The sequence below is a fragment of the Culex quinquefasciatus genome, chromosome 1 (assembly GCF_015732765.1).
Source record: "Culex quinquefasciatus strain JHB chromosome 1, VPISU_Cqui_1.0_pri_paternal, whole genome shotgun sequence".
NCBI classification, from domain to species: domain Eukaryota; kingdom Metazoa; phylum Arthropoda; class Insecta; order Diptera; family Culicidae; genus Culex; species Culex quinquefasciatus.
In genome coordinates, this window is record NC_051861.1 from 117,100,682 (window position 1) to 117,210,320 (window position 109,639).

The 109,639-nt window shown below is 35.2% G+C and overlaps 5 protein-coding genes across 7 annotated transcripts; 3 read left to right on the plus strand and 2 right to left on the minus strand.

Annotated features, from left to right (window-relative positions):
* Positions 1 to 6,063: 6,063 nt before the first annotated feature.
* Positions 6,064 to 21,925, plus strand: LOC6049474 (transmembrane protein 181). The gene is made up of 4 exons (XM_001866192.2): positions 6,064 to 7,815; positions 20,761 to 20,863; positions 20,923 to 21,147; positions 21,219 to 21,925. The coding sequence occupies exons 1-4, from the start codon at positions 6,640 to 6,642 to the stop codon at positions 21,356 to 21,358; spliced, it is 1,644 nt and encodes a 547-aa protein (XP_001866227.2). The 5' UTR covers positions 6,064 to 6,639; the 3' UTR covers positions 21,359 to 21,925.
* Positions 21,926 to 24,786: 2,861 nt separating this feature from the next.
* On the minus strand, positions 24,787 to 32,407 carry LOC6049475 (pre-mRNA-processing factor 17). The gene is made up of 2 exons (XM_038249006.1): positions 31,048 to 32,407; positions 24,787 to 25,393 (listed from the first exon to the last, which is right to left on the minus strand). The coding sequence occupies exons 1-2, from the start codon at positions 32,296 to 32,298 to the stop codon at positions 24,860 to 24,862; spliced, it is 1,785 nt and encodes a 594-aa protein (XP_038104934.1). The 5' UTR covers positions 32,299 to 32,407; the 3' UTR covers positions 24,787 to 24,859.
* A 2,996-nt stretch (positions 32,408 to 35,403) lies between these two features.
* On the plus strand, positions 35,404 to 90,412 carry LOC6049476 (myosin heavy chain 95F). Of its 3 annotated transcripts, none has more exons than XM_038254720.1 (13): positions 35,404 to 35,476; positions 35,889 to 36,236; positions 69,886 to 70,188; positions 75,889 to 75,962; positions 76,029 to 77,148; positions 77,213 to 77,377; positions 79,498 to 80,352; positions 80,412 to 80,874; positions 83,570 to 83,660; positions 83,737 to 83,876; positions 84,320 to 84,367; positions 88,784 to 89,022; positions 89,112 to 90,412. In XM_038254720.1, exons 3-13 carry the CDS (start codon positions 70,005 to 70,007, stop codon positions 89,459 to 89,461), a joined length of 3,729 nt encoding a protein of 1,242 aa, XP_038110648.1. In that variant the 5' UTR covers positions 35,404 to 35,476; positions 35,889 to 36,236; positions 69,886 to 70,004; the 3' UTR covers positions 89,462 to 90,412. The 3 variants fall into 3 exon arrangements, with proteins under 3 accessions (XP_038110648.1, XP_038110655.1, XP_038110658.1); XM_038254727.1 differs by having other exon boundaries at positions 35,421 to 35,503; XM_038254730.1 differs by lacking the exons at positions 35,404 to 35,476; positions 84,320 to 84,367.
* A 184-nt stretch (positions 90,413 to 90,596) lies between these two features.
* LOC119771116 (ubiquitin-like) lies at positions 90,597 to 90,953 on the minus strand. Its single transcript, XM_038266512.1, has one exon. The coding sequence runs from the start codon at positions 90,882 to 90,884 to the stop codon at positions 90,597 to 90,599; it is 288 nt and encodes a 95-aa protein (XP_038122440.1). The 5' UTR covers positions 90,885 to 90,953.
* A 5,250-nt stretch (positions 90,954 to 96,203) lies between these two features.
* On the plus strand, positions 96,204 to 104,887 carry LOC6049478 (kinesin light chain). The gene is made up of 2 exons (XM_001866196.2): positions 96,204 to 96,781; positions 103,366 to 104,887. Exons 1-2 carry the CDS (start codon positions 96,464 to 96,466, stop codon positions 104,596 to 104,598), a joined length of 1,551 nt encoding a protein of 516 aa, XP_001866231.2. The 5' UTR covers positions 96,204 to 96,463; the 3' UTR covers positions 104,599 to 104,887.
* Positions 104,888 to 109,639: the final 4,752 nt, after the last annotated feature.

Consider the following 109,639-nt stretch of genomic DNA (forward strand, 5'->3'; position numbering starts at 1 on the left):
AAATGTGTCTTTTGGAGTGAAGAACAAAAAACGAAAAGCTTGGCAGTGGCGTCCAGTTTGATTTGCGCGTTAGTTATTTACGTTTACGTTTTTGTCAACACTAGAAAAAAAAATGGAAACAAAAGCACACAGATAACGGATAAGCAAACAAATAAAAATAAATAATACAAACACAACAAACTCACAAACAAAAAAAGAAATCTAGCCCTCGAGCGCGCGTTGCGCGCTCATTGTTGAACAGAAGTTATAACAGAACACAACCAGACAGGTACACTCACACAGAAGAGTACAGTTTCTCACAGTTATTAAACCTAAAACAAAAACAAGAGTATGGTAATTATAAAATTAACCGCTTTGATTTTTCTATTTACGAATACAATGTTTTTTTTTTACTTATCTCAAAATGATAACAATCAAAATTAACGAAGAAACTCGAATCGCTTGACCAAAAATGCGCACCATTTTGTTATTTTTGCTGTAGGACGGTAATATCACGGCCATTTTGGTAGCTAAACTCATCACAGCTAGTTAAATTCACCACAGTTTAGGTTTGAAACTTGACAGTTGCTTGAGAGCGTTCTTTTATCACGTAACGCCAAAAAAATGGAGAATACAAACAATGGAACAAATACTTAAAAATAAAAAAAAAATGGATCGTAACATGACCTTCGACTCACGCCACCGCGTAAAAAGAGGTTTACTGCCCATGTTCGCATAATGTTTGTCCCATTCATAACGCTACGTGTTAAGTTTTCGCGCAAAAACTGAATTTCCTCCTGATTTCTAGAACAAAGTACTGGATGTTATAGGCTTTTCTGAAAGAGCACAAGATTTTGAAACAAACTGCATCAATAACTCAAAAGTGATGAAAATCATATGGGACATTTATGCGATCAGTGGCAGTTTATCTGTAGTTTCATGATGGAATGAAAAAAAGTAACCTAGAAGGAGTACCGGCATTTTTTTTTTTGTTAAATTTTTTTTAAATACTAAATTTTCGGAAAAAAATTGTGCGTTTCTTGGAATTTTGTATTTATTTTTTAGTTTTGAACTGTAAAAAAATTCAAACAAATTTTCAAAATCTTTATATGTCTCTCTAATTTTTAATTTTTTTCAATTCTTGAATATTCTAAGTTCAAGAAATTTTGGATTTTTTTAAATTTATTATTTAATTTTTTTAAACTTTAAATTTTTTTTTAAAACCTGAAATTTACCTGTAAATTTTTATTTTTTTCTATTCTTGATTTTTTATGATTCTAGAAATGTAGAAAAAAAAACAACTTGTGGCAAATGGGCAGTATTTATGATTGCTGAGAGTCGCAGGACTCTCGCCCTTTGCTATTAGTAAGTATCCAGCAAAGCAAAGGGTATAGCATGCATTTGATACTGTCAACTCCCATTCGGCTGTGTTCTCGTCGCTGTCATGTTGTAAACTGGAGCCGAGGGAGGTCCTGTTGTGAATTCTAGTTGGAGGTGGTCCGAAGATCATTGAAGAAGGTAGAATTCGCCATCACCCAAGACACGAAGGCACGAAGGATAGACCATGTCTTGGGGGGTGAAAGGATGATAGGATTTAGTGATAATACCACAATTTTAATATTTGTCTTTCTCTCTTATTTCAGAGGATGCCTGGTCTGTGTTCTAAGTGTTGCAGAAGCCTTCCGCTCTACACAATGGAGCCTTCCTTCTATCATTTCCTGTATTTTGAAAAAGGTGATGCGCCGAATATGGACATATAGTTTATCACACTTACTCCATACGGTGTGAACGTGAAATGCTGTATGTTTGCAATTGGTGCATTGGCTATTTTCAAAAAACAAGCTAGATTTTTCCTTTTATTTTAAGATAAAATTTAGTAAAATCTATCCATCTATTTATTTTGCTATTGCTATAACTTGTGCCTTACCTCACAAACTTTAACTACTCTATTCTTCAATCTTGGAATACATTACTGTAGAAATGTAACTGCTGAAAAAATTGGTAAGAAATTTGGGCATAACTGTTATTAATATGATTAAAGGTACGTTCAATCTGTTTAATTATATATATATTAACTATTCTAGTTTGCTTGTCCTGTCCCATATTTCACAACTTCAGTTGTTTTCTTGTAAACTTCTCGTTACAAGTTGGTAGTTCTGTCTAGTTGCAAAATAAGGTTTCTTTATTCTTTCTTTCTGTGTTAGTCTGTTATTCAATTTTCGATTTTATTTTACATTGTACTTATCCCATTTTTTCTCTTTTTCTCTTTCATGTACCTTGCGAGCATACGATGACCGAAAAAGTCATTGTATAAGCCAACACACGTGTATTTTTCACAAAGCCGCGAAACAGAACAAGTATTTTTATAAGTGCGTGAATAACAATCGGTCGTTGAAGCTCAAAAAAAAATGTGAACAATATCGCGCCGTGGTTTAGTGATAATAAGGCGAAGAAAGTAGACGACGATTCCGCATGAAGAATATAGCGGAAATTATGTGTTAATTGCACAATGGATGAAGGTTTGAAGTTGACACTATCAAAAGGGAATGGTAAGATGCAATAGTAATATTGCTAGGTTTGATAGTGTCAAAAGGTAAGATCAAGGAATAAGGATTATATGAAACTATATTGTCATAATTATTGTATTCACTGAAATATCTATCCGCTTTCTACCCCCAATGTGTCCTGCACTGGGGGTGCCTGGGGTAACTTCGAGTTGACCTGGGCCGCCCGAGGAATTATGTCGTAGGTGGTTCGTGTACTTCTCACTCACCTCTCCTCGCGGCAAGGTTTTCCGTAGGTCTACACTCGAACATGCAACATGGGACAGCATGAATCTTCAGCTGAAGCCGGACGAATGTATTCCGAAATTACAGAATTACAGAATTACAGAAATGTAGAAAAAAAAACAACTTAAAATTCGTCAAATTACAAAAAAAAAAAACTTTTGAATTTTTTACCTTCTTAAAATTTTAAATTTTGAGAGAGGACTCAATTCTTTCATTTTATGATTCTTGAAATATTAAAAAACAGCTTAAAAATCGTCTAATTATAACAAAAAACTCTTTGGATATTTTACCTTCTTAAAATTTTAAATTTGGAAATAAGAACTAAATTCTCTCATTTGATTGATGCAATTGTTAAATTCTTCATTTTCTTTCAACTCTTTTAATTCTTTTTTTCATTTAAGGGTGCACAGCAACGAAGGAAGTTGTTGTCTTCTTATTCCGAAATTGTCAAATTTACGGACCCAATCCTGCAACAACGGGATTGTTAAATTAGTCAAACTTTGTTGTAAATTACTTTGTGGACAGTACTTTAGGGGATGAATAAAAAAATATTTCGATAGCACCCGTAGTTTTTAAGATAATAATATATCTGTAACAGAAATCTGGGTGCAAAAGCTCTGGTTGATGTGCACCGTTAACGGTACACATCAACCATAGCTTTTGCACCTAGAATTCTGTTACAGAAATTTTAGTATCTTCAAAAATGCGGGAACTATCGATATATTTTTTTATTCATCCTCTAAATTACTGTCTTCGTAGTTATTTACAACAAAGTTTGACTATTTTTACAATCAGATTCTTGCAGGATTGGGTCCGTAAGTTTGACAATTTTGGAATAAGAAGACAACAACTTCCTTGGTTGCTGTGCACCCTTAAACCCTTTTTAAACTGCTTAAATTATTGTTTCTTAATCATTGAATTGCTCAATTTCTGTAATTTTCATGTAATCCTTGGAATTCTACGAAATCGTTTTTTTTTAATAAAATGATTTAAAAACTTCAATAAATTTAAATTCTTTCAATTCTTCAAATTCTTCAAAATATCCAAATTTTTATTCCTTATTATTTCAAATTCATTGGGTTCTTTAAAATCTTTGAATTCTTTAAGCTCTAAGCATTCTTGAAATAATTATTCTTCAAAATCTTTTAATTCTGAATTTTCAATTGCCGTCATAAAAAAACATCAAATCAAATCTTTTAATTCTGTAATTTTAATTAAATCCTACTCGTGTTTATTTACGAAATTTAAAATTCATTAAATGTATTAAATGTATCACTTCAAAATATTGTAAATTCTTTTTATTGTTATCGCATAAGTTTTTCTTACAGAAAATTTAAATTCTTTGATTCTGTTAATAATTTAAATTCATATTCTTTTTAAATTTATTATGCTGTAATTTTTTTCGTTCTTAAATCTCTATGAATTCTTTTGAATTCTTGAAATTCATTAAATCCATAATATCTTTCTTTTTTTTCAGAAATTTAAGATTCTTATAACTTTTTTTTTAATCTTTTCAATTCCCTAAATTCTTTCAATCCTAGACTATTTTTATTAGGTCCTATAAACAAATGTAAACTTTAAGTGTATTCCGCTTGCATAAGGTGTGAGGGGGATACATACAATGTTTGCATTTATTTAAATATAAGCCCTCATAAAAAAAAGTTTAGAATTTTCCAATTTCTTTGAATTCGAATTTGCTAAATCATTATCCCTGGGCATGAGTAGAGATCTCAACGCCGTTAGCAATGTTGGCTTAAAAATAAAATTCATTGGATAATATCACGCTCCCCCCAAGCCAACATTTTTGCCATGCGAAGCGGGCCTCTAACACTGTGTCTAGGTAACACCTAGCTAGGAGCGATCAGTGGACAAACACAAGAGGTGATCTCAGGGTCGATTAGGAGTTCATGAAGCAAATTAGTCGTCTCCCACCCCTTTTAAATTGAAAAATGAACTCTGAAACCAGCGTCTACTCACAACAACAGAAACCGAGGCCTCTTCTAGGCATTGTAGGGTCTAAATTACTGTTTGCCATACAATTTTGAAAGCAATGGTTAGAGTATTAAGAATTAATTATTTTCAACATTACAATATTTATCTGTTTGTTATCTCCACATAACTTTATATAACAGGTTTTAAAAAAATACTTCCTGTTGTTACCTAAGCATTTTACTTGTTCAACAGACAATTTAGAAATGTTAGGTGTTAAGCGGAATTAAGCTAGACCATTCAGAAATTTAGAAGTGCATTTAGGTTTAGGCACACTTATTTTGACCATGAGCTTCAGTTTTATTTTTATTATTATTTATAGAAGATTTGTAGGGTTTATTCTTCCTAATGAGTTCATCGTTCCTAAGAAATTAGGAGAAAAAAGATACTGCCGCCACCTTTGTTTAATATTTGCAGGTACCCAGCCTCATCAGCGGAGCTGGTCAAAGGATGACCAGGTCAAACTCGTTACCGACATCTACTGGCGAAGGTGATCTAGGACATCTGACGGCGGTTGCGGGGTCGTCCTCTTAAAAGCTAAGTAACAAATCATTAAGGTAATCGTATTACAGGCCTATTATGGTCATGTTGAATACGATTAACTACAACACTAACCATTTAAACTTTCAGCAAACAAGACTTATGACGGACGTGACAAGACGAGGGCCTGTTAAGCTGTTAAACATTGTTTTCTGTTGTTTTCTTTGCTTCTGGGAATTAATTACTTTCGTTGATTGATTGTAAACCTCAACATATAAATTCATTTTGATAATTTTGCGTTTGTTGGGATGGTTTAATGATCGGTTAGTAAAGGTCCATTTGTGCGTGGATAGTGTACTCCGTTCGCTAGGGTTCCTTGGAGTCAGTTCTGTGGGGTTTAACAGTCTCGACAGTTGAAACCTATAGCGCTGATTTTGGGAAGCTCGTGCGAACGGGGTTTTTAATGAACATTGGGGGCGGCGATTGAGCACGAAGTTTCGATTTAGCTTATTTACACCATAACACAATTACATACTCTCACAAACACAATCTCATTTTAACCTACCCAATCATGTCCTCAATCCCCGCTCCCATGGAGTGCGAGCGATCCGCATGTGATTGACACGACCATTACCGTTCCTTTACACAACCGGACTTGGACTGACTTGATCCTGGCTATCCCACCTCGTTCCGCAAAAAAAAAAAAAAAAAATTCGAATTTGCTAAATCATTATGTTTTATATAAATTAGTATCTCAGGAAGCAATTGACCAATTTTAAAATCATTTTGAATCGACCCTATCAACAATTTCTTTAAAAAAAATACTACCCCATTTATGGATGACGCCTTTGTAGAACCGATCTCGAGATACCGATTTTTTGAAATATTAAAAAAGCATTTTTCTCCTCTTCATAACTTTAACGCTGATTGCTCGAACCATCCGCACACCCTATCCAATCACACAGCCAGTGGATACACCATGTGACTTGACGGCCGTACCGTAGCTTTACGCGAGTTCACTTCACTCACCCAAAATGCCTCCATATACGAAGATTGTAGGAAACAACCCTTCAAAACATGGCACGTGCGCGCCTGCGCCCTTTCCCAATCCAGGCATGTTTTTCCTTCCATCCTTCAGTTCGTTCAGCTTTCAAGAGGTGAAACAGACACAGAGGGAAAAGTTTAGTAATTTTCCTCCCATATCGCTGGTTTTCGCGAAAAGTGTTGATTTGAACAAGTTTTTCGGAAATTTGCTGGTTCTAAAGAGAAGCTTTTTGACGAACTAAACTCGAGGCGTAAAAAGATGTCCTCCCGAAAGTGTCTTTCCTGTTGAGTTTTCAGGGGGAAGGAAAACGAAAAGAACGCAAATTACGATTTCCCTCAGAAGAGTGTTTGTGTGAAAATGGCTGCCAAGCCTCCGCAGGACACGTCCGGCCTGGGCTACTCGTACGTGACGCCCGGCGGGATGTTCCTCCGGCTGCGGAACTCGCTGTCCCAGTTCAGCGACCTGTTCAGCGAGTTTAACAAGTACATCGCCCCGGCCTACCATCATGACCGCTGCGAGCGTTCCGTCCATATGCGACTGTACTCGATGAACAAGCGCGAGTTCGTCGTGGTGTTTCTGGCGTTCTTTGCCTGCTTCGGGCTGGGGATCTTCATCGGGTTGGCGGGGCCACCGATCACGGTGACGACCATGGTCACGGGCACGTCGCTGATGCCGAACAGTTCGGGGAGTGGCAGCGGGACAAATCCGGACTACCTGGCGAATGGTCCGTTTGTGATGCGGACTCCGCTGATGACGACCTACTCGCAGCAGCTGTGGCTGATTGCGCGAATCGACACGGACAACACCGACGACGAGATCTTCGACAAAAGCTTCCACGTGAGTGTCGGGATTGACGGGCTGACCACGGAACACAAACCGGTCACGGTGCTGAGTGCGGACCACGCCAGCAGCAAGAACCGAACCCGTCATCTGTCCTGCGTGAGCAACTCCTGCGAGGAGTTCATAGTGCTACATCTGGGTTTCCTCGATTACGCCCACTACATCATTACGGTGCGATTCTACGGCCTGGAAGGGTTCCACCACCGGTACACCATCAACAGCGTCCAGTTCTACTTCAAGACGTACAACCCGGCCTTCACCCAGATCGAAATCTGGTTCCGCTTCATCTTCCTCCTTTTCACCTTCATCGTGACCTGCTGGTTCGCGCACACCCTCCGCAAATACCCCATCTACGACTGGTCCATCGAGCAAAAGTGGCTCTCCGTCCTGCTCCCGCTCCTCCTCCTGTACAACAACCCCGCCTTCCCCCTCATCTTCCTCATCAACAGCTGGATTCCCGGAATGCTGGACGCGATCCTGCAGGCCAGCTTCCTGTGTGCGCTGCTCCTCTTCTGGTTGTGCATCTACCACGGATTGCGGCAAAACGAGCGCAAACTGTTGACCTTTTACGTGCCCAAGCTGATCGTCATCATGCCGATCTGGCTGTGCGCCGTCGTCCTGGCCACGTGGGAAAAGTGCAACGAGATGAAGGATCCCACGTACAGCCACTTTGTCGACACTGGGAACTATAATGTGAGTATCGACTGTTTAATTGTTTTAATAAGATCATAAAAGCAATTCTAGCCAAAATAAAAAAAAAATGGCTTAAACTTTGTGAGGGCTTTTCTGCCGTTCTACGCATAATTGTCCCATGTCATTTTTGGACGATTTTGACTTTTTAACATTTTTAAGTTTAGTGTGTCGTATACTGCCGTTCTACGCATAATTGTCCCATGTTCAAAAAAGTGCAACTGAGAGAAAAACGCGATTGAAATTTTCCGACCGATTTCTGTGTTTCTACGCATAATTGTCCCGTGGGTTCCTATTCGCCCTATGTGTCCCTAATCGCCCCAGTTAGCAGTTTATCACCATTATTTGTGATTCTCTTGCTATACAACGGGTAAACAAGCCATAATGCGTATTAAAACTAATGATTCCGTGTAAGAAAATACTTGGTGGGACAATTATGCGTAGAAGTTTAACGATGGGACAAACAGACTTGGTGTTGTTTTTAATGAATTTCCGAACAAAGTACCAGAATTTATGTGTTTTTCTTAAAGTACACATCAGACTTATCTTAAAAATGTCATAAAGTCAAAATCGTCCAAAACTGACATGGGACAATTATGCGTAGAACGGCAGTATAGCTATTTGAAGTTAGCAGTTTCAAAAAACGGGTGCCACGATATCTCAACATTATTAGAGTGTAAACAACGACTGTCCTATCCCTCGACCGTTGTCGCCACTTTGACAGTTGTGCTTCCTTTCTTGCTTGCGAGCAACAACGCCTTCTGCGTTTTGCCACTTCCGTTTCTCACTCTCAAAGTTGATCTCGAACTGTAAACCTCGCGCTTAATCGAAATACACTAAATTCGTTTGTTAAACTCATTTCTCACGTTTTGTTTCCGTTGAACTGTGCAACCCGAATAGGTTGTGGGCCCACAGTAGTGAAGATTTGAGTTTTTTCCGCGAGTGAAAGTCGGGAAAAGTCGTTTTTTCTGATCGGACTTTGTGCGTCGCGTGCATCAGTGAAAAACAAGATGGCGGACGCGAAGGTGCAGGTGGAAAAGTTGAACGACGAGAACTATGTGATGTGGAAGTTCAAGATGGAACTTCTGCTCTTCAAGGAAGGCCTGACCGCAACGGTGACGGAGGAAAAACCGGCCACCCCGGATGCAGCCTGGCTCAAAAAGGACGGAGATGCCAAGGTGGCGATCGGGCTGGCCGTGGAGAACGATCAACTCGTCCACATTTGTCGGAAGACGACGTCGAAGGAGATGTGGGACGCGTTGGAGGAAATCCACGGGGAGTCGAACTACAGCAACACACTGCACGTTTTGCGGAAGTTGTGTTCGTTGCGGCTCAGAGAAGGCGGCAACCTCCCAGAGCACCTCAAGGAGATGACGGCGATGGCAAACCATCTGGAGATGAACGGCGAAGGCTTGAAGGAGACAACGTTCGTGGGGCTCATCATCTCGAGCCTGCCGCCGTCGTACGGGAGCTTGATCAACGTGATCGAAAATCTCCCGAAGGCGGAGATCAAGTTGGACAACATCAAGGGCAAGCTCCGGGATGAATGGCGACGCCGTCGGGATTGCTCGGAAGACGAGCAGCTGCACGAGAAGGCGCTCAAGAGCTCGGTTGGTGGCAGTTCCAAGGCGACCGACAAGAAGAAAACGAAGAAGGCCGGTGCGTGCCACAACTGTGGGGCTGTCGGCCACTGGAAACGCGATTGCCCGAAGCTGTCCAAGGCAACGTCGGGTTCACCGAAGGCGAATATGGCAGTGGAGCGACCAGCTGGGATGGAGATGTGTCTGGCCGTAAGTGGAGAGTGTAGCCCAAACCGGTGGTACTTGGACTCCGGTGCTACTTCCCACATGACGTCCAACACATCGCTGTTGAACAACGTGGACGCATCGAAGCAGCCGGACATTTGTCTGGCGGATGGAACCAGGATCAAATCCAGCGGCGCGGGCACTGGGAAGCTGATCTCCGTGACGGGCAGTGGAATCCGGATGTCGGTCACCCTGGCCGATGTGTACCACGTGCCGTCTCTCGCCGGGAATCTCCTCTCGGTCAGCCGGATGTGTGATTTGGGGTACGCCGTGTGTTTCGACAAAGCTGGCTGTAAAGTGATGCGGGGCGAAGAAGTTGTGCTAGTGGGAGAGAGAAGCGGCGGCTTGTACCGGCTGAAGGAATTCCCCGAACGCGCCCTGGTCTCGAAGGCGGAGCATCCAGCGCTGTGTGAGCACATGTGGCATCGGCGCCTGGGTCACCGAGACCCCGATGCGGTGTCGAAGATTGTGCGAGAAGATCTGGGCTTCGGCCTGAAGATGGAAAAGTGCGCCGTAAAGTGTGTTTGTGAAGTGTGCCTGAAGGGGAAAATGAGTCGTGACAGTTTTCCGAAGCAGTCGCAGAGCAAATCCAGCGCCGTGGGGGATCTGATTCACACCGATGTGGGTGGCCCCATGGAGGAGGTCACGCCAAGTGGCAACAGGTTCTACGTGATTTTTGTGGACGACTACAGCTGCTACACCGTGCTGTGCCTGTTGAAGAAGAAGTCGGAAGTGGAAGAGAAGATCCGGGAGTACTGCAGCCTGATGAAAAATCAGTTCGGGTACTACCCAAAAGTGATCCGTTCGGACGGCGGAGGGGAATATTCAAGTGCAACGCTGAAGAAGTACCTGGCCGAGAACGGCGTTGTGCTGCAACAGACGGCGCCGTATTCGCCGCAACAGAACGGCAAGGCGGAACGAAAGAACCGCTACGTGGTGGAGATGGCGCGCTGTCTGCTGGTGGAGTCGAACTTGGGGAAGAAGTACTGGGGCGAGGCGATCAGCACTGCCAACTACCTGCAGAATCGCTTGCCTACTTCGACCGTAGAGAGAACACCTTACGAGCTGTGGCACGGAAAGAAGCCATCCTACACCCATCTGCGTGTGTTCGGTTCGGAAGCCTACGTCCACGTACCCAAGGAGAAACGCCGAAAACTGGACGCCAAGGCCGTGAAGATGACTTTCGTCGGCTACGCGGAGGGGCGTAAAGCCTACCGTTTTCTGCATCCGGATGCCGACTGGATCGTCATTAGCCGCGATGCTAAGTTTCTGGAGAGCACCGGTGAGGAGGCAGTACAAGACAGCGGCGACCTGTTCGCGGACGAGGCAGAGCCTGATGCGGCCAAGAAACCGGAAACGTTTGACGTGCCGATCAGCGGCGGAGAGCAGCGCAATCGCGAACCCGCGGTTGCTGGCCCGAGTGCAGAAACGACCGAAGACGACGTGGAGCAACTAGAGCCAGACGTGGAGCAGATAGAGCTGGATGGGGACACGACCGACGAAACAGGAAGTTCGGAACTGGAGACGTCCGTGTACGAAAACGCGTCGGAGGGAGATTTGTCTTTCCACGGGTTCCCTCTCGACGAGATTGCGCGGCGCTCGCTGCGGTCGACAAAGGGTGTGCCACCAGTCCGATTTGACGAAGCTTTCGTAGTTGCTGCGTCTCCCACGAACGACGAAGCGGAACCAACCAGTGTGCGGGAGGCGTTGCGGTGTGACCAAAGTGTTGAGTGGAAAAGTGCCATGGAAGAAGAGCTGCAGTCACACGCCGAAAACGGAACCTGGGAGCTGGTGCCGCTGCCGCCTGGCCGCAAACCCGTCGGCTGTCGCTGGGTGTACAAGGTCAAGAGGAACGCCGCGGGCGAGGCCATCAAGTACAAAGCTCGTCTGGTAGCCCAGGGCTACTGTCAAAAGTTCGGACAGGACTACGATGAAGTGTTTGCGCCAGTTATCAAGCAAACAACGCTGCGGATGCTACTGGCCATCGCAAGCAAACACAACTTGCAGCTGCGACACTTCGACGTCAAGACGGCGTACTTGAACGGGGTGCTGCAAGAGGAACTGTACATGAAGCAGCCCGCCGGATTCGAAGAGCAAGGCAAGGAGGACCTGGTGTGCCGTTTGAGGAGGAGCATTTACGGGCTTAAACAGTCGGCCCGTTGCTGGAACCAGCGTCTGCACACGGTCCTCGAGCAGCTAGAGTTCGAGCAGAGCACCGCAGATCCCTGTCTCTACGTGAAGGTCGTCGAAGGTAAGCGAATCTACCTGTTAGTCTACGTTGACGACATCTTGGTCGGCTGCAAGTCTGGGGGCGAAATCGAGAAGATCTATTCGTTGCTCAAGAAGGAGTTCAAGATGACTGACCTTGGCCCAGCTAACTTTTTCCTGGGGCTGGAGGTCAAGTGCAACGACGGGAAGTACGGCATTTCCCTCGAAGGCTATATCAACCGTATAGCTGAACGTTTCGGACTCTCGGATGCCAAAGGTGCCAAATCTCCAATGGATGAAGGATTCATCAAGACCGTAGAAGAAAGTCGTCCACTTGAGAACAGCACGGAGTACCGGAGCCTCGTCGGCGCGCTCCTCTATGTGGCGGTTTGTGCCAGACCGGACATAGCAGTCAGTGCCTCGATACTCGGACGGAGTGTCACGGCGCCCACGCAGGCGGACATGACGGCGGCCAAGCGAGTGGTCCGCTACCTCAAAGCCACGAAATCCTGGCAGCTCCGCTACGACGATCCAGACGGAGAATTGGTCGGCTACTCCGACGCGGATTGGGCCGGCGATTTGAAGACCAGGAAATCTACGACCGGATCCGTCTTCCTCTATTCCGGAGGAGCTGTTTCCTGGGCGAGCCGTCTCCAGCAGTGCGTGACTCTGTCGTCCATGGAATCGGAGTTCGTCGCTCTTTGCGACACATCCCAAGAAGCAGTCTGGCTGCTGACCCTGATGGAAGACTTCGGCGAACCGGAGCAGAAACCATTGACCATCAAGGAGGACAACCAAAGTTGCATCAAATTTGTTGCAGCAGAAAGAACAACGCGGCGTTCCAAGCACGTAGATACCAAGCACTGCTACGTGAAGGAACTCTGTGAACGGAAGGTGCTACAGCTGAAGTACTGTCCGACCGAGGACATGATTGCGGACGTGCTCACCAAACCCGTAGGAGCCGTGAAGCACCGGAAGCTGGCTTCGCTGCTTGGACTTGCAGCGCACGGCAGTGGTCGTTGAGGAGGAGTATTAGAGTGTAAACAACGACTGTCCTATCCCTCGACCGTTGTCGCCACTTTGACAGTTGTGCTTCCTTTCTTGCTTGCGAGCAACAACGCCTTCTGCGTTTTGCCACTTCCGTTTCTCACTCTCAAAGTTGATCTCGAACTGTAAACCTCGCGCTTAATCGAAATACACTAAATTCGTTTGTTAAACTCATTTCTCACGTTTTGTTTCCGTTGAACTGTGCAACCCGAATAAACATTGCTTTGACAAATTCGGCTCAAAATTTTGGTGAAGACTCGTTAAACCGGTCTTGTGTGCATGACGAAGGTCGATTTTCAAAAAAAATATTTAAAAAAAAGATACAAATATTTTTTGGTTTTTCATATTAAAAATCATCAGTTTTTGATTTTTGTTTTTTTTTTTTTTTTTTTTTTAAGCAGAATTTAAAAATCAGGATTCGTCATGCACACGGGATATGTCTTGAGAGTCTTCACCCCAAATTTCAGCCAATTTGATCCATCCCATCTCGAGATTTCGTGGCACCCGTAAATCAACTCATTGTTTAGAGAAAAGCGCTCACAAAGTTTGACAGTCCGTTTTGAGCATAGCAACATTTTGAACTTAAATCGACTCTTACTCAGTTTAATCATGAAATATCTTCATGAAACTTTCAGGAGTGATTGATAATTTCTTTTTGATGAATTTAATAAATGTTCTGTAATATGAAATTTTGTGATTTTCTAAATGTATGTAACCCCTTAAATTAACTTTTGCCAAATAACTTTCTAAAATTCACTTCACACAAGTAAAATAATCTTTAAAATTAAAATACATTTACATAATTCCATGTTAAAGCCAAGCTTCGATTATCCGAAGTGATTTTTTTCAACGGCTTTCGGATAATCGAGTCTGGACTGTACTTGTTTTCGAACATGGTGAATTAATCTCAATTTGAACAACATGCGCAAGATTAAATAAAAAAAAAAGCTGCCATTAATGCCAATAATCAAAGAATATTTGTACGGTTTTTTCCGATATGTTTTAAATTAATTAAAATCATGATCTCTGCTTTCAACAAAAACCAAAAACAGTCCTCGTTAATTGGAATAATTTGGAAAAGGCACACTTTTTTGACAGTAAAAATAGTACTTTTTGGTCCCACAAAAGGTCATGATTTAGACAAAATTTAGGCAAAACAAATGAAATTGTGATTTCAAACCATGATGAAATTAAAAAAAATAGTTCAGCAGTTTCAGCCCTTTCAAATGTTAAGCTAGATTTTGTTATTTTTTTATTGTCATTCGAAAGTTAAATTTCAGAAAGCTCTATTTTTTTGTACATTGAAATCAGTTGAAAAATTAAGGCTCAAAATTAAAAATTTTCTCTTTTTTTTTTGCAATGCTGTATCTAATAGAGTGTAACAAAAATGACTTTTTGGCGGGCATTCAAGGGTTTTTTTTCCAGTGGGCATACTAAGCCCAAATCCAAAATATGAGCTTGATTGGACGTAACAGGAGCTGGCATTTGAATTTTAAATGGGATTTTACCCGCAAAAAAAAAAGATTTTTTCAAAAATGTCACTTTTTGGGGCATTTTGACCACCAACATTGGCGTGTAGGCCAGATCCTTGCGCATCTTTTGGTATATATAACATTGAAATTTGGAGCACCCTAGAGCTCGGTAAAGACCTTCATAGTTTGGCATTTTGTTTCGAAAAATTGAATCCTTGAATGCCTGAACAAACCCATGAATGCCCGAACAAACCCTTGAATGCCCGTCAAAAAATCATTTTTGTTACATTTCAATATCTAAGCAATTATTTGTCTGATTTGCTTAGTCCAAAAATTAGAATTTTTAAGCCATTTTAAGAAATTCAAAATATACTAATTTCTTACATGAAACTAACACCCAAATGGCAATCCAAAGAAATGTACAGTAATTTTCTATTGTAAATATGAATTACCTCCAAGAATAATTCTTGATATTTATAGAGTACATTTCAAGGTAGATTTCTAACATTTTCAATAAAAATATGAATTTTTCAAAAAATCATATCTGCGTGAAAAAAAAATATTCTTCGTGGCTCAAAAGATGCCTTTTTAGACCCAGCAAATTAAAAATACGGTTTTAGGGATTTTTTTTTGTGGAGAAAACCACGTGAACAAATTTTAAGAGTGGAATAGCAACATGTTTTAAAAAGAAGATTTTTCAGTTGGATGAATTGAATTGAATTGTGCAATTGGCTAAATACGACGAGTACTGAAAAACTTGTTTTGTTGAAATCAACCAACATATTGAAAAGTGTTACTTTTCGATACAAGTGCTGGAAAGTTCAACTTTTCAGCATCCATTTCAGTGCTGAAAAGTAGAACTAACAGCCCATGTATTTTTTTGTTCATAATTTATTTTTATTAGGTCCTTTTAGGTGCTGTGACCAGGTTAGGACCGAGGATCAATAGTACAAAAAATAATAAAAGAAAAGAAAAAAAAAACCGTAACTGAATTAGATGATCATTTGCTCGTGCCATGTGTCAGCAAGTGTGCGATCACATCAATCTGTTCCTCGGGTGTCTTGCACTGCCTCAAGCGTACTCGGTATTCTCGGTAAATGGCCCACAGCTCCGACTCGCTGTACAGCTTCCGTTCGCCTTGTTGCTCCTTCGGGGTTGCACCGGCGCCGGCGCCAGTATCTTCTCGACTTCTTCCTGCGGGACGAGGATGTTTATTTTCCGGTTCAACGGACGGCACCGCTCCAGGTAGCGGAGGAAAATCCGCCGCGGTAAACACAGCTCCTGCCGGAGTCTGTTTGTCCTTCTTCCATGCTGGCGGCTTCGGCGTGGACGCCTGCTGCCTCGACTGGATGAACTGCGCAAGTTTGGGACAGCTGCGGTCCAGACCCTCGTGAGATCCAGAGCAGTTGACACACTTCTTGGCTTGCGTTTCTTCTGCTTTGCACTTTTCCGTGCTGTGGGCACCCCCACAGCTGCTGCACCTTGGCTTGAGATGGCAGTTACTGGTTCCGTGACCGAACTGCAAGCAGTTCTTGCACTGGGTCACGTGCGGTTCTTTGTTCCGGTAGGCCACCCACCGCCAACCTCCTGTGGCCGAATGGTTACGGGTTTCGCCTCATAAGCGGAAAGTCATGGGTTCTTCTCAGGGTGGCAGCCTTAGGTTTAAGTTCAGAGGTAGCAGCAACCGCATGAGTATAAAACGGTTGCTTCACGTGCTCTTCAAGCATGTGATCGATCTTGGGATATTCCTTTGCGCCTCTTCCCAAAATACTTTCCTCGTGTCTTCGCATGTAAATAATGCCCAGCCGATCGGTATTGCACTGCAGTCCAGTCGCATTGTCCAGATCAGAGCAAAGGGAACACCGCAAAAATAGCACCGCAAAAAGACAATTGTCTTTACAAGACCGGCAAATAATAGCTGCTGGGAAGAGCTTGAAAAATGACACGAAAAAATTGTCACCGCGGTTCTAGCGATACATAGCGCACAAGGGACAAGGAATGGAGTTCACAGCATCTGGATGGAACAGCACTTTCCCTCTCAATAGGGACTGTGCTAAAGATCTGGCAATGCTTAACAACAGTAAAAATGGGTAACACGATACAATAGTCCTTGTAATCAGGATTCAGTGTCTTAATACTCAAACAGAAAAAAAGGCCACCCACCGGACGACGACTGGTCCCACTTTCTTTACCTTACTACTCAACTCCTTCAAACTGGTGTGCCCCTTGGGGAAGAGCACGATGAAAGGCGTCTCATCGATAGCGGGAAGCTGCTGCTTCCGCCTGATGGCGTGTACTGCCAAGACGTCCAGCTGATGTTCCGTCTTGAGCAGCTCCTTGACGTAATCCGGTTCCGCGTTCGGGAGACCTCGCATTACTACCCGGTGCGGTCTCGCACTGCGCTTTCCGTGCGTGTAGAACTGCACCTTGTTCTTCTTCAGGTGGGCTTGCACCGTGTCGAAGTCGTCGCTCGAGAAGCACGTAATTTTGGTGCCGTACCGCGTCAGTTTGTGTTCCGGCTGGACATCACATGTCGACATCACCTTCGCAAGGCGGGCGAAGCTCGTTTCTTTCACCACCAGCGGCGGCTGCTTCTTCTCCCCGGCCAACTTGCCGGGTGCTGGTACCACGGGGGTGTTTTTTTCTGCTGCTGGGTTCGCATTGTTGTTGTTGTTGCTCTTCTCCGCTAGCGGGCTGAACTTGTTGTTGCTGAGCAGTTTCTCCACTTCCTGGCCATCGCCGACGTTGATCTCCTCGTTAAACTTTCCTGCGCCGAACCTTTATCACGGGACGAAATTCGCCCCCGTCCTCTCCTCCTCCTTCGGAGTCTTCCACCTCCATGCCCGTCGCCGCCTGCGTTTTGGGTTGGAAACCGTCCGGTTTCTCCCACACACTTTTCTTCATGGCCGCGTTCCAGTAGAACGGCCTTCCATCCTCAGCCCTATGCTCCGTCCACTCACTCTCCGCCGTCGCGGCCGCCGCCATGGCCGTCGGCGAAAGTTAAAAAAAAAAAAAACACCGTCAAAAACGCGCTCAAAGGACACACGTCTGCTCTGGGCAAGCTGTCAAACTCATGTGAACAGCCCATGTATAAAAAAGTATGACATTTCAATTACATTATACTTAGTAGAAACAATAGGTTCGTTTCGTCATTTGAGAATGACAGGAAAAGTAAATATTTTCAAGACGGAATTGTAAACTAGTAATTTTTGCAACTCTTTATTCAAATAATAAAAATATGAAAAAAAAATTACTTGTCGATATTAATGCTGAAAAGTTCAACTTTTCAGCACCTATTTCAGCACTGGTATTAAAAGGTTTTAACTTTCCATTCTGTTAATTTTGGTATAGAAAAGTAGGCCATTTGTTTCACGATGGAATTACAAAAAGTACGCTTTAAAATTCCGTAGTGAAACTACGGAATTCGGTAAACCTCGTTGGTTTAATGTACGACTCGTGCTGAAAAAATCATTTTTTGTTGCTTGTTGCACAAACTACTACAGTGGACTCTCTCGTTGTCGATATTGAAGGGACCATCGAAAGAAATATTAACTGCTGGAGCAATATGAGCAATTCTCTACAAAACCGGCCGATTTCGACCATTTTTATTTTTTGTATTTTTGATTTGGCTCAAACTTTGTGGGGGCCTTCCCTATGACCAAAGAAGCCATTTTGCATCATTAGTTTGTCCATATAAATTTCCATACAAATTTGGCAGCTGTTCATACAAAAATGGTACGTAAATATTCGAAAATCTGTAACTTTTGAAGGAATTTTTTGATCAATTTGGTGTCTTCGGCAAAGTTGTAGGTATTGTTAAGGACTATTTAGAAAAAAATAAATACACGGAAAAAAAAAATTCCCGATTTTTTTATTAACTTTTTTTTCACAAAAACTCAAATTCCCAAAATACGTATTTTTTTATTTCCGAGATTTTTTTATATGTTTTAGGGGACAAAAATCCGCAACTTTTGAGCTATAGAGAAACATGGTCAAAAAATCTACCGCCGAGTTATGATTTTTTGAAAAACTGGTGATTTTTGGAAAAAATCGAAATTTCATACATAAAATTTTTTTGACCTCATTTTTTTATGCAAAATTGAATTTGCAATCGAAAATTACTTTACAGATTTTTTGATAAAGGGCCCCGTTTTCAAGATATAGCCACCGAAAGTTTGATTTGAGCGAAATATTTGCAGTTTTTCGATTTTTAAAAATAGTGACCATGAGTGACCATCTCTAAAAATATTTTTTTTGAAAAGTTCAGAAAATTTGCTATAAAATTGTCTAAGAGACATTGAAGATTGGACCTCTGGTTGTTGAGATACAGCGGCTTAAAGAAAAAAAAACACGAAAATTGAAGTTTTCTAAGTCTCACCCAAACAGCCCACGATTTTCTAATGACGATATCTCAGCAACTAATGGTTCAATTTTCAATGTTAATACATGAAACATTCGTGAAATTTTCCGATCTTTTCGAAAAAAATATTTTGAAATTTTTTTTAATCAAGACTAACATTTTAAAAGGGCCAAACATTGAATATTATGCCCACTTGAAATGTTAGTCTTGATTTAATTTTTTTCAAAATATTTTTTTCGAAAAGATCGGAAAATTTCACGAATGTTTCATGTATTAACATTGAAAATTGAACCATTAGTTGCTGAGATATCGTCATTAGAAAATCGTGGGCTGTTTGGGTGAGACTTAGAAAACTTCAATTTTCGTGTTTCTTTTTCTTTAAGCCGCTGTATCTCAACAACCAGAGGTCCAATCTTCGATGTCTCTTAGACAATTTTATAGCAAATTTTCTGAACTTTTCAAAAAAAATATTTTTAGAGATGGTCACTCATGGTCACTATTTTTAAAAATCGAAAAACTGCAAATATTTCGCTCAAATCAAACTTTCGGTGGCTATATCTTGAAAACGGGGCCCTTTATCAAAAAATCTGTAAAGTAATTTTCGATTGCAAATTCAATTTTGCATAAAAATATGAGGTCAAAAAAATTTTATGCATGAAATTTCGTTTTTTTCCAAAAATCACCAGTATTTCAAAAAATCATAACTCGGCGGCAGATTTTTTGACCATGTTTTTCTATAGCTCAAAAGTTGCGGATTTTTGTACCCTAAAACATATAAAAAAATCTCGAAAATCAAAAAATACGTATTTTGGGAATTTGAGTTTTTGTGAAAAAAAAGTTAGTAAAAAAATCGGGAAATTTTTTTTTCCGTGTACCTATTTTTTTCTAAATAGTCCTTAACAATACCTACAACTTTGCCGAAGACACCAAATTGATCAAAAAATTCCTTCAAAAGTTACAGATTTTCGAATATTTACGTACCATTTTTGTATGAACAGCTGCCAAATTTGTATGGAAATTTATATGGACAAACTAATGATGCAAAATGGCTTCTTTGATCATAGGGAAGGCCCCCACAAAGTTTGAGCCAAATCAAAAAATACAAATAAAATCCATTTCCGGTTTTGTAGAGAATTGCTCATATTGATATCGAGAAGATCGACAGCCAGGGAGTCGACTGTATTTCCGAAACAAGTACTGAAAAGTTTAACTTTTCATTATCGGAAGGGAACACGGCTCTCCTCTCTCGCCCACGGAAAATCGGTAGAAAAAATCTCAAAAAATCAACGTCTTGATTATTGAGCGGAACATCATCAACTGACAGATTTTATTCGAAAAGTTCCGTAGCGATTTTCTTTTGCACTTTCGCCTCCTCCCTTTTTCGCGGGTGAAGAAAGTTCGCAAGCGAAAACGATTTTTGCGATTATTCCATCCCTGGCTACAATGACGCTAAATAGGCCTAAGGAGTGACAAGAAAAGAAGGGATATTCAAATTAAAATTGCAAATCGTTTTTATCTGAAATTTTACAATTTAAATCTCCAAAAAATTGCTACTTAATTTTTGGATGGTAGCTTAAACCGGTTGCAATTCCAAATGTATTTTATTAAATTGAAAAATAAAATTTCTGCGTGATTTATGAATGGTCCCCAAGCGAGTTTCTTTACTTACTTAGGGGGCGTTCTTTTTTTACGTAACGCAGTTGGTGATGGAAAGGGGAGCGGCCGAAGGCTGTTTTAGGATCCACACAAATAAAAGTATAAAAATTTAGTTACGAGGGGAGTTTAAAAAACCCCAAATTTTGCGTTACGTAATAAAAGAACGCTACAATAGAGCGTTTCCGGCCAACCATAAAGTGGAGCAAACAGTGTCGGGTAGTAGAGCAAAATGAGAGAGTTGCTCTCTTGCTTACTATCTTGCCGATGGAAAACTTGCAAAACACGTATTTAAAGTTGTATACTAACGAGAGCTGCTCAAATTTAGAGAAAAAAATTAAGAAGATATTTTAAAATAAGATCAAATTCAATAAATTTACATTTGATATTTCTTCTTATCTAGGGTTTCAAGCTGTTCTTCTACATCTCGGGCGCCATGTATCTTCTCTACCTGCTGCTGCTGATCCTGCGAGCCTACAGCGAGCTACGCTCGATGCCTTACTTTGGTAACAACTCTTTTAACTAGCTTGCAAGCATTTATACTAACATTCCCTCCCGCTTCTAGACATGCGCCTCAAGTTCCTCACCCTGCTGATGCTGTTCGTGCTGGCCATCTCGCTGACGGTAACAATGTGCCGCTTCGGCTTCGGCATCCTCGAGGACAACTTTGTGGCGCGGCTCAACACGACCTACAAGAGCTCGGCCCAGTTTATGTGCTTCTACGGGCTGCTCAACTTTTACCTGTACACGATGGCGTACGTGTACTCGCCGAACGGGCGCCCACTGCACGGTAAGTCCTGGGGAATGTCCTCTCGTGTAGAATTGAGTCAAGATGGTTTTTTTTTTTCAAAACCATTGCAGAAGCCACCATCACCAAGGACAATCCGGCCTTTTCGATGATCAACGACTCGGACGAGGAGGTCGTGTACGGGTCGGACGAGGAAAGTCGCCGTCCGCTCAACTCGTCCTGCGGCAAAGGGAACGACTACGATAGCGATTAAGGGGAGGAGCGATTACAACGGAGAGAGAGATTCAAACGGGTGCTTCCGGCAGACTTGGAAAAGGGTGGTTGTAGAAGAAGAGCAGCTAGAAAGAGAGAGAGAGAGATAGCGAAGGGGAGTTACAAACCAAGGCATATCTTCATTTCCCTTCGTCTTGACGTAGTGCTAAACAAAACAGAGTGTGTATTTTATCGAAGATGTGTGTTTAGATGTTAATTATTTTGTAAAAAAAAATTGCTGTTTTCATCATCATCTCCGCCATGATGTGTGTAGTTGGTCATTACGTTTCACCATCGTTACATTTAGTCAATTAGAGCTAGTTTAAATTTCATTTCAAACATTCCAACCCCCTTTTCAACCAAAGTACACTATTTCTTACAAGTCTTTTCCTTTTTACCCTTACTAAAAATGTTAAGTCAAAATCTATTTATACAAACACAACACAACACACACATGTATTAGTAATTCAGCATTGTTAGGTGTGTATTCCAAACAAACAAAACTAAAAACAATAAAACACAAACACTAAAGGCCATGTTTAATTAAAACTAGTTAGAAGTTTGCGAAGAAACAAAACAACAAAAAGTCCAACAACAGTGACGCTTGGATTCAGAGAAAAAATACCAAATAAATAGTTCTAGTGAAAATTACCAAAATAAAACATTCAGCAAAATCCAGCAAAAACAAATTTCCTTGAAACACTACTAAAACAAACCTTGAACAATATCTACATCAATAAGCAGAGCGAGAAAAAATAGAGCAAGTAAAAAGAAGCAGGAGAAATTTAAAGAAATAACACATCTGGGTGTGACAACAGAATATGGTATAACTGGAAGAAAAATGACAAATAAAAATATTTTTACCCAAGCACGTGCATTTATTTTGCTTAATGTTTCCAGTTACAGTAGTTGTTCGGTAACTGGGTGTTGTTTAACTGCGCTGCTTTTTAACTAGGCGCTCGATAACTGGGCCGTAGCCCAGTTAAAAAGCAGACAAACGTCAAAAAATCAAAACAAACCAAAATGACCGAGGGGTTAATGGATGCAATCATATTCAATAAATAAAAAAACTTTTTTCAAAATTATGTTTAATTTCAAGTTACAATTAAAGAAAAATGAAAAGTAAGCATTGTAAATAAATTTGACTAACTTTTATTTTTATATTTCATCTGGAAAATATTATGCATCGGTGGTCCCCTCGTTATTTTTTGTTCAGCCCAGTTAACGAGCAGCATTCGGTGACTGGGCTACGTTCTCAGCCCAGTTACCGAACAACTACTGTACTGAATTTTATAAAATACACAATTGTTGTCTCTATCCTTATTATTATTCCTATTAAATCCGCACTTGGTAAGAAACCGGTAAAGAAAAAAGTCAAATGAGCAGCAGCGGAAGCGAAAAAAATATAAGAGAGTGTGAAGAAAAGCCCTAAGACATCACTCTCTCCCCTTTGTTCTGCTTTTCGTAAAGCTGTGTTGTGTTTGAGCCCTTTCCTTTGGAGCTGCGTACTGGCCTTAAAACTAAGTGCGGAGCTCGGAAGGAACGCGGTCAAAGTTGCGCATTCATTCTTTTCAAATTAAAAAAAATCAAAAACATTAAAACGTTCAGAAATGAAAAAAAATATTTATCAAAAAAAATAAAGCATCAATATAAATATTCTGCAGTTAAAAAAATTTAAGAACTCACAAAATCAAATATTGAAATTTTTTAAATTGTAGTAAAATAACTTACAATTCAGAAATTAAAAAAATTAATGACTCTTAACTTTTAAAATTAATTGTTATAGAGAAATCTAGAGAAAATAATAAAATGTCTTGTTTCGATTATCCGGGATAAAACTTTAACTTTTCGAAGACTTTTGATAAGCGAATACGAACTGTATTTATATTTTGTAAATTTCTAGATTTTTGAACTTTTAATTTTTCAATTTTTTTAAATTTTGAATGTTCAATTATTTTTATTTCTGAATTCTTTTTTTTTTTGTTTTGAACATATATTTGTATTTTAATTTTTAAATTAGAATTTCAGAATTTTAGGAATTTTATCATTTTAGAATTTGAAAGCTTAATTTTAGAATTTTTGGCTCCTTAAAAATTAAAAAATTTTGAGCTTTGAATTTATGAAAATCTGCATTATATTTTTTTCGGTCAGAAATTAAATGATTATTGTCATGACTTTTCCCTCTGGTTTACTTCATTCTATCTCTATCGTCGTCGAAAAATTCCGCATAAACTTTATAAAAACTTTATTTAATACTAAAAACAAGGGTCCTGATTGCTCCACAAATTGAATGCGACAAAAAACTGCTTTGACCGTTTCCTACCGTTTGTCGCTTACACACCAATCGTTACAGAAAACTATCTCTTTGCTCTTCCTCTCACTTCAATCGGGTAGTACAGCGAATGATTCAGAGAGACCGATTGCTTTGTGTCGCTGAGTCGAAATAGTTTGCGATCGGTTTTGTTTTACTCAGTTATTAAACTGCTTAAAATCTATGTTATCGAAAATGTTTTGCAATTTTGTTGATAACACGATAATCAAAGACACATTTACAAGCAATGCCAAATTCAAATTTACGGCAAACTGTGGTAATGCAGGTCAAAAGAGCGCCGAGCTGGTATGTTGTTAGATTCTCTCCTCTGTTCTCTGAACGTATTCGGGTCGACGGACGGAGTGGGCAAAGAAATTCACAAAGTATTTGTATCGCTGGGAGAAGCGATTGAGCAAGTCGTTGGTAGCCTAAGTAAAGTGTTCGCTCGCGACTGGTTGCGATCTCCAGTCGGCAAAGATTCGCTCGGCGATGAGTGAGTAATTTCTGTTCATTGAACCGAAAATCAGGAACCTTGCTAGAAAGTTTCATTGAAATCGGAGAGGATCCAGAAAAATTCCTGATTTGAGCTGGAATTGCTCTATTGAGAAATCTCGATCGTGGATCGAGAAATTACGATCGTAATTTGTAATAAATATTTTTTTTAATATATTTTTTTATTTAAACGAAATATGAATTTAAAAAAATACTAAGTTCATTTTTTATTTTAAAAAATAACCAAAATCTAAAAAGTAAAAATGCAATCTCTAAAAGTTAAAATTAAAAAAAAATCAAAAATTTTCAAGACTATTAAAAATCTTAACAAATTTATTTTTTTATAATATTTTTAAAAAAATATATAATTACTTTTTTTCAGTTTTTTTTTTAATTTTCATGTTTTTAAATTTTTGGATCTTGAATGATTTTTTTTTAATGATTTTTTTTAAACCTTTTGAAATCTTTGACATTTTTGTAGGATCAATCTCACCCCTCAGACCCAATGTCACCTCTGATGACGGTAATTAATTATTAAAAACAAAATACACGATTGACAGAACCACTCTTAAGTATCAGTCAGTTAAGATTGAATGTCATCTCATTAAAACACAATTTTCAAAGCATTTTGGCTCAAACTCCCTTTATTCATCGCTCACATTCAAACATACCCAACAAATCGTTTAAAATCGCACCGTCCTAATCCCAATACTTGATCGTTCCGTCCCACCCGGCCGTCACCAGCTTGCTCGCCTCGTGCGGATGCCACAGCGTCGAGATGCACACGTTGTCGTGCGCCTGCCACTTTTTGTACAGCTTCGTCGTCTTCCAGTCCCAGATGTAAACCTTGCCGTCGCCGTCGCCGGACACGAGGTAGCTCATGTCGGGCGAAAAGTCCAAGTTGCACGCGTACCCGGACACCATGTGGCCGGTGAAGGTCTTTTTGCGGTTCATCTTGAACCGGTTGATGGCGCTGAAGATGACCACCTTGTTGTCGAGGCTCTGACAGGCGAGCCACTTGCCGTTGGGGGAGAGCGTGACGGCGGGCATCGAGTGCATCGTCGGGTCGGCGATGTACTTCATGTCCACGGGAATGTCCCACTCCCAGACGCGCAGACTTTTGTCGTCGGAGGTCGTCACGAAGCGGCGGTTTTCGTCGACGAAGGTGATGGTGTTGACCGCGCCCAGATGGCGGTCGTACTCCTGGACGATGTCGCCGCTGCGGGTGTCCCACTGAAAAGAGGGAAGAAGGAAGGTTTGAGGTATTTGATCAGGGTTGTTACGGAGAAGTCGAAAACAATCCGGGCCATCCCACTGAGAATCTCGGCTCGAGCCTGAATCGAGTCGAAGCTCGAGCCAAAATTCTCAGTGGGATGTTAACAAAAATAATTTTGCGAAACATACAAGAGAGTTTCGTGCTTTATTTTTTTATGAAATAAGAAAAAAGTATTTGGGAACAAAAATCAAGAGCTTTATGAGAAGGAACACAAAAAATACAAACGATTAAATTAAGTTGTATTCAATAAATACAATTTTTAATCCAGAATAGCGAGAATAGCCGTATGAGGCTGAATCTCAGAACGCAGAATCTTGAAACACCGAAAATTTTATGGACAAATTTATTTTTACTGAGAAGTAAACCAGAGCGAAAAGCCATTACAATCATTTTGGAAAAAAAGAAAATTCAAATTAAAACATTTAGGAATTTGGGGAAGAAAAATTTAATAAAATTTAAATTCAAAAATTTTAAAAATGAAAAAGATCATAAAATCTTAAAAAATCATAAATCAAGATATTTGAAATTTAAGGGCCAAACATTGAATATTATGCCCATTTAAAATGTTATTCTTGATTGAATTTTTTTCAAAATATTTTTTTCGAAAAGATCGGGAAATTTCACGAATGTTTCATGTATTAACATTGAAAATCGGACCATTAATTGCTGAGATATCGTCATTAGAAAATGGTGGGCTGTTTGGGTGAGACTTAGAAAACTTCAATTTTCGTGTTTCTTTTTCTTTAAGCCGCTGTATCTCAACAACCAGAGGTCCAATCTTCAATGTCTCTTAGACAATTTTATAGCAAATTTTCTGAACTTTTCAAAAAAAATATTTTTAGAGATGGTCACTCATGGTCACTATTTTTAAAAATCCAAAAACTGCAAATATTTCGCTGAAATCTAACTTTCGGTGGCTATATCTTGAAAACGGGGCCCTTTATCAAAAAATCTGTAAAGTAATTTTCGATTGCAAATTCAATTTTGCATTAAAAAATGAGGTCAAAAAAATTTTATGCATGAAATTTCGATTTTTTCCAAAAATCACCAGTTTTTCAAAAAATCATAACTCGGCGGCAGATTTTTTGACTATGTTTTTCTATAGCTCAAAAGTTGCGGATTTTTGTCCCCTAAAAGATATCAAAAAATCTTGAAAATCAAAAAATACGTATTTTGGGAATTTGAGTTTTTGTGAAAAAAAAGTTAATAAAAAAATCGGGAAATTTTTTTTTCCGTGTGCCTATTTTTTTTAAATAGTCCTTAACAATACCTACAACTTTGCCGAAGACACCAAATTGATCAAAAAATTCCTTCAAAAGTTACAGATTTTCGAATATATACGTACCATTTTTGTATGAACAGCTGCCAAATTTGTATGGAAATTTATATGGACAAACTAATGATGCAAAATGGCTTCTTTGGTCATAGGGAAGGCCCCCACAAAGTTTGAGCCAAATCAAAAAATACAAAAAATAAAAATGGTCGAAATCGGCCGGTTTTGTAGAGAATTGCTCATATTTAAGAATTCTGCAGTTCTATTTTTCAAAAGGTTCCGAATTTAATTTTTTTAAGAATTTTAAGAGTTTTAAGAATTTCAAGAATTTTAAGAATTTTGAGAATTTTAAAAATTTTAAAAATATTAAGAATTTTAAGAATTTTAAGAATTTTAAGAATTTTAAGAATTTTAAGAATTTTGATAATTTTGATAATTTTAAGAATTTGAAGAATTTGAAGAATTTTAGAAATTTCAAGAATTTTAAGAATTTTAAGAATTTTAAGAATTTAAAGAATTTAAAGAATTTAAAGAATTTAAAGAATGCTAAGAATTTTAAGAATTTAAAGAATTTAAAGAATTTAAAGAATTTAAAGAATTTAAAGAATTTAAAGAATTTAAAGAATTTAAAGAATTTAAAGAATTTAAAGAATTTAAAGAATTTAAAGAATGCTAAGAATTTTAAGATTTTTAAAAAATATAAATATTTTAAGAATTTTAAAAATTTAAAGAATTTAAAGAATTTAAAGAACTTAAAGAATTTAAAGAATTTAAAGAATTTAAAGAATTTAAAGAATTTAAAGAATTTAAAGAATTTAAAGAATTTAAAGAATTTAAAGAATTTAAAGAATTTAAAGAATTTAAAGAATTTAAAGAATTTAAAGAATTTAAAGAATTTAAAGAATTTAAAGAATTTAAAGAATTTAAAGAATTTAAAGAATTTAAAGAATTTAAAGAATTTAAAGAATTTAAAGAATTTAAAGAATTTAAAGAATTTAAAGAATTTAAAGAATTTAAAGAATTTAAAGAATTTAAAGAATTTAAAGAATTTAAAAAATTTAAAGAATTTAAAGAATTTAAAGAATTTAAAGAATGCTAAGAATTTTAAGAATTTAAAGAATTTAAAGAATTTAAAGAATTTAAAGAATTTAAAGAATGCTAAGAATTTTAAGATTTTTAAAAAATATAAATATTTTAAGAATTTTAAAAATTTAAAGAATTTAAAGAATTTAAAGAATTTAAAGAACTTAAAGAATTTAAAGAATTTAAAGAATTTAAAGAATTTAAAGAATTTAAAGAATTTAAAGAATTTAAAGAATTTAAAGAATTTAAAGAATTTAAAGAATTTAAAGAATTTAAAGAATTTAAAGAATTTAAAGAATTTAAAGAATTTAAAGAATTTAAAGAATTTAAAGAATTTAAAAATTTAAAGAATTTAAAGAATTTAAAGAATTTAAAGAATTTAAAGAATTTAAAGAATTTAAAGAATTTAAAGAATTTAAAGAATTTAAAGAATTTAAAGAATTTAAAGAATTTAAAGAATTTAAAGAATTTAAAGAATTTAAAGAATTTAAAGAATTTAAAGAATTTAAAGAATTTAAAGAATTTTAAGAATTTTAAGCATTTTAAGAATTTTAAGAATTTTAAGAATTTTAAGAATTTTAAGAATTTTAAGAATTTTAAGAATTTTAAGAATTTTAAGAATTTTACGAATATTAAGAATTTTAAGAATTTTAAAGAATTTTAAAGAATTTTAAGAATTTTAAGAATTTTAAGAATTTTAAGAATTTTAAGAATTTTAAGAATTTTAAGAATTTTAAGAATTTTAAGAATTTTAAGAATTTTAAGAATTTTAAGAATTTTAAGAATTTTAAGAATTTTAAGAATTTTAAGAATTTTAAGAATTTTAAGAATTTTAAGATCTTTTAGAATTTTAAGAATTTTAAAAAATTTAAGAATTTTAAGAATGTTAAGAATTTAAAGAATTTAAAGAATTTAAAGAATTTAAAGAATTTAAAGAATTTAAAGAATTTAAAGAATTTAAAGAATTTAAAGAATTTAAAGAATTCAAAGAATTTAAAGAATTTAAAGAATTTAAAGAATTTAAAGAATTTAAAGAATTTTAAGAATTTTAAGAATTTTAAGAATTTTAAAAAATTTAAGAATTTTAAGAATTTTAAGAATTTTACGAATATTAAGAATTTTAAGAATTTTAAGAATTTTAAAGAATTTTAAAGAATTTTAAGAATTTTAAGAATTTTAAGAATTTTAAAAATTTTAAGAATTTTAAGAATTTTAAGAATTTTAAGAATTTTAAGAATTTTAAGAATTTTAAGAATTTTAAGAATTTTAAGAATTTTAAGAATTTTAAGAATTTTAAGAATTTTAAGATCTTTTAGAATTTTAAGAATTTTAAAAAATTTAAGAATTTTAAGAATGTTAAGAATTTAAAGAATTTAAAGAATTTAAAGAATTTAAAGAATTTAAAGAATTTAAAGAATTTAAAGAATTTAAAGAATTTAAAGAATTTAAAGAATTTAAAGAATTTAAAAAATTTTAAGCATTTTAAGAATTTTAAGAATTTTAAGAATTTTAAGAATTTTAAGAATTTTAAGAATTTTAAGAATTTTAAGAATTTTAAGAATTTTAAGAATTTTAAGAATTTTAAGAATTTTAAGAATTTTAAGAATATTAAGAATTTTAAAGAATTTTAAGAATTTTAAGAATTTTAAGAATTTTAAGAATTTTAAGAATTTTAAGAATTTTAAGAATTTTAAGAATTTTAAGAATTTTAAGAATTTTAAGAATTTTAAGAATTTTAAGAATTTTAAGAATTTTAAGAATTTTAAGAATTTTAAGAATTTTAAGAATTTTAAGAATTTTAAGAATTTTAAGAATTTTAAGAATTTTAAGAATTTTAAGAATTTTAAGAATTTTAAGAATTTTAAGAATTTTAAGAATTTTAAGAATTTTAAGAATTTTAAGAATTTTAAGAATTTTAATTTTAACAATTTTAAGAATTTTAAGAATTTTAAGAATTTTAAGAATTTTAAGAATTTTAAGAATTTTAAGAATTTTAAGAATTTTAAGAATTTTAAGAATTTTAAGAATTTTAAGAATTTTAAGAATTTTAAGAATTTTAAGAATTTTAAGAATTTTAAGAATTTTAAGAATTTTAAGAATTTTAAGAATTTTAAGAATTTTAAGAATTTTAAGAATTTTAAGAATTTTAAGAATTTTAAGAATTTTAAGAATTTTAAGAATTTTAAGAATTTTAAGAATTTTAAGAATTTTATGAATTTTAAGAATTTCAAGAATTTTAAAAATTTTAAGAATTTTAAGAATTTTAAGAATTTTAAGAATTTTAAGAATTTTAAGAATTTTAAGAATTTTAAGAATTTTAAAAATTTTAGGAATTTTAAGAATTTTAAAAATTTTAAGAAATTTAAGAATTTAATTTTTTTTTTAAATTTAGGAATTTTAAGAATTTAGGAACTAAAAAATTTAAGAATTCAATAGTTTAAGCATTTTTGAATTTAAGCATTTGAAAATGTGTATTTTTTTCTTTAGGTTATTTTTAATTTTCAATTTTTACTCTTTAAATTTCTAAATCCATAAATTCAATTTGGATTTATTTTTTATTTTTCAATTTCTATTTTTTTTGGTTTTGATTTTAAGATTTTTAAAATTTATAATTTATGAAACTTCGCAGATTAGAATTTTTGAATATTTAAATATTTGAATTAAATATTTTTGACAAAACTAACTAAAAATATCAAAAATCTTTTATTTTTTCCCCAAGAATGCTGAAATTTAGAAATGATGTCCTTTGTAGAAGGTAGATTTTAATAAACTTTAAAAGCATCAGTTACGTCCAATCAAACTCGTATTTATGATTTGAGCACAGTACGACCATCGAAACAAGCCTCAATAATCATTTTTGTTACATCATAATGTATAACTTCGAGAAAAGTTTGAAATATGATTCACTAGATTAAAAATATTCAAAGCCGGTAAGCAGATGTTAAATAATGCGTTGAGTGTAGTTATCAATTTAATTAAGGAATCCTCAAAAATACATTTGAAAGAATTATCTCTTGATGAAGATTATTTCGACGTTTCTACACTACAAACAAACATTTTCGGAAGAAAATTCAATTTTCGTTTCAGTAACATTTTCTAAGAAGTCGAAGCGCAAATTAAAAAAAACCCTGATTCCTGATAATACTTTTGTTTATAACTGGAAAGCAATTCTATCTCTTTCAATTATTTTATTAATCGAATTCCACGTAACAACCCTGGATTTTGATCTGATGATCTTCAAATGAATCTACTCACGCAAATGATCTTCTTGTCGGACGTCCCGGCCACAAACAGGTGCTGCTTGTTGTAATCCGGGTGGAACTTGACGCAGAACGGAATCTTCCGCGAGCTGAACCGCGACACGACGTCGCCCGTTTCGGTGTCCCACAGCTTCAGGTAGCGATCGTACCCGGCCGACACGAACTTGTCGCCGCGATTGTTGAAGCTCACGTCCCGCACGGCCTGCCGATGGCCCGAGTAGGTCCGCACGCAACGCCGCTCGTTGTAGACCTCCCAGATCTTGATCCGGGCGTCCATGCTGCAGGACAGCAGAAGATGGGCCGACTTGGGGAACCACCGGATGGCGGAAATGCCCTTGGTGTGACCGGTCCAGGTGTGGATGTGGGCCTTCGGCAGGAAGCACCGATCGGGGGCACCACTTTTCCGCAGATTGACTCCGACGTCGTGCGGCGGATGCAGGAATGATCGACCCTGGTAATCAACCGAGTCCTTGATGTGCAGCACCGACTTCTCCTCAATCGGTTTGTCCTCAGTAACCCGGTTCCTCCGCTGCTTCTTGGCCATCATCTCCTCAATCTCAGCCCGCTCGGTCTCGTTCGGCCTCGACACCAACTCCTCGTCCTCGTACTTCCCCCAAGGTCCCAAAAATCCCTCAACATCCTCCGGCTTATCGTTCTTCAACTTCTTCCTCTTATCCCCCGCCCGATTCGCCTTCGAAGACTCAAACACCGTCTTCCCGTCCGTGTCGTAAGCCGCCTGCAAGTGCCCCACATAACTCGGACCACCTTCCTCCCCCACACTCCCACCCCCAACCGCCCCACCCTCCACCGACGGATCCAACGCGTACCCGTAGCTGTGGAACGTCTTCCGCTGGTTCTCAAACTGAAAGTCACTGATGTGCGCCGCCTCCACGAACCCCGTCAGCATATTCTTCGGCGCCCGCATCTGCTGCGTCAAAAACGGATTGGCCGGACCCGCCACCGGCGCGAACATCTCCTCGTACCGCGGATTGTAGCTCAGCTCGTTGACCGTCGGGGCCACCACCCGGGACGTTTCCACCTGGCCCGTTGGCACCACCAGCGGAGCGGCACAAACCTGCAGCGATTTCGCCACCGAGTGGGCACTGTCTGCCGGGAGTGGCTTCAGGTGGGCCAGCTCCTCCTCCGTGGGTTCCTTTGATGTTTTGGTGGTATCTTCCTGGTCGGAATCGTCACTGCTGCTGCTGCTGCTGCCGCTGCCACTGGCGTACGCCTGGAGGCCGAGCATTTTGGAGTCTGTTTTCTTGGATCGATCGGAACAAATTTACGACGGAAAAAGCGGATTTTTGTTGCGCGCGCGTTGGAGGAAATCGTTTGTTTACGTTTGCAAAAAGCGAGTGCTGTCAAACGTGCACGGTTGTTGTAATCGGTGTGAAGGAAGCTGTGAAGCGGCGAACAAAAAAGCTCTATTTTTCTTGGTGAGCTTTATGGCAGTGTTGCCAATTCACTGTTTGTAGATAAAATTGAAAAAAAAAACAATTTTTTGCCAAATAAAAGTAATTAACAAAATCTATGTATTTATGTATCCAGTTATTTAAAAAGTTAAAAAAATAACATCAAGTGAAAAAAGTAGAAATAAAAACTGATGTTTATAATAGTTAAAAAATAAGCCCGGTAAAAATCTGCAATTATTTTTTTTAAATGAGCATTAAAAAAAATATCTTCAAAAAGAAAATCAATTTTGGGTAACAGCATCTAATTTCATCGTGCCTCAAATGTTGGCATATCCTCGGGCATATCAGCATTTCTGGATTTTTTTTTTTTAAAGGTCCAATAAACCAAATTATCAGTTTCTGCATGTTGTGTTTTTATTACCCTTGACTCAAGGCGGTTTCAAAAACACCCAAAAAGTAAAAACTGGAAATTTGGTTTATTGGACCTTTAAAAAATAATAGCTCAATAAGAAGTGAGCAAACAAGTTTATATTAAAAGTTTTAGAAAATTAGTTATTTTAATAGTGGAAAAAAAACAAATAGGGTCCTAAACTGCCCCTGATCGCATAAAAGTCCCATATGCATTTTTATCGATTCCGAGTTATTGATGCAATTTGGTTCAACATTGTGTGCTCTTTCAAAGGAGCATGTAACATCCAGTACTTTGTTCTAGAAATCAGGAGGAAATCCATTTTTCTTTAACAAATTTCAATGCGTTTTTTTCATCTTGCTGTTTTTGCATATGGGACATTCATGCGAACATGGGCAGTAAAGCTCTATGTAATTTTTTATGTACAACGGTAAAAAGCAATAATGAAAACAATTTTCGATCACTTTTTTCCATTTTAATGCAAAAAATACAAGACAAAATTTTACGATGGATCAAATACGTTTCCTTGGAACAAGCTGTCAAGTAGGATGCTTTCTGTCAAGAAGGGTCGCGAAGTTAATTCTAAAACATTGAATTAGAAATCCATTTTGAATCCTTTGCGGTCCTACATTGTTGTACATTGTCATTGTTCAGAGCGGATTCATTAATTCGAATGTCACTTCTTCGAATGATCACTTACTCGAATGCTCGCTAATTCGAACTAAAAACACACTTAAAAGCACCCAATCCTCAAAACTGAACTGTCAAACTAAAGTTTACAAGCATGTTGTTTCTTGCTTTTGACAGCTGTCAGTCGTTCCAACTAGCGAATTCGGATTCGCTAATTTGAAAGCAGTGCCGAATTTGTCAGCTATTTCAACCGATACTTCGGCAAAATGAAAATAAATGCCGAAGTTCGTCACATTATTTTGACGAACATCTTGGCGTAAACAAAACCTGCCGAGCTCGGCAAAATCCAGCTGTCAAACGCGTGGAAGTGCCGAACTGTTCGGATAGATTTGTGGGTAGCATTATTTGTTTAAGTTTTTTTTTTTGCTGAGAGCACTTGTGCAGGTTCCGTGGAAATTCCGGATTCTGGAACATGTCTAACTGGACGCAGGTGAGTAATTGGGTCCTAAAATGAAGCTTAGATTGCTGATATTATTGTTTACAGCGATAAAGCTTATTTTTCTGAGTACAATGACCCTTTGTACGACCACAAAGAGTTTAAAATGGATTTTTAAATCAATTTTGAAAAATTAAACTCGCGGTCCTTCTTGACAGAAAAGCTCCTACCCAGTCACGACGTTCTAGCAGGATTCTAGCAGAGTTCTTACAGAGCTGGATATTCTTACAGCATTCTAGCAGAAATGTTCCACCATTCTAGCAGGATTCTGGCAAAACCAGCTCTGCTAGAATATTTTGTGACTGGGTACTTGACAGCTCGTTCCAAGGGGACCATAGTTGATCCATCGAAAAAAATGTTGTCTTGTCAAAAAAAATTTTGCATTAAAATGAAAAAAGGTGATCAGAAATGGTTTTTAATTGTGTTTTTTACCGTTGTACATAAAGATTGACATAGGGCTTTAATACACAATTAGAAAACGAAATGAGTTTTTTTGTTTGCAGTTTTGTATTCAATTTAGTATAAATTTAATATATCTATACAGTTCAAAGAGGAGATTACTGCATGTGATATCCACAGCTATTTGTGGCAGCTAAGGAATTAACTTACTTTCGAATTGAAAAGTTGTTAAAATTTGCTACATTAAAAGTTTTTTTTCTGGTTTTGAAAATGAAAACATTTACTGCTACAGTTTTTGAAGATCTCATTGCTCACTGATTTAAAAGTTTTTCCTTTTAATTCGACTATAAAATTAAATAGAATATATTCTTTTGATGCAATGCTCCTCTGCTGCCAAGCACAACTGTTACAAAACCTTTCGTCAGCTCACGGAAATAACTGCTAGTGTACTGCACAAACTTGTATTGAACGTGATAACAAGGACGAAAAATAAAAATATCAAAAGCATCCGTTATTGTATCTTTTTTTGATTTTCCGAAAGAATTTTGTATTTAAATGACGAAAATCTCAGTTGGTTTGTTTTAAAATTGTCGAGATTTTCAGTTAAATAATTATTAATGTCTATGTATGCCGAGATCTTCGGCAGAAAAACGGGCGCTGTCAAAATTCGGTTTGCCGAGACTTCGGCAAAATAATTTTCTGCCGAACTCTCTGCCGAGCGCTCATGATTTCATGTTGTTCTGATTTCGGCAGAATTCTGCCGAAGTTCGGCATAAAAATCTGAGTGTGTATGGAATTTTTGAATCAATTCAAGTAAACTCTGATATTAAGTTTCTTCTGGCATCACTGCTCCCAACAGCTCCCAACTACTGCACGCACCGTGTTCCGTTCCAAAACATCAACGAAAAGCTCGCGCCAGTCTGTGACAGTTCCCCTTCCCAGCACACAAACTTCAAAGTCATCGTCGTCTTTTTGCTTCTTCGTTCAACTTTTACAACTCTTTCAGTCAGCTTTCATCGTTCGAGCCGGTCGGTCGTGGTTTTTTTTTGTTGGTGCAGCTCCAAATTTTTCCCCGGGGGTTTGTTGTTTTTCCCTGTGTGGTGAAGTGTGTTGGTGTTTTTTTTTCCTGTACCGTTCTTTTTTTCATACGTTTCGCCTTTCCTCTACTCCAGAGAGTTGCTCCCGTGGCAAGTTTTTCTTTTTATTCCCGGAGTTGTGGCCGCCTTTTTTTTTCCCTGGTTCACAATCCGGGAGCGATTTCTAGTAGGCCGTGAGCTGTGTAACTAGTGACGGGAAGCCCTTTCCGTGTCACTTCCGGTCTGTCAAACTTCGATTCATTGTAAAATTTACATGTTTTTTTCTTGTTGCATCTTCCTATTATTCCCGTTGTTCCCCCGGGGGGCGTGTACTCAGAATTAGTTAAATTAATTAGTGAGAGCGAGTGCAAAATCAAAACACTAATTGAGAAGGTGATTTCGCTTAATTTGTAGGTGCTACGCGAAAAGTGTTCTAAATTTGCAGTAAAATGGATTAGGTGTTACACCAAATTGTGTGCAAAAAGCAAAAAAAAACTACTCAACTTTGGAATAATTCAGTGAAATAAGTGAAACAGCGTCGATTCCGCTTGCGGGCCTCACTAATCATACGGTGGTGTGGCCGCCGCCGCAGCTAGTGGCATCGATACCGGTTCGTGGGGTTCTCCGCTCTACACGGGAGAATAACTGGGAGATAAAAGAAAACAACAGTTCCAGAGCAGCACGGTGGTGTGCAGTTGGATATTGGCCGCGGGTCGCGATCGCAATTTCGAACCAACTTTTTTCGTCGAATTGGATAGAAAGGTGAGTGAGTTTGGCAGTGAGGACTAGAAGAAGTTGTTCCGGCAAGAGTTGCCATATGGATTCTATTTCAAAAATTAAAATTTAAAATAATCTTCCTATAGAAAATTTGCAGCAAAGCTAAAAGACGCGTGTCGCCACCTATGAACAAATAGCGTAAACCTATGATTTTTAGAAAAAATGTGTTTTTTCCTTCCTAATCAACATTTTTATAAAACTTATGCCGGATTCGGATGAGAAAAATTATTTCCAACAATTTGGTGTATAACTTTCCAATATTTGTTTGATTTTTCTATGAGAAAACTGTAGATTTAGAAAAAGATAGTAATTTGGACTATTTGGCAAGAAAGTCTGTCAAAAATCAATACAAATTGTTGAATATACGTTAACACATCTGTTATCAACTATATAACTGTTTATTTCATTGATATATACGGGAAACTCATTTTTCGTGTTCCAAAACATGTTTTTAAAGAAAAAGGTCACAAATTTTTGCGCGCCCAAAAGTTGATGTTCATTATTTTAAAGCAAAAAAATTTTCTCGTCTTTTGCAACCAGTTTCATGAAGATTGATGCAGGGAATCATGAGAAATAAGCGATTTTGTTCTTTAATCGACAGAAAGGCATACGACTTTAGGCAAGTAACCTCATTTTGGCGCCACCTACATTTGAAACGCAGTCGCGCTGCAAAACCTCAATAGTTATACTTCTTTAAAAGTTGATAGAGAATTTGCAGCAAAGCTAAAAGACGCGTGTCGCCACCTATGAACAAATAGCGTAAACCTATGATTTTTAGAAAAAATGAGTTTTTTCCTTCCTAATCAACATTTTTATAAAACTTATGCCGGATTCGGATGAGAAAAATTATTTCCAACAATTTGGTGCATAACTTTCCAATATTTGTTTGATTTTTCTATGAGAAAACTGTAGATTTAGAAAAAGATAGTAATTTGGACTATTTGGCAAGAAAGTCTGTCAAAAATCAATACAAATTGTTAAATATACGTTAACACATCTGTTATCAACTATATAACTGTTTATTTCATTGATATATACGGGGAAACTAATTTTTTCGTGCTCCAAAACATGTTTTTTAAAGAAAAAGGTCACAAATTTTTGCGCGCCCAAAAGTTGATGTTCATTATTTTAAAGCAAAAAATTTTTCTCGTCTTTTGCAATCAGTTTCATGAAGATTGATGCAGGGAACCATGAGAAATAAGCGATTTTGTTCTTTAATCGACAGAAAGGCATACGACTTTAGGCAAGTAACCTCATTTTGGCGCCACCTACATTTGAAACGCAGTCGCGCTGCAAAACCTCAATAAAAAAATATAATTTGCCCTTAGATTAATATTTCATGATTTGTCTGTTATCTTGTGACAAAGTCCATTAAATGGTTAAAATTTGCCGGAGATGTGTCAAAGTTGGAGTCTCAAAAGGTATTTTTCAAATTTAAATATGACACCGATACATTTATGCGAACAGGGTGGCAACTCAAATCCCATTTTCAAATTCTCGACTTTTCTACAACCACATTTTATTAGCATATTTTTAGCCAAAAAAAGATGCAACTAAAAACTGTCTACTAAAAGTAAAAATTTATAAATAATTCAAAAAAAATCGACAATAATAAAAAACAATAAAAATAACATAGCACCATTTTTTATGATTTAGGACGAACATTAAAACTATGTTTTAAAAAATAAATAAAAAGCTTACAATACGCATATACAATTTCGATTTTCATACTTACTAAAATGCCAAACAAAAACATTCATCCAACATCTTTATTTGAAAAGAAAGGATGTTGGCAAAATGTTAAAACAAAGTTATTTCTAAATTTTATATTTTGTTATTGTTTTTCATAAAAAAAAGCAAACGTAGAAATCTAGAGTTTTTTTTTTGAAAAGGTCCTACAAAATATTATGTTATATATGTATATCATAGGACCTACTAAAAAAAACTCTAAAATTATCTGAAAATTTGGGTAAAAAATATGGGTTATCAAGCATCGTTTTAATTTCGTAGATTATGATAATCAATGTTTAGAGTCTTTTCTTGAAAAGGTCCCATAAACATATGAAACACAATTGCTTATAAGACCTTTTCAAAAAATGCTCTAGATTTCTACGTTTTCTTCAGGTATGCTGATTTATCAAGCCTTCAGTATTGTTTTAATGCAAAGGCCAGTTTAAGAAGAAAAATTTGATAATTGTATTAGTCATGCTTTACCTATTATTCCATGCCTTTAAAACAAAACTTGTTGAAATTTCTTGGATCTTTTTTTTTTGCAATTTTTACAATTTTTTCCATGTTTTCAAAAGTTAAAAAAAATTAAACATAAAACTTTTCGATTTTATTTGATAGTTAAGTTTTTATCGATAATTGAAAATCAAGGTTTATCGATTTGTTTTTACGAAAAAAAAAAAAAAAAACGAAACTATTGGCACTACGCCCCCCGGGGCATGGCCTTCCTCTAACGTGGGATTTCTGCTCCAGCGCCTCTGACGAGACAGGAGAAACCGGGACCGACGTTTTACTTCACCATCCGATAGAAGCTCAGTGGATAAGGCGGGAATCGAACCCGCGTCTCATAGCATCATCGGGATCGGCAGCCGAAGCCGCTACCCCTGCGCCACGAGACCCATTTGTTTTTACATGCTCATGAAATAAATCAGAGAGAAAAAAAAAAAACAAAATGTATGCAATGGCCTAATAAATTAATTGAGAAAAATTTTAATGTTAAAATCTATTGCCTAAAGCCAGAGGAAATAGTTTTTTTCCCAAAAACTTAAGCAATTTTACAAAATAAAAAAAGAGCTTAACGCTGGTCATAATCGTTAAAATGAAAAATCTTATGAAAATGTGTCTAAATTTTATGCCAATATGTATTAGAAATTTATTGGCTTGAAAAAAAGGTCTTTAAACTTTTCAAAGCTAAATTATTTTTTTAAACAACCTCTGAGTCATGGGTTTTCTATGCAGATGCGGACCTTTTGAAAACGTAATCTGGAAATTAATTTTAAATTATAGATTCCTTTTACCCGTCCTGGGATTTCCCGAAAAAAAAAAATATTTCCCGTTTCCTGGGAAATTTGTAAATTTCCGGGGAATTTCCGAAGCTCAAGGGAAAGTATACATTTTCCTAACTTTTTGGCATCAATGCTTTGAAAATTAACAAAAAAAAATTAAGCAACCTAACTTGATTTTTTTTTCATTTCAATCCACTGTCAAATCAAATCAGCTCGTCTGTAAATTTCATGTCAAGGATTATTTCGTATAATATTTATTTCTGAAGCATTCACAACTGAAAATAATTCTTGCTTTTTTGTTGGGCAACAAAAATTGCCTACTATAGTATGAAATGAAAATAAATATTTTTTTGTAAACTTTTGTTTACGAAAATTGTTGTTATATCATTTTAGAGTACATTTGCTGAAAATATCTCGGAGGTCTTTTTTGTTAAACTCATTTGATCTCAATCTGAAAATGAGCATTCTTAAATCGTTTTTTGCCCATAACCTTTTGATAGAATTGACCAAAATTAGTTTTTCTTGAACAAAAATGTTCATTTTGACAAGCTCTACAATTGTCTAGAAGGGCCCAAAAATGTACAAAATGATCTAGTGGTTGTAAAAGAAGGAACAAGAAATACAATTTATTCCTGAAATATTTCAGCTAGATCATTTTGTACATTTTTGGGCCCTTCTAGACAATTGTAGAGCTTGTCAAAATAAACATTTTTGTTCAAGAAAAACTAATTTTGGTCAATTCTATCAAAAGTTGTGGGCAAAAAACGGTTTAAAAATGCTCATTTTCAAAATTGAGATTAAATGAGTTTAACAAAAAAGACCTTCGAGATATTTCCAGCAATTGTACTTTTAGAGAGGCTTTTGAGAGTGAGGTCAAACTCCACCACCTCTTCAAATTATTCACATTTCAAAAAGGGCGTCTTTTTCGTCGTATTTTGGCTATAACTTTCGTTTAAAAGGTCCGATTTTCGTTCTCTTGGAAGATAAATGTGTGTTTTTATAAGCTCTACAAATGTCTAGAAGACACCAACTCGCTACGACATAAGCCTGAGGCAACAAATTCAAAAAACTATTTTTTTGCCTTTCTTACTAAAGAAAGGTATAGGTTTTACTTTAAGCCAGGACGTCATTTCCATCTTCGTAAATATGTCGATTCAGCGTGAATTTTAATCGGAAAAATCGTCAAAAAATCACACTGCATCGATTTTCGACGCTCTATCGATTCACCTTGACAGAACTCGTCTATCTCGAATCCTCGAATTTTGAGAAAATAAATTCCGTGGAGGTCGAGTGATGTTCGTATGTGGTAAAATTTTGCAAAATTTTGTGTCGCGCCGTTCTCAGCTCCCATAAATCCGATTTCGATTTTTCTGAGTGCAGATGAAAGCTAGTGTGCTGAACCTGGGCGAGTTGCCACGCAAATTTCAAAATATCCATCTGTTTTCGGATGCGGCCAGACTTTTCAACAAAATACACAGTTTTCAAATGAAAATATGGTCAATTTTTTTCATTTTCATATTTTTTTTTATCTCAAAAATTGCATTTTTCGAGCTCTACAACCTCCCAAATTTTCATCCAGATCCATAATCTGGTTCTGGAGTTAGAGCCATTTGATTAACCTACCAAAAGAAAAAAAATCCCTAAAAAAAGGTAAAAGCCCACCTGGTGACCTTCACCAACGTTTTTCATTTCTGATTTTATTCAAAATTTCTTGCTACATTCATAGTACAGACCATGAGTGAGCATCTGAAACAAATTTGACATCGATAGGCAATCCCGATCAATTTTTAGAACGATTTACTTTTTGCCTTTCTTACTAAAGAAAGGTATAGGTTTTACTTTAAGCCAGGACGTCATTTCCATCTTCGTAAATATGTCGATTCAGCGTGAATTTTAATCGGAAAAATCGTCAAAAAATCACACTGCATCGATTTTCGACGCTTCGTCGCCATGTCGACAAGTTGTCAAGTTGAGCTTCGAATACTGGCGCGAGAATGCTGGCGCATATATTTTGAGGCTCGACTTATACTCGTTTTGTAGTAGCTTGTCTACCGATGTTTTCTACAACATGTAAGATATCGTAGCTTTTCGGTTTCTTTTGCCCTGTCCGTTTTTGCATATCTGTCCAATGTTTATTCAAAAACTTTTGTGACATAGGACATTCATCCGGCTACAATCAATTTGTTTCCGTGCGCTCTTAAAAACGCCTAAATGTAGACTTCATTTGTCGTAAGTTTATCTAACAGGGTTCATTGGATTCCAATAGGAGCTTTCCAAGCTTTCATCGTTTATATCGTTTTCAAAGTTTTCAATGCTGGCGACGCCAATGGCTTTCTACCTAAGGTTCTCGCGATTGAGTGTGTAGTGGTGCGGTTGTTGAAAATAACTATCTCTGACTCTGTCACTTTCTTAGAAGCTTCTTAGGCTAGCTTCCCTGCGGCACACGCGTTTCACCGAAGCTAAAAAACCAAAACCGCGGTGTGCATTGTCAATGGCGCATGGGAAGCTTGCTATGATCGCGTTTGGCATAAACGCTTGTTTGATTACAAACGTACAAGCATATTGTACGATTGAATATTTTCTTTTGGTGAAAATTGAGTATTTCTTTTGGAAATCATATCATTTATAATACTTTGCTTTCATCATAAGACTTTCTTTTGTGCTGACGTTATAAATAAACAAAGTCGATGTAATGAATTGAAAAAAGTTTTACCATTGTTATATTCTTTAGTAAGAAAGGCTCTGTCTCACCCCAGGTGGGATTAAATCGGGTTTTTCAAAAACGTCTTAGCATAAATTACAGAAATGGTTCTAAAAAATTTTAAGATAGCGCTTTGTGCTCTTCAGCAAAGTTGCTCAGAATGGTATTTCCTACAACTTTTCTGAAGACACCAAAGCGCTATCTCGCCATCTCGCCAAAATAAAAATTCTGAACCACCCTAAAATTTGGACCCACCTAATATCCACCATACCAAAAGATGCCCCTTTTGGCCCTGATCATTTGTCCCGAAGACACCAAAGCTCTAAACCTCAACGTGTGGCCGCTATCAATTTTGTCACGCTAGATTTCGGTTTCGGACCACTGTGCAATGTTAATAGGACATTTCTGGAGTTTTTTTAAAAGGTCCAATAAACCAAATTTTCAGTTTTTGCTTTTGGGTGTTTTTTAATACCCCTAACTCAAGGCGGTTTCAAAAACACAAAAAAGGCAAAAACTGGAAATTTTGTTTATTTGTCCTTTCCAAAAAAAATTCCCGATTTTCAAAGTGTAAACAAAAAGCCGATCCTGCTCATGTCAGTTGATGTTTACATTAGGATAGACTCTTTGTTTACATTTGGACTTTGACCTAATTATATTGTTTAGCTTGTTTTTCTTTTTCAAAATTATTTATTGAATGGTTAGAAAATATTTCAATCATGTATCCTCGTGATTCCTGACTTTTTCCCGACTTGAGTGGCCACCCTGTGGCCCATTATAGCAATTTTAATTTTCATGAAGATCAAAAAGATCCCCGATACTGTAGGAAGGTTTGTCTATTACTTAAGCTTATTTTCCGTCCACTGACCCCTCGATCATTGTTGTTTGTTATTGTTTTTGACATTTGTCTGCTCTTTAAAAAGGCTCAAAGTGTATGCCTTATGCCTTTACAAATGTTTGAGTTTATTACAAATAATGAAGTTTGTTTTATGATATCTGTATAGTAACTTTCCTATAGGGCGAAACCTTGATTGCAAACAAACAGTCTATCCCTTTTGCTTATGTGACAGTTCACGTTAAGTGTGAGTGGGATAGGCTGTAGTTTTCAGTACTTTTATTTTCATCGATAAATACGGAAAAAAAAAGAAAAAAAAAAAGAAGAAGCCACACAATGTCACTGACTTCTTGAAACCGATTCCAATTAAAAATTTGCAAACCTCAAACGACGAAAAAAAAAAAGAATTTAGCAAACCAAATTCGCACATCACTTCCATCCATCCATCCGTCAGCACTCGTCGTGATTCATCCAGCCATAAAGCTGATAATACAAATTGCTAACAATCAACGTTACACACGCGTTCGTTTCGTATCGTGTACAACTGTGTGTACACATACTCCCACCACAACCGTTTTCCGTGTGTACGAAAAATGTTCACACACTGACTACCTACCTCTACGAAACAAAAAAAATGTAGAGTGTGTTGTTGGCCCGGAGATGATATACCTAAATACCTACTGGACTACATCTCTCTCGAGACTGCGCAACCGATCTGTGCGATTCAAAACCACGGAGATTTTCCCACAATTGCAGAGCTGCAGTAAAGTGCACCCAAAAGGTGTGTGTGTTGTGAAACGGAGTTTTACATTGTTTTCATGGCCTGCTGTGGCGTTTTTCTGTGTTCTACAGTGGGGCAAGGCCGGCGCCGGTATTGATCGGTATCGCGGCGCAAGACTTCTTTCCGGGACATGTTGCGGATCACCTCGATGGTGCTCGATTTCGAAACAAAGGAATGTCATGTGAGAAAGCAATCAGATTGAGCTGGTTGGAGTGGCCCCAACTTCGGTACCGCCCATCGATAAGAAGGTAAAATTTCTTATACTTTTACGTGCGTAATCACTTCCAGTTGCCGACGACGGCGATACTTCCGATAAAGAGGCCCCACTCGACTGATAAGATATCGTCCTTGGTCGAGTCGAGCAAGAGTGCGAGTCTTTGTCGATGTTGGACAACCTGTAACAACGCGCTCAGAACAATTTAATTACAGAGTTTGAGTTTTTTTTGTTCCGCCCTGGAACTTGGGAATCGAAAAGTGTTGAAAAGCAGAGTTTAAACTCGTCTTCCCTCTTTTGGGAGTTGAGGCTTGAGTGTAACAACCATATGCTTCCACTTGGGCTCAACGTTCAACCAGACACTCTTTTCTACTCTAGCAGAGCAGATTCCGTTAGGCCCCCACACACCCGAAAAGAAAAAAAAAAGAGTTGGGGAATCAACCGGCTCATTACGAGAGCTTGGAGTGGATTTTGGTGTTGGGTTTTTTTTCACGCTGGCCACCCTCGTTTACCGAAGTGATTGCGTGGAATCCGGACTTGAAGAGGGGAATAAAACTTGTGGGAATTCCAAAATAAGATTTTTTGTGGAAAAACGAAAGCTTTGAAAATTTTTGGTACACCCAAAATACAAAATGGGAACATAAAATGTGGTGTAGCATTCGTGACACTTATTGACAACATTTCCGTCAAAAGTTGTAAAAAACGATAACAACAACATGTCAGCGTTCTGCCACTCATCTGTCATCAGGCGTTCTAGCCTCGTGGTAACGCTATGGAATAGTAATCAAAGGTCTGCGGTTCAATTCCCGACTAGATTATGTTTTTTTTTTAATTTGTTTGTTGTTTTTTTTTGCGATTTCAAAAGATTACTTTTAAGATCGTTTTCCGGGTTTTGACCATTGACCCGAGGTCGACAAGAGGTGAAGAAGTTACCTAACCTCTCTCCTCGCAAGTCGGTGGCATGTTCCGTTCGCGTTAAGAGGAAGTAATCGTATAACCCGTAGGCACTTCAAAAGTGTATAGACACAATTGCATTGCACTTCAGCGACTGCTGCTCGTTGATCTCGTTTGTGTTTGTGCTTGGCTAGTTTGGTTTGTGTGTGCACACGAGCCTCATAATGACGGTAACAATAATGTTTTCTGCTACCGCATGTTGAAAAATGGCGTTTGTGTATGAAACAACAAAAGAGCAAAAGAAAAAAAAGGAGCCAACGTAATCGCATAATTTCTCTGTGGGTCTGCCGGTGTGTTTACGTGCGTAACCATCACCCATCACGATCACGACGAACTGTTGCGTATATGGCTTTTTGAATAATAAACAGAGGAACAGAAGAGAAAAAAAAACTGACTGGAAACAGTCGGCGTTTTTCCCCTCGTTTTTTTATTATTTTTTTTGCTTCTCTTCCGTTCCAAAAATAAAAACAACAACAAAAAGATGACGACGACGACGACTCATAAAGTACGCTGCACTTCCATAATCGTTCCAATCCCATAACTTGGTTATTATTCCGCACCTGTCCTGTCAACCGGCATCGAGTTCTTCTTAGGGTTATGACTCACAAATTTGTCGAAGAGTGCAAATCGATACGAGGTTCGTTTGACAAAACGTTCTAATTGAAATTAAAAAAAAGACTTTTGAACCACCCTAACCGCTTTGAAGCACAGGTGTGCGGATCATTGTATGTCCCCCTCCTACATCAACTTTAAATATTCCAGAGGGGACTTTGTAAGTGTGCGCGATCGTTCTCGATATACTTATACCAAATGTGGTAGGTTTCCAAAAAAAGAGGGGAGTATGGAGGTACGTTTTTTTTGTGTGTATTTATTAATTTGTACGAATGGGACCATTTATGATCACACGATCGCAATGTCGTTGTAATTGTTTTGCACTAACACAGATACCTAAGCTTGTCATTATAGTGCAAACATACGTAAAACGCTTTAACCGAATCCAGACTAGAAAAAGTGTGTGCTGCGATGCTGTTGAAAATTATAAGAATTCGAATTACTGTACACGTCAAATTATTTTTAAATGAAAATAGTTGTTTCACAATATTTCCTAAAATTAGTAATATTTTCAAAAAAATGTTTTTAACATAAAGAAATCAAAACATATTTTTTGCAATTCCGTCGTAAAACTACTTACTTCTCCTGTCATCCTTGAACGACGAAATAGCCTACTTTTCTGTACCAAAAATAAAAGAATCGAATAGCAACACTTTTCAAAATAAATGCTGAAAAGTAGAACTTTTCAGCACTTGTTTCGAAAAGTAACACTTTTCAATTTTTTTTTGATTTAATCGATTTATTGACAAAATACATGAAAATTTGACTTAAAATTTCACTCAATGGGTGTTTTTCGGAATTGCAAAAAATGTTGTATGGAACTCGTTGCAAAACTTGATTTTTTCAGCACTCTTCGTATTTATCTAACTCGGTGAACCTCGTTGGATAAATGTACGACTCGTGCTGAAAAAATCATCTTTTTGCAACTTGTTGCATAAACTACTATTAATGATTTTTTTATAAAAAAATTAGCAAGCCACTCAAAATTTAAAACTTCGCAACTCACCCTCGACTCTAAATTTTATTTCTACATACATTGGAAAGTACAACAATTGATTATTTTCATTTTTGATTATTTTTGAATATCTTGGGTTTGATAGGGATGGATGGAATAATCACAAAAAAAAACATTTTCGCTTGAGAGCTTTCTTCACCCGCGAAAGAGAGAGGAGGCGAATCACGCAAAAGTTCCCTTTCGAATTTTTTTTCTATTGATTAGCGTCAAATGATTTTCTTTTGATGATGATTCTTTCAGCGCTGGAGAACGCCAAGGCAATGCTGTAGAGCGAATAATTTGATTTGATTTTTTTTAGAATTAAAATTTAAAATGATATATGAAAATTCAAAAATCTGTACTTTTTGAAGGATTTTTTTATCGATTTGGTGTCTTCGGCAAATTTGTAGGTATGGATAAGGACTACACTGAAAAAAAAATGACACGCGTTAAAAAATTTATTGGTGATTTTTAATTTCACTTTTTGTCACTAAAATTTAATTTACAAAAAAACACTATTTTAATTTTTTTTATTATTTGATATATTTTAGGGGACATCAAATGCCATCTTTTCAGAAATTTACAAAACGGGAAAAAAAATCTCTGACGAATTATGAATTTTTGAATCAATACAATACGATTTGCAATCAAAAAGTACTTTAGTTAAATTTTCATAAAGTGCACCGTTTTCAAGTTATAGCCATTTTTAGGTTACCTTTTTTTTTTAAATAGTCGCTCTTATTCATTTTTTTTAAATTAGTTCCCATGTTTGCACCCTTTTGAAAAAAATATTTTTGAGAAGCCGAGGAAATTCTCTATATTTTGCTTTTTTGAACTTTGTTGATCTTTAGTTGCTGAGTTATTGCCATGCCATAAAAACAGGAAAATTGTTTTTTCTGAGTCTCGCCCAAACAACCCACCATTTTCAAATGTCGATATCTCAGCAACTAAAGGTTCGATTTTCAATGTTAAAATATGAAACATTCGTGAAATTTATAACAAAACAATATTTTTATTTTATTTTTTAAATCAAGACTAACATTTCAAAAGGGCGTAAAATTCAATGTTTGTTTCTTTGTAGATAATTGCTCTTTATTTATTTATTTTTTTCAGATTTTTGGTAAATTTTCAATGTACAGAACCGCAAAAAAATTTTGTTTCGATATTTTTTTTTTGTTTTCGTCAAATGTTACATTTTTTGAAAACTAATGATTGCAAAACAACTGAACTAGTGTAAAATGCATTTTAAAACACATTTTTCATTCAAATTTTGAAACTTTGGCTTGTTATTTCAATTTTTATATTTATTTTTATTTTTTTGCCCCTCTGTCAACAATATTTGTTTTGCTCTTACTAAGATTTTATCTGTATTTTAAAGTTTCCAAAAATCATATTAGAAAAAATCATATCTGAGGTATCAGATGTTGCTCCAACCTAAACTCTAGCCCAAAATACTCCTTTTACAATTCCTCTAAGACATACCTATCACAAATTTTTGAAAATGAAAAAAAAAAACGTATTTTGGCCGTGGCTGTTACTCTGGAGTCTGGACATAATATATGAACAAACCCTAACAGGACTACAACAAATTTACGGGAGGATCGATGCATTATACTTTCTTGAAAAAGGAAAAAAAATGAAAAATAAAGGTGTCTCAAACAACCCTAAAAATAAACTTTAAATTTTCAATAAAATTCCATAAAAATTTCAAAAATAATTTTTAGTTGTTAATTTATATTTATGCATCCGCAGACCCCTCGATCATTTTACTTTGTTATTGTTTTTTTTTTGAAACATCTGCATTTTGAGCGGGCATCATTTTATGGAGCGTTCTTTTATTACGTAACGCAAAAAATCGGATTTTTAGACCCACTCCCACCCCCCTCGTAACAAAATTTCCATACATATTTTAAAAATTTTGTATGGAGCGTAACACTGCCTCCGACCCCCCCCCCCCTCCAACTGCGTTACGTAATAAAAAAACGCTCCCTTAGTCTCCTAGATCCTAGTTATCGAGAGCCCCTTTAAAACGTAGCTCAGTTGAACAACACCAAACTACACAGAAAAAAAAATTCATGGTAAAATTTCATCTAAAAAGTGGTACATCTTTTATGTCAGAAAAAATGGGTAATTTTACCACTATTCTGGTGTAATGTCGCTTTTTCGGTCTAAATTGAGGTAAAATTACATCATAAAAGAGGTAATATTCAACCTTGCAAAATTACAGCTTCCAAATTTACACATTTTTTTGCTGTGTACGAGGTTTGTTCCAACAATAGCAACTGGTTTTAAATTATGGTCTTATTGATTGCTTATTCTATGTCTTTTTTCTTGACCTTGATATGAAAAATTAATTCATTAATTTTTTGATAGAATGACATATTTTCAAATTGGAATCATTGAATTCTTTGATCTGAATCAGAGTATAGCATAGCATTACGAGTGTACACCACGCTGTGTGGGGACGATCATTAAATTCTATGATCTGAATTCTTTCTACACAGAAAAAAATTGTGTAAATTTGGAAGCTTTAATTTTGGAAGGTTGAATATTACCTCTTGTATGATGTAATTTTACCTCAATTTAGACTGAAAAAGTGACATTACACCAGAAAAGTGGTAAAATCACACATTTCCAGAGGTAAAATTACACCTTTTTTCTGACATAAAAGATGTACCCCTTCCCAGATGTAACATTACCATGATTTTTTTTTCTGTGTACATAATATTTGTTATTAATCATTTTTTTGTGTTCTTCTTACAGGTAAATCACCCTGTAAATCGCACTTAAATCGCACTCGACTCTTAACCACACCCCACAAGATACCAGGTATAGTTTGTCAACTTTCCACAACCCGTTCTGAGAGCTCTCAAAGTTGCGCTCAAACCTACAACAAGTGGTACCTACCTTCCCGTGTAGCCAATTGACACTACTCAACAGTTTCGCTTCACTGCGGGAACCGTTTTTATTTTTTTTTTGCGCAACTCAGCATAACTCAACCGGTACGGCGCGGTTGGAACCTCTTCGGGGTCGCAGCCTAGAACCTTCCCCAACTAGGTTGAACCGCGCCGCTTCTTTCCGCGGAAATTGCACAAATCAGCAGAAGCTATGAAAACAACAACTTGGAAGCTCTGATTTCGATTGGAGGTTTCTACTTTCGATACCTTGTGAGGTGAATCGCTGTTACATCGCGATTGAGGTCCTCACGTAACGCACCTGAAGCTGCTATCAACAACCACCTCCGTGCAAGGGGTGCAGCTAATTGTGAGTGTGTTTTTGGTACATCTCAATCTACCCCAGAGAAGCTGTTGAAGATTACAGAGGAGAAAAAACATCGCGGTGAAAAGTCTACTAATTGCCCACCTGCTGCTCGATGGGTTAACGCCTCAGTAACGCGTTGCGTAACGCTTGGACATTGGTCACAGTACGTTGGAGTAACACCGTGGATCATGCTGCGACGTCGTAACTTGAGCGATTAGTTTCGGACTCTCGGACTTGATCGCTATTTTGCGACGGAGGTTCAACCTTTGTTTACAAATTTTCCTACCCGAGAAAAAACGCTTTCACTTGCTTTTCACCCTTTTGTTTTGGGCTCTGGAAAGTTTCCGAAAACCCGAGCCCTAGCTTCTTCAGAAGCGAGAAGCTCGGATTGACCCAGTTTGAGTGCTTTGGCCTCGAAAATTCCGTCCGGATCTACACTGAAAAGCCCCCCCAGCAATTAGTTCCAATTTGTTTATTACCAGATATTTTACAGTAAATTACGCTGCTCGGAGCTGATGAGTACCGCTAGTTTGTGTGTGCGCTGAGAAAACCGCAGTGAGAAACCGTCGAAAAGTGTTGAAATTTGGTTTTTTGGAAGCCGAGCCTCGCGGAAATTATGTGTACAAGAACTCGGCTCAACGCTGCGCGTAAGATTATGATTATGATGATGGTCATTTTTGTGGGTTAAATGTGAGGAGGAAAAGTGTGTGCGTTACGTGTGTGTTTTGCGTGGAAAAAGTTCGTCGCCTCGCCGTGATGTAAGTCCTTTGAGTGCAAAATTGAGCTTCCACTCTCGGAATTTTGATGATTAACGTTTTGAGCTGGGAAAGGTTGCGTGTAACTGAATAATTTATTGCTCTGTTGCTTCAATTTGCTTAATTTTCGAGTTTGAAACATAATCATTTAGCTACGTAACTAAACATTAGTATTTTGGTGTCAGTGTATATCTCCAACAAATAACTGTCACTTTCTGCAAACTCTTTGTTGCAACAGCATACACAAAAAAATCATGGTAATATTACATCTGGAAAGGGGTACATCTTTTATGTCAGAAAAATGTGTAATTTTACCTCTAGAAAAGTGTAATTTTACCACTTTTCTGGTGTAATGCCACTTTTTCAGTCTAAATTGAGGTAAAATTACATCATAAAAGACGTAATATTCAACCTTCCAAAATTACAGGTTCCAAATTTACATTATTTTTTACTGTGTATCTTTAGCATGCTCGACATTTATTTTTGCATTTTAGAGTTTGATTCTTGCAAAGATCAAATACCGTGCATCAAACAGTTATGTTTACTCAGGAAACAAAATCATGGTAGTACACAGTACAAAATTGTATAAATTTGGAAGATGTAATTTTGGAAGGTTAAATTTTACCTCTTTAACCCTCTACAACCCAACCCCGCCTCTAGACGGGTTTCGATTTAAAAAATCGCCAAAAAATCATTTTTCAACCAATTTTTGATCTTCAAAAAGCATTGGAAAGAAGAACTTTTAAAATTTTGGAAAATTTTAGGGTTGGAAGTTTGACTTGTTTTATGTGACTTTGCCAATGTTTTCTAAAATGTCATTTTTTTAGGGGTCAACTTTGGCTGTGTTTTTTACTAACATTTCCTATATTTTAAGTAAAAAGAAGTATGCAGTAATTTTTGTAGTGCCCCAGACTGTGCCTCTACGCATTTATTTACAATTTAAATGATAATGGTTCCATTTTATAGCAGAAAATGTGAAAAACATGCAAAAAATTGAAAAAGTTACTGTAAAAACATGAAAAAATTAGATAGGCAAAATGTAATGATAGGAGGTGGTAGAGTAGGCCAAATACTACCAAAAACAAACATAAACTAAGCAAGAAAAATGCAAATTAAAATATTAAAAATGAAACAAGAAAAACATAAAACAAGAGAAGTAAAGTTTTTCGTAGAACAAAAGTTGCTCAAAATGACCTCCTGAACACGGGAAAAATAAAAATTTTCGAAAAAAAAATTTGGGCAGTAGAGGGTTAATGATGTAACTTTACCTCAATTGAGACTGATAAAGTGACATTACACCAGAAAGTGGTAAAATTACACATTTTCAGAAGTAAAATTACACATTTTTTCTGTCATATAAAATGTACCCTTTCCCAGATGTAATATTGCTATGATTTTTTAACAGTAAAAAATAATGTTAATTTGGAAGCTGTAATTTTTGAGGGTTGAATATTACCTCTTTTATGATGTAATTTTACCTCAATTTAGACTGAAAAAGTGACATTACACCAGAAAAGTGGTAAAATTACACATTTCCAGAGGTTACACCTTTTTTCTGACATAAAAGATGTACCCCTTCCCAAATGTAATACTACCATGATTTTTTTTTCTGTGTGTATTATATCTGTGTAAATTTAAATCTTTTGTGTGTAACTTTACTCATCTTCGAAAATTGACGTAAAATTACACTTAAAAATGGTAATATTCAATCTCCAAAATATTCGACCTTCCAACTGCTAAGAAGTCTTCATAAATTATGTGATGCATTTTGAGTCAAGATTCAAAACTCATACAAAGCAAACCGGCTCCGTGGCTCAATGGTTGCGGCTTCTGCCTCGAATGCAGAAGGTTCAGGGATCGAATCCCGGTCGGTTCCCTTTTTTTTTTTTTTTTTTTTTTTTAATTTATATTTATTCAGTTTTTCTTTTCCATGTACATTCATTCAGTTAAAATATTATTGAGTGTCCAATCACAATGGATGACTTTTCACCTCAATTTTAAATACTAGCAACTTTCATTTATTCATGAAATATTGTAGCTTTCGCTATTCAGTGATTTCAAATGTAGGAGATCCTACATGTACAAAAGGAAAAGGGATACCTTAAAACTAACTTATAAACTATATAAAGAGCGGCGGTCGGTTCCCTTGAAATTTGGAATCAGGAATTGAACTTTGAATATGAACAAAAAACCTTTAAGAATCAGGTGGGATTCGAACTCACACCCTTTGGATTGATGGTCCGGGACGCTAACCAGTCGGCCATCATAGAGTTAATGCTCTTGATCTGATTTGATCCGTAGTGGCGAAATAATGTCACAAGGTATAACATATCAAACCATTATATAACTACTAACACCGTCTCAAAACAGCCCAGGGCTATCTCATATACTCATGAACTGGACGAGGGAGTCGTGGATTGCCTGGCCCGAGTCATCTGCATTACCGATCTATGTCTGTTCAATTTCAGAAGAAATCGTTAGCCAGAGAAAGGTATTCGCTTCAAAGGTTCTTGAGATATATGGTGGTTACTAACCGAACCGTCTCAGTTGAAATATACTGCGGTCATGGCCAAGTCCTGCCAAGACGGGGGTTCAAATACATACATACATACATACAAGATTCAAAACTCATACAAAGCAAATAAAATATGAAAATTTAGAAGGTGTAATATTACTTCATTTATTATGTTATATTACCGCAATATAGACTAAAGTACCAACACACGGGAACAGTGGTAAATTAACACATTTTTAGAGGTAAAATTACGCATAGATGTAATATTACCACGATTTTTTTACTGTAAATATACACAGTAAACAATCATGGTAATATTACATCTGGGAAGGGGTACATCTTTTATGTCAGAAAAATGTGTAATTTCACTTCTGAAAATGTGTGATTTTACCACTTTTACGCTGTAATGCTTCTTTTCCAGTCTAAATTGAGATAAAATTTCAACAATAAAGAGGTAATATTCTACCTTCCAAATTAACACTATTTACTATGTGAATACTACTTTATTTGCTGTGTGTATCGTTCATCAGAGTTTAACAAATTAAACTAAGGATCAAAACAGAGATAAATGTGTAAAAATACACATTCCCTTGAAAAAAAAATCTAAAAAAATAACAATTTCGTTAGTTTTCACCTCTTATAATGAGTAAATTCATTTTTCAAAAATTCAACCTTTTTCCACTGGTGTAATTAACAGCCTTAAATTTAAAAGATATTTGAGATATTTTTTATTGAATCGTACTAAAATAAAATTAAAAATCTTGGAAACTTGTATACCAAAGCTGTTCACAGTGTACAAGTTTCACATTCTTGCGAAAAAATAGACCACCTCCGTTCCATAACAAACAAACCAGGAAACTTGCAATCTTTTTCTCTCTCTTCACAGTTTGACAGGTCGTTTCTGGATGGTGGTGCTTTTATATGCAAATTATGCACACCACCGAGTCATTCAGCTGCAGCTGGCTGCAGAATGGCTGGCAAACAACAAAAGCATCTATTGGGCCCGGGTGAAGATTTATGTAACCATTGTTGGGCGAGAGAGGCTTTCGCTTTCACCGTTGCTGGTTACAACAGTTTTGGTGCCTCCGCCGCCGCAGTGATTAGAAAATGTAACGCCACATGCAAATATCGTTGGACCTCTTTTTTTCTCTCAATTAGAGCACAGCACGAAAATGGAGTGAAAATGCTGTGGTACGATACCTTTCCTTTGAAAAAAAACTAAAAATCAATCGATATCGCGCAGAGAAGTGCACTAACTTTGTTTTCTTCCGACAAAGAAAATATAAGACATTAGACCAAGACCAGTTCATCGTTTTTGCGTGCTTGCCTAAAAGCAAGCTAATATTAGCTCTAAAAGCTTAGGCAGAGCGGTTTTTGGCGCGGTAAAACTTTACCGTCAAGCGATCAAGTCCACGATGATTGATTGATGGAAATAGCGTTGCGGTGATGGTATGAATAATGGAATGGAAGGAAAAAAAATATTTGGAAATCTCTGAGAGGAAGCTGTGCGTTGCAGTACTGAGCAATAAGAAAGCATCTAATGAAGGTACTTTAAAGCAAAAACGCTAACGTTTTACTTAAGACATATTTTGTGCTTTTTTTGGACGGGAGAGAAAGTGATTTTAAGTCGTGCATTATCTGTGCAGATAAGATAATTGGGAGGCCTTAATAGCTGGATTTTATAAGGTTACGTAATAGTTACAATGTTATGCATACAGTCCAGACTCGATTATCGGAAGCCTCGAATATCCAAAGTTTCGATTAACCGAAGGTATGGGACTTCGGATAATGGTTGATTTCCTTAAAAATGACCAAACGCAATTTTTCAGTATTTCGTAATCGCCATTTTGGCCGCCATCTTAGATTTAAAAATTCTAAATCATTTTAGAGTAGTTTAAGGGTCATGCTAAAGCTCGACAACCAAAAATAAGACAAAGAAAAAAAATATTTTTTTCGTGATTCGATTATCCGAAGTGAAATTTTTCTGAGGCCTTCGGATAATCGAATCTGGACTGTATTGCTTTCTGAAAATCTAAATCATAACAAATCGAGTCATAGACAATTTCCACGGGTGTTTGACGCTAATGTAAAGACTTTTTACTGTGCCAGTCTTATGTTTATCCATTTGCAAAAAAAAAAAAAAACATGTACTAAGTTTAGTGTTTTCTTTGTAAAACAACAAATTTAAATAAAATTCAGTACTTTATAAAGTATTTTGTGATAGTTTTTGCTTAAAAATTAAACAAAAATACTAAAATTTTGAACTTAAGTGTTCAGTCCTTCTTGACTAGAGCGTACTTGAAATTAAATAAAAAAAAATACCTTCAAAAGGCACCTATATCAGATCCCTAACAAATGTGATATTTTTATACTGATTTAACATCATAAGTTAATAATTTTAATGTCAAATTAATTTAATCAATTTCATACACAATTTGTTTAATGTAGGTAATCAGTTGAGTGAAACTAATCCAACCATTTGTCTTAAATTTGTATTAAAACCATCCGGTAAATAAAAGCTAGCAACAATGTCCTCTCGATGTGAATTTTAAAGAAATCAAAAAACAAGCATGACATTTTAGTTGAATGTTCATTAAAGTTAGATAATCTGGCAACACTGCCAAGCGATAGAAAACAACTTTCAAGAAAATATCAAGAAATTTCTGGTTTTTTTTTCGCGGATTACAATTTACTATTATACAAGTATTTTTAATATGAAAATTAGATTTTTCAGCAATATTTTTTTACTCTGATTTTGCGTCTTTTTTCAGTTGACAAAAATCTGCTACGTTTTCAATTTGATTGAAAACAAAAATAAAAGCGTTTTGAAGTGTATTCAAAGTAGTTCAAAATAAATTGAATTTTTATCAGTGAAAAGAATTATTTTCCAAATAACTCATCAGTTTGATCACAGAAAAGAAGGACGAGTTAAAACAAAACATAAATATTTTTTTTGTAATTATTTTTGATTATATTTTTTAGTTATTTTATTATATATTTTTTAATTTTGCATATGAAATTCCTCGAAAGCAAATAAAAAATTAAAATAAATAAGAATTAGGCCACTTATAATTCGAAAATTTATAAAAAAGAATAATTTCAAATGTTACTTATATATTTTAAATTATAGATTTTTTTTCGAAAAAAATCTAAAATATTACAATTGTTTTATTTTTTAACATTGAAAATTGCACCATTAGTTGCAGAGATATCTCAACAACTAGAGTTCAAATCTTCAATGTTTTTAGACAAATTGTAAGGAAATTTTCTGTTCTTTTCGAAAGAACATTCATTTCTTGAAATGTGGAAATTCTGGATTGCAATATCAATTTTTATTTTTTTGTTTTTGTTTTGTGAAAAATAGTAGTTTATGCAACAAATTACAAAAAGAGGATTTTTTCAGCACGAGTCGTACGATAAATACGACGAGTGATGAAAAATCAAGTTTCGCAACGAGTTCCATACAACGTTTTTTGCAATTCCGAAAAACAACCTTGAACAGATTATAGAACAAATGTCCATGCATTGAGTCAATGAAACGCTTAAATAAAAAAAAATGTGAAAAGTACAACTTTTCCAAACGAGTGCTGAAAAGTTCTACTTTTTAGCATCCATTTCAGTGCTGAAAATAAGAACTTTTCAGCATTTGTTTTGAAAAGGGTTAATAATCGGTTCTGTTATTTTTGGTACAAAAAAGAAGACAGTTCGAGAATGACAGGAAAAGTAAGTAGTTTCACGATGGAATTGCAAAAGTTAATTTCAAAATTGGCATTTTTTCCCCTTTGCCTATTTTTTCTGATTAGGCAAGCTGCAACTTGGCCGAAGTCACCAAATCGATCGGTAAATTCCTTAAAATGCTACAGATTTTTTAATTTTTACGTACCACTTTTGTATGGACAGCTGCCAAAATTGTATGGAACCTTTTTGGCCTTTTTGGTCATAGGGTCAAATCATAAAATCAAAAAAAAAATCAATTTCCGGAATTCCGGGAGAATTGCTCACATATAAATAAGTGAAATTTATCAACCTCCTGAAGGCAGATTGAGTAAAGTTACTTCATCAAAACATAGTTAAACAATTTGGCTTAAAACAGGAACTAACTTCGGTAAAATTTCCGAGATGACCCATGATCTATCCGAAGATCGTCTAGAAAAATCCAAACAGCGAAAGAGAAAAACCGGACAAATCCTAAACCAGTTTGTGAGTGAGTGTACTGTTTTGTATCGTTATTGCACCGATTTATAACTCAGCTTAGGTTAGAGCAAAAATGCCACTTGCAATGAGAAAAACGGCAATCGAGTGAAAGTTCGCGCACACAATCCGGTTCGGTCGTTTTTCTTTCGATAAAATCGCACAAACGAAAAGGAAAACCTCCAAGCTCTATACACTACCAGGATTGCCCACCTCGAAGACATCCATAGCCTGCCACATCTGATCGATTGCATCGGCGTAATCGAATAACTTTGAGTTGTTCCGGACGCGAATTCCCTTTTCGCTGTGTTTTATGGCTTTATAAATGCCATCACCACACATTAAAATTGCATCCGTACACGCGCTTCAAATAACTGAAAAAAATTGATGTTTGCATGTGTCTAATGTTGGGACTAGCCCGAAGGGCTTTACTTCTCTTTTCGGAATCATTAATATTTATAAACAAACAATTAACGGAGGCAACACCGGCGCGAGTCACGCAATGGAGATTGTCTGGAACGAATCGCTTTCCGATGCGATTTGCGTGGAGAATTGTGTGTTTACCTTTCGTCGGCACGATACAATCGAAATTAACCAGGTCGTTAACGTGCACGAAAAAAAAAAATGCCCCATCCTCAGTTAACGGGAATAGGACCCGAGCGCGCAGCTTGGTGAGCGCGACCGAAACCTCTGCGCCATCCTCGCTAGTAAAATCGCTCAACGTTCGCTCTAATCAAATTATCTGGCAGCAAAGAAAGTGCAAGCCTTCCTTAGTGAATAGTACCATAACCCTGCAGCGAAATTGTGCACGTCCACTAGTCACTCCTAGACAAACCCTCCGGGGGCAAAAGACTAATTTTCTTTTGCGCACTTTTCAGTTTCTAACGCCGTGCATACTCTGCTGAAAATAGGTCAACTGAAATTGAATTTCTCCGGTCCTGCAGTTCACGGAGTTGATGGTTTTCCCTCGTCATTTTTACCCCCTTTAATTTTCAAACATAATATGGCAACACTGCATCTCGGCTGGTGGCACTGGTTACGCAGTAAAAAAAATCATGGTAATATTACATCTGGAAATGTGTAATTTTACAACCTTTCTGGTGTAAAGTAACTTTTTCAGTCTAAATTGAGGTAAAATTACATCATAACTGAGGTAATATTCAACCTTCCAAATTTACATTTTTTTTACTGTGTACTACCGCCAGTTGCGGATGCAAATCCTGTGAAAAAGGTGTAATAGAGCCAGCGGCGAAAGATGGAGGTAGCTGCTAACCTATTAGGAGAGGAAGGTTGTAAAACAAGTTTCCGTGGAAATCGAAAGCCTTCGTATATTTCGTATAGATACAAAACTGCATCATATCGTGTAGAGTTTGCACCGCACACGCAGTTGGTTCGCGGGTGAATGAACTTTCTCTCGTCATAAACCGTCAGGATCTTTGTTAGCGCGTTTTTTGCTTGAAAGGGAAACTTTGAGTGAGGTAACATAAAGTCTTCAGTTTTGCTGTTATGTTGGATGCTGAATCTTTTTAACGTTATATTTTTGAACGTTGATTGTTTTTCTTTAAATTTCTTTTCATTTGTTACTACAAAAAAAACATTCTTCTACACAGTAAAAAAATGTGTAAATTTGGAATGTTGAATATTACTTCTTTTATGATGTAATTTTACCTCAATTTAGACTGAAAAAGTGACATTACACCAGAAAAGTGGTAAAATTACACATTTTTTCTGACATAAAAGAGTTTCCCCTTCCCAGATGTAATATTACCATGTGAATTTACTGTGTAAAATAGAAAATAATTTAAAACCCATGACATAAAAACGAATGAAAGTCTGATTAAAAAAACTGTCAAAAGAATCCAAAGGTGTTTTCCGATTTTAACTCTTTTCAAATGAGAAAATGAAGACATTTTAAGAGTACACAGTAAAAAATTGTGTAAATTTTGTAATTTCACCTCACTTTAGACTGAAAAAGTGACATTACACCAGAACAGTTGTAAAATTACACATTTTCAAAGGTAAAACAACACATTTTTCTGACTTCAAAGATGTACTCCTTCCCAGATGTAATATTATCATGATTTTTTTTACGGTATATCAAAATCCGTTCGTTTTTCAACCATGTTAAACCTGTCAATGTCACCCCGAGTTCACAATGCCTATGAAGATTTGTAATATGAATGTTTTTGGCTAATAATCAAAATAACTGTTTTTTGCTGATTGTTTTTATTTTGCTTTTTAAAATTTTAAATCTTCCAAGTTTCTCAAACAAAATTACAGAAAATTGCATGAATTTTTCGAAATAAAAATATTTTAGACCCAACCAATGATAGGTAGTATTGCTGCAAAATATTGTTTTTATTTATTTCGAAATTTCGCATTTTATCAAAAATTTAACTTTGCAAAATTTGTGTTTTCTTTCACTTAAAGATGGCAACACTGCCAAATATTTTTTGCCCTTGCTGAGTCATAGCTGAAAAGTTGTCTTTTTTGATCCTCAAAACACATGAAAATGATTTTTTTTTTTTAGAGTGTTCCTCTACTGCCCAAATTTTTTTCGAATTTTTTTATTTTTCCCGTGTTCAGGAGGTCATTTTGAGCAACTTTTGTTCTACAAAAAACTTTACTTCTCTTGTTTTATGTTTTTCTTGTTTTATTTTTAGTATTTTAATTTGCATTTATCTTGTTTTATTTATATTTGCTTTTGGTAGTATTTGGCCTATTCTACCACCTCATATAATTAAATTTCGCCTATCTAATTTTTTCCATATTTTACAGTCACTTTTTCAATTTTTTGCTTGTTTTTCACATTTTCTGCTATAGAATCATCATTTAAATTGTAAAAAAATGCGTAGAGGCATACACAGTAAAAAAAAATCATGGTAATATTACATCTGGGAAGGGGTACATCTTTTATGTCAGAAAAAAGGTGTAATTTTACCTCTGAAAATGTGTAATTTTACCACTTTTCTGGTGTTATGTCACTTTTTCAGTCTAAATTGAGGTAAAATTACATCATAAAAGAAGTAATATTCAACCTTCAAAAATTCCAGCTTCCAAATTTACACAATTTTTTACTGTGTAGTCTGGGACACTACAAAAATTACCGCATACTTCGTTTTACTGAAAATATAGGATATGTTAGTAAAAAACACAGCCAAAGTTAACCCTTAAAAATGACATTTTTAAAAACATTGGCAAAGTCAAATAAAACAAGTTGAACTTCCAACCCTAAAATTTTCATAAATTTAATTAGTTCTTCTTTCCAATGCATTTTAAAGATCAAAAATTGGTTGGAAAATTGAATTTGGCGAATTTTTAGATCGAAGCCCGTCTAGAGGCGAGGTTAGGTTGTAGAGGGTTAAAACTAATCATAAAATCAATAAAAAATCCACTGTCGAAATTCTCCGAATTGCTCAATTCTGGTTTTTTTTTTTTTTTTTGAAAAGGTCCAATAAACCAAATTTTCAGTTTTTGCTTTTTGGGTTTTTTTAATTGACTCAAGGCAGTTTCAAAAACACCCTAAAAGCAAAAACTGACAAACCTTTTAAAAAAAAAAAAAACTCCAGGATTGACTTTTACGCAATGAAATTTTGTCCATGTATTTTTTTTATGTCAAAAGAAGTCATTTTGCATCATTAGTTTTTTCATACAAATCTCCATATAATATTGTGGGCTCGTCATACAAAATGGGCATAAAAGTATTCAAAAAACTGGTTCTTTTAAAGAAATTTTCTGTGACATTTCAGAAAAAATTGTTTCACGAGAAATAATAACTCGATTTCTATTACAGTGGACTCTCTGCACAGAAAAAAAAAATCATGGTAATATTACATCTGGGAAGGGGTACATCTTTTATGTCAGAAAAAAAGGTGTAATTTTACCTCTGAAAATGTGTAATTTTACCACTTTTCTGTTGTAATGTCGCTTTTTCAGTCTAAATTGAGGTAAAATTACATCATAAAAGAGGTAATATTCAACCTTCCAAAATTACACCTTCCAAATTTACACAATTTTTTAACTGTGTGGCTGTCGATCTTCTCGATATCAATATTACTCCAGCTGTCAATAAATTTGTCAGTCCCTTCAAATAGATTGCTTTGATTTTTCATTCTATAATTTGATAACTCCCGCTCTCGACGGTCCCTTCAATATCGACAACGAGAGAGTCCACTGTATTTAACATTTTATCATTTATGGTTAAATCTTAAAATAACGGACTTTTCAATTTTCGGTTTTTTTTTGTGTTGCCAGAAAGGTATCTTTTGCGCCAGAGTTTAGGAGAGTACAAAATCCATTACCGGAATTTCTGAAGAAAAAGAAAACATTGGAAAATATCAAGCTTACGGTACAACATTTTAATTAATATTTAAATGCAAATTGAGCTCCTTTTTTCAAGTCGTAGGTTGATTTACATATTATTAAATTAAAAAATGAATAAATTAAAAGCATAAATATAAAGTTGAACGCTGTTTGCTGATATACAGTCTCTTTATCATAAAATTTTGTGAAAAAATAGTTATTCTTAGTGTCATCTAATCACTGCTTATGGTTAATCTACCAATATCTCGAAAAGTAAATTTAAAAATATAATAATGTAAAAAAATTACAAATTTCCATTCTTTACATTTAAAAATATGTTGTTTTAAAAAAGGCGTTCATCTTAAAAAAATAAAACACATTTTGGACTCTTTCAAAGTTGGGCTTGAATCTATTTTTTTATAAAATGAAAAATTTCGAGAAAAATGTAGAGAATTCGCTTTGTTTTGCTAGCTTGGTGATTTCAGCGGATTGCAGACTGGATTTCGTAATAGGAGTTGATAATTGAGCATAAAGCCAATCCCACCTGAACCAGATTCTAAGTACCATTGCCGACCGCATTTATATCCACCGCGCACCAGGGACAAGCATAAGGATTTGGAAGACGGAAAGTGTTGATGCTCCACTTTTTTAAGGGGATAAGGGAAAATCTCCACGGTATGATGCACAAGTAAGTTTCGCTTGGAGTTGGACAGTTTTTGGGAAGGTATAAGGCTAGGGTCGTCCCGCCCATGTTGGTCAATCAGACCGCGCTCTGGACTCACAGTCAAGAGGTTGCTGGTTCGAATCCCGAAACTAGTGGTTGTAACTAGCAATAGTGTTCGACAGCTTTAAAGTCGACTTCGTTTTTTATAAGGTCTAGGATACGCTCTAAGCAAGCGTTGCGACCAATGGCATAATGTGTTTAAGGGTTATACATTCATTTTCAAGGCAAGAATCGTATACTGCTAGTGCTGTCGAGACAATTTCCATTTTTTTTAAATTTATTTTAGTTAACAAAAAATAGTTGAACAAACAATTAAAATTACTTGACATTTATTTGGATACTGTACTTTCACACGTACACTTACATATTTTTGAGCAATATTCGCTATGTTTTTTAATTCGAAATGATTTAATAAACAAGAATAAGTAACTAGAAGTTGAAAAAAGAGTCTGGGCTAATTTTGGCAAAAAAGTTCAAAGTCCAGGTGGGACAACTATGCCTTCTGTGCAGTTTACTCTCCAACAAAAATAACAAAAAAAAAATAAATAAAAAAATAAAACGCGGTCATGAACTAATTTTCTTGATGCACTCCTGTCCTTTTTTATTGTTGCGGGTTTAAGCTGGTATTTGTATGTTCATCTTTTAATGCTATGCTGGCGTGGTTGACGGACGGCGGCGGTGGCGTTGTGTTGGTTGCGTTATTTTTATGCATGTTGCCTTTATGCGATTTGTATTTTGTTGTTCCCCCTGTTTTGATCCAGTCACTAACCCCAAAGAGAGGGAGAAGGGCTTTGGACTAGTTTGGATGACTCATCGTGACGCTGATGTTCTAATTTGATGGTTTTGTTTATAATTTAAAATAAGTATTATTTTTGATTTTTAATGAAGTTTCCTGAGAATTCCAACATTTATCAACTCGAACTTCTCTTCATGATATCAAATTTCATAACTTGACACTCAAACTGTTCACTTGACCACTGAATATCAAGTATCGATTCGCACACAGCATGTTATGCAAAAGTATCACTACCAACTGTATCCTCGTGAGTTCGTGGTGACCACGGTCTAAGACCGGCCCCTGAACTGGAATGACGCACGTCCAGGATTGTTGGCATTTCCATAGAGTGGATCGTTAACAACAATGCAAAATGTATTTAAAATTTCGTCAAAACGCCATCTTGCTCAAGTTTTTTAATCATTTTTCGTAAACGAAGGATATCATCACAATTTACAAGAAAGGACCACCCCAAAGCAATGTGTAACAATTCCCTGCCAAAGGCAGGCTTGCGGTTCATAAGGTTTCTCCCTGTTTGAGCTCGACGACACAACATTCCAGGCATTTATTCCTGTTCTGGTTTAAACATTCATGTCATTCCTTTTGTTTTTTGTTCTATTTTTAAACCGACTATTGAATGAGTGTTGCGTTATGATTGACGAACTGACCTGTGAAAAGTTTGGTAAATTCCTCGTTATGTAAAACAGTGCGCTGAAGATATATCTCATAAAGATCAATAACCTTCTCAATCTTTCTTTGCTCATATTTTTGGCTGTTGATCTTCACATGAACAACTTCTACGAGGTGTTGATTGCTGGATGTTATTCCCTCACCCGCCTACTTCTCTATTTTGCTTTGCTTTTTATAAGTTTCTCATTGTGTTTTTCTTCCCCAATTTGTAAAATATATTGTTGATATCCTATTGTGGCGTTGCATGAAACTGCCAAACAGATGCATGAGAGTTGTGGTGAATTTAAAACGGTCGTGGTGAGTTTTTGCAATCATTCAAAATGGCCGTTAAATTTTTGATAACAATTTCGAAAAAATATGTAGGAATTACCTAATTTGACCTGTTTACCAGGTTTCTGGAGTAGGTAACCCTTTCGTGATTTTCTTCCAACTTTGAAGCCACCAATCCCATAAGACACGCGCCACACTCTGTATAGACCAGAGACTTTGCCGCCAGAGTGAGGTTATAAATGTGCAGTACCTACTACTTGTTATGTACAAGACAAAAAAAGAGTGCAGCAGAAGGTAAATATTAACCCAGATCTTTCTGGAGGGCTTCCCTCCGCGATGACGAAAGTGCGCTTTCTTCATCTTCGCTTTTTTTTTTCCTTTTCCTCGTCAAGCTTTTGCGGCTGTTGCTAGACGATTTCAGTTTGAGGTTATGTACCATATTGTACCACTTTGAAGCCTATTTCCGAGCGCGCACATTTCAGTGCCTTCACGGGTCAGAGCATTCAAATTTTGCTGGCACCATTTAGCAGCACTGTTTGTTTGCTTCGTCAAGCTAAATTAAAGAGGTGCCATTTTTTGTTTGGTGAAAAATGACGAATATTTTTGTCAAGTTCACGAAGAACTTCTAGAAATAGTTAAAGCGAAAGATTTAACACGACGAATCTCTTTTTAAATCCATCAATATAAAATTATTAAATTCAAAACATTCAAAAGTCCTTAAATTTCAAATTTCTAAAGCTCTTAAATTTAAAGCTTCTCAAATTTAAAATTCTTAATTTAAAAAACGTTTAAATATCTTAAATTTAAGGCGTCTAATGCTCTTAAACTTAAAACCTCTAAAATTCTAAAATTTAAAACTTCTAAAATTTTAAAATTTAATGCATCCAAAATTTTAAACTTCTAAATTTTTTGAATTCAAAAAACTAAAAAAAAATTAATTTCAAAAAACTTCAAAACCTTTAAAAATTTTAAATTAATTTTTTTTTAAATTTCTTAAATTTAAGGCGTCTAATGCTCTTAAACTTAAAACCTCTAAAATTCTAAAATTTAAAACTTCTAAAATTTTAAAATTTAATGCATCTAAAATTCTCATATTCTCAAACTCTTAAACTCTCAAATTCTCAAATTCTCAAGCTCTCAAATTCTTAAATTCTCAAATTCTCACATTCTCAAATTTTAAAATTCTAAAATCCAGAATTCTGAAATTCTAAAATTCTAAAATTTGAAACTTCTAAAATTTAAAACTTTTGAATTTTAAAACTTCTAAATTTTAAAACTCCTAAAATTTAAAATTGTAAGATTCTAAAATTCTCAAATTTAATACTTCTAAAATTCTAAAATATCAAACCTCTAAAATTTTTAATTCAAAATAAACAAAATTTGGAAATTTTTAAATTTCAAACTTCTTAAATCTAAATTCAAAAATACTGAAATTCTAAAATTTAATACTTCTATAATTTAAAACTTCTAAATTTTACAACAACTTAAATGTAAAATTCTAAGATTCTAAAATTCTAAAAGTCTATCATTCTAAAATTCTGAAATTCTAGTTTTACTTCCAAAATTCTAAAATTGAATACTTCAAAAATTCTAAAATATCAAGCTATAAAAAAAATCTTAAATTCTCAAATTTTTACATTCTCAAATTTTAAAATTCTAAAATTCTAAAATCCAGAATTCTGAAATTCTAAAATTCTAAAATTTGAAACTTCTAAAATTTAAATCTTTTGAATTTTAAAACTTCTAAATTTTAAAACTCCTTAAATTCAAAATTCTAAGATTCTACAATTCTATAATTTAATACTTCTAAAATTCTTCGGAAGATCGGGGTTCAAATCCCGGCTCGGACCAACACAACTGGTGATCTTTTCCTTTCTGGAATCGATTGCTTAGTAAAGGGAAGGTAGTGTATCGTCACAAACTGGACCTTATCACGACACCTTAGGGAGGCAACCTATGGAATGTTAACATTAACCTTAACATGTTAACATTAAGTTGAGAATGAAACTGCCACTGAATCCGCTTTGTAAATGCCGGCCCCGATACTCTTCAAGGGTGTTCCCCTCAGGAACTGGGAAAGATTTACTTTACTTAAAATTCTAAAATATCAAACTTCTAAAAATTTTAAATTCAAAATACTTTTAAAATTTCTTAATTTAAAAATTTGGGAATTTTTTAATTTCAAACTTCTTAAATCTAAATTCAAAAATTCTGAAATTCCAAAATTTAAAACTTCTAAATTTTAAAACTCCTTAAATGTAAAATTCTAAGATTCTAAAATTCTAAAAGTCTATCATTCAAAAATTCTGAAATTCTAGTTTTACTTCCAAAACTCTAAAATTTAATACTTCTAAAATTCTAAAACATCAAGCTTTAAAAAAATTCTTAAATTCTCACATTCTCAAATTTTAAAGTTTTAAAATTCTAAAATCCAAAATTCTGAAATTCTAAAATTTGAAACTCCTAAAATTTAAAACTTTTGAATTTTAAAACTTTTAAATTTTAAATTCTGAGATTCTAAAATTCTATAATGTAATACTTCTGAAATTCTAAAATATCAAACTTCTAAAATTTTTAAATTCAAAATACTTTTAAAATTTCCTAATTTAAAAATTTGGGAATTTTTAAATTTCAAACTTCTTAAATCTAAATTCAAAAATTCTGAAATTCCAAAATTTAAAACTTCTAAATTTTAAAACTCCTTAAATGTAAAATTCTAAGATTATAAAATTCTAAAAGTCTATCATTCTAAAATTCTGAAATTCTAGTTTTACTTCCAAAATTCTAAAATTGAATACCTCTAACATTCTAAAATATCAAACTTTTAAAAAATTTAACTCAGCAAACTATTAAAATTCCTTAATTTAAAATTTTGGGAATTTTTAAATTTAGAACTTCTAACATCTCCCGGTCCCGCCCGTGTGGATCAATCGGACCGCGCACTGGACTACAATCCAGAGATCGCCGGTTCGAATCCCGCGGCGGGCGCTCTAAAATTCTTTGTGTAAATATGGGTATTCGGCGCCGTCGCTCCGTGCCATACTTTCATACACTTAGGAGCCCAGGGCGGCGAAGTCCTTGTAGATAAAAAGGAAGACACTAGTGGTTGGTACTAGCAATGGTGGCCGACAGCTATAAAGTCAACTTCGTTTACTTCTAAAATCTAAATTCTTTAATTCTAAAATTATTCGATAATTTTAAAGTTCTAAAATTGTTCTAAAACTATAAAATTCTTAAATCATAAAATTTTTAAATTATTTAATTTTAAAATTATAAAATTTAAAAATTATTTAATTTTAAAATTATTTTGTTTTAAAATTATTAAGTTTTAAAATTATTAAATTCTAAAATTCTTAAGTTCTAAAATTAAATTTTTTTAAAATTCTAAAATTTTGAGACTTTAAAACTTCTTTTATATTAGAAAATCTAAAATTCTATGATTTGAAATTCAAAAAAATCTAAAATTCAAAATACATGTAATTCTAAGATTTTAAATTTAAAAATGCTTAAATTCTAAAATCTCAAAATTCTTAAATTTTGAATGTCAAAGATTCAGAAATTTGTAAGCTTGTATATTAAAAATTTCAAAAAAATATGTTTCAAAGTTAAAGTTAAACTTTGAAATTTGATAATTCCAATTATTTTTAGTTTTGTCATTTTGTTCTTCTTAAATTTTAAAATATATAAAAATAAGAATTTCGAGTTTACAAATTTGAAGTGCAGCATCAACAATTGTTAAAAACTTTTTAATCCAAACTGAGTCGTTCTGAATTAACGTGCATGTTTTTCATGTGGTCAACAAACAGCTGTCACTTTTAAAATCAGTTGAGTTTGCTAAAATTGCAAAGCTTAAGCGCCACTACAAGCAAAATTACGCAAATTTCGATCCAAGATGAAAATGATTTCCATGGACAAAATCTGCCAACGCAACCAGCACATTGAAAAAACGAGTCAACAGCTGTTGACGATTGCATCAAATTATTTTTAATCCGCTGCAGTCTCCTCCGCTTCACAACAAAAGAAGAATCAATGATTTATTGCAGCATCCATCCCTGCTGGAATCACGCCAAATAAGGGCGTTAAATTGTTTATTTACGAGCTGCGCCGCGTGATTTTGGTTTATGACAGTCGGTAACGCTCACGTGACGCCTCGTTGACATTTACGACGTTCGCCTTTCTCGTATCGAGTTGCGCTCTTCGACAAAACGTTAATTAACGTTTTATTAACGCTCATCGTTAATCGAAGAGAAAGGAAAAGGAAAATTTCCGCTGCATTAGATGTGCACGAAGTGCATTAATTTCCATGCGCGGCTAGGTTACGCCAATCCCGGCCCTATTGGATACCGGTTCTGGACCGTGAAAGTTCCGCTCCCCTCGCGGTCTTTTCGAGGGGGGTTCCGCCTACCCACTTTGCATTTTGTTACGCTCACGCTTTATCGGTCAGTTGGCGAGAAGAAACTCTGGTCGAATCAACGAACTCACCGCTCGCGGTGATTCGAGCCAAACTAGTAATTACAGTTATTGAGAGCGTTTTTGTTGTTGTGGAATTGCCATTTTTGGAGAGTTCTAGTTGGCGCTGCGCGCGGTAGCGCCAACTGTCAAACAAGCGTTACGGTGCGTTACCATTGTCAAATCGACGTAGGCGTCTCGTTTCAGCTTGTTTTAGGTCTTAATTGAGTCGAAGTTGTACGAACCGTACGTGGGTGATCGTGTGCCGAGTGGGTAGACGGAACACCGGACGGAACAACAACAATGAAGATGATGATGACTAATGGGCGCTCCGAGTGGTGGTCGTCACGTTATAAATTATACTGAAACAAAAAAACACTTCGATAGACGGTCACTCGCCTGGAAAGAGGGTTGTTTGTCAGTTTTTGTACATAACCTCAAATTGTTAATTTTGATTTAACGCAACTGTAACGCTTAAACGTCAAAACGTAACGCTTCAGCTAGATAACGTAAACAAAACGTTAAAAATTGTCAAATTTACCCCGTCAACGCAACTGGAAGAGTTTCGAAGAGTTTGTTGATCGCGTCGTCGTTTGAAAGTCACGCGACATTTCAGCGTTGACGACGGCGATCGTCAAACGTCACGAAGTGACGCGCCGGCGATCCGCGATTACGGCTTTTATGCTTTCTTCTTGGTTTGCTTTGTTTTTGTTTTTGCTCCACTTTTTTTTTTTTTGTTTGCTATTCATCGCTGGTATGACACTTTAAGTGCCAAATTGAAGACAACAACCGCGGCGGCGGCGTGCGATCTACATCTCTGATCTGTCATTAAACGGTGTGTGACACTTTGCGCCGTTATCGGTGCCGCGTGAGACGGATTTTAAACCAGGTTTTCAGGTTCCATGGTTTCACGGGTGCTTTGTCATCGCGGAGGAGCGAAATTAACAGAAAGAAGTTTGATTTCGCGACAGAAATTAAATTTAGCGTTAGCGAACGCTACCCCGTAAGAAATGAGCGTTAGTCGATGGAGGTAGGGCCGACACAAACGTCAAACCGCTTGACATATTGCGCATTATTCCAGAATTTCTTGGTTTCTTCGACGTTTCTAAATTTAGTATTTTGTAAGAACCTGGTGGTCACTTCAAAGCCCATCAGCTGATTTGTCTTCCAGAGGTATAATTACATTAAGCAAGGTTGTAGTGGCGACCATACAGATACGGAACGTGTCTTTTCTGCGCTGACAAACCTCGACTGTCGCATACACCTAAAAAAAACTCAGAGCTCACGTAAATGAACACCTCCACCGTCACAATAGTACACGCTACCCATACAAGGTCAAATCCATTGAGTCTCATCATTTCGCTAGAGTTGGCGGCCAAGCCGGTCGGTACTAAATCGTTGACACTTTATCAACCCTATATCAGTTCGCGAAAAAAAAGTAAACCCGATGACTAAGACGCGGATGACTCCGGTTAGGGATGTTCAAGCACTACATTGAGTGGAATTCCGTGGTCTGACACAACTCAACGCCTGCTATCTTATCTTATCTGTCCTAACCAGGTTTCCTTTTGCTTTTCTCTCTCTCTCCGTATACTTCCAGATAGCGATTGCTGGCCAAAACTCGGGAGTCGTTCGGAGCGACGGCCACCACCAGAACGTGGCCGGACTTTGCCAAGGAAAATTGTAACGTTGTAGGAGTAGCAAGAACAAGCCGCCACCATGTGGGACTCCCAGCTGGTGTGGGCTCGGGACTCCCAGGCCGGCTACATCCAGGGCCGGATCACGGAGATGGGCGCGCACGAGTACGAGGTGCAGCCGGAGGACAACAAGCACCCGAAGCGGAACTGCATCCCGGAGGATATCTTTCCGTCGTGCGAGGCGGTGTCGGACCACGATGATAACTGTGAGTGTGATTTTGGATTTTTTTTTTCGTGCTGATAAGGTATTTGTTTCAAATTGAAAGTTTAAAAATTTTCAACAATTTTGTTTAATTTTTTTTGCTAGGTTATCAAATTTTTACATTTTTTTTATAAAAAAAAAATTACAATTCATAATTTTTCAACTAGCTTTTAGCTTTTTTTGTTTCTAAATATTTTATACTTAAGTTTAATTTTTTTTTGTTTTTCAGTTCTATTATTTGATAATTGTTTTTTTTGCAAAATCTTTATAGAAATTTTAGTTCTCAATCTTTGTTTCATATTTTTTATCTTTTTTTTAAGTTTTTTAATATTAAGTTTTGATTTTCATCATTTAAAATTTTTCTGTTTGATTTTTTTAAGTTTTTATCAACTATTTAATTTGCTATTTTTCTTTGTTTTTATTCTAATTTTTTTTATGTTTCTAAGTTAATGTTTTCTAAATTCTTAAATTTTCAATTTTTCTATATTTTTTAGTTATTAGAATTTGAATGTATTTAAATGTTTTGATAAATTTTGTTAAATTTTGTTAAGCGTATTTTTTTTAATTTTAATTTTTTGATTTAATTTTTTTTTATATTAAATTCTGTTTTTATTTTGTAAATGTTATATTTTTTTTGCAATTTTACTAATTTACAATTTTTTTTCAATTTCATCAATTTAATCAATTTTCGAAATTGCACAAATTTTGACAAAATTGACTTTTTTATTAATTTTATTAATTATGTAAATTTTATGAATAACGAATTTAACTTTTTTTTATTCTATCAGTTTTTATGCATTTTACAAATTTTATCATTTTTTCAATATTGCAAATGTTTTTAGTTGTATAATTTTTTATCACTGATATCAATTTTACCAAATTAATAACATTTGTCAATTTTACCAGTTTTTTCAACTTTTTCAATTTTATAACTTTTATTAAAATCATTAACTTTAGACATTTTGAATTAGTTTTCTCAATTTTACTAATTTATTATTTTTTTTTGTTTCATAAATTTTATCAGTTTTGTTAATTTTGTCAATTTTATAAATCTTATTAATAATTGTGTGCATTTAGTCAATTATATCAATTTTATTATATTTATCAATTATATCAATCTTACAAATTGTTTCAAATAATATGTTTTTCAAAATAAATCAATCTGATAGTATCAGTTAATCAATTTCATAATTTTTATCAATTTTATCTAACTAATGTTGTTAATTCTATCAATTAAACCAAATTTTTAATTTTTTACTCTTTTTCAACTTCGTTAATTTTATCAATCTAACAAATTGTATAAAATTTAAGAATTTTCCCAATTTTGTATTTTTTTAAATGTATCAATCTCATCAATTTTATCATCAGTTTTTTTTTTAATTCCACGTATTTTATTCAATTTTATCAAAAATAAAAAAATGTTTAAAAATTTCAAGTTTGATTTTCGAATTATTGGAACAGCAAGGGTCACAACATGTTTTGTACATTATTTAAATAATTTCTAAAAATAATAAATTACTTAAAAAAATCTTTATTTTTTCCTTTTTTTTGTCTGTGATCCTAATATTTAAAATTTGTAAAAAGTTTTTTCAATGATATTTTTTTTCATTTTTTGTTTTTTCTCGAGGAATAGAAATAAATATGAAATAAAATTTGCATTGGCTTTTTTTCTCTTTTTATTTTTTTTATTTTATCATTTTTTAATTTTGAGTCAACTTGACAAAAAAATAGTAAATTTTAGTCATTTAAATTATTTTAATAATTTTAACAAATTTTTAACGTTCGTAATGATCTTTTTTCAATTTGTAATGTTTTTTATTATATTTTTTTCTAATATTTCTTTTTTTACTTCCTTTCTTATATTAACTTTGTTGAAATGTAAAAATGTGTGACCTTTTTATTGTTGTTTTATTTATGTTTCTATTGATAATGCAATTAATGATAACATTTTTAACTGTTTAAATTTTCAGATTATTGTTTTTTAATTTTTCATTTCATTTCGTAACTTTTTTCTTGACCATTTCTTGAGCGTTTTATATGGATTTGTTTTTGTTTCTTATCAGCTTCGTACTTACCTTTAAACCTAAGTACTGGCTGCGTTGAAAAGGGGGGGGGGAGGCCTAAAATACCTAAAATCATAGAAAATCGCATATCTCTTTTTTTCTACTCTAGACTAGAAACCTTACTTTAGTGCTCACATCTCTAATTGAGGTTGCCAGATCTTCAAACTGTATTATATACAAAAAGAAGTTTTTCAACGTACCCTCCTATGTCGTACAATAATTTTGTTGTTCAAAGGTATTTATGGAAAGCTCTATTGAATGCTTACTTCGATTCTTCTTACGTGCTCACATCTCTAGGAAGGGTTTCCAGATCCTCAATCTGCATTATAGTTCTAAAGAAATTATCCTTAATTCCCACCTAATGTCGTACAATAAGTTAGATTAAATTTAAAGATATTGAAAGACAGCTGCATTAAATGCTTACTTCAACTCTGCTTAAGTATCAACACCTCTAGGAAGGGTTGCCAAATCTACCAAATTAAAGACATTGCCGTGTTCTCTACAGGGCATATCTAATGTAGCGCAATGAGTTTGATTGAGTTTGGGGTTAGGTACTTAAGGTTACCTTAAAATGCTCCATTCGGTTTACTTAAGTGCTCACATTTTAAGACAGGGTTGCCAACCCTTCAATCTTTATTTTTTTAAGAAAACGTTACGTCAGTTCACCTTAAGTGCCCACATCTCTATCCAAGGTTGCCAAATTATAAAATCATCAAAGCAAACGCTCTATTATGTTCACGTTTGAAGCAAATTTGTTCACATTTAAAAATTCGCTCCACCTTTCTCAAGCGATTCAAAAAAAACCCAACCAACCATCGCGCGATTGCCGAGGCTGATTGCACTTAACGGCTTAAACGAGTGTAATCAAATTTACATGGAAATCATTTATGCGCGATTTAAAATGCACTCCGCTCGGATGTCTTCTTCATCGCCATTTTTTTTGTTTTGTTTTATTTTGTTTTGTCTTTCAGTACAAGATTGCTTAGACCTGTTCAAGAGGGTGGAGCAGCAGTGGGTGGGAACCACCACCCACTCGTTAATGCAATAAATCTTTACCCGGTACATGGGTGGTAATTAACAGGGTGTTTAGCAGCAGTCACACATTCGCGGTAAACGGCATTGTTTTAGAGTTTCGCATGACAAACGGCACATGCAATGCAATAATAAGTTCGGAACAGTTGGTTGTGGTGTGCAATCGTCATGATGTTGATACACATGTTGTGCAATAGTTCAGCATAATCTTGGAAGTTAACCTTAATCGTGGGCAGATTTAGAAGAAGAAAAATGCTAATTAGGTTATGATTTGTTCTGCAATTAAGAAGAAACAGCTTAACAAAATCAGAGCTAAAGGAGGTATTACAATACATCAAACATCATTTTAAAAATTGGCAAGACTCCTTTGCGGCAAAACCTTAATTTAAAAAAGTCTAGACAAACTGTACAAACACAAAAAGGTCTTTGCTAAATTCAAAACATTTTTTCATGAAATATAATATCTCCTTAGGAAACCATCTTGAAGCTCGCAAGTTTTCTATGGCAAAATCTTGCCGTCTTGTCGACATCGCCAATTAGAGCTCCTCTATTTCAAGCTCTTGTCGATTCAATCCACTGGAATTTCATTTGTTTTGCTGTTTAAAATGCAATCGCGCTAATTGGTGCGCTGATTGGTGACAGTTATGGCACCGATTAGCCATAATGGCAGTCACTATAAAATTGGTACTTTTAAGTGAGTGAAAACTGCTCCGAATTAATTTAGCAGTGTTTGGAAGGGGGTTGTCTTGATGTAGATGCAAATATTTTCTCAGCCTATAGAAAAAAAATACTGAAATAAATCGCTTGAAAATTCGCACAAATAAAATCGTTTTTTTTTTCAACAAAAAATAAATACAAAAATGCCAAAAATACAAGAATTGTAAAACTAAAAAAAATCTACAATATAATAATGTAAAAATACAAAAATACAAAAATGCCAAAATAAAATACTATAACAGTACAAAAATACAAAAATACAAAAATGCAAAAATACAAAAATACAAAAATACAAAAATACAAAAATACAAAAATACAAAAATACAAAAATACAAAAATACAAAAAAAATAAAAAAATACTTAAATACTAAAATAAAAAAATATAAAAAAAAAAATGACAAAATTGACAAAATTGACAAAATTGACAAAATTGACAAAATTGACAAAATTGACAAAATTAACAAAATTGACAAAATTGACAAAATTGACAAAATTGACAAAATTGACAAAATTGACAAAATTGACAAAACTGACAAAATTGACAAAATTGACAAAATTTACAAAATTGACAAAATTGACAAAATGGACAAAATTGACACAATTGACAAAATTGATAAAATTGGCAAAATTGAAATAATTTACCAAATCGACAAAATTGCCGAAATTGACCAAATTGACAAAATTGACCAAATCGACAAAGTTGACAAAATTGACAAAATTGACAAAATTGACAATATTGATAAAATTGGCAAAATTGAAATAATTGACCAAATCGACAAAATTGACCAAATCGACAAAGTTGACAAAATTGACAAAATTGACAAAATTGACAAAATTGACAAAATTGACAAAATTGACAAAATTGACAAAATTGACAAAATTGTCAAAATTGTCAAAATTGTCAAAATTGAAAAAATTGACAGAATTGACAAAATTGACAAAATTGACAAAATTGACAAAATTGACAAAATTGACAAAATTGACAAAATTGACAAAATTGACAAAATTGACAAAATTGACAAAAATTGACAAAATTGACAAAATTGACAAAATTGACAAAATTGATAAAATTGACAAAATTGATAAAATTGACAAATTTGACAAAATTGACAAATTTGACAAAATTGACAAAATTGACAAAATTGACAAAATTGACAAAATTGATAAAATTGATAAAATTGACAAAATTGACAAAATTGACAAAATTGACAAAATTGACAAAATTGACAAAATTGACAAAATTGACAAAATTGACAAAATTGACAAAATTGACAAAATTGACAAAATTGACAAAATTGACAAAATTGACAAAATTGACAGAATTGACAAAATTGACAAAAATTGACAAAATTGACAAAATTGATAAAATTGACAAAATTGACAAATTTGACAAAATTGACAAAATTGACAAAATTGACAAAATTGACAAAATTGACAAAATTGACAAAATTGACAAAATTGACAAAATTGACAAAATTGACAAAATTGACAAAATTGACAAAATTGACAAAATTGACAAAATTGACAAAATTGACAAAATTGACAAAATTGACAAAATTGACAAAAATTGACAAAATTGACAAAAATGATAAAATTGACAAAATTGATAAAATTGACAAATTTGACAAAATTGACAAAAATGATAAAATTGACAAAATTGACAAAATTGACAAAATTGACAAAATTGACAAAATTGACAAAATTGACAAAATTGACAAAATTTACAAAATTTACAAAATTTACAAAATTTACAAAATTTACAAAATTAAGACAAAATTGACAAAAGGACTTTGTCAAGTTTTGGTTAAAATTGCCAATTATAGCTGATTTGATGTTTGCTAAGTAGGTCAAAATAAGATAACTAACATTTTTTTTAACTTGTATCATTTCAGGTGAATTAATGTTCCTAAACGAGGCTACCCTGCTAGACAATATCAAGAACCGATATTACAAAGACAAAATTTACGTAAGTTTCCGCCAAACATAACCTCAAAATAAAAATGCTCACAGCTATTGTTGTCCCTTTCGCCAGACGTACGTGGCCAACATCCTGATCGCGGTCAACCCGTACAAGGAGATTCGCGACCTGTACGCCAAGACCACCATCAAGCGGTACAATGGCAAGTCGCTGGGTGAGCTGCCGCCGCACGTGTACGCCATCGCGGACAAGGCGATCCGGGACATGCGCGTGCTGAAGCTGTCCCAGTCGATCATCGTGTCGGGCGAGTCGGGCGCCGGTAAGACCGAGAGTACCAAGTATTTGCTGCGGTATTTGTGCGATGCGGCTTCGGCGGCTGGGCCGATCGAGACGAAGATTCTGGACGCGAATCCGATTCTGGAGGCGTTTGGCAATGCGAAGACGACGCGGAACAATAACAGCTCGCGGTTTGGAAAGTTTATCGAGGTGCATTACGACGGGAAGTGCCAGGTTGTGGGAGGTCACATTTCGCACTACCTGCTGGAGAAGAGTCGGATATGTACGCAGAGTCCGGAGGAGCGGAACTACCACGTGTTCTACCTGCTTTGTGCTGGAGCTCCGCAGCAGTTGAGGGATAAGCTGTTGATTGGAAAGCCGGATGACTACCGGTACCTGTCCGGATGTACGCAGTACTTCTCTTCAGCGGAGACCGACCGGAAGATTCCGAACTCGCAAAAGTCCAAGAACCACATGGCGAAGGGTTCGCTGAAGGATCCCATCCTGGACGATTACAACGACTTCCAAGACCTGGACCAGGCCCTCACCCGGTTGGGCTTGTCCGAGGGACAAAAGTTTGAAATCTACGGACTCGTAGCCGCCGTCCTCCACCTCGGCAACGTCAGCTTCGAGGACAACCCGGAAGACGCCAAGGGTGGATGCCGCGTGGCGACCAGCTCCGAACGAGCCATCACCATCACGGCCAAGCTAATTGGACTGGACCCGTCCGAGCTGAGGCAGGCCCTGGTGTCCAGGGTGATGCAGAGCAAGGGCGGTGGCATCAAGGGAACCGTTATCATGGTCCCACTCAAGGTGTACGAAGCGAACAACGCCCGGGACGCGCTGGCCAAGGCGCTGTACTCGCGACTCTTTGACCACATCGTGTCGCTCATCAACGCGAACATTCCGTTCCAGGCGTCGAGCTACTACATTGGCGTGCTGGATATTGCTGGGTTTGGTGAGTTGTCGAGTTCCGCTTTAGAAGGTGTTCAAATTGCTAACCTCAATTTGTGTTTTTTTAGAATACTTCACCGTGAACTCGTTCGAGCAGTTCTGCATCAACTACTGCAACGAGAAGCTGCAAAAGTTCTTCAACGACAACATTTTGGCCGCCGAGCAGGACCTGTACAAGCGGGAAGGGCTGAACGTGCCGGAGATCAAGTTTACCGACAACCAGGACATTATTGGTGAGTGTTATGCTTTGAGACAATTTGGGTTTAAAAAAATATAGAATTCTAGAATTTTAATAATTAAGAATTATTTTTTTACAATTTTAGGATTTTTTGAAATATTTGGAAAAAGAAATTTGATTTTTTAAAACCTTTGATTTTTTAAATTTTAGGATTTTTTGTATTTTTTTGAATGTTTGTATTTTTTGTATTTTTTTAATTTTTTTTGAATGTTTGGATTTTTTTTAAAATTTTGAATTGGTAAATTTTTAGAATTTTTTTAAAGATTTTGAATTCTTGAATTTTTAATTTTTTTTAGAATTTTTAAAATTTTTGTATATTTTAGAATTTTTGAAATTTTTGGAATTTCGAAATTTTAAAAAAAATTGGAATTGTTGCATTTTTTTAATTTCAAAAAAAATTAAAAACTTTTGGATTTTGTGGAGTTTTTAAAAAGTTGAATTTTTTTATAATCATGATTTTTTGGAATTTCACAAATTTTTAAAATTTTTTGATATTTTGTAAAGTTTTTGGAATTACACAAAAAATCTAAAAATTCACAAAATTTCAAAAATTCTAAACATTCAAAAAGTTCTAAACATTTCAAGAATTTCAAAAAAGTACTAAAATTTCGAAAATTCCGAAACCTCCAAAAAAAACAAAAAAAAAATCAGAAATTTCAACAAAAAATTCCAGCCGTTCCAATGTTTTTTCAATTTTTTTTTTTAGTTTGGTTTTTTTTTAATTTAAGGATTTTTTTAAAACGAAAGAAATTTTAAGATTTTTTGATTTTTTTTGAGGACTAAAGATTTTAGGAAATTTTGAAATTTGTATTTTTTTTTGAATTTTTGAAATTTTTGTCATTTTAAAAAATTTTGAGTTTCGAAATTTGAAAAAAAAATAATTTTGGATTTGTTTATACAAATTTTTAAAAAAATTCGAATTGTTGGATTTTTTTTGATTTTGTGGAATTTTTAAAAATTTGATATTTTTGATAATCATCAAATTTTTTGAATTGGAATCAGAAATTTTTAAAAATTTTGGATATTTTGTGTTTTTTTTAAATTACCCAAAAAAATCCCAGAAATTTCAAAAAAAAAAAAAATTTTAAAGCATTTGAAAAGTTCCAAAAATTTTAAAAAATTCAAAATCTTCAAAAATTTTCAACAAAAATATCAGGAATTTCCAAAAAAAATCCAACCGTTTAATTTTTTTTATTTTTTAAATTAAAGAATTTTTTAGAAATTTTTAATTTTATGAAATGTTTTTTTTTAATTTCTGGAATTTTTAAAGAATTTTTGGATTTTTTATATTTTTTTTATAATGTTTTGAATTTCAAAATTTTTAAATAATTTAAAATTTCTTTAAATTCAAAATAATTTTAGAATTTTAAGAATTTTAAAATAGTTCAGAATTCTAATATTTTTTAAAGATTTTAAGAATTTTAAGAATTTTAAGAATTTTAAGAATTTTAAGAATTTTAAGAATTTTAAGAATTTTAAGAATTTTAAGAATTTTAAGAATTTTAAGAATTTTAAGAATTTTAAGAATTTTAAGAATTTTAAGAATTTTAAGAATTTTAAGAATTTTAAGAATTTTAAGAATTTTAAGAATTTTAAAAATTTTAAGAATTTTAAGAATTTTAAGAATTTTAAGAATTTTAAGAATTTTAAGAATTTTAAGAATTTTAAGAATTTTAAGAATTTTAAGAATTTTAAGAATTTTAAGAATTTTAAGAATTTTAAGAATTCTAAGAATTTTAAGAATTTTAAGAATTTTAAGAATTTTAAGAATTTTAAGAATTTTAAGAATTTTAAGAATTTTAAGAATTTTAAGAATTTTAAGAATTTTAAGAATTTTAAGAATTTTAAGAATTTTAAGAATTTTAAGAATTTTCAGAATTTTCAGAATTTTAAGAATTTTAAGAATTTTAAGAATTTTAAGAATTTTAGGAATTTTAAGAATTTCAAGAATTTTAAGAATTTTAAGAATTTTAAGAATTTTAAGAATTTTAAGAATTTTAAGAATTTTAAGAATTTTAAAAATGTTTAAAATTTTAAAAAATTTGAGAATTTTAAAAATATGTTTTTTTAAAGAATTTTAGAATTTTGCTTTTAATTTCTTGTCACTAATTTCAGAACTAATTGAGTCCAAATCCAGCGGCATCTTCAACCTGCTCGACGAGGAGTCCAAGCTTCCGAAGCCGTCGTACGCCCACTTTACCTCGGAGGTCCACTCGGCCTGGCAGGGTCACTACCGGCTGTCGTTGCCGCGCGCTTCCCGCCTGAAGGCACATCGCGTCCTGCGCGACGACGAGGGCTTCCTGGTGCGGCACTTTGCCGGTGCCGTTTGCTACAATACGAACCAATTCATCGAGAAGAACAACGACGCGCTGCACGCTTCGCTGGAGGGACTCGTCCAGGAGTCGGAGAACCCGCTGCTGAAGCGACTGTTTGCGAGCGGAAAGGTTGGCGCCACCAAGGGCAAGCTGGCCTTCATCTCGGTCGGGTCCAAGTTCAAGACGCAGCTGGGCGAGCTGATGGACAAGCTGGAGAAGAACGGCACAAACTTTATCCGCTGTATCAAGCCGAACAGCCGCATGATCGATCACGAGTTCGAGGGAGGACTGGCGCTGGCCCAGCTCAAGTGTTCCGGCACGACGTCGGTGCTCGAGCTGATGGAGTACGGCTACCCGTCGCGCGTTCCGTTCAACGAGCTGTACAACATGTACAAGAGCTTCCTGCCGCCGGAGCTGGCCCGGCTCAACCCGCGGACGTTCTGCGAAGCGATGCTGCACTCGCTCAAGCTCAACAACAAAGATTTCAAGTTTGGCATCACCAAAGTCTTCTTCCGGCCGGGCAAGTTTGTCGAGTTTGATCGCATCATGAAGAGCGACCCGGAGAACCTGAAGGCGATCGTGGCCAACGTCAAGAAGTGGCTGGTGCGCTCGCGCTGGATCAAGTCGGTGTTTTGTGCAATTTGCGTGATCAAGTGTAAGTCCTCTCTAGTTCAAGATCAAGTTCCATAACAATAACCCCCCTCGCTCCAACAGTGAAAAACCGCATCATCTACCGCAACAAGTGCGTCCTACTGGCCCAGAAGACGATCCGGGGCTACCTGGCCCGGAAGCGCCACCAGCCGCGCATCAAGGGCATCGTGAAGATCAACGCGATCAAGACGAACCTGGGCAAGATGCAGGAGGTCGCCACGCAGCTGAAAACCGAACGCGACAGTATGCTGCGGCAGGTCGCCGACATCCAGCGCGCCATCGAGGACGCCGTCGGTAGGATCAAGGGCAACGCGCGCATTACCCCGGCCGAGATTGACGCGCTGTACGCGGGCGTCATGTCGAAGATTGACGCCCAGATGAAGACGATCCACGTGAAGCTGCAGGAGCAGCGGAACGCTGAGGAGCAGGAGCGGCTGCGGAAGATTCAGGCCGCGCTCGAGGCGGAACGGCGCATCAAGGAGGAGGAGGAGCGGCGGTTGCGCGAGGAGGAGGAGAACCGGAGGAAGTGAGTACAGACTTTTTTAACGAAGCCTTATATTTATTTGATATCTTTTCGAAAATCGCATAATTTCTCAGAAAACGCATTTTTTTCTATTCTCTTTGTTTTCCTCGATCTCACACAATAACTCGCTAAACTTTGTTAAACCTTTCATTAAATTCATTTCAAAGTTTTTCACAAATTGCATAATTTCTCAGATAAACATTTTTTAAAATTTGAATCTTTATCCTCAACCTCACTAGCTCACTCACTCATTCATCACAAACTTACTCAATCTCACTCAAATTATCTAAGTGAGATGAGTTAGTGAGAGAGTGAATGTGAATGAGAGAGTAAATTTTCATTCTCACTTAGTAGGTATGCGATGTCTCACTTACTTACTCACTTTGAAAGAAATAGGAGAGAGTGAGAGTGGTGAATGGGATGAGAACAAAATTTATAAAGTCAAAAGATTTAATGTTTTATTGGATTTTGTTTAATTTGTTTTTTTTTCCGATTTTTTCATATTTTTCAAATACTTGATTTTTTTTTTAATTAACAAAAATATCACTTTAGTTTTTTAAAGAATATTTGTTCAACCTTAATAATTCACTCGCTCATTCATAACTAACTTAAAATCACTCACTTACTCAATCTCATCAAACGCCCTCACTCAAATTATCTAAGTGAGATGAGCTAGTGAGAGAGTGAATGTAAATTTGCCTTCTCACTTAGTATGCGATGTCTCACTTACTAACTCACCTGCTATCTTACTCACTTTGAAAGAAATAGGAGAGTGTGAGAGTGGTGAACGGGATGAGAATGAAATTAATACATTTTTAGGTCAAAAGGCCAATTTTTTACTGTGTTAAATTTGATTTTTTCAATTTTCCGATTTTTATATCATATTTTGATTTTTTTTTTCAAGATAAATTAAAAACATTATTTTTTTAAATTAACAAAAATATCTGCTTATTTTTTTTAATTTTTTTTCTTCTTATTAAACATTTTAAATTTCTTTTTAATTTTTTATTTGTTTGTTTTTATTTATTTTATTTTAGTTTTTTTAATTTTACATTATTTTTATTGAATTCTATGAATTGTTTTTTTTCTATTTTCAAAGTATTTTTTTTTATTTTATAAAATTTTGAATCTTTGAATTTTTTTATTAAAATTTTTGATTTTTTATCAATACTCAAAGTCGGAATGAATGTAAATTATTTTTTATTTAAAATATAGTAATTTTAAAAAACTTGAAACATACAACAAAAAAAATATTTCTAAAAATCAAAAAGTTAAAAAAAATAAAAAAAATCAATGGATTTTAAAAACATAAAATGCAAAAAAAAAATCAAAACTCGAAAGTTTCAAAAAAAATTAAACAGATTACTGTATATATTCATTAAATAAAATTCGAAAAAAGAAGGCAAATAAAAAAACAACATACAGTGGACTCTCTGGCTGTCGATCTTCTCGATCAGGCCTGCAAAATGTTTCCAACCCAGCGTACACATGAAGCAAACCAAAATGTCAGTTCACTGCTAGCATCTGACTATAAGCCTACTGTGTCCGTTCAACCACTGCCGCCTGACTCGTGCCGGTCGGCTGCTGGAGAATGAGAGACATGAAAAAATGAGCTACACTCACTCAATTCGTGTCGTATGACTGACTCGTAAAATCCTCTCTAAACACTACTTTGACTATTTTTAAACAATTGAATGGTTCTAGACTGTGCAAAACACATAAAACAACCATAACTTATATTCAAAATTACATTACCACGCATAAATACCAACTTTTTGTGTAAAAACTTGTTTCTTTATGTGTGTGCGTGCAACGTCGAATGAGCGTTGGTCGACTACTGCCTCGCATTGCAGCTGCTCAGTGAGCTAGGGCACTCACGACAGAGTCGGGTTTGTTTATGTCACGGTTTTGCGGTTCAGTGAATGGATCTGAAAAAATCGTGTATGCGTCGCCGATTTTCGCGTCAGGACCCCTGACATTTTCAGCTCTGTTCTCGATATCAATATTGCTCCAGCTGTCAATAAAATTTTCAGTCCCTTAAAGAATATTGCTTTGTTTTTCCGTTTTATAATTTGATAACTCCCGCTCTCGACGGTCCCTTCAATATCGACAACGAGAGAATCCACTGTATTTAAAAAAAACAAAGATCAAAAAATCAAAGATAAAAAAAAAATTAAAAAAAAATTAAAATATATAAAATTAAAAAAAAACACATTTTAAAAAAATAAGTTTTGAGGATTAAGTATTTTTTATAGAATCTCAATCATATCTCATAATGCGAAGTCTCATTTTGACCAAATCCACTCTCACTTATCTCACTCACTTTCTCAATCGCTTTATAAGTGAGATGAGTGAGTGAATGAGAAGAGTAAGATTGAACATTAAGAAGGAAGTGTCTTTTTTTAAATATATTTCCATCATCACTCATAACTTACAAAGTCGCTAAACTCACTCTACATCTGAATCATTCTTTAAGTGAGATGAGTGAGTAAGTGTGTATGAGTGAGTGCATGATATTTGTAAAATTGAAAGTAAAAATGAAACCTTTTTTTTCTTATTCATTGACTCTTACTGACTCAGTAAAGTGAAGTTGAGTGAGTGGAATACAACGTTACAAATTTAATCAGAACTTTTATTTTTTTTTTATTTTACTTTTTCCTCAAACTTTACAAACTAATTCGAAACTATCTTTTTTCAGGAAAGCCGAGATGGAAGCTAGACGCAAAGAGGAGGAGGCACGCCGTCTGAGACAGGAAGAGGAAGACCGGAAGGCGGCTCTTGCTCTGCAGGTATGTGATTCTTCAAATGTTTAAAATTATTTCAGATTTACTTACTCAAATTTTCGCTCATCATCCCCAAACATAGGCCCAGCTGGAAAAGGAAGCCCAAGAGGACATCAAGTACCGCCAGCAGCTGGAGCAGGAACGGCGCGACCACGAGCTGGCCCTCCGATTGGCCCAGGAATCCAACGGCCAGGTCGAGGACAGCCCACCGTTGCTGAGAAAGTATGTATCCTCGCTTTGGTTTGGTTTGAGTTCTTTTCTCTCTGCTGTTCTATTGAACTCTTCAAACTTTACATAAGTTTGTTTGTAGTTTTTGATCTCTCTATATTTTTTTTCATCTAGATCCTTTTTTCATTTTAAAACCAACAGGCTTGTAATTTTCAATGATTTATATGTAAAAACGCATTATTCTCCCATTCTTCGTTTTCAGTGCCATTTTTTCAATGATATAACTTAAAATTTGACTGTAAATATTCAAAATTTGAATCCTGTAAATTTACACCTCAGTCAACTCTATTCTCTGCTGGTCTGTCTGCTGATCCTTTTTTCGTTTCCATCGAACTGTCGTACAGCTTTTCCTCCTCCTTGAGCCAAACAAAACAATACAAAAAAACGAAAAAAAAACAATCTTACCACATAACACATGTATTCAATCATTTCCACAGCGGTACGCCAGAAGTTACACCTTTGGGTAATCCAAATCGATTGATCAGGTATTTGTCGTTTTACTCTTGCAACACACACACACACAAGCAAAATTCCTCCTCCTCCTCTGAATGTAGAAAAGAAAAACTAGTTTTGAAAAGCGCTAGAAATCCGCTCTGTCCGCATGCCTTTAGAATTAGAGAGTAGTGATGCTAACTTTGCTGACTGTAGAACACACTTTCCTTCCCTTCGCCTATCACAACACTGTGTTATCGTCCTCATTTTGGGAGTTTCATCGATTGTGGTGCCTATCCTCTTGGAGCAAGACAGTGAGCAAGAGAGCAACTCTCTCCACCGCCAAAATACTCTCATATTTTTTTCTACTAAACGATACAACGGAGCAAAGAGAGTTGCTCTGTTGCTTGCTATCTTGCCACGAGGATCCATCAGTGGCCACCCGTCTCTCCGTGCTCACAAATACGACTTTATACCATAAACATCAATATTTTAATATCAGTGTTCATTTGTCTTTTGCGCTATCTGTTATAAATATATTCTTCATTTAAACATTCTCTTTACTGCATTTTTACGCATAATTGTTCCATGAAGTAGTCTAGGTCCTAAAGTCCTAACGACATTTTGAAGATCTTAGTTCCAACCAAACTAACTGTCAACTAAAATCTATTTCTGAACTCGACAAATTTCGTGCTATTTTTCATCTGCAACTGCAACAAAAAAAAACTTTCACGGTATTTTGTACGGTAACTGTTTTCAAAAACTCGAGTCTGGCAAGAAAACTTTGAAATATTATAAATCAGTTGAAATACTGTATGTATAAAAATACTAAAATTTGCTACTGCTTTGCAATTTTGGGTTTAACGATCTTAAAATATGAATGAATTTAAACATGCGAATGCGAACGCTAACTTTTTAATGAATTCACACAACACTGTTATAAATTTATTTCAAAACTTTGAAATGCATGAATAAAAAAAGCAAACGTTCTAATATTTCAAAGTATAAACATATTGAAAATTAATAAATTCTGGAAAATTGAAAAATGAAAAAAAATGTTTTGTAATATAAACATTTGAATTCATAAATTTAAAACCAAAAATATTAAAAATAAATCCAAAATTACTAAACTCATAAATTTAGTCATTAGAAACACTGGAATTCAACAATTCCATAACATTAAAATTTATAAATTCAAAAATTGAATTTTTTTTAATTAGGCAATTTCCGAAAATTCACAATTAAAAAACTGAACATGCAACAAATTAAAAAAAAAACAGAAATTCTAAAGTAAAAAATCCAAAATCATTTAAAAATCTGAAAATTGAAAAAAACATGAATTCCAAAAAAATATAATTCTGTAATTCTAAACTCTTTCTTTGTGATTAGGAATAAGTTACCTTACGGGCATTTTAATTTTTGCCAAAAAAAATTTTTTGAAACATTCATATATTAAAATATTTATATATTTAAACCTAGAAATTGAAAAAAACAAGCATAAAAAAATTACAAAACATTTAAAATCAGAAATTTAAAGCCTGAAAATTTTGAGATTCAGGAATTCAAAGACGAAGACGAATAAAAAAAATAAATCCAAAATTACAAAATTCATAAATTAAGAGTTTAATTTTTTTTTAATTCTGCAATTCCATGATGAAAAAAAATAGAAATTCAAGAATTAAATGATTTTTAATTTGAAAAATCAGAAAATTCCTAAAAAAATATGAAATCTAAATAAGGTCAGCAATTTTAAATTCTCTCTTTTTTATGATTTAGGAATAAGTTAAATTTTGCTTTTGAGCATTTTTATTTTTGCTGAAATGCATGAATAAAAAAATCAAACATTCAAATATTTGATAATTAAAAAATTCTGGAAACTTAGAAACTTAAACAAACGTTAAAAAATTACAAAACATTTAAATTAAAATCAAAAATATTAAAATTGAAAAATTAAAACAATCGAAAAATATAAATAAAAAAAATTAAAACTTATAAATTTAGACATTTAAAATTCAGAAATTCAACAATTCTATAACTTTAAAATGTACGGATTCAAAATTCAATAATAAAATTATCTTTACTTTAGCAAATTCACAATTCAAAAACTTAACATAAAATAAATAAGAAAATAACAAAAACAGAAATTCCAAAATTAAAAAATCAAAGAATTAAAAAATCTGAGAATAAAAAAAACATGCATTCCAAAAAATATAATTCTGCAATTCTAAACTCTTTTTTTTTGTGATTTAGGAATAAGTCTGGTGTTTTTTTTTTTTTTTTTTTAATGGTCCAAGAATCCAAATTTTTAGTTTTTGCTTTTTGGGTGTTTTTCAATACTCCTGACTCAAGGCGGTTTCAAAAACATCCAAAAAGCAAAAACTGGAAATTTGGTTTATTGGTTTATTGGACCTTAAAAAAACTTGAGAAGTTAACTTTTGTCATTTTCATTTTTTCTAAAAGACATTTTTAAATTGAAAAAAAGCAAACATTCAAATATATTAAAATATTATATATTGCAAATTCAAAAATTCTGAAACCTAGAAAATGAAAAAAAAAACAAACATTAAAAAATGACAGAAATCAGAAATTCCAGAATTGAAAAAAATCAAAAAATAATCATTAAAAATCTGAAAATTAAGAAAAAAAACATAAAATCCAAATAAGTTCCGCAATTTCTGATTCTTTTTGTTTGTAATTTAGGAATAAGTTAACTTTTGCTTTTGGTCATTTTTATTTTTGCCAAAAGAAAACATTCAAATATATCAAAAATATAAATATATTGAAAATTAAAAAAATCTGAAACATAGAAATTAATACATACAAACATAAAAAAAAACAAAACATTAAAATTCAGAAATCGTAAACCTAAAAATTTGAAAATTCAGGAATCAATAAAAATTAGGAATGAAATAAATCCAAAATCACATTTAAAAATTCTCAAATTCAACAAATCCATAAATTAAAAATTTAGAAATTCAAGATTCAAGAATTAAATGATTTTTTTATTTGGCAAATTACGAAAATTCATCATGAAATAATTTCGAAAATTCATAAAAGAAATCAGAAATTCTAGTTAAAAAATCCAAAATGTATTCATTTCAAAATCTGAAAATTCAGAAAAAAAAGATAAAATCCAAATTTTCAAGGTAAAACAAAAATAAGGTGAGATTAAAAGAAGATGAAGAGAGATTGAGAAAAGATGTAAAAAGATTTAAAGGAGAAATAGAGGACTACGACGACGAACGACTGAGAGAGATTGAGAAAAGATTTAGGGATGATGGAGAGAGATTAAAAGAAGCTAAAGGGAGATTGAGTGAACAAAGAAGTGGAATTAAAAGAAGATGGAGAGAGTGAGAAAAGATGGAAAGAGATTTAAAGGAGATATAGAAAAAACGGAGAGTGATTGAGAGAAGATTGAGAGAAGCTTAAGAGACGATGAGGCGCTCCTGATCCTGATAGAAGATGGAAAACATTTAGAATAGATAGAAAGATGAAAAGGGAGATTGAAAGAAAAAAGAATGAAATTAAAATAACATGAAGAGAGATCGAGAGAAGAGATATAGAGAAGATAGGAATAAGATGGAAAGAAATTGAAAGAAAATGAAGTGAGATTTAAAGAAGATGCTGATCACATTTTTCAAAAAATCATATCTCCGGAATGGCTGAACCAATTTAAGAGGGCCGCATTTCAAAGGAAAGTTTATTGGTTGAGCTTTTAAGAAAAAAATATGTCGAGTTCCAGAGAAAACTAGCTGAATATTTGAAAAGAGATATATTGAGGGAAAATGGAAAGAGACTTAAAAAACAATTTTGAGAAAAGAAGGAGAGCGGATTAGAGATAATACTGATGAGAATTAAATAGAAAGTTTCAGAGTTTTTAGATAAATTTTAATCCCTCTTCCTCTCTTCATCTATTTTTTTTAATTCTCTGTCGCAAATTTCTACAAGTTTCTGCATTTTTGTAGGAAAATATAAAAAAAAATCTCTTGTTTTTGTTTTGTTTTATTTCGCTTTGCCAGATTCATAGATAGTTTGATGATATTTAATAGAGTTTAACATGAATTCTTATGATAAATAAATTTTAATGACAAACTAAGAACCTTTCAACTCGACACTATGAAAATTTCATTGCTGACTCAAACCATAACATTTTACTGCACATTTAGTTTTCTTCATTGTCATTGCTAATAATTCCAGCATTCCGTGTAGCATACCCCTGTAGCACAATTTTCCAGAGCCCTCTTCAGAGTTATTCCTCTGTCTGCACAACGCCATCCGTACCCTGACCCCGCCGTCAAGAGACTAAACCCTCGTAGCTTCCCGTAGTCTTTAGATCCAGCAATCTTTTCTCTAACCACACTCCCACCCACCAAATCCAGCATGGCACCTGGAAGCAATGACCTCTCCCAATCCTTTTTTCTAATATTTGTCTTCCAAATTGTAACCGACACTTTTCACTCCGTTATCAGATCTGAAGCGATCCGCGCCCAGCAGCAGCTGATCGAGAAGCAAAAGCACGACCTCAGCAAGTGGAAGTACTCGGAGCTGCGCGACGCCATCAACACCAGCTGCGACATTGAGCTGCTGGAGGCGTGCCGGCACGAGTTCCACCGCCGCCTCAAGGTGTACCACGCGTGGAAGGCAAAGAACCGCAAGCGCACCACGATGGACGAGAACGAGCGGGCGCCGCGCAGCGTCATGGAAGCTGGTGCGTATTTTTCGAACGGCGTGCCTTCCGAGGGGGGTTGTCAAAGGGGAGGGGTTGTTTTAATCGAGCTTTTTTTCGTTTGTTTACAGCGGCACGCGCGCCGCCCCGGCTGCCCCAGAAGCAGGACCTGACGAACGGGTCGGTGCACCGGTACTTCCGGATTCCGTTCGTGCGGCCGAGCAACAATCCGGAGGACGCGAACAAGCGCGGCTGGTGGTACGCGCACTTTGACGGGCAGTACGTGGCCCGCCAGATGGAGCTGCACGCGGACAAGCCGCCGATCCTGCTGGTGGCCGGCGTCGACGACATGCAGATGTGCGAGCTGAGCCTGGAGGAGACGGGACTGACGCGGAAGCGCGGCGCGGAGATTCTCGAGCACGAGTTTAACCGCGAGTGGGAGCGGAACGGCGGAAAGCCGTACAAGAAAGCGGGCAAGTAGTCCCTTTAAGAGTTTTTTCCAAGTAAGTATTTTTTTCGCGAAGGTGAAGTTGAAGAAGAAGAAGAAGTCCGGAAGATGATTTTCGAGTGTCTTGCTTTTTGGTGCCTTTTTTCAAAAATCTGAAAATTCAACAAAATTGACCAAAACTTATATTTTTTTAAAATACATTCCGGGTGCGTTTGACACATTCAAAATAACAAAAAAATCGGTAATTCCAGTGTTCGCGAGAATTCCACTTTATTTCATGCAATATATTTTCCGTATTATGAAACCGCAGAGTTAAGAAACACTAGCAAATAGTCAGCTTTTTATTGTAGTTTGAACACGACTGTTTTAATTTATGCTTAAAGACAATTTGTATTAGCAGCGCAAGTTCGTGATTGAGGATTTAAATTCTTTTAGTTGTTTGAAAACAAAAATTAAACAATAAAAAAACATTATTTTACAGCAAGCATTAAAAATAATAAATGGTGTGTAGTGAAGGAAAGATTTAGCGCGACGTTTCCGCCCTTTTCCCAAACTAAATATATATTTATTAGACAAACAAAATTTCGTAAAGATTGCCGTCTAGCAAACAAGAGAATTTAAAAACAACCTATAATCGTTCAATATAATATCTGTTGGTGTCTGAGACCATTTAAAGAAAGCAAACAAACAAGTTTAAAAATGTTTAAAAAGAGACTTTTCTAACATATTGTAGCTAAAATAATTAAAACAAATAAAACTATTTTGGCGAGAATCAAAACCAAGACTCAACAACTCGAGAGTGCTAACGTTCTATCCGTAACACTATAGCAAGGTTCTTTATTTTTACTTGTGTGCAGAAAATAAGAAAGAGCTAGTTTCTAAAACTAGGCAGATTAATTTAATATAATGCAAAAAAAAAATACTACACACGAAGGAAGAGATCATTTATGGAATAAAGTGCTGATGGTTTTATGATGAAATAAAGTGAAGGCTTTCAATACCTTAGAACTTGAAAGAAAACCCCAATTGGCAACCTATCCTCAAAATGTTTAATAAATACAGTGTCTATTTTTTTGCAAAAACTTCATTTTTTATTCATATTAAACTAAATCTTCAGTTACTGAGATATAATCACCAAAGAATGTAATTTAAGGTAACGAATTGGCAATTAGTAAAATCTCCCCTCCTCTCCTTCGACCACGTCGTGACCATGTCCTGGGCATGACTGGCAAGACAGCAATCGAAGCACGAACTCAATACTGCTGGAATCGGCAATGCCGTAGTCGGACAAGGTGCGGCCATCCTGAAGCTGTTGACCGCTGTAGATCAGACGCTGCTGTCTACGGGGGATTCCCCACTCGTCGCAGACCATGGCCTTGAGTTTTTCAACGGAATCCGTGGGTTCCACTGTCAGCATAACGCATTTGCCAGTCGCTTGCCTGATGAAGATCTGCATATCTGTTAAAGTGGGTTACGGATTCTGACGGAACGGATCGCACGGAATAAACGGCGAGCTAACATTTGAGACACGTGTTTATTCTTCTAGATCAAAAATGCTAATGGCCACTGCTTTGTTGTGCAGTGACAGCTCGGTCACAGTTGTTCTTTCTTTCTCTCTCTCTCTCTCTCTCGGTACCACTTGCTGTGTACAGTGAAGGCGCACCACTCGGTACACCTAGATGACAGGGTTGTATTTTAAAATTTCATCAAAATCGGCAGCACTAAGCAGACCCCAAAGAGCGCTGAAAAAAAAAAGAACTAAGCTGAAAATAGAAAAATGGGCGTGACCCAATGCATTCTCGTCTGATTAGTATACATTTCTGGAGTTTTTTTTTTTTTTTTGTAAAGGTTCAATAAACCAAATGTCCAGTTTTTGCTTTTTGGGTGTTCTTGAAACCGCCTTGAGTCAGGGGTATTAAAAAAACACCCAAAAACCAAAAACTGAAAATTTGGTTTATTGGACCCTTTAAAAAAAAAAACAAAAACTCCAGATTTGGGAAATATTGTTTTAAATGCTTGCAAAAGGAACAGAATAACTTTCAGTAAAAGTGAAAAACAGAAATGTTCACAACAAGTTGCTCTACTCGTTGGTGTACTTAGTTCTAGTAAATTTGGAGGTATACTTCGGATTATCCAGCACGACCGCTTATTAGGCTTAATATGGGTATATTTCCCCTAGTTACTGAATTTGAACTCTTAACTTTTTAAAATTCACACCAATCGATCAATCAATCTCACACACCGAGCTCTTGGATGTTTACGTTTGACTTTGCCGGTACACCCTGAACAAAAAGTAATGATTCGCCGAGTTCGTTTTCCCACTTTTTCATGCGAATGAGTAGAACCAAAACAAAGTGTTTAGGCGCGATCTTTTATTACGTACTTTTTTTTATTTTATTTTTTGTATTTGTATTTTTTTTTATTTTCAATATTTGTTTTTTTTTTTAAACCTTAAAGTTAAAAAAAATAACTGGAATTTTCAGACAAAATGTCAGAATATGTATTTAAATTTTTTCTGCCAGGAAGTTAAATGCGTATGAAAAAATAAGATAATATGGATTTGCTTATGTTAAAATGCGACTGAAATGTTTAAATAATTTTGTATTCGATATACCAACATTGAAAATCCAGAATTATCTCACATGGCCGAAACTCAGGGACGGTTTCTGCTTTTTTGGCTCAGAATGAAGAATGGCCTTAATCAGAGCGAAAAGCCATAAAAAAAGAAATCAATTATTTTTGTGGACGAAAAATTTAAAAAAATTGGAAATTTTCTTACTGTAAATATAAAAATATTCATTAACTTCAAAAACTTTAAGGTCAAAAGTACCGAAATTACGAAAAAAAAAACATTTTAAAATTTCAAAATTGGAAACAAAAAATAAAAATTAAGGTTCAAAACAACTGTATAAGCTACAAATTCTAAATTCAAAAAAGCCTATCTAAGGATTGTTCATTTTTTAAATCTTTCTAAAATCGAATGAATCCAACTATATTTTTTTTTTAATGTAGTAAGGCTGTTGTAAATATTTTTCAAAGTTTATGTCGCCCCCCTTCAAAATCGGCCTAAATAATCAGGGGGCAAAAAAAAACATTGTTTCGAAAAACTTCTAAATTTTAATGCAAAAATTCAAGTTTAATCAACTGAATACCAGTTAAATGCATTTTCCTGCGTTGCGTTTGTTTGAATTCGTTTGAAAACATTTTAAATTTTCATGAAATACCAATGTACAGTCCCACGAAAAGCTTTTTTTCGCGAAAAATAAATTTTCGTCAATACATCGATATTTTGAAAACTAATTATTGGAAAGCAACTGGTCGCGTGTAAAATGCATTTTCAAATACTTTTTTCATCCAATTGGGTACTAAAGCCCTATGTCAATTTTTATGTACAACGGTAAAAAACACGATTAAAAACCATTTCTGATCACTTTTTTCATTTTTATGCAAAAAAAAAAAAAAATGTTGACAAGACAACATTTTTTCGATGGATCAACTATGGTCCCCTTGGAACGAGCTGTCAAGTAGGAACTTTTCTGTCAAGTAGGACCGCGAGGTTAATTTTTCCAAATTGATTTAAAAATCTATTTTAAACTCTTTGTGGTCGTACAAAGGGTCATTGTACTCAGAAAAATAAGCTTTATCGCTGTAAACAATAATATCAGCAATCTAAGCTTCATTTTAGGACCCAATTGTTGAAACCTTGGCTTGTAATTTCAATTTTTATATTTTTTTTTTGGTCAGGGCCGAGGGACAGAAACTTCAAAAAAAATTTGCAACGACCTATATTTCAAAGTATAAATACTCAAAATTGTTCACAAAATACCGTATTTTTTCGATAGTACTAAAATTTGTAACATGGCTACCCATATTGCAAATTTCGAGCCAAACATTTCATTAGGACACAAAAGCAAAAACCGCGATTCGAGAAAATCGCTTGCAAAAAATGGACAACTTGTTTCAATTCCTATTTAAAAAATAAGCTTGACTGATGGTATTTTTACTGATGATTCGATAGAACACATCATTATCCTCAACTCTGCTTTACTGCTTCTTAATTTATGTTGATTTTCACAATAAAACTCATAATTTTAAAAAATCGCGTTATTAGGCCCTTTTAGCTTTCCAACTGCTGTTCATAATGGGCCCTTTCTAAATGCAATTTCGAAGAGAACTAAAAGGGCACTAAAGCGCTGTCACCGGATTGTTGTTTTGAATGATGTTTATGGGCCCTTTTGTTTAGTTAGAAATAATGAGGAATTCAGGGAACATTATGTTAATTAGTGATGTTTTGTGATCGAATGGTGAGAATAAGGCATGTGAAACATAAAAATTCTTCAAAAGTGCACTGAACAGCATCCGCGGGACCGTATTAAATATTGTGTTTCGACGAAGTTTTTTTCTGCAGAAATCCTTGGTGAAACGTAAACCAAACGTTGTTTTGAAGTGAATTAGTGTTAAGAATGTATGAAAAGTTCACTTTATATCATAGAAAGTTCCTCAACTACGAAAAACTAACGAAAAATAAAAGGGCACAATTGAACTTTTTTTCTGATTTGGAGTGAACATTGTTATGGGCCCTTTTGTGTTTTTGATTTTTTCAATAGGAAATTGTTTGTTATCAATCTGATTCTTGGAGGGCATGTAGGGAGTGTACTAATGAATAGAATAGTGGAATAATCCCGAATGTTTACGTTTTGGTTTTGTGCCCTAATGAAATGTTTGGCTTTATTTGTTCAATTGAAGAATTTTCCAAAAATACGGTATTTTGTGAAAATTTTAGTATTTTCCAAAAAAAAACACTCTTATTAAGTGAAAAAGTATTTGGCTTCGTTTGATACCCATATTGCAATTTTTTGTATTCTTAGTATTTTCGAAAAAAAAAAATCAATATTGTGATAATTTTACTATTTTCTAAAAACAAACTCTAATAAATGGAAAATTTTAGAAGTTTAAAAAAAAATCGGTATTTTGTGAACATATTTGAGTATTAATTTATTCTTTAAAACTTACCACATTTTCATAAAATAAATTCTTAGTTAATGCATTGGAAATTTAACATGGTATGGTTGAATTAAGTCGATTATAGAAAGATTTTTAAATCTCGAGCTTTTTTTAATGGTCCTATAAACACAATTTAATTTTTTTTCATGTTGGGTGTTTTTGAATCCGCTTTGAGTCAGGGGTATTCAAAAACGTCCAAATAGCAAAAATAAAAAAATGTGTTTATTGAACCTTTAAAAAAATACTCTAGAAATTACTTATCGTCCATTTTCGGCGATAAAATTATCGCCGATAGCATTATAAAAATAACGATAACGATTATCGTCCCGACGATAACGATAACCATTACCGTTATTGCGCGTATTCCCGAGAAAGACACGCGGCAAACCAGCCTCGGAACGACGCGCCGCACTTTCGGCAAATGCGCGCTGTCAAATCCCATACTGCACGTTTTGTTTTTGTTGATCTTCTTCTTCGAATCGCCTGGCATTGTTGGCAGGTATGTTATTAATTGCACCAAAAGTGCAGAAAATCGCTGGCAACAATGTCTACGGCACATTCTGAAATGCCGCGCGGCGTGTACCTTTGAAAGAAATGGACAATATTGTTAGACGATAAAGGAGCGATAATTTTATCTTGGTAGAAATTGGGTTCTAAAATTAAGCTTAAGGTCGTAGAAGGTATCTTTCACTCTTGGGGCAATGACTGTCAATAGAGTAATCTACGTGCGCATGTATTGTGTGTACGTACACGAAAAGAAAGTGAGGTTAAATTTTGTCCGACCAGCAAAAACGTACGCGAAACGTCATAAAGCTCTATGATGGTTCTAAATTCAGGGTCCAGAAATAGTAAATTGAAATGAAAATATAATCACTACACGTAAAATGCGACTACAAACAACATGAAGAAAACCATATTTTGAATGATAAATTCTGAACCAAGATTTGAATGTTGTTCTAAAACAAACATGGCCACCAAATGGCCGATCAGGAATAAAAAATAGTGATCAGAAATGGTTTTGAACCGTGTTTTTTTTACCGTTGTACATAAAAATTGGGTCTTAGATTGCTGATATTATTGTTTACAGCGATAAAGCTTATTTTTTAGAGTACAATGACCCTTTGTACAACCTCAAAGAGTTTAAAATGGATTTTTAAATCAATTTGGAAAAATTAACCTCGCGGTCCTTCTTGACAGAAAAGGTCATACTTGACAGCTCGTTCCAAGGGGACCATAGTTGGTGCATCGAAAAAAATGTTGTCTTATCAATTTATTAATTTTTTGCATTAACATAAAAAAAGTGCTTAGGAATGGTTTTGAACCAATGAACCAATGAACCGTGTTTTTTACCGTTGTATATAAAAATTTACACAGGGCTTTAGGACCCTATTCATAGTTTGACGCGACACCTGAACGTGAGCCTTTGTACCAATTTTAGACTGTCAGACGTCATTTTCGCCACTAGGCGTCGCCTTCGTTGTTTTCATATTTGTACAGGGCTCTGCAACTGATTCTCTTTTCATAGCCAACATAAAATTAAAAATAAAATTGCAAATGTAAAAGGGTTGGACATTTTCGCGTAAAATTTGATCATATTAAGTAGATTCAAGCGTCAGATTTAATTAGAAAATAAATTATAAAAAATTAACTCTGCTCTTCAGCTCTGCTTGCATTTTGAACTTTGCTAAACATTTCAACCTGTCAAATTTCCCCAAACTTTGACACCCACATCACCCCCCTGGATCACTGTCGTCGACGCGAGAAGAGAGTTCAATAAAATTAATCATTGATACAGTTTCACTTCGCTGCAGTCCGTCTGCTCGCTGCTCGAAAAAAGAAAAGAAAATTTTCACTTCGTGTGTGTATTTTTTTTTTCCAGCCCCTCTGGAAAAAGTGTGTTCCGTTTTCCCGTGAAAGTTTCGTGCGCGCGTGTGCCCCTGGTGGCCGATTCTCCGTGTGATCTCGCTTCGTTTGTGTCCGTGAAGTGGCCACAAAAATTAACGACTTGGAGTGCGAAGGCGACGTTCCGGAATGACCCAAATGACGCAGGAAGAGATCGTGTCCAACACGAAAACGGTGCTCCAGGGGCTGGAGGCCCTCCGGGTGGAGCACCTGACGCTGGTGTCGAACCTGTCGGAGGGCACCGAGGGCAGCAAGCGTGAAATCGTCCGGCAAAACATCGAGAACATCGAGCTGGGCCTGGGGGAGGCGCAGGTCATCGTCGTGCTGGCCTCGCACCTGCAGAACATCGAAGCGGAAAAGCAGAAGCTGCGGACGCAGGTGCGCCGCCTGTGCCAGGAGAACGCCTGGCTCCGGGACGAACTGGCCAACACACAGCAAAAGTTGCAGGTAAGAGAGGAGCGAGGGTGGGGGAAAGCCTACTGCGACCATTTCCGTGGGCCGTGACGCCGTCGTGTAGGGGTGCCACGAAAATAATAACAACAACAACAACAGCAAGACAAGACGACGAGACGAGAGTCTTTTTTTCTTTCAAGGCCACTTTTCTGTATTTGCGCAGCCAAAACATCTGCAGTGGTTGTGGGAGTCGAGCCAGAATAAATGAGCACGATTCTGCGCACATTCTAATTGCACGTATAGATTGTTGCTTGCAGAACTGCAGGTTTCCTTATTTGTTGGAACCGCTTAACCATTCAGCATTCACTTTCGTTTGTTATTGTTCTGAGAATGTGAATTCAGTAACAACTTTTCAATAGGGCGAATCCCTCAGATGTAAACAAACTGAGTTTTTGTCAGAATCATATAAAGCGAACAAAACTGATCCTAAAACACCCTCCATCATCACAAAATTCCGAAAATACGTAGTTTTACAAGCAAAAACAAAAGGGCTAATCAACAACATCAATCAAAACAAACCAAATTGAGTTTCCGCCCTTGTGTTTTCATCCAATCACGAGGGGCGAATGTAGTGTTTTCTGCAAGTTCCGACGTATATTTAGAAACACCAAATTTTCGTTATAATTTAGTGAATTTTAACTTGACAATCCTCAAAATGGATCAAAATGTATGTTTCTGATGTCTCTGACCACAATTCCACAACAAACACAGATTTGTATGATCCTAAATACAAAACTTTTTAATTTCAATTATTGTAGTATCGGATCTGGTCTGGATTCAGAATCTAGATATGAAGTTCCATAATTTACCGGTTCTTGGAACATCCGGGGATTCTGGGTCTAGCAGTTGCAGGACAAAAAGTTAGTGTAGGGAGGTTTAGGAGGAATGCCGTACAAAATCATCGCCTCCGTAACCATTGAAGCTATGCAAAGATAGAGAAGGCAGGATGGTGTCGCGGGGTGGCCTAGTCGTCAGGTGCCATGTCTCCCACTTCCGGCGGGGACACCCCAAGGAACGTCACTTCAATATAGACCACATCGTCAAACCAACTTGCTACTTACGGTGTATCCTGGCTCAACGATTCTTGGCCTGATTCGGACTCCTTCTGAAGGCTTTCTAGACCAATTTTTTTATCACTGAGGTTGCAAATATCACTGTATTATCACTGACTGTAACGTTTCACAATGATAAAATAGTTGTTTCACCACTTTTTTCTTTAAAAACCCGAAAAATGAACAAAAAACAAAAGGGCGAATCTGTTGTTTACTTTTGCTTTGCGGCGTAACCTGACGGGCTAAACCGTTGTTTTGGTTGAGTGGGTGGCGAATACGGTGGGGCGAAAATGGAGGCACGCTCTTCAAAAAGGCGTAATTTGTTTTTCTCAATTTTTAATAGCAAAAACACCTTAATTAATTTCAAATTGCTCTCTATGGTGAAATTCTTGCTATTTTCTATTACGTTTTGACAAAATTGATGGTTTTCATGCTTTTTTGTGGAAATAGGAATTGATCGGAATTGCAAAATTTTGAATGTTGATTTTCCCGAAATGGCAGGATCGTAGGTTTCGCCCTTTTGAAATGTTGTTACTGAATTGAAATGTAGGGTAAGAAAATCCTGTTTTATTTATATTTGATTTGGCTGACTGGTTACATGTCTATTACTGGACTCAATGAATTCTGAAATGATTAAAATTGATGAGAGCTCACAGCTGAGTTCGATCCACCGTTTTTTGGATTGGTAAGCAAAAATGTTATTCATTCGACAGCTAAGGCTTCTCTTCGTTCCATCGCGAAATTCTCAGCAAAACGAATTGATCTCTTCTCGTTTTGATACACAATTTCGTGTGACATTCTCTCTATCTCTTATTCCCACATTCACAATTAAAATCATCATCAAGTGATAGTTTTTTTTTCTTTCGCTTTCGCATGGAGATGGTGATCTTAGCGGGTTGCAGATTGGATTTCGTCATGTGTTTGTGATGATTGTTCAGACGACCACTTGTTCTTGCCGCTGTCGAACGTAAAACACTAGCCTCTACGAGTTTCCTTTCTTCTTTTTACCCTAGACGGGGCCGTGTTAAAAATCGGTTACAACGTCTTGCCGGTGAGACCGGACATCGAATTTGTTTCGAAGTTCATCACCAACAACCTCGAACTGGATCTAAAAAGAGTTAGAAACATCCAACTCAACAACTTTCGAAACCACGTCATTATCGAGCTAGGTTCGCCGGAGGAAGCTTGGGATCTAGCTGAAAAGCACATCCTCCGGCACAAGGTAGGATGCAGAGGCCAAGTCTTCCGCATATCACTTCGCGTCTCCGACTTGCTACCGCAGATGCCGAGCGATGTAATCATTAACACTGGAACGCCCAACGCATGTCCAACTTACACGGACGCCCAAGCCTCCTAAAAAAGGTGGAACGGTAACTTCAACTCGCTGGTTCTCGGGCATTACTCAACCAATCGGGACGATTCTTGTTTCCAGTGATTTGTAAGAATGTCTAGATGATCCTAAAATTTTGCAGAACTTGATTTGATCAAATCTGTAATTTGATTTATACCTTATGATAATTCTATCGTTATCGTTATTTCCATAGTTCTATCGGCGATAATCTTTTTTTTTTTAATCTTTCTAAAATCGACATACCTAATTCAACCAAGTCATGTAAAATTTTCAATGCTTTTACTTAGAATATATTTTTTTGAAAATTTTTAAATATAATCTATCTAATCTAACACAAACGCAGCCAGTCCGATGAAAGCATGCTGGAAAGTCTTACGCCCCAAGCACTTTTTGGAAATTCAAGCTTTCAGTATTTAGGCAGATTAAATTGTGAAATCGGAAGAAATATGGCTGTTGCAAGTATTTTATAAAGCTTTTTTCAACATCCCCTCGCCCATTATTAAAAATTGACTCAAAAATCACGGGCAAAAATATTTTTTCAAAAAATCTCAAAATATCCCTAGAAATTTGAGTGCAATCAGCTGAAATCAATTTAAAATGCGTTCTTATGCGTTTAGAATCATTTTGAGCATGTTCTGTATACAAAAAAACATGATTTAAGGGAATTTGCGATGAATAAATATTTTTTTGCTCAAATGTTTTTTGTCGAATCTTGTAATTGTAAAACTGTATTGAGAACACAAGTAAATTCAGAAAAAAAACTTTTTTTTGCTCAAATACCTAAAACAATAAAATCAACAATACCTATAGAAAACAGCCATATTATGTTTTCTATTATTTTTAAGGCCGATGCAAATATTTTTCAAAGTTTTTGTCCCTCGGCTCTGGCCGAGGTCGAGGGGGGGCGGGGGCAAAAAATAAAAAAATACAAATATTGAAATAACAAGCCATAGTTTCTACATTTGCATGGAAAAAAGTGTTTTAAAATGCATTTTACACTAGTTCAGTTGTTTTGCAATCATTAGTTTTCAAAAAATTTAAGATTTGGCGAAAACAAAAATTTTAGCGAAAATTTTTTTTTGCGATTATAAACATCGACAATTTTCAAAAATTCAAAGGATTTTTAAATCAACCCAAACATGCTAAAAATGATTCTAAATGCAGGGGAATGCATTCTCAATTGATTTCAGCTAATTTCACTTCAATTTCCATTGAAATTCTGAAGATTTTTGAAAAAAATATTTTTTTTTGCCCCCTGACTTTTCGGACCAACTTTGAAGGGGGGGGGAGACAAAAACTTTAAATAAAATTTGTACCAGCCTAATTAACGAAAACTTTGAAAAAATACAAAAAAAAACTTCAGCTGATAGATGTATTTTCTAGCCTTATAAATTAAAATAACACAATTTGTTTTTTTTTAATATCTCATTTGAGCTTCTAATTTGGCCCGGCCTCCAAAAACTTTGAGCACCCCTGAGTTAAAGCTAATTAAAAGCGTTTTCAACTGAAATCGAGTGATAAATAGCTCAATAAGAAGTGAGCAAGCAAGTTTCTATCAAAAGTTTTGCAAAATTAGTTGTTTAAATGGTGAAAATCAGCCATTTGGATGGAGTTGGGAGCGAGAGCTTAACCTGCCAAACATACGAGAATTTCCCCTATATTTTTCATAATTTGCATGCATCAAACATACATTGAAATTTTGTATGCTTTAAATAAAATTTTGCTTTGTTTGTTTTATTTGTTTTATAGAAATTTGAGTATTTTCAAAAACTTACGAAATTTTGTAAAAATTGCAGTAATTTACAAATAAAAATTAAGTAAAAATGCATTCAAAATTTCGCCTGCTTTGCAAATTTTGAAAATTTTAGTATTTTCGAAAATTACAGTATTTTGTGAAAATTTGAGTGTTTCATGAAAACTCTAATAAACTTAAAATACACATCAAATTTCGCTTCGCATATTTCAAATTTTAGTATTCGACGAATACGGTGTTTTGTGAAAATTTTAGTATTTTCTTTAAAAAAAAACTAATGAAGTGCATCCAAATTTCGCTTCGTTTGAGACCTATATTGAAAATTTTAGTATTTTCGAAAGATACGGTATTTTGTGAAAAATTTAGTATTTTCTAAAAGAAACTAATGAAGTGAAAAGCATACCAAATTTCGCTTCGTTTAATACCGATATAGCACATTATGAAAACTTGAATACTTTCAAAAAATGCGGTATTTTGTGAACTATTTTGAGTATTTATACTTTGAAACTTACAACATTTTCAAAAGAATATATTTTTAGTGAGAAAGCATTGAAAATTTAACATGATTTGGTTGAATTAAGTCAATTTTATAAAGATTTTGAAAATGAGTAAAATCGATAAGATTAGTTATCAACCTTGGTCCCTAGATAAACTTTTAAAAATATTTTATTACAAAACAATTTGACATCCAATTTTTTTTTTTTACAGATGTTTAAAAACCGCTTTTTGAAAATCATTATTTTTAACTTCTTGGCAATATTGTTTGGGTAAATTAAAAATGTTAAAAATTTCAGGGGTGTTCCGACCCCTAAACTGCCGTTCTACGCATAATTGTCCCATTGGACGATTCTGACTTTTTTATATTTTAAAGTTTAGTGTGACGTATATTTTTAGAAAAACACATAAATTAAGTATATTGCCTAAATAATCGAGCCAGGGGGGTATCTCTTGAGAATTTACAAAATTTTCAATTTTTCTTGTCACCCTTTACATTGTAAAGTATGCACTTCGGAAGGAATCGGTCAAGAAAAATTTCAAATGGGAAGCAGCGGTAGCGAAAGGAAGCCAGAAAGGGTGAAGAAAAGCCCCAAGAAAACGTTCCCTCTCTTTTGTTCGTCCGTTCGTAAAGCTGTTTCTTGACCCCCTTTCTTTTGAACAGCATACCGGCCCTAACACAGTAGCGACGTCAGTAAACGCACACGAAGTTAAAACGAACGATACCGAGCTCGACACTCAAGCAGCCGCCCGACACTAACAAAACTTTATGCCGACTCGGTCCTAACCAGGTCCCAGCACCGAAAAGGACCTAATAAAAATAATGTTATGAAAAAAAAACGTTACTTAAGCCTTTCAGGCCTGATGGGTCATATATGACCCAAATTTCATAGCTTTTTGAAAAATTCAGGCTCGAAAGGGTTAATCCACCTTTAGGTGGTTGGTGCCTTCCTCACATTCATAAAGTGAATACACTACCGGCGTACTAATAACACTTATTTTTATCAAAATATCTGAGATCAGGCCTCAAAAAAAGTGTAGTGAAAACACTAAAGTACTTATAAATTTTGATAGGGTTGTCCGGACAACTTTTTCATCAAAATATTTGAGATCCGGCCTCAAAAAAGTGTATAAATAGCACTTAAGTGCTCATAACTTTTGATGGGGTTGTCAGATCTTCAATCCTTTGGACGCGTTGGACAGGTCTTTCAAATACCTTTCTAACAATATATAGCAAGACGCCCTTTTTACAACCTTCCGAAGTTTTGCTAAAACCGTTTTTTGCCTTCCTCATCTGACTGAGGAAAGGCTATAAAATCACTCGAAAAATGAACTTCTTAATTCGACCTCGTAGACCCACCTTCACGTATACATATCGACTCAGAATCATGTTCTGAGCAAATGTCTGTGTGGATGTGTGTAGGTGGGTGGACAAAGACAATGTCACTCGATTATCTCCGGACTGGATGAACGGATTTTGACCGTATTAGTCTCATTCGATCCGTCTTGGGGTCCCATAGATCTCTTTTTAAAATCAGCAAGTTTAGTTAAGTACTTCAAAAGTTATGCTAAAAAAAAACGATTTTGGCGTTTAGCCTTTCCTCATTGAGGTGAGGAAGGCAAAAAACTAACAAAACTTTTTATTTTTGACTTTTGGCGTTTTTGAATATTTTTTTTACGGTGGTTTCTGTGAACAATGAAATTTAGTTGATTTTAATTTAAAATAGAACCAAAATTAACTTTTTGAAATTTTCAAAACTATGTCACGTTAGCTTGCATCGGTCAATGGCCATCAAATGCGCTGTAACCAATCAGTCGAAACAAACAATACCGTTAATTGATACCCGCCCACCGATGCAATCGATTCACCTTCTTCTGTGCAACTCACACAAAAATCTCGCTTTTTTCCAACCCGTTATAATTGCAGGCCTCGGAGCAGTCGGTCGCCCAGCTCGAGGAGGAAAAGAAGCACCTGGAGTTTATGGCCTCGGTCAAGAAGTACGACGACAACCAGGAGCACGAGGAAAATTTGGAAAAGTCTCGGTCGGATCCGGTGGTGGAGCTGTTCCCGGAGGATGAGTCCGAGGAGCGGCAGAACATGAGTCCGACGCCGGCGAACCAGTTTGCGAACCACGCGAACGCCGGCTACGAGATTCCGGCCCGGCTCAGGACACTGCACAATTTGGTGATTCAGTACGCGTCGCAGGGTCGTTACGAGGTGGCGGTTCCGTTGTGCAAGCAAGCGTTGGAGGATTTGGAAAAGACCAGTGGCCATGACCATCCGGATGTGGCTACGATGTTGAACATTTTGGCGTTGGTTTACCGCGATCAGAACAAGTATAAGGAGGCGGCTAATCTGCTGAACGATGCGTTGGCCATTCGTGAGAAGACGCTGGGGGAGAACCATCCGGCGGTGGCGGCCACGTTGAACAATTTGGCCGTGCTGTACGGGAAGCGGGGTAAGTACAAGGACGCGGAACCGTTGTGCAAGCGCGCGCTGGAGATTCGCGAGAACGTGCTCGGCAAGAACCACCCGGATGTGGCCAAGCAGCTCAACAATCTGGCCCTGCTCTGCCAGAACCAGACCAAGTACGAGGAGGTCGAGATTTACTACCAAAGAGCGCTCGAAATCTACGAGATGAAGCTCGGTCCGGACGATCCGAACGTGGCCAAGACCAAGAACAATCTGGCCAGCTGCTACCTGAAGCAGGGCAAGTACAAGGAGGCGGAAGTGCTGTACAAGCAGGTGCTGACGCGGGCCCACGAGCGCGAGTTCGGCACCATCAACGGCGAGAACAAACCGATCTGGCAGGTGGCGGAGGAACGCGAAGAGAACAAGCTAAAAAACCGCGAGAACACCCCGTACGGCGAGTACGGGGGCTGGCACAAGGCGGCCAAGGTCGACTCGCCGACGGTCACGGTGACGCTCAAGAATCTCGGCGCGCTGTACAGACGCCAGGGCAAGTACGAGGCGGCGGACACGCTCGAGGATTGCGCCCTGCGGAGCAAGAAGGAAGCGCTGGATCTGGCCAAGCAGAGCAAGGTCGCGAAAATTCTGGGCGTCCCCGAGGGCATCGGTGGTGGTGGCGGTGGCCGTCAAAAGATGAAGGACAGCGACAAGGATGACGACGAGTCGGTGCGAAGGACCCCGAAGCAGTAAGAAGGGGGGCCCTTCCGCGCGATTTCGAGTTTGCAATGTTAGAGACTATGGTTTATTCGCATTAATAAGTATTTATATGTATACACACACACATAACACACACAGACACACTTACGATAAACACACAGGACAGGAGACACTTGCACGATTCCGAGCAATTATCATTCGACAAGTGAAGAGTACATGTTTGATCACGCTGCTTTTTAGTGTATTTTTTAAAATTGTTTGAATTGTACGCCTATTCAATCAAATAAATATACTACTGGATGACAAATAAAGCTTAAAAAAATTATCTTGTTTCCATTCAAAAGACGAAAGAATACCCAAAAATGCATTCACTCATCAACATATTCGCATTGAATAAAAAAATCACGCACACAAGTGCATGACATTACAAAACAGAAAACACACAAAGAGAAGCATGCACGCAGGGCAAAAAGGAAAACAAATTGATGATGTCAAAACATCATCACTGCGTGATGATGATGATTCATCGTCATCAGAAGCGGCACACTAGCGCCGCGTGGTGGAGATTTTCGAGCTGTCAGAGAGGTTTGACATTTTCTCTTTCTCGCGAAGAATCGCGTCTAAGCAGGCGATAAAAAAGTGCGCTCTCTGGTTGTCGCTTGCGGAACTGTTTGCGAACCTGGTGGTTGCTGTTAACAACATTTATTGAAGGTTATTTATTTTATTTATTTTTTTTTCAGAAAGAGGACATAAAATAGGGAGAGTTAAAATATGTATTCGCTCAAATATTCTTACAAGAAATGAGTTTTTGATCAATTTTTATTTAATTTTAGGATCTTCAAAAAATGTTGAAATCTAATTGAGGTTTTGCAGCGCGACTGCGTTTCAAATGTAGGTGGCGCCAAAATGAGGTTACTTGCCTAAAGTCGTATGCCTTTCTGTCGATTAAAGAACAAAATCGCTTATTTCTCATGATTCCCTGCATCAATCTTCATGAAACTGGTTGCAAAAGACGAGAAAAATTTTTTGCTTTAAAATAATGAACATCAACTTTTGGGCGCGCAAAAATTTGTGACCTTTTTCTTTAAAAAACATGTTTTGGAACACGAAAAAATGAGTTTCTCCGTATATATCAATGAAATAAACAGTTATATAGTTGATAACAGATGTGTTAACGGATATTCAACAATTTGTATTGATTTTTGACAGACTTTCTTGCCAAATAGTCCAAATTACTATCTTTTTCTGAATCTACAGTTTTCTCATAGAAAAATCAAACAAATATTGGAAAGTTATACACCAAATTGTTGGAAATAATTTTTCTCATCCGAATCCGGCATAAGTTTTATAAAAATGTTGATTAGGAAGGAAAAAACACATTTTTTCTAAAAATCATAGGTTTACGCTATTTGTTCATAGGTGGCGACACGCGTCTTTTAGCTTTGCTGCAAATTCTCTATAGCTTAAGGAGTTACATACATGTAGAAAAACCCAAAATGTCATATTGCAGGAAATTAATTAAATCTACTAATAAGATGATTTTCAATCACTCCTGAGAGTTAATAAAGATATTTCGTGACTAAACTGAGTAAGAGACGATTTATGTTCAAAATTTTGCCAAGCGCAAAGCAGACTGTCAAATTTATTTCTCTTAACACCGAGTTAATTTACGGGTGCCAAGATATCTCAATATGGGATGGACCAAATTGACTGAAATTTGGGGTGACGACTCTCAAGACATATCCCGTGTGCATGACGAAGCCCGATTTTGGAACTTTGCTTTTAAAAAAATACAAAAATCAAAAACTGACGATTGTTTATATGAAAAACAGAAAAATATTTTTATCTTTTTTTTAAAATAAACTTTTTGAAAATCGGTCTTCGTCATGCACACGGCACCGGTTTAACGAATCTTCACCAAAATTTTGAGCTGATTTGGTCAAAGCAGTGTTGAGATATCATGGCACCCGTTTTTTGAAACTGCCAACTTCAAATAGCTATATCTCGGCAATGATACAACCAAATGGCTTCAAATTTGTTTTGGTAATAAATGAAAATGTATATTTCAATGCCCTGAAAACTGATTCAAAAAAAAAAAATTATGTGTGCGCATACTAACCTTTGACATTTTTGACGATTTACATGTATGTAACCCCTTAAAGGACGTTTTAAAAAATCTCTGGAAATAATTCTTGAGTTATTTTTAAAAAGGTCCTAGAAATTTGCAAAATTGTGGTTTTATTTGTGAAACACAACAGCTTATAATTGCAATAAAAACACTGGAATTGTTTTTATTGCAATTTTAAGGTGTTAAATGTTTCAACAAAAATATCTTTTATTCTTATTTTTTTCTGAGAATTAATTTATTTTTGATCAACAGTTTTTTCATTTCTGTATTTTTGAAATTGAAAAAAAATTTACAATTTCCCTATTTTTTATTGTTTGTTTAAATTTTGGATTTTAATTGTTGTTTGTTGCCGATACGTAATGTTTTCAGGATTTTTTTTTATTATCAAATATTTATGAGATGTATGGAAGAAGTGTAAGTGTGTGTGTCAGGCATGCCAGATTTTGAAGATTTTCGGACAATTAACAAAATCGCAAATGAGTTTAACTTGATGGCAAACAAATATTATACAAATCTGTTTTTGGCAAAAGAAGCCAAACATAGTTAACTTTTTCGTGAGTAATTCATTTAATTAAAAATCATCGAATAACATGGCAAAACAATACGTTTGAGCATTGAGCCTGTGCTCGAAAATCTTCAAATGTGGCATCCCTGGTGTGTTGCGTATGCGTGTTTGAGTGTGTACTTGTGTTTCTATTGTGTGCTTGTGTGGTAATAGGGTTATCTACGTGCGCATGTATTGCGTGTACGTACACGATAAAGATTGAGGTTAAATTTTGTCAGGCCAGCAAAATCAAATGGTGCGCTAGTGTGTGTACGCGAAACGTCATAAAGCTCTTTCATTGTTTTTGCAACATTACTTTTCAAAATATTCAGGTATTGAGGGAAATTTGCTCGGAATTTCACAAAAATAGAAAATGTAAAACGAATCTAAACATGCTGATCGTGATTATCAAAGCACATGCATTTTAAGTTGTTTTCAGTTGAAGGTTTTGATTTGTAAAATATTTTTTGTCCACTGATTTTTGGGCCGATTTTTTGTTTTTGAAATGACAAACAGTTTTCAGTTTTTTTTAAAACAACTTTATGCCATGTTTCAATCTTGAAATGAAATCATTGCTGGATTTTTATCAACTTATTTTATCTTTAAAAAAAACGATGAAGTAAACCGTTGGAAGTCACAATAATTTAATTAGCTTTTCTTACAAAATTTAACAAAGACGGATTCACTATGGGCTAGCTATTTTTCCAGAAATATCTGTAATTTTCAAATGGTCATAATAAATTTAATTAATATTTCTTTTTTATTTTTTTTAGGAAAACTAAAATTATTTGTCAAAAAATATAAATTATTAAATTCTTTAATCTAGTACTTAAAAGTCTCGCACTGTCGTGCACTTTGAATTGGTTTGTTGTATAATTTGGATTCTAACGAATAAGGTCATCTTTACAAAAGTTGCGCACAGTTTCAAAAACGATTTTTACAGCAAGTTTAAGATCACAGAATTATGCAAGATATTTCAAAATAACAATGATTTTGATTTTTGGCCTCCTGCTTGTATGGAAACCGTCCATAGTGGGATGTTAATATCCAAGAAAAAAAAATGGCGATTTTCTATTTGTTGCTGATTCCTGAATTTATGTTATTATTTAAAACTTTTCACTATCTAAATATTTGAACATTTTTTATTTAGGCATTTTTTCATTTAGGTTCTTCTTTAATTTGGTAAATTTGAATTGTCGTTTTTTATTTGCAATTTGAAGCCCTATCAAATATTTTTCGCAGTTAATGCTGAATTAGAAAAATTTAAATTACAGGTCATGGATTGGACATATTAGTGAAATATAAGTTTTATAAAATGCATTATACATCAGTTTTGTTTATTTGCAATCATTAATTTTCAAATATCAAAGTATTTACGAAAATTTATTATACGAAACTGTACATTGGAATATCCCAAAAAATCAAATATATTTTTAAAAGCAGTCTAAACAAACCAGAGAGGGGTGGAGAAAATTCCCAAGAAATTGCTCCTCTCTTTTGTTCTGCTATTTCATGACAATATTCCTTGGAAGTTTAGTACCGGAAGACTGGAAGGAAAACAAACAAATCTGCCAGCAAAAGAAAGAAAAAGTTAAATGCCAAGATTTATGCATTATTGAATTCGGGTTTTCAATCAGCAATTTTGAATTAAACAATAAAAAACTATTGAAAAAAAAAAAATGCATTATTTAAACCTATTTTTAAAACGCGTAAATCTTCCTACCAAATCATGCGTTTCCCAAACACCGACGTCGACTTTAAGTATAGCTTCGTGTATAACTGGATTGCACACAATTTACGGATGTGAACACCAAGGTTCATAAAATGCAAATTCCTTACTAGTCAAGTCTTACAGGCGCGTTTCGCCCCGATTGAATTCCGCGTTCGTCACCCGACCGACTCCGAAGTACCAAAAACTGTTCTTTCCCATCGTTTGACGAGAGAACGACGTCAACTTCCGTTCCGTAGTCGATCCAAACACAAAAAAAACCAGTGGCCAGTTCCCCGATTTGGAATGGAATTTTCGCGTCCGGAATGGCCTCAGAACCGTTTTTTTGCCGGAGAAAATGACGCGAGAAATGCTGAACTAAATCGTTTGCTGAACAGCTCAAAATAATTTTGAATAGTTATTGTAAGTCCAGCTTAGTGCTGGATGACCTACACTTGGAAAACAGAACTAATTTGGCTCAAGGAATTCGAATGGACCTCTCACCTTGATTTGCATTGAATTGCATATATACAAATTAATGGGCGCTTCCCAATCACGGACGTGAACATCCTATACATGAAGTGCATATTCCTTCCTAGTCAAGTCTTACAGGCGCGTTTCGCCCCGATTGAATTCCGCGTTCGTCACTCGACCGAATCTGATGTACCAAAAACCGTTCTTTCCCATCATTTGA

Coding starts and splice junctions, on each gene's coding strand:
- LOC6049476 (XM_038254720.1), top strand. CDS start 70,005: ATGTGGGACTCCCAGCTGGTGTGGGCTCGGGACTCCCAGGCCGGCTAC. Junction 77,378..79,497: donor CGACAACCAGGACATTATTG/GTGAGTGTTATG, acceptor CACTAATTTCAG/AACTAATTGAGTCCAAATCC. Junction 80,875..83,569: donor GAGGAGGAGAACCGGAGGAA/GTGAGTACAGAC, acceptor ATCTTTTTTCAG/GAAAGCCGAGATGGAAGCTA.
- LOC6049475 (XM_038249006.1), bottom strand. CDS start 32,298: ATGCTCGGCCTCCAGGCGTACGCCAGTGGCAGCGGCAGCAGCAGCAGC. Junction 25,394..31,047: donor CCGACAAGAAGATCATTTGC/GTGAGTAGATTC, acceptor CCCTCTTTTCAG/TGGGACACCCGCAGCGGCGA.
- LOC119771116 (XM_038266512.1), bottom strand. CDS start 90,884: ATGCAGATCTTCATCAGGCAAGCGACTGGCAAATGCGTTATGCTGACA.
- LOC6049474 (XM_001866192.2), top strand. CDS start 6,640: ATGGCTGCCAAGCCTCCGCAGGACACGTCCGGCCTGGGCTACTCGTAC. Junction 20,864..20,922: donor ACGCTCGATGCCTTACTTTG/GTAACAACTCTT, acceptor TCCCGCTTCTAG/ACATGCGCCTCAAGTTCCTC. Junction 21,148..21,218: donor GAACGGGCGCCCACTGCACG/GTAAGTCCTGGG, acceptor AAACCATTGCAG/AAGCCACCATCACCAAGGAC.
- LOC6049478 (XM_001866196.2), top strand. CDS start 96,464: ATGACCCAAATGACGCAGGAAGAGATCGTGTCCAACACGAAAACGGTG. Junction 96,782..103,365: donor ACACACAGCAAAAGTTGCAG/GTAAGAGAGGAG, acceptor TTATAATTGCAG/GCCTCGGAGCAGTCGGTCGC.